Source organism: Molothrus aeneus, chromosome 9, assembly GCF_037042795.1.
Source record: "Molothrus aeneus isolate 106 chromosome 9, BPBGC_Maene_1.0, whole genome shotgun sequence".
Classification (NCBI taxonomy): Eukaryota; Metazoa; Chordata; class Aves; order Passeriformes; family Icteridae; genus Molothrus; species Molothrus aeneus.
Window position 1 is genome coordinate 14366831 of NC_089654.1, and position 142230 is coordinate 14509060.

Here is a 142230-nt window from a genome sequence, read left to right on the forward strand (position 1 = left end):
GAAATATTTTCTCTTGACAAAAATGAGAGCGAGGCCAGAAATATATGGGATTGTGCATAATGAGGCCTTTGGTCTTTCCTTTCTGTGTTAAGCAGAAGTAATCTCAGTGAAGCAAGTTGAGTTGCAGAACAAAATTTGTTTATAGGACAGAACAAGGCTTAGGACATTCTCTATTATTCTGGTTATTTCTAGGGTTTTTTTTCATTATCTTCCTACGTTTATGTTAACAGATTTCTTTTTCCCTTTACTAGTGAGAGAAAGACATAGTAAAGACAAAATGTACTTGTATATAAAATTAGTAGACATCAAGCTTTGAAAAAATGCTTGGGACAAATGGAACTAAGCAGTCCCATTGAGGCTCAGAATTTTGCAGTCTAAAATTAAAAATGTCTCCAATTTAGAACAGGTCCCCCCAAATCCCTGAGTACTCAATTTCTATAAACCACTGTGTAGTCTTTGCTGTGCAGAAGCATTTGCACATCTCTAAGCATGAAAATCAGCTCAGGAATAGAAATGACTTTATGTAAATTGAATCTCTAATTTGCTGTAGGAGTTCTTGTTTCATTTTAAGATCAAGTTTTTACAGACTTTAATGGAATAAAACTAATTTTGGGAACATTATCATCAAAACGCCTATGGTTCCTAATAAACAGGTGCTCCCCAAAACTTAAGTCACTTTGAGCAAAGGTCTGAAAGTGTGCACATGTACAGGCACTGCTGGGCCATGATGTTACCTGCAGTAATGTAAACCCATCAATGTGTCACGTTTGCTCAGAGCTTCCCACTTTGACAGCTAACTTGGTTTATAAAAAACACTGCAGCAATAACCCCTATGAAATACACTGATTTTATCTCCAGGTTCGCTGTCTGCTGAGCAATGAGCCCTGACATGTCGTGGGTTGAGAGAGGTGACTGTGCTCTGCACTCAGCCTCGAGTATTGTGTACAGGTTTGGACACCACGATGTAAGGAAGACACTGAACTATTAGAGAGTGTCCAGAGGAGGGCAACAAGGGTGGTGAAGGGCCTCGAGGGGAAGCTGTGAGGAGCAGCTGAGGGCACTGGGTCTGTTCAGCCTGGAGGAGACTGAGGGCAGACCTCACTGCAGTCACAGCTTCCTCGGGAGGGGAAGAGGAGCAGCAGGCACTGATCTCTGCTCAGTGACACTGACAGGACCCGAGGGAACGGCCTGAAGCTGAGTCAGGGCAGGTTTAGGTTGGATGTCAGGAGAAGTTTCTCCACCCAGAGAGTGTTTGGGCACTGCAACAGCTCCCCAGGGCAGTGGTGACCATACCAGCCTGAGAGGTCAAGAAGCGTTTGGCACATGGTATGTGCACACGGGGTGACTCCTGGGGTCCCGTGCAGGGCCAAGAGCAGGAATGATGACGCTCCTGGGTCCCCTCCGCCTCGGAACACCCAGTGACGGCGTGCGCGCCATTCCCGCGCTCCGCTCCGCCCCGCCCTGGCCTGAGCGAAGCCGCCCTGAGCCCGCCGCGCGAACCCCGTGCAGCGCATGCGCGGCACCGCCCGGCGGGGCAGAGGCCAAGGGTGAGGGGCCGGCCCCGCCCCGTAGCGGCAGCAGCGCCATGGCGGGTGAGGGCAGCGGGCCCGGGCCGGGGGATGGCGCCGGCCCGCCCGCCCCGGAGCGGGTGCTCTTCCCGCCCACCTTCAGCGTGTCCGAGATCAAGAACAAGCAGCGTCGGCACTTCATGTTCCTTCGCTGGAAGCAGCAGCAGAGGAAGGTGGGGTGGGCTGCTGCCGCGGGGCGGGGGAGGCCCGGGCCTGGCGAGTCTGGCTAACGGAGCGCTGTTCCTCTGCCCGCAGGAGAAGTTGGCCCTCAAGAAGAAGAGGAGGAAAGAGCGAGAGGCTCTCGGAGACAAAGTAAGAGTTCCGGCCGCAGGAGCCAGTGTGGCGGCGAGGCCGCTCCTTCCCCCCCGCTCGCCAGGGTGAGGGTCCTGCAGCTCTGCCCGGAGCTGGGTCTCCTCAGCTTCCTGAGCCAAAGGGTTTCTCCGCAGAATTCAGGGAAGCGGAGCAGTGAATACCGTGAGGGTGATAAAACACTGCAACAGGATGCCCAGAGTGGATGCCCCATCCCTGGAAACGCTCAAGGCCAGGTTGGAGCGGCCCAGAGCAGCCTGGTCTGGTCCAAGATGTCCCTGCTCACTGCACTGGAATAGATGGCCTTTAGAGGTCCCTTCCAGCCAAACCATTCTATGATTGTATGCGCTCTGTGCTCGCTGGCTGTGGTAGCCTTCAGAGACACTGCTGTCTAGCAGAGACATAACATAACACCACTCCTGAATAGTTGTCTCTGATGTGATTGCTGTGGCACTTTTTTTGATATTATTAGGAATTGTACTCCAATTTTAATTTCTGGGTAGATTAAAACAATCAGAGCTATCCAAACCATGCCCAGACCAATTATCTGCTGGATTCCAAGCCTAACTGTGAGGAAAGGTTTTGCTTCCTTCCTGGACTGATTGAAGACAGTCAGATGTGAGTTCCTGTATTACAATAGTCTCACTAGAGTAGTGTAAGTTAACAGGGTAAACATTAAGGGCTATTAGTCATTAAATTCTAGATATCAAGGTTAAAACGTGTTGCAGTTGAAAGCAGAATCCTTTTCATCTACAGAAGAAATACAAATGGAAAGAAAGTTCCCCTGTTTTTTTGTTTTGTTTTGTTTTGTTTTGAAAAGTGACGTTGTTCCAGTGGTGCTTCTCTGCATCTGATGCTCTCTGGTGTCCCAATAGCTGTGCATATTTTAATTAAAGTTATGTAGCTTCTTTTTTAAAAGTGGCATCAAATAAATAATACTTGAAGTTCTCTATAGAAATACAAACAGTATTGTCATAGTATGAATGTGGTATTTGCAATACATTTAATAATGACATTAATATGTTATGTTAATCAATTTTATGTATTTTAGGCACCTCCAAAACCTGTACCAAAGACTATTGAAAATCAACGAGTGTATGATGAAACCACTGTAGATCCCAATGATGAAGAGGTAACTGCATGTGCTAATAAGTTAACCATTGTTTTTCTGACAAGAGACATAAACTGACTGATGAAACTGAATAATCCCCACTTTCCTGTTAATCTGTTGATTAATTACTTTTTACACATGATGGGTTTACTAAGAGGTGATGTCATTCTTTCACTATCTGTATTTAATAATTGCCATACTGATATTGGTAGTAAAAGCTGCCCGTGTTCATCACACTAGATTCTTAAAAATGTGAAAACCATGTGCCTTCAGGTGATTAATTACAGAATAGATCTTGTGAATTAAAATTTAGATCCCATCGAACAATTGTTCCTCTGGTATTTTGTACATGGTGGATTTAACACAACTTCTGTTCTTCCAGGTTGCCTTTGATGAAGCAACTGATGAATTTGCACCATACTTTAATAGACAGACTGTTCCCAAAATTCTTATTACAACATCAGACCGACCTCGTGGGGTACGTATGTTTTACTTGGAAACCAAATGGTTATAAGATACCAGGGTTTTCATCCTGTGATTGTTACATTAAAACTGAAGATAATAGCATTCACATGGATTTTTTCTGTCATTTTATTTAGTGGCCAACAATAACCTTGTATGTGTATGTAATCCATTGGTTTCTCCAGCACTGTTTGTTTGCTACATAAAAAAAACCCCAAACTTGTGCATGTGTTCTTGTATTGAAATGATCAGCATTGCCTGATTGAAGAGATTACTGACATTTTTGAAAGCCATAAAAGAAATTGGTTTAAAAATAAGAAAAAATACACCTCAAACAGTTGGTCTGAAAACCCAGACATGAGTTAATGAAGAAGTAGTTATATTGTATTTTGAGATTCTGTGAACTTTTTATAAAGCAGTGTCCTTTATAAATTATGAATGTGGAGAGTATGCTTTTTGCATTTTCCTGCTTTTCTATGATGGAGGAGGAGGAAAAAAGTCCTTAAAAAAATCTCTGGTGTACTGCATTCTTTACTGCAAATTTTTTGCACTAACTGAACGAAGTAATTTAATAGCTTATCTTCAAATCTTTAAAGAGATACTGGAAGTAATATCTGCTCAAGGAGTGTAGTTGGAATGACCAACCTTCTGTTCTCCTAACAGCTGAATCCTGCACCCTGCAATTTAACTCCCCTGTTTTGCAGAGAACAGTGAGATTCTGTGAGCAGCTGGCTACTGTTATACCCAACTCACACGTCTTCTACCGAAGAGGGCTGGCTTTGAAAAGAATCATTCCACAGTGCATTGCAAGGGACTTCACAGATTTAATTGTCATTAATGAAGATCGCAAAATACCAAGTATCCTTTTGTGTATTTATCAGGGAAAGGAAACAATTCTGTCGTGTACATCAGAGATCTACTTTATTCTGTTTTCTTTCTCTTCAGTGCAAATTACAGAGCTAAAAATCACTGTGCCAACTTGAGTGTCTGATGGCTAATGGAACTTGGATTGATTAAAGAAAGTGTTGGCACTTTTTGTTGTTTGTAATGCATCGTTAAGCAGTTATTATTTCAGTAAATATAACAGTTTGATTAATTAACAAGTTTTTCTGACCAGGACGATCCATCTTTTTTTTTCTGGCTAGATAAAACATGCCAGATAATTTATGAATTTGTTAAATGAGAAAGCAATAAAGGAGAACCCTTGTTAGCATGTAATGGACATCCTTCAGAAAGCTGCGTAACTAGTTTGGGAATGTATGTTTGAACATACAACAAAACCTTGGGAATAGATTATGGATCTAAACCTCTTAACGTAATACTGCATTTTGCATTGAATATTCCTCTGTAAATTACATGCTTGATTTTACCAGCCTTTAACTTGGTGCACAGATGGTCTTGTTTTAAGTCACCTGCCTGATGGTCCAACTGCTCATTTTAGAATGAGCAGTGTGCGTTTGCGTAAAGAAATAAAGGTGAGACTCAAAAAAATTTGAAAAATGGGTTATCTCTTTGTTAATTATAAATATATCCAGTCTACTTCAACTGTCAAAACTGCATTTTGATATGATTCAGCTTGATCTTGTAAATTTGTTTTTTGGCAAGCTAACAGGAGACTAAGGACTAGTGTATTCCACTTCATAAGCAGCATATTTCCATTTTCAAGCTTATTTGCTGTATTTCTTTAACTGCCAAGTATTTTATAATCTGACAAGTATTTTTAAAATCATATCATTAAATAGCAGATGATAACCTACATCAGTAGGAAATACCACATGTCTAGCATAGACACAATAGGGTATATGAAATCAGCAGTGTAAAAGGTTTCATTAGATGTAGTCTTGAATTTGTCTTGAATTAAACCAAGGTCTTCTTGTTCCTATAGCCCTGTCACCTCTTCTTACTATTGCTTACTTAGCCCTAAGTAATTTGCAGTAAAATGGGTTTTCTTCTTTGAAATAAGTAATCTCTACTTAGTTTTTAATAAAGAAGCCCATATACTCTCAGTCCCATATATCCCTAGTTGGTATGGGGGGAATACTTCTATGATAGGTAGAGTGCATTGTCTACTACAACAGGTTCTGCTAAGAGTAAAAAATGGTGCAGGAGAAAATGTAAAATTATTTGTGTTTTTTTCATTGAATTTATATTGTTGAACCAAAGATCCTTATGTTACCAGCCGCTCCTTTACGTGTTTATGAACTTAGATTGTGTTTGAAAGAATGATTAGGGCGTGGTTTTGGCCCTGTCCTTCTATTTCAAACACCTCTTTGGTAATACATTAAAATCCTTTTGCATTCAGTCTGTTCTTTGCATTCTTGTTACTCTGATTTCAGCGGAAAGGGAAGGAGCCCACGGAACACGTCCCTGAAGTGATCCTGAATAATTTCACAACGCGCCTCGGCCATTCCATCGGCCGCATGTTTGCTGCGCTCTTCCCACACGATCCTCAGTTCATTGGAAGACAAGTAGCTACATTTCACAACCAGAGAGACTACATCTTTTTCAGATTCCACAGGTGACATTTTCCACAATACTCATTTACAAGTGAGAGAGAATAATCTTGTAACTTAATTCCTAATTTTAATTCTTTTCTTCCCCAAGATATATCTTCAAGAGTGAAAAGAAAGTGGGAATTCAAGAACTTGGGCCACGTTTTACATTGAAGCTGAGGTCACTTCAAAAAGGAACCTTTGATTCCAAATTTGGAGAGTATGAGTGGATTCATAAGGTATGTCTTAGTAATGATAATAGTTCTGCTTGGGGAGACTAAATCTGACATGAAATGGAACTAAAAATCTTACCCTAGAAAAGTGGTATAAATGCAGTTCTCAGTGTCAAAGTATTTAACTTAACTATTTAGAGGTGTATTTTAAAAGTCATGCAAAGCAGAAACATCCTGCTGTATTTTAAATAAAAAATAAAAATAGCAAGGACAATGAATGTTAATATACCATAACTACTTATTTGCAACTCTACTGTACAATAGCTACATTTTACTGTCTGCCCTGCTATCAAGTGGAGTGGCCATCCTTGTTTGTTTCATCCTGTTGCATGAACTTGCTGGTAAACAACTTTTCTTTTAAATTTCAGCGTCGAGAAATGGACACAAGTAGAAGAAAATTCCATTTGTAAGTGAAATCTGCCAGTTGCTGGTGACCAGGAATACAGCAGCTGCTTTGAACTATGGATGATCTTAGACTACTAATGAATGATAATGATACTGAACATTAAAACTTTCTACAGCAGCAGATCAAGTAGGATGTGCCTCTCTTCCTTTTTGTAGCCGACATGACAAGGACAGCAACTTTTTCCAGTTTAGCAGGAAAAACTATGGCTGTATTTGAGCAACTTGTCATTTAGCCATCACTAAGGATTTGCCAGAAGTGCTGCTGTGCTGTAGAAACAGACTATGCTTCACAACATCAAAGACAGCAAACATGTTGGTTAAAGAAATTTTCAAAATAAACTATTTCTAGTTTTACAGTTCCGTTTTATTTTTTCAGTTAACCCAGACATCTTTAGTTAATCAGGTAAGAGATAAATATATGAAACTTATTTCTAACTTACAGAATGCTGTTCCTGACAGTACGGGTAGTTTTTCCAAAAAGGTTCTCCTATCCAGAGAACACAGAGAAGGCAGTATGCAATCCATGAAATCCATGGTATTTTATTTCATTAGCATTTTGCATAAAATAGGCATGTTGCTGAAGTTACAAAAACAATATGCATAACTCCTACAGGCATCTCTTCTGTAAGTATCACATTGACAAGAGGTTTGTATACCCAAAGCAGTTTAAAGGATGGGAAAGAACTTGTAAAACCCCTTTACAGGACATTCATAAAGCTATCATTTAAAAATGCTGCTCAGTGACTATGAGGTCTCTGAGCAGGGTTTTCCCCATTAAAATTTTAAAAATGCTTCTTCAGCCTCACAGCAACACTCAAGTTTGTATTATCTGCACATAAACTACTGTTTTGCCTGAAGTTGGCACATTCACTGGCAGCTAAAAGGTCAAGTTTTGTTTGAGCTACTTTCTTTTCATGTACAGCTGTAAGTGCTTTTTCATATTTACCTAATGAATAAGAAGGCACATAGAGTAAGTTATCTCCTAGGGCAGAATTCCTCATTAAGATTAATTTACTCTGTCCTAATGTGATGTCTATGATATGGCCCAGCTGTATAGCTGAATTATAAACAGTCCCAATTTTTTTTCTGTTCTATTTCTGTTATGCTTCTAAGTATGGTACTGCTGGAGCCTCATTGTTCTGAAGGACTGTTAACCCCAGGCAGACTTGCAGCAGCAGAGAATATTTACACTCCTCTCTCTGCTCTCCAGCTGCTACAGAGTGATGCACTGTCTGTGAGGTGCCACCATGCCCAGAAGTTAATCTAATTCTTACAGTAATTTCAAGACCAGACTAAGTCAAGACGCTTTTATTTTTTGCTTGGCGTATAAAACTGATTCCCGTATGAAACAGAAATCCGTAACTAACATACAGTTCATCTGGAGAGGTAGATGGTAAGAAGTTTGACGACAGTAGCACTTTTAGAGTTAGATTTGGCACGTTAAAGCTAAGCTTTTTTACAGACTTCTAACCAGGCCGCTCCTTGAGGCACTCTGCCCATACACACATCTGCAGGTAGGAAAAGATGCTAAAAGATCTGAAAAACAAAACCAAGATCTAGTTAGAAAGGTATCAGCAAATCAAAGAGTACATATTTCAGATTATGCCATGGACAACTGTTAAGGAAAAATATCCTCTTTTTCTACAGCTGTTTTAGTAGTTTAAGAAATAAACTTGAAATGAAGTCATGCCCAAAGATACAATAAGATAATCAAAGCTCTTACAAAAGAACTGAAGCTTAGTGTCTACTTGAAACCGAACTGCTAAGTGAAAGAAGGAGCTGTTCCCAGTCACTTTCTGCTCACCAAAACACCAGGTTTCTACTTTGCCTTTGAAAAGCAGGGAATTTGTTGTGTAACTAACAAATTACACTTCCTCCTCAGTGAGGTGGTGCTGACTGTGCAAACACAAACACTACTGGCTCATCAAGAAAACACAAAGAATCACCTCTTTTCAGGAAGTGCCTGCAACAGATACTGCAAAGTGAAGTAATTTCACATAGAGGTAGTGTAACTAAACCAGAAATTAGTTCCATTCCAAAGGCTGTAGCAGAGAAAGAAGATATTAAGCCCTGTGTATGCAGGTGTGGTGTGAGACAGAGGAAACACTGTCTTCCTACATCTACACCCAGGAATCCAGGAATTTCTTAACCTTGGCAAACCTCGGTGGGAAATTGTACATGTCACAGATTACACAAAGCCAAATAAACTGTACTTAAATTTTCAGTCTATAATGCTTACAGATGATCTGATTTCTTCCTTGGATTAATGCTTACAGCTGAAGCTACACTAGTGTAACATCTGAGGGTTTTTTTAAAGTAACAGCAATTGGCAAAAATTCACAACAGAAGTAACTTTAAAAGCTACAAGAACTCTAAAGCACATTTCAGTTATACTGTTGTAATTCACTGCTCAAAACAATGTGGGATGTAGTTTTGCTGGTTAAATAGTTACAATCAACTTCTATGTTGTTACTATTGTAGCCTTTAAACGTGGTTATTCTGCTAGTACACACATCTGCAACTTTTCTACAGTCTGCTTGTGGGGAGAACAATTTTATCAATCCAATCTGACTGCGGTCACCCTTCTATAAAGCTGCCTAACAGCACAATTTAAATCTAGCAAACTACAGTTCTTTGGATGATAGAAGTCAGCTACACAACCAGAATTTTTCAAGGTTACGACTCACTATGAGATTTGTAAGGATTGTGAACTATGGTTAACTGTGTATCAGGTGCTTTGAAATAACATCTGAGCTCTCATCTCCAACAGATCCACGTCAAGGGGCAACAGGAAAAGAGAACATGGTAAAAGAGAACACGGTAAAATCATCAGGCATTTAATGTGGTCAAAATAACCGAGTTATTGTGACTCTCTGAATTTTGGCAAAATTATTGTGGATCTAAAACTCACCTTTCTAAAGAGGTTAGCCTAAAATCTAGTCACCAAAATGGCAGATGAGTGAGTAGTCTTCCTGGTGATAGCAGTAGTGCTAATGAGCCTATGAAAGCTCTGGAATGAAAATCCAAATGAGTATTCCACTGTTTCTAGTTATTTAAACTGCTACCCCTGTAGTAGCTTACTTGAGTGGCATATGGGCTTTTAAGAGTAAATACTTCTTAAAAAGATCATACTTTTTTCTTTTGGCAGAGAGGGCATCTCCCCCCTCAGTGGTCCATGCTCTTCTTGGGGACCACCACCACTAATCTGTTTTTGGAACTGTTCATTAGAAGTTTAAGAACCCAAGTCTGTTTTATCTGCCACAACTAGGATTCACCACATTAATTTTAAGTGAGAAAAGGGAAATAATACCCTTATAGAGAGGAAGATACATACAATTACTGTTGGTCCAAAGAGCAGCTCAGTAGTAGCTGGTCCCACCATTCTGCTACACAAACTGGTGGAAGCTCTGCACCAGCAAAGTGCTGCTCATAATACCAATGGCCAGCACGTGTCCACTACAGAGCTGTGACCAGAAAAAGGGAGAAAGGACCAAAAATGGGGATCGAGACTAACACCAGCTGCACAAGTCAGATGTTTCTGAGTGCCTTTCATAGAGCCTGTCTCATTTAAATGACAAAAGAGTTTATGAATTGTAATTCAAGAACTTACCACTGAAAGATACTGAAGTAGTTCACATAATTACAAAAAGGAACAAACTTTCTGGGGTCTGAATGGATTTGTACTTGATGATACTCCCGTCAGTAGGGGATCGTGTTGGGCATTCTGCAGGCAGAATTGCTTCAAGTCAGCTGCAGCTTGAGAAACCTAGTTATAATAAAAGCTGGCATTAGAATTCACTGAATGTGCTTTACCGAGGATGTGGTTTTTATGTTGAAAAGTACATAGAATATTACTAAATTATTCTACAATACAGTTTATGTAGATTTTGGGTAATAATTTCATTGTAGCTTTTTTGTTTCTTAAAGACAAGAAGATGAACAATGTAAGAATGAGAACTGATTTGGAAGTTTTAATTTCCATAGTAAACTTTTAAATATGAAGGGTGACGGATGAGCAAGATCTTGGAGATTACTTTATTAAATATATGAAGATCCTTGTTCTGGCATAAACATTTCAAAAATACTGTCTATGGTTTAACATGTTCTACAACACTGAACTTGCATTTCAGGCTCCCTTGGAAAGCCATCCTTATGATGAGATAATGGGGTTCTGAGCACCCTTATAAGGGGTTTTTGGCATGCTGTGCCTTGCTAAAAACTGATCAGTGAAAAATTCTTTGTCTTGCTTTTCTTTGCCGTAACTCTGAACTCATACAATAAAGCGATCGAAGTTTCAAAAAGTTGCATCTTCCGCTGACACTCGGTATCTGCAGTTTGCCCGGTTTCTCTGCCGTGCCAGGCGCGGTCTCGCCCCGGCGCGGCACAAGTTCAATGCACTCGGTGTGCCTGGCAGCGACATCTCCATCTTGCCGTGCCGGGCCAGCCCAGCCTGTTGTGCGCCCCGCCCGGGCGGGCTCCCCGCAGAGCCCGAGGGAAGGGCGCTCCTCGCTCCGAGGGCACGGACGGGCAGGGCGGGCCGCGTACCTCGCCCCGGGGAGCGCTTCGGCTGTGGAGCGGCCCCGAGGGGCGGCGGGGAGCGAGCGGCCGTGCCCCGGGCAGGGGTGGCGGCGGAGCGGACGCGACTACGCTGCCGATCCGGGCTCGCCTCGGCCGGCGAACCCCGACGGAGCCCCGGGAGAAGCCCGGTGGCCGCCGTCCAGCCGGGTCCGCGGGGCGGGGCAGGGCAGGGCAGGTGGGAGCCGGCGGCCCCGGCCCCGGCGCGGCGGGCGGGGCCCCGGGGCGGTGAAATGGCGGCGCGTCCGCGCCGTCCCGTCCCCTCCCGTCGCGGCTCCGCGCTCACCTTCACGCGGGTCACACTGGCCTCCAGGCGCAGCTGCTGCACCACCTTCTTCATGGCCGCCACGTTGGAGGAGCCCGACATGGCGGGGTCGGCGGCGGGCTCGGCTCGGTACTCGCGGCACTCCCAGCTCAACTTTCCGGCGCGGCCACAACTGCCCGGAGCGCGGCGCCTGCGCAGCCGGGGCCGCTCCGTGTGCCGGGACGGGCCCGCCCGCGGGCACGGGAATAACCCCGCCCTCGCACTTTCGTCGTGGGGACTGCCAGGGGAGGCTGCTCTCGCACCGAGGTGGCGAGTCTTGGTGGAAATACCCACTGGGTTCCAGTTTGGGGGTCATTTTGATGTGCAGTGAATGAAGTTCCTTACTTAGTTCGTGCTAGCAGTTTGAGTGTTGACTTTAGCCTGGAGGATCAGTTTTCTACTCCGAGTTCATTGCAGGAAGTGCCCGGGAGCGGCAGTGAAGTGGGGCACGGGGTGACATCAGGTGCAGCATCTTCCCTGTCGGCGGGAGCAATGGCAGGAGCCCGTGCTGTGCCTGCCTGTGGCGGGCAATGACCGGGGCACTGATGGGTGTCACACCTGAGCCATTTGCGGGAGCTTGCAGGTAAAGACACTGCTGCAGGCCCTGTTAGGCAGGTATTTCCCACTGACATGAGGAAATCTTAATTTCACAGCGCCAGAGTGAGACTTGGAAGGTCCGGTCACTGGTGCTCGAGAGCAGGTGAATTAGAAGTAGCTGGGGTAGAGGCAGGAGGAGTGGAGAGATCTCCTGTTGAGAGCAGGAGAACAGCACCTGAGTTCAGCAGGTGAAAATCCAGAGGAGGTTTGTAACCTCAGAGGGGCTGGAAGAGCCTTCAAAGCGAGAACACCAAGGAAACTCCTAACAAAAAGAGGAAGATGGAAACAAGCATTTTAGCAGGGCCTGTTGCAATAGGACCAGGGGAATGAGTTTAAACTAAGAGAGGGTTGATTCGAGATGAAAGGAAGAAGTTTTTTACACTAAAGGTGGTAAAAGCCTGGAACAGATTAACCAGAGAGGTGGGAGATGCCCCACCCCTGGAAACATTCAAGGTCAGATTGGACTTGGGGGTCTGGACAACCTGGCCAAGTGGGAGGTGTCTCTGCTCACTGCAGGGCTTGGACTAGCTGGCCTTCCAAGGTCCCTTCCAACCCAAACCATTCCCTGATTTTATAACACGTTAGGACAGAACCATGGTTATAGTTTATGGAAATATTTTTCTGACATGGTTGCCCAGCACAGTCACGTTTCCTCAGAACACTGCATTTGGCTGGCACAATGTATTTGCTGCAGTTCACAATAATTATCACTTTATCAGATCCAGGTCCTGCAAGAATCCTGCTTTGTGGGGATTTAGGTCTGTGCCTTTAGGAAAACAGTGGAATTGTATAGAAAGTTGTATACTACCAAAATATTTTCATGAAAGGGGAGAAAATGTTAAGAGGAAATGCTCTAGGGCAGATCTCTTAGAGGCACAGGGCTAGGATTTAGCAATTCCCCCAGTTACTTAGGTGACACTCACTTGTGTAGAAGGTGTGGTTGGTTCTGTTTGCAGTTAGCTGGAAGCTTTCTGCCTCAGCACAGACACAACTTCCGTTTTCATAAGTGGAATGAAGATCAGTAAATGAAAAAAGGATATTTATGGAGTAACTTCTGTCATAACAGATTATCATGAAACTCATTGTTAAAGAATGCTTCAATCGAAAAGAAAATTAGAAAGCCCACCTGGCATTTGCTGTGGTCACATGGAGGGACCAACATGTCATTGAATCAAATGAGACCTCGAACTTCACAGGTGAGTTTCTACTTCTCCACACAGGTTTTTTAGATTTCACAAACAAAAAATAAGAATACATTAAAATAAGGTTCTAGAGTACCAGAGAGGAAAAATATATGTGCTTTTAAAATAGTATATGTAGAAAGAATTATTTTCTAGTTCATATTAAGTAACTCAATACTTGCAGAAGTATTTAATATAGCTTATTTGCATGGCTTTTAGTTAAAGTGAAGTGTATCACCCTAGTCAATACTATCTGATTTTTACTAGAAATATCAAGAGCTGGAAATTAGCAGTGCAACAACTGCCACAGGTCTGAACACAGCCCAAGTGAACCTTGCTCAGAGCCAGCTTAGTTATTCTTTTTGCAGACATTAGCAGGAATATTTTTGTGTTTCCAAGGTAGCTAATATTATTAAAACCAGAAATATTCTGATTTTTTTTCTTGATTACACAGTCAAGTTGTGGTGCTATTTGAATCAAGCTTTCAGGGCTTTGCATTTTTTATGAGATGAACAAAGGTAGGGTTTCAGCTGAGGGATTCTTGTAGTCATGACACTCTCCAGAGTATCAACTGCTTTTGGTAAGATCTCTCCATTGCTGTCACAGTGATACACAGCAGTAGCACAGGCTCTCTATTATCTCACTTCCATTGGGGAGCTTGTTCTAATGTGACTTATTTCAGCTGGCACTCAGTCACAAATTGCTCTGCTGTCCTCTCTCAGAATCTAGTCATCACTGTGAGACAGGGCCTCACTGTTCTAGTCCCTGTGCTAATACCAAAGGAACCATTCCTGCTACACAAATTGAAAGTCCACCTAAAAAAAACAAAGTGTATTGGAAGAGGATGATAATACATTTACATCTGTTTTTTTTTCTAGCTGTTGGAACTTCATGTTTTTTATGTCCCAGCAGAAGTGTGGAACTTCAAGCTGAATACAATTCCTGTAGCTCTTACTAGCAAATTTGTCTCAGCTGGATTTATAAGGTGAGTGTGGTTTTAGGTTTCATGTACATGGTAGGTCCTTCACACTGTCCTTCAGTCCAACTTTTAGTCCAGCTGTTGCTCTGGAGAGCACAGTTACATCTGCAGCAGAAACTTGTTGTCTAATGAAATGTCTGGAGTGTAAGTGGTGAGCATAACGAGCATTATGTTAATTTGTACTGTGTCAGGCATGGTGTAGACATTGAAAAGCACTTCCAGAGCAGTGCTAGTATTTCTGTAGAAAGATTTATATTGTAAAATCATATCTTACATTCTTTCTGTCTCCTTGAGTCTGATTATCAAAAGCTGGAATTCTTTTGGGCAATGGGCCAGCCTCAAGAGAGTGGCTTGATGAAGACAGGGTAGCCTGTCAGTTCCCAGGAGCAGGGCTAGGATGATCTGAGCTCTCAGTCCAGAGAAAGAGCTGAAGCCTTGTTTCTCAAGGGAAAGCCTTACAGCCCATGAACCAGCAGCATTTCCTCTTCTTGAAAGAAGAAAGTGAAAGGCTGTGCACAACATTGTGCACTGTGTGTGCTCTCAGGTAGCTGTTTAAAGGACTTAGTGAAAGAATACCCCAATTCCCAGTCCTAGGCTCAAACCTGGCACAAGGAGCTGTACTTTACATCTGTCAAAACTTTGAAAGTTTTTTTTTAGTACATCTAAACCATTTTGCTCACAAAATCTAGCATCTAGTGTGGTGAGAAGTTGTAGAAAGATCAAATAATGTAAAGATGTGTGTTGAAACTGAGCTTTTACATACACCTTGTCTACATCTGTGCAAAACCTGTCAATTCAGCTAAAACTGCAGGGAATAGAGGTTTTAATTAGTTTAAATTGAGTCTTGTATTTTCCACTTGAGACAATATACAGTGTAGCTGAAAAGACTGACAGCAATCAGGTAGGAGCATGTAGGGCAGAATGTATTCATTCTCACAGCTGCTTCTGTTGAAAGGCTGCTCAAAACCAGAGAAAATAAGAGCATAAACCCATTTTGTTTGCTGTTCTAGTCTGCAGCAGAGGTGCAGAATACATGTCTGAAGTATAACTTCATTTCATGTCATGGACATCTGCCACTGCCCTATATTTTCTAGTGAAAATTTATTTCACTGAGGCATCAAATTAAATTAGGATCCTCACTGATTTCAGTGGGTTTGTATCTACCTGGATATTGTTGCTTGCTAATGACTCTTAGATAATTGCTAATTAATTCTTCTATGGGTACTATGCAATGCTGCAGTACATTAACATTAACATAACTAGTACCTGGCCAGTGAATCATTGTCTTTAAAAACAAAAAATATTTTTAAAAACTTCTTTTATTATAATCCAGGAGAAGGAATGGCTGGTACTCCTGTGGCTTGGATGCTGTTGGTAGCTCTGTTGTTCAGTCAGCTTGACAATCCCAGTGCTGTCTGAGTCAGCTTCCCAAAGGATTCCTAGGTCAAAGTACAGGCCACTTCCATTAGCTGTGAAATTAGAGGAAAATATTAAGGGTGTAATTTTCTTTGGCCCTGAGTTCTTGTTCCCATGAACTTGATTTCTTAGCCTCTGTGAGCTTTTTTTTCCATTCCTCATTCCTCACCATAGAAGCCAAATTTTACTTTTTCTAGATGAGATGGCTGCAATGAACTCTAGTTTGCATTGCTTTTAAAGGGACACCCTGAAGCAAGTGACTTGTATGTGACTGTTTTCTGCCAGCCAGTGGCAGCAAGTGACAGGCTAATATTATTGCATTTTCCTAGCAGCTGCACTGGCAAACAATATTGAGATAAATTTCTGCCCTGTATCTCAGGATCTGGATATCTAGATACTTTCCCCCATTATACATTGTAAATGTGTCCACTCTGCAGACTTTTTATGATCTTGAGGAGGGTCCTCTAAGTCCAGGGTATTTGAAATAATACAATGGCAGTGTTTTTACTACATGCTTGAGCTGTGAACTGAAGGCCTAAAGGGCTGCTTGCAAGTGCAAACAAACCTTGACAGGGTAATGTTGAAGACCTGTTCAAATGGAGGACCTGGCAGGTTCTTGTCTGTACTGTTTGCTGAGAATGGCATGTGCTATCCCCCAAGCTGTGTCTGTGCATTGCTTGAGGAGTGAGAGCTGCCTGGGCCAAAATCATCCTGCCACTTAATCAGAGTGGGTAATTAACAGTCTCAGGCCTGCATTTGTTCCCTGGTTTCTTATATGGCAGCTTAGAACAATTAGAATTGCTTGTGCTGTGCTGCAGTGCTTTGGTATGCCTCTGGCACATTTGGATTTATTGTGCAGAGATGCTTCTTATTCTGTAGTGATTTTTCTACTGAGCTCATTACCTAAATATTTGCATACTTTCAAGTAGTACATTAAATGATGCAATTCATATTTGTGTCAACATTCTCATCCTCAAATCATGGTGGAAATGTTCACAGGGCAGTGTTTGGTTTTTATTTAAAATATATTTACATGCACACATGCACACACCCAACTGTAAATTTGTGCTGGAAAAGACAAAAGCAAAGAATGTGCCTGCTGCTTAAAGTGGACTGTGCTGAGGGCTCCTCTGGCCCTGGGTGCTTGAAGGGAATGTTCAACAGTCCTGGTCCAGCCCCATGAAACTGTGTCACTTATATGGAAGTGCACGACTGTAGCTTCCAGTGGTGTTGTTATTCATCCAACAGCATTCTGAAGAAGTAAATTTCATATTTTGTCTGCTTCCATATTCTCCCTTTGTGTGAGGCTGGAACAATGTGAGTCTTGCTGGTTAATGTTAGGACAGCCCTTTCAGTGCAGTGCTCTGAGTGCCACACCAGACCCTCTGGCCTGTCTGTAACTGAGTTCAGTTCTAGGACACAGTTCCCAGTTTGGGTCATTCTGTCTGTGCAAGCCAGCACGTACAGACCTTCATCTTCCCCCTCCTACTAATTAGCCATCATTATTTGATCTTACAGATGTATTAATGAGTGACAACATTCTAGGGTGTCTCCTCACATCACATTAAGAGTGCTGCGGGAGAGGCTTGGAGAGTACCTGGGTGGAGTGACAGTTGCAGATAAATTCAGATTTTTAAAATGCATTGGGAAAAAACTAGCAGTGGTAAGTTAATTTTTTTTTTCTCCAGTGCTCTTCTGTTTTATAATGTAAAGCAGAGATTTCATTCCTGCAGATGAGATAATATCACATAAAGTAGAGATAACTTTAGGGGCACTGTTAGCATTTCTTTTAAACATGCTGCAGCCTAAGCTGTTGTCAGAGCATATCTGCTTCCCCAAGTGCAAAGGCCAAGCTGGACAGTTGTATTACAAGTACCCTTTAAAGCAACAGGTGTAATTAGTCACCATCCCGTGAAAATATAATGGTTTTGGTAAGTCTGTGCATTAAATATAATAAATCTGTTTGCATTTAAAAAGCCCCAAACCCATAAGGCCATTACTACCTGAACAAGTTTGGGAATAATTCAGTTGACAAAGTGCAATGGAAGCTCAGTCAGAGTTCCTCTAATGGCTCCTGCTGTGACCTGCCCAAAAGCATTTAAGATATCATTCTCTGAATGAAAACTTCTCTGGATGTTCCACTGTTTAGTCCAATAATACAGCCTGAGATGTCAGTAATAAAACCCCTACATGTGTGAATCATAACTGTTCCTCCATCAATTCTACATATATATCTTACAAAGTATAGCTAAAGATTAAATAAACTTCAAAGTTAGTCCAAGTGAAAGTTTGTTCATGTAACACACAAAGATGTAAGTCATTTATGTAAATATAGAATACTTTCTCCATGTCTCATTTCACCTCTTTCTCATTAATTTGGAAACTAACTACAAGCAGGAAATTCGGTGCCTAGTTGAATTATCACTAAAATCACTCTCACAGAGACTAGAATAAATACTAAGTGATATGCAAAAACTAGGTGGAAATACATGAAAAGAAACTTAAAAGACTGTGATACAATCTGAATTGAAAAGTATTCATATGTTTTCAGCGAACTGAGGTCTTCTTAACTGGATGACAATAAGTAAGATGATTCATTTTCATCCTCACATAGTTCAGAGATAAATGGAGAAATTTTCCAGCCTTTATAATGTCAGCAAATGAATAAAATGCTTTATGTTAATAGAGAATTAAAGGTACTGGTAACATACATGAGGATTTATAGAGACAAATGAAAGATACAGTTTTTCTTTGAGGTATTTACTGTTGCTTGATGTTTAACTTTGCTATTATAGCAAAGTGTAAAGCAATAAACCAGCTGCTTTATTTGTTGTTTAGGGTCATGGTAACCTCATTGAATTACATCTCCATGATCAAATATTTGTTGAGTGTTCTCTCCCCTTAGTCTTCTGTTTCACAACTCTAACAATGTAAGCAAAACTAAGAGCTGTGCCCTACTTGCAAGCAGGGGTCTCTTGAATGAAAAGATAAGCATAAACTAAAATCATGTTCATTTGCTCTTCCTTTTTTATATATAACCTTTGTGTTTAATTCAATATAATTATTTGAATGTAAGTTCAGATTTCTTTTCCTTACATTGGAGCAGATCTTTCAAATATTTATTGACTATTTTAGACTTTGTTTTCAGGACAACTGTTTAAATGTGAAACTGTATGTCACAAAAAGAATATGAAGGAAAATGATAAATACAAGAGGACGTAGGATAATATTTGACTTTTTTTCTATATACATTCATATACAATATTTTGCAATACTGTATTAAGGAACTAGAGAAAATTATGCGAGACTCAGCATTTCTGTCCAGATTCAGCTTGAAGCAACTTTTGATAAAGAAAGTTGCAAATTTTCTTTTCCTGGGACTGTTGAATCAGGTCCTTTGAACCATAAGAGAAAGTGCAAAGGAAAAAAAACCATTCAGTACTTGCATGCAATCTTGTGGGTCTGATTAAGATTTTGAAAAATAGACAAAGTTTCAGAACTCTGTCAGAAAATACAAATGTACTCTGAGATACTTTTACCCCATAAAGCCACTACAGATTATAGTGATGGTTATAAAAGAATGCAGTATGTAAAAATGACAATAGAATGCATATGTCACATGCAACACTATTGATGAAAAAAGTGCTGTATTTGTTACACTGCCATACTTTATCTTCCGAGGTGAAAGCAAAGCAGGAAACAGAACTGGAACTCAAGTCATTTGCTCCTCCTTATGTAAGTACTGAATGGTTTGTAAGGTACCATTTTCAGAAACTTTACATTGCACATTTCTTTGTGTCTGATGGATATAATCTGCAATTTCAGGCACTTTATCCTGAATTATATTTATTACTGGGAGTGGAATATTTTGAAGATGTTTATCCATTGCTATCATCACCTCAACAAAAACATCACGTTAGTGAAGAAGCTAATAATAGGTTTGGTCATGGATCAAGATTATCCAGCCTTTCCCAACAGAAACCTGAAAAAGGCAAACCATTTTTAGAAAGTATACAAAGCAGGCATCAGGTAGAAAATCTGGAAGTGCCCAGTCCTGTGGAATGGGGTGAGAAAGAGCCTGTTCCAATTTCACACACAAACAACAAGCAAGACAATAACAACAGGATTCCAGAAAAACAGTTTGAAGAAAAAGGTAAGCTTAACCAGTGTAGTGAAGGAGGGTGGTGAATGAGAAGAAAAATAAATAATATGGTTAACATTTACAGTAAAATAATATCTCTTTCATATTATCAATTATTATGCAGATCAAAGTGGATCTGATGGATCTCTCTTCACACCAAGTCATTCAAATCCTGCAGACCAGGAATCTGGAAAGTGTGACCTGGTATTACACACCTCTGAGCAGAATCATCTCAGCCAAGATCAAGAAGACTGCAATGCTTCTAAGTGGAATGACAAAGCCCAGGGAACTGCTCCAACTCATGTAAACCACAGTGATCAACAAGGCCAGAGTAACCAAAGACCCCAAAATCACATTAAATATCAAAAGGGTACACATGTTTGTTATTGTCTTTTTGCTAAAGCAAAGTAGAGCTAAGTTTTAAGAAATCTGTAATTAAAGTGTAAGTTGGAATAGCACTATGAGAGCAATATTCCATTTTTTAAAAATAATGATATCTTCCAAAGAGATGTGTTTTTACTTTTGAGTCCTTCATTAGCACTGTGTGCTGATACAGAGAAATACTTTACTATAGTTGATACATTTGTCTAATCACCAGAATTAGCCAGATATAAATTCTAATAACAAAAATACCTTTTTTTTCCCCTTGATTTCTTTCTTCTGTTATTCATGGAGCATTTCCAAATCCTAGAGATAACATCACTTGCTGTGTTGATTCACTGACTTTCCAGTACAGGTTAGAAAGCCCAGTCGTTGACAGTCAAAACAGCCTGATTTTTGCAAGTGTAATCTATGTATTTTTGTCATCACTATCCTGTCACAGAACTAGCAAACATGGAAAATAATGAGCACCAAAAAGATACCAAATTAAGAAGAGACAGAACACAGGATGCTGAAATTCTTAAAATAAGGGAAGACCAAACTACAGATTATGTCCACAAAAAACAAAGGTTAGCAAATAATACATCTCCTAAAATAATGGATAATATTAATTCACTGATACAAACTTACTTTATAGACTTCAAATAAATGAAAGAAAAGGAGGGGGAAAACATTTTGGTCAATGAATTTTCACTTGTTTTTTTGATTTTATCTTAGCTTGCAGCAAAACAGAACTAAGAAGACTAGAGTTGGTCTTGGTGAAAAACTGGATAATCAGGTATGTTTTTCAAGGTAACATTCCTAGTAATCTTGAGCAATAAATATAGTCCTCCACCTAGAAACAGTCTAATTTTGTAAAACTGGTGACTCATTATAAATACAAAAGATCTGAGAATAATTGAAAAAAATTTATTCATGCTTTGCTACTTAGCTTAGATTTTTCTAATGAATATCAACTATATTTCTAAACAATTAAAATCTATAATTACAAATTTTAGTTTAGAAATGGGCAGTTTTTGATTTCATAATTAGCAAACCAGGCGGCCATTTTAAGGCCCTTAGCTCCTGGTCTTGCATGGGACTGTCAGTAACTTGGGGGTTATGGGCATGGACAAGAGCCATTAGCAAGAGTCTGTAGTTTTGTCAGTGTGTTCTCTGTGATGGAAGGGTTCAGTGCTCTCATTTTGTTTGCAGAGATCCAGCTGTTTGTAATTTAGTGGTCATGGGTACTGGTAATAGAATATAAAAAATCCTACTTGCAGAAGTCAAATTCAGCCCTCTCATTCACTCAGGCCACTTTCAGGGCATGTGTCTAATGTAACTATTCAGGATTATGGTTATGTACTTATAGTTGTGTCTTTTGACTCTATAGGCAAATGAAAACAAGCAAAATCATCTTACTTGTCCAAAAGAGTGTATTTCAGCTCCTAGTCCACCTTTTTTGGCATTTACTGTAAATCCTGAATTACAAGTTCCTGTAATTCAGGCAGCAAGTGAGTACATGGTTCCAAGAAATTGTAAGGAAGTGAACTTTTAATCAAGACTGAAGACTCAATGAAGACATAAATACCTGCACTATACATGGGTTAATTCACAGTATTGTTACAAATTTTAATTTGTGAATAGACAATTCCAGGTATTTATGATTGCATGGGCTGTCCTAGAGCTTGGCAGGTTCCCAGGACTAGAAAACCCAACTTGTCAAGTGGATGGAAGGAGAAAAGGAGAGAGATGAGATGAAACACTGCAGGCTCAAGTAAGAGTGTAGCAAAGAAAATCACAAGTGGTGTTGCTAAGGGGGAGGATAGTGAGAACATGAGTGTTAGACCCATTGTTGCAGACTAGTGGAAGTCTGAGATATTGTCCTGCAAGCTGGAGTTTCAGGCAAGATTTCTCTACAGTTTCTATTGCAATGTATTTTAAGAAGGAAATAGTCTTTTGGAGGCTTTTTTGGCTTCACTGGCAAGCATTTGCAATGTATGAATATATTTCTTGATTTAATAGTTTTAGTGATACATTGTCTAAACATATAGAAAGATGTTTGTTTGCATGTGTGTGTGAATGCCTGGAGGTATACTGGATTTCCCCCTTTTTCTAAAGTGCCAGCCATTCTGAAAGGTAGATTAAAATGAAATCTGATTAAAATGAAATTGTTTCTACTGCTCTGACAGGGCTTTTGGCATAATTTGTGATGAGTGCATTACAAAAGTCTTGACTGATCCTTTGTACTTATAGTATTCAAATGCTTGCTAAATATAATTGTAATATCTTTAGAAAACAAGATGGCAGAACAATTGCAACAAATGAAGGAAGACAGAAGGCACATGGAAAAAATTAGAGAAGAACTGAGAAAAAACGCTAAAGGGCTACTGGAACAAAATAAGCTGAGGAGATACCGTGGTACACTTTAAATTTATTCTGGAATTTGGACTGATTGAGAAATTACTCTGAAACCAATTTGAAAATATTTGTCTCCTTGTCAGTGAGCTTAATTATAGAGAGAGCAGTCTGCTAACCAATAGCTCCAAGAAGATTCATTTTGTGTAATAGCATGCTACAAAAATTCAAGGTTGCAATGATGTCAATGATGTTCCTTCCACTTTTTTTTTTTTTTTTTTTTTTTTTTTTTTTTGTGGCATGTCTTATAGAGTTAAGGTTGTTCTGGCTTTCCTAAACTATTCAAATTGTGTTTCATGTATGTGCAGTGCTCAGAGAGCTACTGCAGGCTGCTTCTCTCTCAGACCCAGGGCAGCCTGGCATTTCCTAATTCTGCCTTTAGCTTACAAGGTGCTTACAGAGGCTCGTCCTGTGTTGATAGGGCTTCAGGTCAATTGCAGCATAATAATTTTTGTTCCTCCTGTCCAATGGTATTCAGCTTATGACATGGAAGTTCCGAGCCTGTTGTGACAACCTTGACAAACTTTGGTTTTTGACAAGGTCAAATCTCATTGAAATTTCACACAAATTTTCCTAAGAAAATTATTTTCAAGTTCATACTTAAAACTATCTTCCCTAAGTAACATCCCAGTTATACAGAAATGAGATTTAATAATTTTGATGTTTTGAGAGCTTTCTCTTTGTGCTTAAATGTCACTAAGTCATTACTAGTCTCAAATATAACTTGTAGCTTGTTGAAAGGAGAGAAGCCCATTCTTTCAGTTATTCTCTAAGGACACGGCTGCACTGCACCCTGCAGCCTGGGGAATTTGTATTTAAAAACCCCAAACTTGGGTGTGTGAAGCAGTAACTTTGTAGTAGCATGGAGCTGCAATTCAAGCTAGAGATAAGCCCTAAATGGCACCTGCATTGCCTTAAATTATGTTATCCAGTTAGGTAAAATAAAGGTTATTTCACAAGGATTCAAACAGCTTCTGCAGGTTCTGTAAGAAGCATCTGTACCTCTGAATTATTTTTTTTTATCAGACCTGAAGAGTTTTGTAAGTAAGGGCAAGCATGTTTCTTTGTAAGAGCATTTTCTGCAGTAACAGCCATCCAAGTCTGTATTTAATATCCTCCTAAGAGTGCCATGCTGACAGGCACTCTCAGTTACCTGGCACAGAGTCATCCTCCAACAGCTGAGTTCTTTTGGGTGAGTTTCACTTGTCCAGCTCCCATAAACTATGCCTTGAAAGAAGGGATTCATTTAAGACACAGCAGATGTGCAGTGGCCATAAGACTGCCACATAAGGGGCATTTATGTGCCACCTCTTGGTAGCACATTGACAACACAGGAGCAATCTTAGTGAAGTGTAAAGGTTACTAACTGTTTCCCATAATTTGGGATGTCAGATTGAAGCTGTTCAAAATCTCTGGCCATGAAGAGCGTAAATTTTGCCTAAATCTACAATGCTGCATTTTCTGGTACAGTAGAGCTGTGGAATTCAGACTGTGCTGGGGATACCACTCTTCACAGGAGCACCTAGGTGCTGCAGAACAGCCAGGCTGAGTAAACTTTGGGTTTGAACCCTGTGTTTTATCTCAGGGGGCAGATAGACCCTTTTGTGGCAGGTGTTTATGTGAACATTCAGTTGCATTTAGAGTGAATGTAACTTTAGATTACAATGAAGATTTTTTTTCACTACATGTTTATTTTAAAGAAACTTCCTGCCATGTTTCAGTGTGTGCATTGGCCAGGAGAAGCTTGGGAGGTGAGGTGGTCATGACTGTCTTCAGCAGACCTTCTGATAAGGTGAGCAAGACCAAACACTGTTACTGTTCTCCTGTGCAGTGCGTGAGGCATGGAAGAAGAAGTACTTTGAAACCAAGAGAGCTACAGTTTCACTGGAGGACACTTTAAACAAACTGCAACAAGATTTAGAGCTTTACCACCAGAAATTGCTCTTGCAACTGGAAGCCAGAGATAGCCAAAAACGACCAAAGAAAACAACAACCTCCAAGGTATTTCCTTGTATTATTTATTATCTCTTTTTTCACAGTCTGAGGGTTTTTTGATTAAAATATAAATTAAAGAAACAGATTTATCACCACCCAACGACTTGCAAACTAGCTTTAGCTCAATGATCTGAGGGACAGAGTTCCTTCAGGCCATTTGTCTCAAAAAGACTGCAGAAGTGCTTGAATCTGAGCATTTGTTTCTTTCTGCTTTCTGTTGGTACCTTTTTGTAACAAAATCCCCTTCTGTTCAGTGTAGTTAATGGATTGTTCAGTTCTACTTTGTTTCTATTATCCAAGATTTCATACAAGGAGGCAATGAATGTTTGGAGCACACAAAACATATCTGTAGCTTTTGAAGTGGTTGCACTTCAACTGTTGTGCAACTGTGAGTTTCATAGGAAGTTCAGAGGGAACAAAAGAGAAATTATAAAAGAAAAGGAGGAAACACCCTTTCCAACAGTTGTGTCTGCTAATTTTCTAAATGCATTAATGGAAGCAAGGCTGTTGACAAAACTGAAGCTAGCCTAGGAAAAATAAATGTCCCTTTCTTGCATCTGAAAAGCGTGTGCATGTACAATCTAAGAGTGTATATTATATACAAACATGTATTATTTGAGCTATCTTGAAATATCTACTATTTTAAAATAAAAATATTAATCGGGTTGACATTGCATTACTGGCTATGTTCAGACACATTCTTTTGAGGGGCATATCAGGGGTGGGGTTGTTTTGGTCTCCCTGGCTAGGCACTGAGAGGCCTGACAGGAAGGACAGGCACAGGCACCAACCCTGCAGCAGTTCTTAGCGGGCAGCCCCCGAGAAGGGAGCCAGGCTTTGCAGAGCTGTGAGGCTGAGCAAAGGGCGCTCCCCAGCCCTCGTGAGCGACGTGCAGCCAGGCAGGCTTCAGCCAGCTGGGAAGGCAGGGAAGTTGGAAAGAGGTGGTTTGAGGATTGTTTCTGAGTGGTGAAGGAACACCCAGCGAGGGAACAGATTCACTAATGCTGCACCTTGAGGTTTGTTGTTGTTTCACACAGAATTACACAATCATCCGGATTGCTACAGTGCAGCACGAACTCCACCAACTGAGGAGGAAGCTGGAGGATACAAAAATGAGACTCCTAATAGAAATTAAGGTACTGTGCCTTTTAATTAGAACAGTCAAAATGTGGCAATGTATGGAAAAAAATTAGAACTTCTCAATTATTAGATGATGTAAATATTTGCTAAACAGTTCTTGTTTTATGCTGTTAGTTTTAAGGTGTTAGGTGTTGTGACTTTAGAATTTGAGCTAAATTACTCCAGAACACAGGTTATCAAATTATTTGGAATGTATGGCATCCAAACAACTTAGATACTCAATGTACTATGTAAGCTGAGGTTCACAATCTTATTAATACAATTCTAATTACATTCAAAAGGTAATTGAAGAAATACACCTGGTGTGGTGAGGCACTGAGCAGTAATAAATAGACCATAGCTAAAGGAAAAAAAATGGTATAAAGGAAAAAAAAGTCAAAAAACAACAACAACAACAACGACAACAGCAACAACAACAACAACAAAAAGCTGTCTAAGCAGATTGCAGACCTCTTCATCTGCTTTATTCCATGTCACTGTTGCCTATGAATCTTTTTGGAAGGAAGAGGTATTATAGGCCTTCACACTGGACAGCTTTCCAGCTCTGAAAGCTTGAAATGGGAGTGTTCTACATCACAGAGATTGCCCATGCTCCTATTTACCAGGTACTCCAGGGTGGTTGTAATTACTATGACTTCATGACTCCTCCATTGTCTATCAAGGAGTGGAAAGAACAATTATTTTTGCAGTTGTTTCAAAAACATCAAGGCAAATTACAGAACAAAGTAGTGCTAGAACACATAAAATTTCAGAGATGAAAGATTCAGCCATCCTGTATAAAATTCAGTCTTAGTTATATAAACCTATATGCATGTCAGCTCCAAAAAAAGCTTCCTTAAATTGCCATTCCTTAAATGATGGGTTCTTTTGCAGATGAGAAAGCAGGCAGCATCTGATTTACAAGCACTGAGAGCAGAACTGACACAGAAGAAGATTCATTCATCTTTAATTCTCCAGTCCAGAAAATCAGGAATTTAAGATGACATGAGTAACATCTGTGAAGTGTACAGAAGCTCTTTAGTGTATGGAAAAGAGAATTTCAGAGCATTTGTTTGTATGTTCTTGAAGTAACTTTGTAAAAAGACACTAACTATATAAATATTGTGGAATTTGTATACTAGGCTACTGAGGTAATGCAGCTCATTTCTTTTTAAATCTCACTTACTGTAAGATCAGTCAGCTACTTAAACATACAGTTCGAGATAGTAAAATGTCTAAAACTAAGCTGTTATTTTTAAAGTGCAAATTAGTTAATTGTGTAACAATTGTGGAACAATCCAGTGTAACATCCCAGTGGTATGCTGATGTTCTTTAATTAACTACATAGATACTAAGAAATAAACTTAAAATCTGTAGCCTCCTGTCCTTATTTTCAGGCTCACACATTCCATTTTTTAGAAATTATTAAAATATAGTTTCTGTAGAACTACAGCAACAGTAATCCTTTATTTGGCTATTTACTGGAGTTTGTTTTTGTCATTATAAATACGCCTATCTATAAATTAGCAATTTATCATTACTATATTATTATTATGAAGCATAAACAAAATCTCAGATAATCTCACTTTTTTCCATATCTAGCTTGTTTTGCTCCCTCCCTCATTAGGAAAGGCAACAGACATTAAGTATCTTCTGTAGTTTTAAAGCTTGCCTGAAAGCTTTCTCTTGGACTAGTATAATGATGATCCTGGTCCAATTTACACTCTTGCATGTTCTGCCTTTCCTTAATTCCAAGATCATGCATGCCCTGAGATTAACAATTCTCTGAAAGAGGAATCAGAAACCTCTTCATAGGAATTTTTTTCTAGCTCTGCTGTTTTCCTCTTTGCAAACCAGATGTTATTATATTAAGCAGAAGAATAGCATGCTAGGAATTAATCTCAACTAAAAAGCTATCAAGGCTGTATTTATAACTGGAAGTGAAACACTCATGGGGAATAAGTTATGGGATAAGAAAATTATGCAGCTCTCAAAAGAACTAACTTAGAAATGTCTTGAGTCAAACCACCCATTATCCAATTTATTTTCTTAAAGATAGGACTTAACAAAGCTTTTAGTGCTAAAGGATTAAATAAATTATTAAAACTACACCCACTTTTTCTTAATTCAGGGTTGAAGCTCACATTCTCTATTTAAGAATTGTGTCTTATTTAAGATATGAAAGCAGGCTACTAGATACTGGAAAATCAGAACCTAAATTTAAAGTATAGTATTATCAATTCATGATTCTTGACTGCTACAGGAAGGAGAGTTTTATAATTAAGTCAGCTGGCCCTCAGAATTTTGCAGCTCAGATATTTATAGCAGAAGACTCTTAATTCAGCAAATATCCATCTCACAGTATTTAAGCATTTAAAGTTCTGAAGTACAAGTTCTGAAGTGTGTGTATGTGTATATATATATATATATATATATATATATATATGTTTTTATTTTTTTTTAATATATAAAACGTAGGAATTTCTCTTAAGACTTATAGCGTGGTGTTCTAGTGAAAAGCCTTCTGATTTGTCAAGGGAATTTTTTAGTTTCTGTAAGAGCAGTAGGCTTCACCTTCTGCTTTCCATCATCTGTAATATCAAGCAGACACTTCAGATGAAGTCTTCCAGTCTTGTCCTCAGTAGCCATAATGGTAATGCTGCCATACTATGGTAATTCTTTAGCAAGCAAGAGAACCCAACCAATCAGACAAAAAAAACCCAACCCCCAACCAAACCAGACCAAAAATCCCACCAAGCCCACAAATGACTACATCTACCTAATTAAATAATTTTTTTAATTAATGGAGTCACTTAAGCAGGGGCCAGTTGCACTTTAATCTGGTTGTGAAACAGTTCTGAGAAGCAGACAAGCAGTGTGGGCTGTGAGCTGTAGAACAAGTAAAGCACAGACAGGGAACATTGTTTACAAGCCTTACCAAGAGCAGCATTTTGTTCAACAAAAAAAATCCTGTAAACACCAGCCAATCTTTACATCACTATGGGTATTTTAAAAAGTTATACAACTTCTGTAGGCAAATGATTTTATGAAAATATGAACTAGAAAGAAAACATAATCTCCTGTTATCTCAGAGGCAACACCCCATAAAAACAAAAAACAAGCTACTGAATAAATTTTAGGGTGTGTGGGAAAATAGAGATGCAGTTCATCAAATAAGCTTCTGAATTCTAGTTTTCAGGAAGTAGTTTGAAATGGAAGGAAACATCATCCAAGTCCTCTTCATATTAATGCTTCTTCTTCAAGCTAAGGTCAGAGATTTTCAGCTTTTGAAACTGAGGAATTTATATGATACATGAGCACAGTGAAACTGGAGTTTATTGAATATTCCTTTCTAACAACAACTTTGATATAAATCTTAAGAGCAACTACTTCATGTTATGTAATTTCTTCAGTCCATAAAAATCTTTTAATCTAGAAGAGTAACCAAGCTGCATATAATCAATAATCTGTCTCTCCAGAATTGTGTTTAATCTGATTCTAGAGTGACTTAGCTAAAATATTGTTTGGGTTGGGAAGTCAGAAGGCTGAGACTGCACCATGTAACACAGGAATAAGTATTTGCTTCACCTGGCAGCTTTAGCAAAGCATCTTTATGAGAGTGCCCCTGTAAATCCATCAATTGGTCTTGTTACCAGATACACACTGGGTGCAAGCATTAACTAACTTACAGTAACTGAAAAGTTAAAAAGATGAACAGTCTTCAAAAAACCTGCTGATGCAAGGATTGTTGTTCCAAAGCAACAATGGAACTTTCTGAAGAATGAAAATACAGCTTTGCATATAAAAATAACAAGATTGATTTGCCTAGTTTTTAAAGTTTTTCTAATCACAATATATTTATATAAAGTCACAATCTGTGACTCTGTAAGCCAAAATAAAAAATTACCAATTTTCATAATTCTAAATCAAAGGTTTACACAGTTCTTATGGTGTCAGAGCTTTCCACATTGCTTGAGTTTGTTGTTCTGCTGCAGCTTCCTTGGAATAGTCAAGACTATTTCCATTCCACATGCCAATGCCCCTTAAGCCTCGACTCTTCACATATGCTGCTTTTAGAGAGATGCTGTGAGGGTCATCAAACCATACCTGGTGGAACTGACCAACAGAATCCTAGAAAAACATTTAAATACCAGTGTCAGTGATCACGTTTTCTCTTGAACACAGTTAAAAGTACAACTAAAAACTGAGATAAACAAGCTATGTAGATTTATATAATATTTTCCTGTTTTATCAATACTTTGTCACACAGGACAATTAAAAGTTCTAAGCAAAATATTTGGATATTTTTTTAAATTGTAGAATATAAGTTATAAAACAGTGACACAATTTAACTGAATACATTTAGATGAAAAGGCTTATCTAATTTGTATTTTAATATTTTCTTAAATACAGCTAAAATTTCAGATACAGTATCTAAGCTAGCAGGTGAATTTAGTTTGAGATTGTGGGGGTTTTTAAGCAATAAACAGTTTTAGAGGAAGTTATAAAATTTTATCAAGGTTATGCTGCTTTTACCTGGTCATTGCTTACAACCTCTTTTTATCACCAACATGTGAAACTTAAATAATTTTTTAAAGAAACAAGACAAAATGGACACACTGTGGTGTTCTAGTAAGCATAGTCATTTATGGACTCTTTCACTGTGTCTGTGTAGAAAACAAATGCAGAAGAGAATATGCATGCAAGGCATCAAGCTAGACAAAATTAAGAGCATCTCAGAATCATTTTTAGTTTAAATCATTTATCAATTCATGAAGGTAACTATAACAGTGAAGGATGGAGTAATAGGATGTCTTTGTGCCAAAATGTCCTTTTTGACATGATGCAGTGACTCAAGAAGACTGGAAAGTAATAAAGATCTTTATTACTCCTGTAGTCTTCAGGCACTGCATTCCTCTCTCAGACTAGGAATTCAAGACACAAATTTTCAGCAATCCTTTACTGTACCAAAAAAACCAAACCAAACCAAACCATAGAAAACATAAAAGGAAGAATCCAACCCAAATAACTTTATAGTCAAAGACCTATGGCTCATGAATGTTTACTCCACACCACAGTGGCTTGGAAAAAGACTCTTACCTTGTACTCATAAAATGGAGCCTTCTGCACCTCATCCCACAGCAGCCCTGAGAGAGAACTGTTCACCTGCTTCATGATGGCTGCGTAGGGCACCTGGCTCCCTGCAGCATCACTGCAAGGAGCCCCACGGAAAGGCACCTTGGGAAGGGAACAAACATGCTCCTGGAAAACAAACAGGGAGCCATGAGCTTCAGGTGAGATACACTGAGCTCCAGAATAGAAGTACAGCCAAGAACAATTCACAAAAGGCATCAGGGCCACAAAAATTCCAAATCTTCAAGCAAATCCAGCAGATACTATTTGTAAAGTAAATTAAAACAGCAACATTTTCTTTAATTTGCAGTAATACAGGACTGGATGGATACCCTTCAGCTTAATCAGTTGTCTTATCTTTTCCACCCTTAATTGAACCTTACATTTTCATAAGTACAATATTTGAGACCTCATAAACTGCTATGCTGTAACAGTCGTAGGTTTGCTATGGTTTGTTGCATCTGTCTTTACAGTGCTGTTGAGAAGGCACATACAAGTGTTGCAGGGCCTTTGGACTTCATCTCTTCTCATACAGATAACATTTATAGCTCCTAAGTCAAACACAGTGCTTGGATATCATGGGGTTCAGGCTGCCTAAAGAGCTAAAATGCCTTGTCTAGTAACACACTGCTCATCAGTTAGCCAAGCAAAAGATTCTGGTTTGTGTCCTAGCTTGATGCTCTTACCCATCAGGTCACAGTATTTCCCAATCCAAAAACAAGATTACCAAAACCTAGTTATATCTTTCCAAAGAAAAAAATTAACAGTTTGATTGCAAACAAATAATCTTGACCTTACCGTGGATAGGTTTTGGCAGACATAGTCATAGCCATACCAGGGGACACCCATCACAAGCTTCTTAGGATCAATGCCCATAGCAATGTACTCTTCATATCCTAGTTTGGAGGGAAACAAAAATTAGCATGCATTATTTACTTCTCCTATACATTTTATTCTTACAATTAATTTGGAGCCAGAGCCACTGCATGATACCCAGAGGCCAAGGTGCAAGCTGTCCCTTGCCTTCACCTGCATTCCAGTGAGTGAGAGGCTTGCTCTACTGAGATCCCAGTAACTGCTCCAGTTTCTCACACTTAAAACCATCTGCCCTGAGCAGAGGTTCACAAAGATGAGAGAAATGTTTCAGTTCTCTGCAATCCCAGGCAGACACCACTGCTCTGGCTGCCATCTGTCATTCCAAAAGCGTTCTTTGCACTCCTGAGGTTACAGGGACCAACACACAAGGCTGAAGGTCTGTCTGCCTGCAGGCTCATAAGGACCAGGGACACTGTGTTCATATCCTGACAACACACATCTGAGCACACTCAAAGCCTCACTGCAACCAGAACAAAATAAACCTGTCTAAGAAAAAGCCCTCTTTTCTATCTACTCATGTCAGCAAATGACAATCTTCTGACTCCTGGGGAAGTGTTCTGTCCTCACCAACTAAAGTCTGCAGGTATGGAGCATTGGCTTTTGCAACACAGTCTGTCCAGATCTGGCTCTGTTCATCATATGACATCACAAATAAGAAGTCACAGGCATCTGCAATTCCAGTGTAGTTGTAGCACCTTTTATCTATGCAGGCTGGAGACCAAGCCACATCAAATGTTACCTGAAGGAAAAATGCACAACTTAGTAGCAAGTATGGCACTCAGGTGTCCTTGTTAACTCTTAGGAAAAAAAAAAAAAAAAAAAAAGCTATGACTTTTAAAGACAGTACTTCCCAAATGGTACAGTTTAACACATCTTGATAATAATGAACTATAGAAGAAGCTGCTCATCTGATAAAACAAAGAGAAGATAATAAAGTGAGTACCCCATTAGTGAACATATAGCACCAAAGAAATTAAAATATAATATTATAACCACCAAAAATATGAAGCATGGTGCAAATCTTGAAAACTTTCATGACAGGTTTACCAAAACACTATCAAGCTTTTGCCCCAGAAGGCTGTTTTTGCCCTACTTTCAACAATTCATTAAGGGACACTAAAAACTGCCAGCTCACACATGGCAGTAACACCGTATGTACAAATCTCAGCAAAGCCCATCTCTCATTGAAATTCACACAGGTCAAAAAGAGTGATTCTTACAAGATTATATCACAGCTAACATTCATAATTAGCATTCACTAGAATATTATATTTAGATCTGCATAAACTTTTTCTTATTCATATGCTAAACAGCACTGCCAAAAGTCCTTACATTTCATAAGGTTAAATTTAATGTTTGTATAAAGTACATTATTATTACCTGTGATCCAGCTATTTCTCTGTGAAAAGCATCTGTAGTTTCTCTAACAAGCTCTGTCAATGCATAATACTCAGGGGAGGTTTCATTAACTTCTTGCTCTATATCTATATTAATTCCATCCATATACTGCTTTTTTGCAAGGTCCACCTGTTGGGATATCCATGCTGCTCTTTTAGCAGGATCAACAATTTCCTGAAGAGGTACATCACCTGGACAAGAGGCCTTCAAGAGTTAACATGCATTTGCACCACAGAAATGGAAGGAAAGATTTGTCTTTAGTTAACCAACACATTTAAACCCAACATAAAAAATGTCCATATCAATACTGGTAAAATACAAAGGAGTTCATTTTTTCCTCAAGCATAATTTTGATAACCATCCCAGAAAAGATTACCAAGATTCTTTGAGAGAGTGGTGTTAAAATTAAGTTCCTTTGGTTTTTCTATAATTTTAATCATCTTACTTCTGCTTACTATTCTTTTAGCCACTGTAAATTACCTTTCTTGAAATCAAAGTACTTTTAGCATTTTATCTGGTCATATTTAGAGGAAAGCTACTTTTGTGTTTAACCTTTGCTGTTATCCACACTGTAGTCCTGGATTCTGCTTTTTCTCAACAGAGCCAAAAGGTATTTACAACATGTAAGCTAATGGACTTTGTCTTTCTAATCAGCATTTGTACCTGCACAGAGTTCCTGAGTATGCATGTTTTAAAACTCAACCACTTCCTAATACAGAGGGATTCATTTAAGTGCAAAATACTAAAAATTACTTAAAATCCCTTTCCTTACTTTGTCTTTTGGGTACTCCACATAAGATCCAGAATACAGACCCAAATAACAGGCTTTTTCTTTCCTCCCTCTTCCCCCATAGCAATGATGTTCCCTGTAAAGAGAACTTTTATTAAGTTGTCACTGGGATGGTTTGGTGGTTTGGTTACTACTGTGGCACAACCCACTGTTGGTTTCAATACCCTGCATACCAGTATGTGCAAAATGTCAAGGGTTCATTAAAGCCTTATTAATTAATTCTCTTAAAGATTTTAATACCCTGCATACTGAATGCAAAATGTCAAGGTAATATAGCCCTGTGTACCTTATCTTATTCACGTATCATAAACCCCCGTGTTTTTCCAGTGTAACCAACCTTTCAGTACTATCCTCGAGCCTTTGGAGTGGGCATAGCACATGAGCTCAGGATCGTACTTCCCGAAAGCTGCCACAGTGGTAATTTTGGACCAGTCGTAGGATTTCCATGCTTCCTTCCCCACATCAAACACGAATACCTGGAAAAGGGGTAAAAAGCACCCTGGTTAGCCCCGAGCGCTTCTCAGCACGAGTACCATTCTCCCGCGGCACATCCCGTACCCGCACATCCCCGCTGGGCAGCGCCTCAGGGATGGCAGCCGGGGGCCGAGTGCGGGGCAGCACCGCCCCAGGCAGTGCCCGTGGACACTGCCCGGCCCGTGGACACTGCCCGGCCCGGGGACAATGCACGGCCCGGGGACACTGCCCGTGGACACTGCCCGGCCCGGGGACACTGCCCGCCCCGGGAACACTGCACGGCCCGTGGACACTGCACGGCCCGGGGACACTGCCCGGCCCGGGGACACTGCCCGGCCCGGGGACACTGCCCGGCCCGGGGACACTGCCCGTGGACACTGCCCGGCCCGTGGACACTGCCCGTGGACACTGCCCGGCCCGGGGACACTGCCCGGCCCGGGGACACTGCCCGGCCCGGGGACAATGCCCGGGGACACTGCCCGGCCCGGGGACACTGCCCGGCCCGTGGACACTGCCCAGCCCGGGCCGAGCGCAGGGCTCCCGGGCGCCGGGGCGCGGAAGCTGCTGCGAGCGGCGCTGCCGCCGGGCCCGGCCCCGCCTGCGCCGGCAGCGCCCGGGCCGCGCACCTCGGAGCCGGCGGGGCCCGTGACGGGCTGGCACAGCCGCGGGTCCCGGCAGGGGCAGGCGCCGGCAGGGCCCAGCAGCTGCAGGAGACCGACGGGCAGCAGCCACCCGCCCCACGGCCGCCCCATGGCCGCCGGCCCGGCCCGGCCGCGCAGCCTCGGCCCCGGGGCGGGCCCGGGCGGAGCCGGGCCCAGCGCGCCGCCTGTGCAGGGACAAATAAGCTCGGCCGGGCGTTCAGAGAGCAGCTGTTTATTGAAAGGTCACCCCGGGGCCGGGTGCCCGGGTTGTTTCCAGGAGATCCCCGGGAGAAGAAGCAGAGCAGAGCGGTCTCCCGGAGGGGACGGGGCTGATCCCCCGGGGCAGCCGGGCTGAGCGGGGCCGGAGCGGGGCTCAGGCCGGGCACGCCTGCTGCTGGCACGAACACGCCGTGTGAGCGGACACCGAGCTCACGACGTCCTCGGATTTCTGGTCCAGCCGAAGCTGCCCGTCCAGGCTGAGAGCGGAATCTGGAGGAGAAAGGAGAGCGGGGCTGGTTTTCCATCGGGGTACTCCTGTGTTAGTGCGGTGCACTTCGTGCTTTCCACAGAACCCCGGTGACACAGCGTGGTGTGCACAGCTCGCCAGACTCACCGGCTGGAACGCAGTGGAAGCCCACGGACACGGAAACAGTCTGGGTTGCTGAGCAGCCTTTCACACAGCGAAGGACTGGCTCCACCGAGAAGCATTTTTCTGCTGCCTTCTCAAATGAAAGTGGCTTCTCACTTTTGACAAGTTTGTGCTGCAGTTTACAAGCTACAAGACATTGAACCCTCTTAAAGCATGCACAGAGTTTAGATAAATAGCTTTCAGTACTTAATTTGTAGAACTGGCAAACACCAAGACCAATGGATGAACAGTGTGACATAGCTAGATGAAGCTAATCGGGTTGAAGTGAATCAATTTTTTGTCAAAGGCTCAGGCTGTGAGAAAATGAGGCACGTGGAGCACAGTTGCAAGGACAGAGATGGGATCTAGGTGGGACACTGATGTCCAAATCCGAAAAGATACACATGAAAACCTCAGTCAGCTGACACTCAACTTTACTTGAACTCAGACAGCACTTCATTTTGGGGCAACAGTGGCTCCTAGGCATATCCTCTTCTGTACTGTGAGCAGCATCACACCTGCCTTGCCATGGGCAAGAAGCTTAGTCCTTAAGTCTGTGATCCAGCCACCCCGGGGAAGCTTGATCTAAGAAAACATTACAGAAAGGCCAACACATGCCCAGAGGGTTGTGTTCCACACAAAATGTGTAGTGCACCCTAATGTAACCAACACATTCATGTTTTTATGTAGAGCCTGGATGGCAAGAACAACTAGTCATTCCCAGGCTGAAGTTTTCAGTGTGTTAATCTTCAGCCTGAGGAAATTGAAACAAGTTTTTCCCACCTCAAATGCCCACTAGTTTGATAGTAGGGCGAGATATGATTTTTTAAATCTAAACTAAAAGCCTGGAAATAACAGAATGAAAATAAAGAATGAAACTATTAAAGATGACATAAAAATTACTTTTGTCAACAGTCAAACTTCCTCCTTTTCATACTAAGTTATCGACTTAGAGAGTTTTAAGTTGAGCACACAAACTCCAAGTAACTACACAGTGCATAAGATGTTGATATAAAAACCCAACAAAACTAGAACTTGCAGTGAACTACCAAACTCAGGAAAAACGGATTTTATTTTTCTTCTTTTTGTCTGAGGCCACTAATCACAAAAATAGCAAAAAATGAGATGACTGTGCTACAATTAATATAAACCAACTATTCATGTGATTGATTAGTTAATTAGTTGAAGGCAATTATATTAGTATATGTTGGAATCTTAGTACCTCCAGTACAGGGGTCTTCTGAGATGATCCAAGAGTGACCAAAACTCACAGCATCTTTAGCTAAATATCCACTGGGTGTTTGATATTCTCTTTCTATCTCAGCATCATATTTTCCACAAATACCACATGTTTTTCCAGCCATCCAGAAAGCAACTTGAATCTTTGTGGAAATACAGAAAAGTTGCATGTAAATGCTTTTCTTCTAAAACTAAACCCACTGAAAGTAACTTAAAAATTACCTCAAGTCTATGCCCATCATAGTATATTTTATCTATGCCATAATCTGGGGCTTTTAGTGTCAGTCCTTTCTTTTCACTGCCGATCAGCATGCTTGCAGCTGCAATAGAAAAGAAAAATGTGATCTTTTCTAAAATGAAGTTACTGTTTTAGGATCCACCCTGAACCCTTTGTTAATTTCCTGGGGACATAATGCACACTTTACAGAATCCCAAAAGAGATGGTGGGAAGTAAAAAGACTACTGCTTCCTGCTCTGGGAAAAGCTGAAGCCACTCACAGGGGTGGCTGTGACAGGGACCATCTAAATTCTCATTCTGTGGGTCTCTGGAATCAGCAAAACATCCCCCAGGCCTGCATTTTTGGTCTATGCAAAGATGCACAGGACCAGCATCTCTTTCTTTGCTCATCTTTCTTGCCACCCACAAGAAAAGCTTGCATGGGGGTATGTTAAAATCTCCTAACTCTTTCTCAAATTAGGATGATCTTTATCTTGTGAGGTGTCTGCAGGATCATGCCCTCTCCTTCTTCAAAAGATCAGAAAAGATTAAACAAAATCTAAAGATGAGTCTCTTACCAGTATTAGATGTGTATGGAAGATCTTTTGGGGCTTGGACACCATTAATCTTCAACTGGATGAGTCCATTGGAAACATACATGTCAATCTCACTTTAAATAAAGGAAATTAGTGTAAACAAATGTTTCTTCTCCTTTGCCCTACTCAGCTTATAATTTCCTGTTCTGGCAGAACCATCACTGCAGGGTGCTCATATCATCCTGGCATGAATCACCTTCTACCCTTTAGGGGGAAGGCTGAGGGGGCCCAGGTCAGTGTGCCAGCAGGAGGGCTCCCAGTGCACCTTCCCCTGGCTGTACCCATCCCTGAGTGGCTGCTATGGCCAGGGCTCAGGCAGGGAGACACCAGCTACAGGAGCCTTGCTGCAGAACAACCTAATTGCTATTACCTTCACATAAATGGAAGTTGCTTTACATTTCAAAGGAAGATTGGGTTCCCTAGGGCAGTTCTCTTACAGCCTGAACAGGGTGTGTATTGTAGTATTTTCTTCAGAGCAGTATTTGCTCTAACAGAAGAAATATGAAGCTCAAGCACATCAAAAGCACATCCATACAATTGCATGAAACAATCAGGAATGATTCAGTGTTGAGGAATGTCTTTATCTACAAAAGATACCGTCTATAAAACAGGCATCCTTGTGTTCTTTCACAAAACAGGTGCAGGGAATACTGGATTCCCTCTGTTTCTCTAACACTATGGCACAGTTAGGCACACATTTTTCAGAAATAAATAATTACTTGTAATGAAACCTTACGGATCAAAGTCTATTTATGTTCTTTGAAGAACACTCACTACAATGATTTTAGTATGCATAATCCCATACAATCTAGGGGTGATTGCTCCAGGCTGAAACAAAGTGTATTTTAAATGAATTTCAAATAGATTAGAACATTATGTACCAACTGAGAGATGTCCTAAGAGAGTGCCTCTAATCTGGGATAAGTAATGCCCTTTTTAGCTATGTCCACTTCTCAACAACCCTGCTGTAATGACTGTGGGTTCTAATTTGTTCTAATTATTAGCTTAGTGTAGAAGGCCAGACTAATGATTACAGTAGCTCCTTCTGGATTTATAGTTTATGTGTCTGCCTAATCACTAAGTACTGAAATGAGATGCTTAAGTTCTAACAAATTAATGAAGAATTTGTAGCAGTAAAGTCTTGAGATTACTGTGAACCTAAGATATATTTCAGAAGCACTTTTAAAAGACAAAGTCCCAAATTCCAGTGACACTCCTAGTTATCTTTCCATTGACATCAGTACTTTCTGCCTGAGTCTAATGCTAGTGCCAGTCTGCCCTGCCAATTTGATCTTCATTTATAGCATATTCAGCTTGGCATCTATTTTTTATTAAGTTTTTAATTACTTACTGGCTGGCGATTCTGACATTTACTGCTGTAAGGTCAGCAGACTCTTCAAGTCTTTTCACCATCACCAGGAATTTAAGCTCTGGACTACAGTCCTGCACCAAGACATGGGAGCAATTTACAGGCATTGAATAGTTAAATACAACACCGTTGAAGGTTGTGATCTTATTTTGGAAAGCTGTACAATGACCTGAAAAAAAAAAAAACAGTAAAAAGTAAGCATTTTATAATTTATATGAGACAGCTATTTTATTCTAGTTTTGTAATTAAAGGAAAAAAAATCTTCTGGTTCTGCATGTTCTGATGTAGAAATGAATTAATTCTGTCAGATGAAATTTTATATTTGTAGTAATTCAAAAGTAAAACTTTGCCAGTCCCCAGGCAGCAGGACAACACCCCTGGGATTCAGGCATTGTGTGAGATGAATTGTGCTCACAGCTGATGCAACTCTTAGTTTGTGGCATTTGGCTTTTCTAACTTTGTTGCAGTCAAAAGAATTTCACAAGGGTTGATAAAAATTCACATATCATTCCACTAGGGAAAGTTTACTGAAATGCAGATACATTTATGGAGTCATAACCAGGGTTAGAAATAGAAGTTGGGAAGGAAAAAATATCACACTAACACTTTTCTCTTTTTCTCTGTAATGGCATTTTGTTGGAAATCTACCAGCTCTGATTAGAAATTATTTTGTAACAATTGTATTTAATACAGATTAGTTTTGGTGTTTATCTAAGAACTACCATTGAATCATAGAATGGCTTGGGTTAGAAGGAACCTTAAAGATCACTTAATTCCGATCCCCTTGCTATGGACAAAGAGACCTTATAAATATGCATGGATATTATCCCACTGATTCCAAGCAAAATGTGACTCCTTATTGCAGGATTACATAAAGCTTTTAATTTTAAAACTTACCCTAAGTAAGTATAATGTGATTAGCTGTTAATACAGAATTAATAAAACAATAATCCCTTCAAACTCCAAGTGCAGGATTTGAAATTAATGAATACACTTTTGGAGCTGTTTTAGCTTCAACATAACAGTGCTAATCAAGCAGAGCATCCCAAATCAGAGGTCACTTAGATGTTCCTCTCACAAATTTTGTATTGTATTTTCTTCACAAACAATTTTTGCAGTGAAGCTGAAATGGATGCATTTGGGAACGGGTATATCTGAAAGCATTATTTGGCATGGAACTGAATGTTTAATCTTCCTAGTATGTCTTCATTTCTTTACATCTTTGCAGCCTCACAGATTTTCATAGAGTTGCTTTGTTTCTATCTGACATCCAACTGATTTTTAAGTGAATAGATAAGTAAAAAAAAAAATTACATCAGAAGTGTAAATTATGTTTACAAAATTTACAGAGTCAATCAATGGCTGTGCAGATAGTTACTTGCTGACCTTTAAGACTTTCAATGAGTGAAAGTGTTGCTTGGGAAAAGACCTTCCAGCCAGAGGATGGTAATGCAGAGATGGCTGTACCCCGGTGTGAAGGGACTGGCAGGGGCAGACTGATGGCTGTGTCGTAAATTGTGAGCTGAAAATCAGGCAGGAAACAAACATGAATGGGAATGGAAATGCAAAGTACAATATAGAGATAAGGTAGCATTTTCTTCTAATTTTCCAAGAGAACTGTGCTGACTGAAATCTAAATTAGCATCTGGATTTCTGTCACAGTGAAAAAGAAATCAAGTCCTCTGCCTACAGCATGAAATAGTTGTACAGTGTGACACATCTGCAACCTGTGGAACAGCAGTGCTAGAAATGAATTTGGATAGTCACCAGTTTGCAGCTTTTTGGGTAGCTGTATATCACATCTGCTCTCAGGCTGAACAGTTTGCTCACCTGAGATGCATACCCTCTTTCTGCCTATGCATCAGGTGCTGCTGTTTGGCTGTCCCAACAGCCTGGTTTTATTGTCTTCCTGTCCTGAAAACAGGAAAACCTGTCATCTTTCTTAAGATTTTGGGAGGAGTGGGCTTTTTGATAAGTTATTTTTTAACTTGCTGTCAATCATGATGATTATTTTCTAACCTGTTTATTTCATATGCTTGTAAGCCTATGAAATAAGCATAGATGAGAAAGGCAAATACCTTGTAAGATATTTTCATACTAAAACCAACTGTATGAATATAATGTCTTCTGAAGGCAGCTTCTTTAGAGTTTTGATTGTTGGTTTTTTTTTTTTTTTAAATCAGCAGGTTAAAATACCCTTACTCATCCATTTCCTAGGTATTGACTGCTTCAGGATAAAAAATTGTGGAAATTGTTACCTCTGGCAACTTAAAGACAACATCACAGGTTCTTGGGGATGTCAATGCCAAAACCAAGGTTGCCTGGTGAGAGGGACTAAGCTGCTGCCTTTGGGAAAACCCAAGCAAATAGGCAGCTCCTGGAAGAAATGAGTAAAACCTGGGAAAAAAAAAAAAAAAAAAAAAAGAGAAAGTTATTAAAATGAACTGTCTTTGAAAGAAATTATTATTATTTGTTCACACTAAAATACCTCCATAAAGTAATATGCATATATGTTAGTATCAGGGCATGTTTTGCATCAGGGTTTGGTGATACATGATGTTGTATATTGAAGGAGAGGCAACAAATTTCTTTTTTTATTGGTATAAAAGATCTCAAGAGTCTGGATGGGAGAGTAATATGAGAAGAAAAGTGTGGCAAATTTGTTTTAAACATATTCAGACTTGAAAATAGGCATCAATTACATAAGCCACCAAATACTATTATGTTAAAAATGCTAAATTAGTATTTCACTTTAGTATGTCAGTCATGCAGTGGTAACTTTAGGCAAGGATCCTTTGCCCACTAAGACTGTCAACAACGGAGCTGATGGAGGGATCTCTATGAATGAGTTTCCAAACAAGCTTGGGGCTCAAATAGAGAAATACAGAAAATATTCCTTTATAAAAAGGCATAGGCTCAGAGCAGAAAAAAAAGGTAAGTTCTGTGGCTTTGCTCCAGGATAGTCAATTGGGTGGTTTAATCTCCTCTAATAAGAGCAGATAACAGGTTTGGGTAATTCAATCTAATGTAAAAAGTTACCTTCTTCAGGACACTTTTAATCAAATCACCTGTATGCCTTTAATGTGAAAACTTGTGTTGTAAGTGTATTTAGTTAACTGAGTTGCTGTACATGACTGTATTTTAGTAGCACTATGCCAAAAAAATAGGCTTCAATGTGGATCTATATGTTGTTGCAGGCAAGTGCATGGAGGGATAGAATGAATGAATGCAACAGATATTTCATTAAAAAGGAGACATGTGAATGGAACCCAGGATGTACAGTTTTCAGTTTTCTTACATTAAATGTCATAAAATATTTGTTATTTAATGTGCACAAGTTTTATGAGAAGTGTTTGTATCACCTACTTTAGAAGCCACAAGCAAGTGCCTGCATTAAGAAATTAGGTAAGAGACTGATTTCATCAGAGACCCATGATCAGGCTTCTGCTCTGAGCCTCCATGAATCAGGAACCATGACAAGAGCAATCTCCTAATTCAGGCACTTTAAATTACAAGTCTGCAATAGATTAGGTGAATCCCATCATCCCAAGTGGTTTTCTTGCATACAAAAATACAGTAATTACGTTTTGAGGGAATGAATACAGAGAAAGCAAACATTTGCAATCTGATTTTATAAAATCCTACTGATTGAAGGGATTTTTTCCAGCTTGGAAATTGCAGAACTGAACCTGCAATTACTTGGAGCACTGACATATATTTTTCAAAGACTAAAGTGAAATCTCACCATCTTGCAGTCGTTCGGATTATTGAAGGCACTTTCAGCCACTCCAGCTTCATCTGCATAGCTGGGTAAGCAGCAAATTGCCCTGTTGCAATCTGAGTAGCAATCTGGTAGTCCTGGCAATTTTTACCCCATTTAAGAGAACCCTAGTAAAGGGAAATAAATAATTTTTTACATAAAACATAGTAAGATCATTATGTTTCATTTATATTTGGGCCGATTGATATTTTCAACTTACTGATACTTTTCGGTAATTTATTACTGAAGCATCAGCACAGAGTTTCCATCTGCTTGGTCCTGTGATGCTTGAACCAAACATCTGTATTCTCCACCTCTTGGGCTGTGTGTCAGTGTACAGGACAAGCTGCAGTCCTGTTGGCTGCTTGTTTCTGTAGATGGCACAAAGAACTGCAGCCAGTATTGGTGGCTTTCTGTCTCCCAGGAATTCAGGCTTTGGTGAGTAGAGAGGAAATAGAGACCAGAGACACAAAGAAGGCATTAGAATTACCATAGTAAAACCACTGGCATGACCAGTGCAAGTAAGACTATGATGGGAATTTTTTTGTAATTTTTTTTTGTAATTTCAGTGCCTAATGAACAAAAGAGTGGCAGAGTCAACTCCTAAACTTTTACAGAAAGATACATAAGGAAAATATCCCTGAAACCAGTTTCTAATCCAGCAGGTCAGCACTTCTAAAGTGTTCTGATTTTTATAGTGAATTATTTAATGAGCAAGACAAATGTCATCATATACGGCAATACATTCTAGTTTCATTTAAAATGTAGCCTGTATTAAATGAATATTAAATTACAGTCAGTGATTATCCAATGTGCTCACCTTTATAAAATAAGGAACAGTTCAATTTTTTTCTATATACCTATTATGCTAAATCACTGAATTTTTCCTATCTGTTATAATTATACAAAAACTGGAAATGCAAAGTAAATGTTTGGGTTTCTTGCATATTGAGAGATTCACCTGAGACATGACTCCAGAGAAATCTTCATCACTAGCTGAGGAAGAGGAAGAGCTGATGCTGATGTTTAGGATTTCCCCTCCCGTGTCCTGCAAAAACAAAGAATCACCTTGAAGCAGGTGCCTACCACTGGAAGCTGTTGCAGAATTAGTTTATCATATTTTCACTCCCAGGGAACTAAGATCTAATTGCAGCAAAGACAGCAAGACTAGTTGTGCACACTGCTCCCAGTATATGCAGCAAATGTACCTGTTCATCCGCTGGCTTAAACAAAAGCTGGTAAACAGGTGGGTTTGCCTGTGAAAATAGATAGTATGTAAGACCCAAAAGAAAATAAAGAACTAGCTTTTGAAAAATGCATTAAAAATTTAAGTTCTGAGTATGAAAAAAAAAAAAGTGCAAAATTAAATTTTTTAAACATTTTATAGTGAAAAATTCTGAAATGTCAAAATTCTGGTCTGAAATGCTTCAGAGAACCAGGGTTCCTCTTTCTTTGGTCCACAGTCTATGAGCTCAATTTTCTGATGTACAAAAGCAGTCACTATAAGAAATATAAAGGGTCGAGACAGAGTGAATTACCTGTTGGTTGGAATATTCCCTGTCCCCACTACAGTGCCTGTCCCCAGAGTGGTCCTCTTGGCTGCTGCTGCTGCTGCTGCATGCTGTGCTGCCAGCAGAGCTCCCACTGCTGCTGCTGCTGCCATGCTCCTTCCCAGACTGCCTTCTTTCATCTTTCCTGTGGTGATCTCCAGGCTCTCTGCCATCAGCAGAGGAAGCAGCAGAAGAGGAGGATGAACTGGAGAGGTGGGGTATTCTGGGCTCTGCCCACAGGCCTGTGTCTTCAGTCTTGTACTCTCGGTTAATCCGTTTTGTGCGGCGCCGTGTCTTATTTGCAGCCTCCAAAAACAGTTGAAAGCATCATGAGTTTATAGCTTGTTCTGTTACATTTCCCTGGCTCTAAGACAAGATGCTCACCACAAGCTTCCAAGGAAATAGAATTCCTCCCAGCCCAGCTCCTTGCTTTCCCATGCCAGTTTTCCACAATGGAAACCCTTGGCTTCATTATAGGAAATATTTCCCTCCCTGATGTTCAAAGCCTCTTACCATGAACACCTCTTCAATGCCTAGAATCTTCTTCAGTTTAGCTTGAATGTCTTCATATGGAGCTGCCTCTCCCTCTTCCTTTGACCCCAAGCTTGATACCCCAATTATTTTTGAAGCTGCTTTGGGTCCTGCTTGAACCTCCAGCTGTATTTTGTCAATGTCAGCATCTGTATGGACTAAAGGCAAAAGCATTCCAGGGTTGTGCTGCTTGAGCATTACCTACAGCGATTGTCAGAAAAACTTGTTATTATGATTTTACCTGGCTTTAAAATTATTTTGGCTTCAAATTCTTCATATAATTCGTGCAGATAGGTATTTCTTAAAGAAGCAGAATTTCGTGATTTAAGGCTGAGACAAGTAGAACATCCCAAACTTTCAAATTTTTTACAGAACCTGTGTGCGTAAAATCTTCTTCCTGCACTGTTGTGATGTGTCCCTTCTGGACCTTGCTGGTATCCTTTGGATATCACATTAGGCATGCTGCTTTGCTGCATTAACAAAATAAGCAGATAAAGTCATTTTCCGTAAAAAAATAAAATTGTCCCAGCTCTTAAAATAATTCCTCCAGTTAATGAAGAGAATGATGACAGTCCTGATTAAAGAAGGAAGCAATGCTTAGAATTAGAGATCCAGGCACTGAAAGCAGTGGGGTTTTCTGCAAAATGCTCTGTGGAAGAGGACATCTCTCCTACCCACACTTTCTCAGGCAGTGCTTCACAAACACACTTCCTGTGAGAACCTGCAGGGCTCTTTGCAGGGGCAGTCCCTCTGCATCCATTTCAGACTTCTAGCCCTCCTGCTGGAAGCCAGTGCAGCCTTCCCACACCAGCCCCAGAAGCTGAAGAGCACATGACAGAATGTGGTCCTGCAATCCACTCAGGGTTATCTCAGGATTCGGGAAGAAAAATCTATATCCTGCCCAAGAACTGTATTTTTCACATTAGTTGATTCAGGAAAAAAAAAAAGATATATTGTACAAAGTATGTGAATTTCAGACACCTTCCTATGACTGTAAAGAAATAGGAAGACATGCTGTCAAAGCAGCCCTGCCTGCATGCAGTGAAGAAAGTGAGTGGACTGTGAAGGATCATGTCACAAACCCATTGCGTTTTAGGCTTGGTTTGGGAAGTATCAGGCTCCTGTTGAGTTTCACTGTTCCTGTGTTTGTGATCTGGTTGGCCAGCTCCCATGTCAGGGGTGCCCAGCCCTTCTGAGGAGCTCTCTGCTCTCTGCCTGTCTGCAGGACAGGTGGCAAGAGGTTTCATTACCTTCCAACTACCAGGTTTTGATGATCCTTCTGTTGACTCCTGGTCAGAGATACTTGGTATTTCTCCTTTGGGGAAAATCTGGGATTTCTTTTCAGAATCTACTTCTTCCATGTTCCTTGAAATAGCATACACTTCACTCCTGTGGAGGTGATAAATGGCACACAAATAACGCCTTCTGATTTCATTCTACCCATGTTTCCTGGTGCAAAAAAGACAGTACTAAGCTTTGTGTGACTGCTGAGGTATGGCAGCCCTTAACAAGTAGTTGTATACTTGTGATTCTATAACAAGGAACTCAAAATCAGTAACACAGAACGAGCAAAATGAAAAAAAGCTCTTCTGTACCTTGCAGCTGCGAGCTCAACCTCTTGATGGCAGGGAAGGGTTTCAATCTTCAAATTTTTTTCTTTCATATTTATCCTGGCATCAAATTTCATTGTAGTGTTGGCACTGAACTCTGCATGATATTCAAAACCACTCTGAAGGTACTGTGTGTTAATCCCCATCATTGCAATCATATGAAAATATGCTCTGAAAGAGTGGAAATAAAAGCAGGCATAATTATATATTAATATGCAAAAATTTACCTTCAAAATGCAAAAGTACATTTTCATGCTGTTCTTTTTATTATAAGACCCACTACTGATGGATGAAGAGATTTATCACAACAGGATAAGAAAAAAGCTAAGATGCCACTGGAAAACGTGGTTTGTCTGAAAAATAAAGCTAACATGGACCTTCTGACTGCATTGTCACTGGTATTGTCATTATCATTGCTTGAGGACAAGCTAACTCCAGAATCTCATAGCTTCAGATTCTGCCTATTTTTATAATATTATCACTACTATTATTATTAGCATCATTGTTACCATTGTCATTATTAGTACTGTTGCTTTTGCAGATCCAGAAGCATTTCCCTTTGCCCCCTGAAATCCTTCTGGTTTATGCCAGGTGATGATGCCATTCTATGCTGAAATTGTAAATAACTTGATATGTAAGATAATGTATTTTCACATATTAGTACGTTTAGTCACTGAGCGGGTACAAATGTAAGCATTTCTAGCAATGGCAGAACAGTACAGTATCCTGTGGGATACTATGCACATTGCTGGATTTGCAGCGTTGTAAAGCATCAGGGCATTGTGTTACTTTCTCACAACTTTGCTGCTCTAGATTAGCAGATTTGTCCAAAACCTGGGACAAGTAAGATCCTTGTATAGCTACACATAGCTATACATATCTCTGTCAGTTATAACTGACATATATCTGTGTCACCACATATCTATGTCAGATATAACTATAACTAAAAGTATAAATATTAATGCTTGTGTGTGTATGTGAATATGTATGTAATATTTACTTTGGCCTGATGTCAGCATGAATATCCGTCTTGGTTTCCCACAACTGTGAGGGTTTAAAATTGTCAGATACTGGTGGTGATACATTTACATCCACTGAAAAAGACAGAAATTATATGAACAGAGAAACAATAAATTCTGGGGATAAAATACTTTCAATAAGCATAGTATTTAAGGCAAGGGCAGTGCTTTTACATTTTGAAATAATTTATGTGTTTTTTTATTTGAAGGTTGCTAATACCAAACCAGAGCTACACAAATATGTCTCAGGTGAAATATCCTAATTACTTCTCAAAAGCTTTGGAGGCAGCTGGTCACTAAGGTTTTGACATTACTGGGGTATTTTTCAAGATTATAGAAGGATTTAGTTTGAGCAGAGGGATTGGACCCACAGTTACGTGGGGAAGCCGCTCATTTTGCCTTCCCAGGCTCACCATCCGCCGCAGCCTGGGCCACCACGGCCCCGCACAGCCCGAGCTCCAGCGGCAGGCCAGCGATGGTGGGGACGATGTGCCGCATCTCACCCACCAGCACTGGCAGGGTCCATTGCCCTGAAATGCCTCTCTGGACCTCCTCCACCACTTTTTTCACCACTGGCTGCCAGTCTGATGATCCAGTTAGACTCTGGAAACAGAGAAATAGGTTAGGTAAGAGGAGACACGGAAGTGAAATAATTCAGAATTGCAGACAAAAAGTCAGCAGCCTTGTCAGTACCATCATCATCTGTTGAATGGCATCTTTGTCAATGTCAACAAAGGCAATCTCTTGACCGAATACTTTGATGTAAGCAGACACCAGGGGGTCTTCAGGTGGCAGTTCTTTCCATCCCAGAAGCTGTGGTGTTTAGGAGAGATGGGGAGAAAGGGAAGAAGCAGAAAATATCACTTAAAGTGGAGCAATGTATTAACAAAGAGTAGATCCCATCTGAAGGATGAGAACTGTGGCTTCTTAGCCAAAAACCCCAATGGACATATTACAGGTCTGAACCAATGTGGCCTTTCTTAATTGCATAGCTGATTTGAGAAAGAGTTTCCCCATGTAAGGATGAGGTAAGTGCAAGGTAATTTCTGCTGCTGTAAGTAGTAGGTGACACCCAAGGAGTCATGAAGGAAAGACCTTATTCAATTATCATTTTAAAAGAGAAGAACAACCACTTAGTGTGTTCTAACATACACTTTAAAACATTTTGGCTCCCAGCAGCAGCCTCATCTTTTGTACTATACAATAAGAGCTAGCACATGTTGAGTGAAAAGGTGGCACCTGTTGAGAGAGTAAGTACAATGTAAGTACAGCTTTCCATGACTGAACGGGATGACGGACTCCTTTCTTCCAGAAACATCAAAGGCATGGCTCAGTGGGTGGGTGATGCAACCCTGGTGCTGTGAGGAGCTGTCTGATGCAGACAGGTCAGAAAGGTGCCCAGACATACCGATTTACCCAGCTCCTTCAGGGTCTTGTACGTGTCATACTCAGCGAAGGGAATGTTCTGCTTCCTTATGAGCTTGGTGAGGCCTTGTGACCGGAAAGCCACCTGTAGGAAAGAGTCAGGCAGCACAGCCCAAGTACAAGAGAGAGCTTGTACCTGGGACTAACTCACTGAGGCCACATGAAATACTTGTTTCATGAAGCCATTGCATTATAAGGACATGTGTACCTGGTAGATGGCTGCAGGCTATGGCCGCAGATGCTGAGGACATGCTGAGCCAGCCAGCCTTCAATTAGTCAGCAGGGATAATTTTAGGGTAGGGCAGAGCTCAGCCCAGGCTGCAAAGCTTGCTCAAGAGTTGTGTGAATTCCTGCATGCTGTTACATGGAGCTTTGTGCTGCCCTGGCTGTACTGCTGGCTGAAATTTAATTTCCGTGTACTTATGCAAAATACCCTGGATCCCACATGACTTTAGGTGGGCAGATGGATGTTCTGCTGTGTAAGCTTTCCTCCTCTCCTAGACTTACATGCCTATACTGGATGTGTTCATTGATGAATGTATGTGTCAAGAAGCCCAAATAAAAGAAGTAAAATCATAATCATTATCTAAATTTTCCCTTCCACGTCCGCCCTCACAGCCAGAAATGGAGTTAAACACTACATCACAGTCCAAAAGCTGGCTGCCTTAATGCAATACTTACCTCGATAATATCCATTGCAGTGTTTGCATAATAGCCTCTTACTTTTGTGATTATGTCAGATGGAAACATGGTGCTGGGACTGTTCATTAGATAGACCCTCCAAATGGCACCAGCCTGATACTGGACTGTCACAGGAATAAAAACAGCAGGAATTAGGGTCTCCAAGGTGTGTGGTGCACATAAACCACCTCAGCTTACTTGCTGAGGGGTCAAGATCACAAGGGGTTCTGTCAGGGTTCAGTCCCATAGGTTCTCAAGCTTGCAGCCTCAAGAGGAGGACTTTATTCTAGGCCAAAGTCAACACAACCCCAGGGACTGAAGAAGGAGGCCTAGATCCATCTGCAAGCACCACTTTCCCCAGCAGATACCAGAGATTTGGATTTGGAAGAGTCTCAGGAAATTTTGCATGTTAGGAAGTTCTTCTGCTTTTTCTATTTCAAGAGTGCACTAAATTCACAGCTCATTATTGGATTTTGGATGAAAATCACAGAACATAATAGAGGCATTTGGCTACCTAAGCTGAGGAAGTGCACAGGGCAGCTCTACTCACAGGAATAGTCGCTGATCTGAATGACCTTGCTGTAGCGATAGCTCAGCCTGTCAAGTCTGGGGCCCAGGAGTTTAATGGCAATGTTGCAAGCAGCAGATCTGAGTAATAGAATTAAAATCATATGAAGACAGTCGACTGTGACCAAATTCTTAGAAAACTGCACGGAAAAAAAATCTCAGTTTTCTACTAAAAATATACTTCTTCCTCTACTTACAGCTTATGGAGCTGTGGGATCCTGCCTGCTGCCAAAGTCTTCATGTGTGAATATGCAAAACTGGCTACTTGCAGGCTGGGCTCTGTCAGCAGCGAGGTGGCCAGAGCTGTTACTGTTGGAAGAGCAGGCTTGGTTTCGAAGAGAACGACACAAGCCACCATTCGGACGTTGGGAGCAAGCGTGCTGTCCATAAACACCTGGAGGGTGAGCTCCCTTACCTGCAGGAGGGAGAGAGAACCTCTGAGAGGCTCATAACTTCCTGGTGAGCAGTGCTTCCAGAGCAGTGCACATGTGCTCTGCAGTGGATGAAGAACAGAACCCTAAACAAGAGATGTGGCCATGGGAGCTGTCACTGAAAATGAAGATATTGCTGGGTGCACAGTGAGCAGGGCTGGGAGAAACAGCCATTAGGCTGAGCATTACAGGGACTAAAGCACTCTTTCCCAGGATATCAGCAAGGATGGGATGATGTCAGGAGTTTGCAGCATGGGCAAGAGGAAGACCAGTAACTGAGAAGCCTGTCCAGAGCTGCTAACATTACCTGATGGCTTTGTTATTCCTGAATCACTAAGCAAACCCAATCCATACCCTTTAAGACATTTGTTTAAATAATAATTGCAGTTACTTTTGCAGGGTCTTTTCTTGCAATTTTCCTTAAAGCCAACACAGCATCAACATGAATTCTGTTTGGTAATGAAGCTGCAGCTGCAGAAAACGTTGGCAAAAACTTCAGGATGCGTTTGATACTGGCTGGCTCTCCTGCATTGCCCATGGCTTTCAGGGCCAAGGACATGTCTTTGGCATCACCTTTGCTGGTGGCTTCAGAAGCAAGGTCGTGGAGTGGCTGAAAGGAAGCAGACACTGTTAATCTCACCAGGTAATGATAAATGATCTTGTAGTAGTGCATAAAAATGTGCACTGCCCTAGCAAGCAAAACAATTACTGCTGCAAATCCCTGAACTGAGCTCTTCAGACTTTTGTCCCATCATTATCAGGATGCCTAACATGGACCATACAAATAAACTTGGTTTTCTCCTTGCACAGTGTTGTAGTTGATTTTGAATTGTGCCTGAGCCTGAGTGTAGGAGACAATCCCATGTGGGTGCCTGCACCAAAGAGTCTGTTGCAAGTCCAAAGGCAGTGCTGAGCTGATGGCAAGCTGATGCTGAGCTGATGGCAAGCTGATGCTGAGCTGATGGCAAGCTGATGCCACCCCTGCCAAATTGCACTTGCATTTTTCACTTGCTACAATAATTTCAAGTTTACTTGAACAGTTCTGCAGTTCTGAGAAGCGGAATTACCATTCTGGTGGCCTGGCTTTATTTCACTTTATTTTGGAAGATTTAAACACATGTCAAACACAGCAAGGCTTTCTCAGTGCTGTGGTCCTGCTGAGCAAGGAGCTGGGGGTGCACAGGCCAAGAACAATGTCCTGAATTTTTCTGCAATTGTGTAGCAGGGCTTCCTTGGAAGCCCTAACCTATGGCATACCTAGGGCTTTGCTTATATTCACACTTTACTGTCTTTTTAAGTAAACTCTACCTCATGTCAAAGTAGAATCATAGAATCATAATTATTTTGCTTTAATCCGAGTTTTGTCAGAACTTAACTCAGTTTCAGGCTGGTTACAGGATCCATTATCCCAATGGGCTTCTAGTATTACATTTGAAATTCTGAACTCTTCCAGCCTGATCTTTCAAAGGCATCAGCTCAGTGTTTCATTCTGTCTTTGCATCGCTGAGTGGGGCATGCAAATAGTGATACCTAATTGCCAGCATTGTGAGAGCTAAATTAAAGGTACTTTTAAATTTTTTTCACCTTTTTTGAGTAAGAAATGAGAGTCACATACCTGAAGAAGTTCATTTGGACACAGTAAAGCGTGAGCACAGTATTTATTCACCATGCTACCATATCCTAGGTAAACAATCATCCTATGCATCAGTACCTTCTGGATTTCGGGGCAGGTCAGAAAACTCTGCAGAAGGGAGAAGTATCATTTTTTACTGTTTCTAGTAATTAGAGCTGTATTTATCAATAAATCCATGTGAGAAACATATAAAATTGATTTGTGCTGTTTCTAAATAATTTCAGGAATTAAATAAAATGCTATACATTCAGCTACAAGAAAATTAAGTAGATTTGCCCCAGTTATGCTGTATGCTCTTTAGATGCTGATTACATATTATTTTCTTGAGTTTGTCTTTTTTCTTTTTAACTTCTGATTTGGCAAAAAGAATCAACAGCAGTTTTCTTATAGTTTGTGGGGTTTAATACAAAATAGAATTACAAACTTTTGGCAACAAGTGTTTGGGAATATTTTCTGAAATATTTTCCATTTTTGTTAATACATTGCATTTTACAAGTTTAGATGGAAATATGTTGTACCTTTCACTTATAATCCTATGAATTCACCTTTAAAAAGGAGTGAGAGGGAAAACAAAAGGATGAATGATCTGTACTCACTGAGGCAATTTCCAGGGTCTTTTTGTTTGGTGTAACAAAATGGAAGGCGAGAGGGAGAGTCACTGCTGCTTCCCAGATGTTCAGCTTCTTGTCATGGATTGTTTGCTTCAGGAATCTGAACGTGTCAGTAGCTCCAGCAGCACAGATGGCACTCAGGAACCAGGGCCTGCCAGGAAAAGGAGCACTCATCATCCTCACTGCCCAGCGTGCCTCTGGTCAGAATCCCTGGCTGAAGGGCACAGTTACCTGTAAGGGAGTTCATTGACAAATTGCAGCCACAAAGACTCGATTTGATCAAGGGTTGCTACACGAAAAAGCTGGATCATTTGTAAGAACTTGGCTGAAGCTTCTTTGGTGGCTCCTTTCTCGTTATTCTGAACTAATTGCCGCAGCGTCTCTGTTAACTGGGGGAAAAACAGACAGCTGGAAAGATCCACATCTAAAGTAATTATGTGATGACCTGTTAACCTTATAAATAGTGAAAGTGGGTGAAAGTAAGCCTCTAATACCTGTAAATCTGGATTTTTTATCCTTAATAGAGGAATTGGCATCTGGAGCAGCTCTCCTGAGAAATGGTAACGAAGACTCCCCTGTTTTTGCAGCTGAACCGTTGGTTCACTGAGAGGAGGCCTTTTAGTGCCGACCAAGGACAGCTCTTGTCTTCAAGGGAAAGAGGGAGATGCATCAGTAGACAGTAAGCACACTGTGCATGGAGGGCTTGCACAGCATTGGAGCAGACTGAGGGCTACCCAGCAGGACTGCAAAAGGAGGGGCACTTCTCTGTTCATCCATGGCTCAGGATTATCTGGAAAAGCCATATGACTGCAAAAGCCTTCGTGAGAGCTTGCTAAAGTCTCTGAGAGGTTGGACAGATGTTTTGGGTGGCCTAAACAGTAGGGCACAGGTCAGCTGAAACACCCTGGGCAACCTGGGCTGGGCATTCCAGGAGCTGTACGGTGTTTTGGCCCTTGGCAGCCACAGACCAGAGGCTTTTGTTATCTCACAAGTCAACAGTAAACATATAACCAGTTTTAAGCATCTCCTCCTGGCTGCAATAATGCAAGGACATGCCCAGTGCCTACCTTGCCTCCACGACTGCTGCCCCGTTGGGTTCATTGAAAGGAGAGATCTGGTACACCTGGTCCGACATAGCGGACGTCAACGATGCCCCGCTGTCATCATATCTGATCTTGTAGGTGAATGTCACCGTGCCCTTAATGTTTCTGGCCTTCTAGAAGTGCAAAGAGACCACTCAGAAACAAGAACGGGCTGGTCAGCCCAGAGGAGCCAAAGCCCCACGAGCAGCCGTGCAAGCAGGGCAGTGGTGGCTCCTGCCCTCGTACCAGGGCACAGGTGGGGCAGGGCCGCACGTAGGCCATTCCCAGGTTCCTCACTGCTTTGTCCTGGCAGTCTGTCAGGTCCTTGCTTTTGGAAACTGTGGCACGTTTATTCGTGCTGTCGTCCTGGATAACGTATCTGGTTTGACAGATGCCTTCAATCCCAGCCTGCAAGTATGGGTTAAACACAGTGAATGCTCACTTGAACAGCAATAAAAAGGTCAAAGAAAATGGTCTGAGAAATATAACTTACTCTTTAATTTGAAATGAGACAAAAAGCAAAATCAGAATAGAACAACAAACCTCCTGTAGCTCATAGACGTTTTGTGTCTTTTTGATGGTTATCTGCAGCATGTTCAGAACCCCTCTCACTAGGTTAGTGCACAGAACAGGACAGTCCACAGGGGCAAAAATACTCCCAACCCTTCCTTCAGTGTATTCAAACTTAAAGGGCTGGCTGAGACAGGCAGCAATGGTTTCTGAGAGCCTCGAAGACGGAGTGAAGGAGTCAGTGGGCCAGAAGCCATTGTGTTCCTCCAGCTTTGGTGATCGAATCTGTGAGCAAAAATAGGAAAACAATCATACTGTTCACCATCAGATTGAAATAGTGCTAAAATACAGAAACTGGACACTCCTCTTCCATGGCAAGACAAAAGTCACTTGTCTAACATTGCAGGAAACAATTTCCAATTTGAATTCCTGTGCTCAGACTAGGGAGCATCCTTGAAAGTGCAAACTTCCATGAAGGATTTCTGCCAGAAAAATAAGATTGTGTGAGCAGAATTCAAAAGTTCAGCAAGTCTGATTAAGTTTGTAGGCTGAGTGAAACACCAGCTACCAACAATCAGTACAGACAGGATACTCACTCCTTTCCCACAGATGACAAGTGAGATCTCCCTTCAGTCTGCAAGGCAGCCAAGCCATTATTGCCCAAGCTGCCTGCCTGAGCACACAGGGACTGTTCTGGCTGCTGCTCCAGGTCCAGCACGTCCCCAAGCACCAAAGGCACGGCACAGCTGATGAGGGAGCAGAGGTGACCGCAGGAGCTCACACCTTTGCAAGTGGCTGACACCCCTGTGAGCTCCTCTGGCTGTAAAGCCTGTGCACAAGTCCTTGACTGCTACCTAGTGGGAAGTGTGTGCCTGCAAGCCCAGACCCATCCAGTCCCTCACACACACACACCTCCCACCCTTGTGCATTAAAGTACATGTTCCTGCAGAGGGAAAAGGTGTGGGCTCAGTGCTCTGTTTTATTTTAGGCATTTATAATCGATGCTGCAAGGGTGGCTTGTCTCTTGTCACATTTTCTCAAATTAAATCCTACTCAAGGCTCTTGTCTCAACTCCAGTGAGGTTACACAGAGCCTGCAATTGCAGCCCTGAGTAAAGTTTGACAATAGGTATTCCTTCACACTGTTTCACTAATATATGTGCAGGATTACAGACTGAGAAAACTCCTAGGTGAGTGCTAAGAGCAGCTCCTACAGCTTTTTCTCCATGTGCTGTCTTCTCAGTCCCTAGTCTGTGGCCTTTTGTGCCATGCCAGTATTTTAAACTGTTTGCTTTAGTCCTTTTGATGAATAACAATGCTTCTAGATCTGATATTATGATAAACACAGGCATTACCATTAGAATTCTTCACATTTGAATTAATGCCTATGTGAAGAATATCAAAAGGGGGATAATGGAGACAGTTGGGTCTTTCTCATGTGATATCTGAATTCCTGTGCTGAGCTTTTTTAGGCAATGGACCAGGTTAAAAAACATGGACATTTCATTCTAGAATGCTCATGTTCATACCCAAGCTTAGTGCTGCCTTAGTAAAATTATGTTAAGGACATTTCTTTAAAGCAGCTGCCAGCCATAATTTGTATGGAGGTGAACCTAAGGTAGCTTTAGTCAGAGGGCTCAGACACTGATGGCAGCTGAGTGGAGCAGCTCCAGCTTCTTCCTGCAGAGGAGCAGGCTGTGAGCATCTCTGTAGGTCCCTGCCAGTAACCAAAGCATTCTGGATGCAGCTGCAGACCCTTCAGCAGTGCCCCCAGCTCTCCCCACCATAACCTGGTGTGCAGGGTGCAGAGCTCAGTGCCCATGTCCACACCTCTGTCCCTGCTGGGGAATCATCACTGCCTGAGGGAAACTGCTGCGGCTTGGAGGGCCATCTCAGCAGTGGGTAGGGCCCATGGCTTTTGTGAGAGCTCCACATCTTTTTGTCACTTATTCTGCCAGCCTGGAGGTATGAAGGAAGCATCTTTAGCTGCATGACCTCAGTGGGTGGGAGGGCTCCTGTGGCCATGCTGATTTACCTGCAGAAGGTGCTCACTGAGGGACACACGGCTGATCTCCACCTTGCTGGCCAACCTCAGCCCTGCCGTGGCCAGGCTCCTGTCAGGGAGCCCATGCATAATGATGCTCTCATAGCTGTACAAGTAGGTCTTGCCCATGTGAAAAACAGGCTCTGTTAGGGAAAAAATATAACAGAAACACTTCCATGACTGTTGTGATGTTACTTGAACCAGCCCAGCAAAGAAAGGTGAAGCTGCCACTGCCACAAAACAGGTGCAAGCAGTGAGCAAGGCAAGGCTGTAAGGGAAGGCAGCAAGGGAGCTGCTGCCTGCAGGGGAGCCACTTACCAAGGTCCTGCTTCTGGCCCTCTGTGAGGAAGGAAAGAGAAGTGTTAATGAAAAAAACATTTCTGTAGATCCTTTAATGTATTATTCATTAAGTCAGCATGCTAATGGTTGGCAAACCACCATTAATGGGGCTCATCCCACACCCCCAGGACACCAAGCCCATGCCAGCCCTGCTCACTAGCTGCTGCTTGCTTGGCTTTTCTCTGCTGCTGAACTTAGCACAGAAATCTAACAGCTTACAGCTGAAGCTACTAAAGGGCTTCAGCAAATGAAGTTGTAAATATCCCTGAAAAGCCCCAAGGAGATGCAATTTGCTCAGGATCACAGTGGCTGTCACAGCTCAGCAGTGATGGTAAAACTTCTACTTACCCACGAGGGCGAGCACCAGGGCCAGGATGAGTCCCTTCATGCTAAAAGTGACTGAAGTACACAGGGGAAACCTGTGGCTTTTATAGAAGAATTATTAACAGGCACAGTGAATTTTGTTGAATTATCAACTTCTTATCAACCACCCAACAAACCCTGTGAGGGAGAGGGGGTTGGGGTCAGGACAATGGATATATTTGCTGAACCAAAACCATCACAGGTTCTGTTGTTCTCACTTCACCAACTGAATGTCTTGAAAGTAGCTTTAGAAACAACTACCTAAAAGTATTAAAACGTAGTTAAAGCCAAAATTTATTGTTATCCAAGCAAAACTACTAATTATCCTTACTCCCTGAGAGCACCTGGTGCTATTGCAGTCTGTGCTGACTCTGTCTGGGTTGTCCTGACCTGACCATAAGATACACAGCTTATCTAAGTGATAGTGCCCCAGCAGGATTGTGCAAAACCCCGGGCAGCTCTTCTGTGACACCGTGCCCAACCCTGCCCTGCTGTGAGTGGGACAGGCTGTCAGCACAGAGCTGCTCTCTGGGGACAGGGACTTCACCCAGTGACACAAACCTCCTGTCATTGTCACGAGGGCCATGGCTAAATGCTGCTGACGTGCACGCTTCCCTCACCCGCCAGCCCCTTCCACTGGTGTGTTTAGCCACAGAGAGGTGTTGGTGGGAGTTGCCTGGCAAGGGGGACAGGGTGAGGCTGACAGGTGTTACAGATCAAACCTCTTGGTTTAACAAAGGTGGACAACGTGCAGGCCACCCCAACTCTTCACATCCCACAACAAGGGAACATCCTCACCCCATGGTGGAGCCCCCTTCTCTCATCAGCACGCATTTTCCCTGTCCCTTTGTAGCCAAACCCACAGATCTCTCCTGCTGCTCTGGGCTCCAGGTTTGGCTTTGTTCCCAAGCCCACCAGTTCCCTGCAGTCAGGTCATGGAGGGCTCCATTAGGAATCAGCACAGGGAGGGCTAAGGCAGCCCAGGGCTGGAGGGCTCACCTTGGCACTGTGTGGCCACTGCTTCCTCACCAACCTTCTCCTCTGTGGCTGGGAACAAAGCTGCTGCTGCCCAGCTCACTGTGGGAAGGGGCTGGATTCATTTTCTCATCCACAGACCAGCGGCTCCTATCCAAGACAGCTTAGTTTTTGTAATGTTCTTTAGCTGATGGGGTTTTATAATTAGCCCTTGGGATATAATTTATAATGTCTGACAAACAGTGGATTTTCTTCCTAGATCAAAGACTGCATCTGTAGGGAAAAAAAAAAAAAAGAAATTTGAAGCATGACAAATCCCTCACCGTGTTTTTACTGACTCTGTATTCAGGTCCTGATTTTTTTAACCCCTTCCCTTGTAAAACTGGCAGCACATGATAGAAAGCCAAGCTATTCACTGGAGAGTTTTGTCATGTCTTTGGAGATTTGGTAAATGTACTTAAAGATTTGAGTATACAGCTACTGGCCACTGGTACTCAAGGCTCAAAAGCTATTATGGCATAGCTATAGCAGCTGCACAGGTTTGGGTTTAAAAAAAAAAAAAATCCTGCAGGCAGCAAGGACTTAATGTTAGTGGCAGTACAAGTAGAAAGCTGCTGTGATGGAAATATTAAATGCAACAATGCTTGTATTCTCAAAATTATAACACTATATCACTGAAACATCACACTATAACAGTGACTTCTCAAAATAAAGATCAAACAACATTCCTCAAAATAAGGGTCCTCACTGGCAGCTGTACAGGCTGCACCCAGCTGCAAGGGCAGGGTCTCCTCAAAATCACCAGCACTGCAGAATCTTGTCCCCATCCCACCCCATCCCTCCCTTTGGGCAGCAGATGCTGCATCCCTGGTCATCCCAGCCATGCTGCTGCCACAGGGACATCTGTTCTTCTGCTTCAAGGGTCACCTAAACCTGCTGGCAAGGGCTTTGTCTCTAGTGACTTCTCTATGAAACTGAAACCTCTCCTTTCCTAGGTCACTTCTTCAGTACCTCAAGAACAATTTCAAATCCCAGTCTTTGCCCCCATATTTTAACAGCCATTTTACACTAGTATTACTCAGAAGGATATGACCTGAATTAAAAAGAAGAGAGGAAAAAAAAACCCCCAAACTAAGAAAATTGTGAGGGTGACAAACAGTTTGGCTGAGCCCATTTCCCTCGAGCTGTGGCAGTGGAGAGAGGAGCAGAGGCTGCCTGAGTGCTCTCCATGGGCCCTCATGAGATGGACACCTACACCCACCTGGCCTGCAGTCCCACAGAGGCTCTGGCTGCCCTGGGTGATGCCCACCCAGGCTCTCCTGCCAGGGCAGTGCTGCTGGGGTTCAGCACACCTGGATGCTGAGGCTGCTGGAAAACAATTCCCCCAAAACTCCGCTCCAGCCTTGGCACGTTGGGAAGAGCCTCATGGGCTGCCCCAACTGGAGCTGGAAGTTTGTGCCAGCATTGCCCACAGGGGCCACATAAAGCCCTGGATTCTGCTGGATTCAGCCTGAGGTTACCTGAAAAGTCTGTGCTTTCCATCACTGCCCTGTGTGAGTTCCAGGCAAGCAGCAAACCACCAGCTCATGGCTTTACTGCTGCTGCCAGCTCCCCAGCATTCTGCAGTCTAGGTTACCATGGCAGCATCTAAACTGCATAGAATGGTATATTTAGACCTTGCAAACAGATTTCTTTTGGTACTAAGGACTTTACCTTTCTGAACTGTAAAACTGATATCCAAACAAGAAAACTCAGGTATGTGCATCCATTGCAGGTGCAAAAGCTGCTGGGGAGAGCAAAACAACACAATTTTTACAGAATGTTCTCAAGTGTTTTCAAAATCCCATTCACCCAGTGTGCATACTCAGCCTGCAAACAGAGCCTTAAGGCAAGCAGAAAACACCCTCCAGGTCTGCTGGAATCCTTTGGGCTGCACTGCTCAGGGCAGATGAGCTCATCCCTGACCATGCCCACACAGACCTGAGGGTGGCTGCAGCCACAACTCTTGCTGGGCACAGAGGTTGGGGCATCTCCTCCCGAGTGCAGAGGTCTGGCTCAGCTTCAGAGCCTTTGGCAGGTGCTGTGCTTAATGATTCTTGGTGTGCCCCACCCTGTCCTGCTCCAAGACACAACTTCACCATAGCTTCTGCATGTGGTGCACCAGAAACTTCACTTGTTCTTGGCTCCCTCAGAGCAGCCTTGCCCAGGGACACGAGATTCAGGTTTATTCCCTGAGCCTGCTGCTCCCTGCAGCAGCCCTGGCCCATCCCAGAGCTCTGGCCAAGCACCACAGCTGCAGAGGGTGCAGCATCACACCGAGGTGATCAGGTCCTGCTGCAGGTGCACAGGATCCCAGCAGCAGGGAAGGAAGCACTGGGGGAACAAGCAGGAGTAGTAGTACCACAGCTACCCAATCCAATTCCCAGTGTGACCCTGAACAGAACCCCAGTGCACAGTACTCAAGAAGTCTTTCCACCTAATGTAGACCTCTTTCCACCACCAGTGAATAAGGAAACCTTCACAATTTTTTCCATGCATGGATTTATTATGAAATCAGATATTTATGGGCAATCATAACAGTTTCTACAATAATAAAGTTTAATACTTTAAATTACTTGGGAAGATTCCCCATACAAGATCCTTAAGTACTTAATTTAGTATCTATTATTCCTTAAGACAAGTTTTTTTACACTACACAATAAAAACATGAAAGTATTTCTGTTTTCTCCTATGCTGCACAGGTACAGCTTCATGTGCAGTTTTCATCCTCACAAGTACATGCTATATGTGCATCAACAGTGTCCTTCATATCCTCTGACTTCTGGTCAAACTTCATCTGCTTGTCTGTCAGACTGGTGGCTGAATCTGTTGGGGAACAAGAAATGAAAATTAAACAGTTTACTTCACAAGTAGTTCTGCAAGCTACAGCATTTACCATGCACTAGTTATTAATTACAGCGGGCTTGGCTGTTCCTCACTGATTTACATATTCATATTTGAATATGAAGTCACAAGTCACACAGAGATGTTCCAGGAAATCCACTTCATTAATAAGTCAATTCTACCTTGAAAGCTACTACTTCCATGAAGAATTTTGTTAATGACACATTTAGGAAAGGGTATTACAATCTTTAAGAAAAAAAACTTGGAAAACAGATACAACTCTATGCTCTGTATAATCTATATCTATTTTATCTAATGTCTTATAATCTACAATACATGTATAGAAAATAAATTCTCCTATATCACTGGACCTGTGTGCACACCTGCCCTTCCAGTACAATCCTGTCCACACCTGCCCTTCTAGTACCTAAATCAGCACAGTGAAATAGGATCACACCCAAAGGCAGTGATATATAAAAAATGCAAGGCAAGGATCCCTGTTTTGGGGTGCTGTGCTTGTTCTTCTATGGCTCAGTCTGCACAGGCTGCAGTACACAGCTTTTCAGCTCAATCACTGTGCTGTGCTGCTGTCCTGCCTTTACTTTGCTAGCCCTAAGCACCACGAAGGAGAATTCAGTTTAGCCTTTAAATCCCAGTACAATGAAAACAATTAAATGTACAATAGAGAACCATCTCCCTCGCTGAAGGAATATTTGCCTAGCAGTGGAACAGGGAAAGGGCTTCAGTCAATAGGGCAGTAAGTCCATGCCTACCGATGGCCATGCTGCATCCGTGTTTTTCAAGTGGAATAACTAAGTGACAATCTATTGCTACTTTTGCTCAGCTCCTCCCCGGTGGGATGCGCGCTGCCTTACCCGCAGGGACGCAGTGGAAGCCCACGGTGACCGGGGCCGTCCTGCTGGGGGAGCAGCCCTTGTTGCAGCGCAGCACGGGCTCCGTGGAGTAGCAGCGGGACTCGACCCCGGCCAGCTGCACCGCCCTCTCCAGCTTCACAAAGGCGTGCCGCAGCTTGCAGGCTGCAACAGGCAGGGGGACAGCTTGGTGACAACGTCATACAGCTCCACACCCCCCCAGAAGGACCCATCTGCCAACACTGCCCGTCTGCAAACTTCCCTCTGTGAAAACTGTGCTTTGATCACGAATGAAGAAGTTTTACTGGCTGATAAGTCTTTCAAATCAGCTTGTTGGATATGGAGCCCTGGAAAGCTAATTTCAAATGCAACTGGTCTGCTTCTAGATCAGGATATAGAAACATTGTACTTTCTAATAAACATTTTTCAAGGTAAACTGGCTGACTGAATAGCTGTCAAACCACATTTTAAAATGTTGAATGTTCAGCAGTGGGACTAAAGGGGAGACTTCTGACCAAATAAAATTAATCACTAAAGAATTGCATTATTACCAATGTCATCCAGACACAGAACTGGTCTGAGAGAGCAACAGTCATTGCTGCCAACAAGTAATATTGATCTCATTTTGGATTCCCAGGACAAGCAGTTACAAGTGAGAAGCTAAACAGACCACAATTTATTCCTAGATATAAATTTTATGTCTTCAAATTCCAGTAGCTTCCACCATATGTTAAATGGAAACAGAATGTGGTCACCACCAGCCACGGGAATATTATTGTGGATGTGCATGTGGGCTCTATATCCATCTAAAGCAAGTTTGTTGTCCAGAATTTGTGACAAAAACATGGAAGAGTAACAGCTAATGCTGAGTTAGACATGTAGAAGCCATCTCCAGGGACTGAGGATGTCCTTCCCACAGGACAAGTCTCTGCAGATGCAACGTGCCTGCTCTCCTCAAGCACTGTGGTGTGATGCTGCGTCATAACCTCAGCTGAGAGCTGCACACCATGAGATCCTAATCTACTGAAAGACTTAAAATGCAGCTTTTTTATTTCAACCATGTAATTAAGTCCCTGGACTGCTCATCTACTTTGTACATACAAAACATGAATGCTTTGTTTGATAGGTTGCACTGGTTCAAAAACCAGGTGGTCAGCCCTGGTAATAACTACTAATACCCATCAGATTTTTGATGGACTAATTGCTGAAAATTGATGTCCAGAAAATGGGGTTGTGCTTAAATAAAAACATTGTGTGTGAAGCTTATCCTCTTTCTGATCCTCATCTAAAATACTTCAAAACTGAAATAAAGATTTTGATTCATCTTATTTTTTGAACTACAACTAAGTTGTATATTTTGGCTTGTTTAACCTGTGATTTCTTATTTCTTTCTCAACTTGCAAGTAATTTTAAAACTTAACATATAACTTAATAATGAATCTTCTAATATGCTTTTTATTTCCAAAATATATATGGATTTTTAATTTTCTGAACAGATTCCACATTTCCTGAACAATAGCTGTAATATTATATTAAATTTATTAGAGCTTGCATACCTCCTCTACAAGGCCTTTCTTCCAAAATCCAAGAATGCCCAAAGCTCACTGCATCTTTAGCTATGTATCCGTTGGGCATCCGATATTCCTGTTCACATTCTGCATCGTATTTTCCACACAGTCCACACATTTTCCCTGCCATCCATAAAGCAACTTGGATCTTGAAGGAAAAATAAGCAAGTATTTCAAGTTTAAAAAAAAAGTAATACCTGTGGAGCACATTTTTGCTATGCAGGTCCCTTCCAGTGTAAGTTAATGCACAAATATTTAAAATCTCTTTGATAAGAATTCAAAAGGGTCTGACAGTCAGATGCCAAACTCCTGTGAGGCTGCAGAATCTATAACTGATACAGTCTTTATAACCTAGTGTGCCAGTCTAGGATGTTAAGTTATTCATGCTCTAGACTATTATTAATACGCTGAAGCTTTTTTCTGGTGGTTGTTTTGATAGTACAAGAGACAGACATGAAACAGTTTACCAACCCCTTACGTTCCAGCTTCATGTTAATTTCAGTGCAGACTCTAAACCACTCATTTATCTAACAAGAATGGCTGCATTTTTGCTGTTTTGAAGAATTGTACAGCTGTAAGAACAGGGTCAGGAGCTGAAAACTCATTTTTCTTGCAAAGGCACTGCTGACTCAGCACGTGTACGCTCACAGACCCACTTCCCAACACACATCTGTACTGCAAGAACAGAACACTTTTGTTGATCAAAGATTCTCATTTCTCACACCCAGAAATAAAGAGCAGGACTGTGCAATCCTGTAGCATCATCTTCCCTTGGGGTTTTTTGTGCCCTGCACGCACTTGCCTTTGCCACTGTACACCCTTGCCCTCATACACACAGATTTAAGGGAATTCTATGGAAATTCTCAACACTCAATCTTATGAAGAGGAAGAATGATACCCTGAATGTGTATCCATCAAAGTACAGTTTATCAATGCCATAGGCTGGGGCAAGGAGTACAAGCCCTTGATTTTCACTATGGATCCACAGAGAAGCACCTAGAAGGAAAACAAAACAAAACAAAACCAGACCAAACTTAGCTTCTTTAGGAGAGAAAAAAACATCTTCCAAGCTTCTAAAATGTTCTTTTCTTCAAAATTCCTCAATTACCCTATTCAAGAAACACAAATATAGAAGAAAGCAACATAGAAATGGGCATGTATAGAAAATGAGTGCTTGCAAAAGGATGGAAGAGAATGTTAATGGTCACAGACATTAATTTTTTTTTAGGTTATTAACATAATCACATTTATGTCTATAAATTATTACTGAGCTGTCTATAGTATCTCTGTAGTTGTGCAGATCAACAAGGGTCTGAGTGCACTGTGTTGGAATATGGAAGTATGAGGAACACCATGACTGCCACTGGAGCCATTTCTAGCACAATTATCCCTTCCCAAGTACATAACAAACAGGACAGAGCTCAGCACTGGTACATGCTAACCCAATTTCAGCAAGATTTAGCCCAATTCATATATTGCAGCTCTTCAGTCAGAATACCCACACTGTATATAGCCCCTGACTACACAGCACAGGATAAAACAAGGTCTTCCTTTACTTTTCACAGAAACAAACTATTCCTGAGAAAAGAGAATCAAGCAGACTGTTTCACCAGCTCTCTATACCTATCCCTGGTAGAATGCAAGCCAAATTTATACCTACAAATCAAATCAGGAAAAACATCAATATACAAGTCACGTGTAGTGGATTTTAGAAAAGCTCTACTTTTTTAATCAAGACAAAATTTGATAGCATAGCCAAAACCCTTCTCAAATTTGGAACTACAACAGGACTTGCAATGATGTACAAAAAGGTGGGATCTTCATGCTAATTATGTCTTGCCTATTTAGGCTACTTCAAGATCTTCGCACTCTAATCAATCTTTTTAAGTGTCCCTCTGCAAGTGAGTAAAGTACATATTAAATATGTAAAAACCAAAGAAACGTGGATTGAATACAAACTGATCAAATCTCCTTCACAGATTCCTTCTCTTTCCTCCTTTCTCCCAAAACACATGTGAAAATTGAGCAGCATGTGCTGCATCACTCACCAGCAGATGTCAAGGACACGTTTGCTGGGCTCTCAGCCCCGTCCACCAGGAGCTTCACGCGTCCGTCGGCAGGGCGCATATCGACCTCACTGCAAGGACAAGAGTGCTCACACCCTGCCTGTGCCACCTTCACACACTCATAGTGACAGGGCCAACTTCCTGCTCACTAGATACCACTGCTCAGAGCACAAGCTCATTTCAAATGCTTAAACTACATCAGGAGTACTCTTGTCACCTAAGATGCAGGATAAGAGCACCAGCATCATGTTCAATATGCATGGAAAACAAATAAGGGGAGTGCTGAAGCCCCATGGGCTGCTGGCCATTGCAGGAAAGCTCAGATTGGAGCTCCTTTCATGCTAAATGTGGGCAATGAGGTCCCTCATGCTCCCAGGATCTGGCAGAAGTTACTTACTGATTGCCAAGCTTGATGTTGATTACTTTCAGGCTCACAGCTTCTTCTGCATTCTTCATCATCACCAGGAACTTCAGGTCAGAGCTGCAATCCTGAGCCAAGATGTGGTAGCAGTCTGCTGGCATTGTGTAGTTAAACCGAACTTCATTAAAAGTTGAGACCTTGTTGTAGGAAACTGAGCATTGAGCTGGTTTAAAACAAACAAACAAACAAACAAAAAAAACAGTGAGTTTTTTGTTTTCCATGAGAGAAAGCCACTAAATTGTGTGGTTTGTTTCTAGTGCTATATTATTTTAGCTTTATATTTGTTTCATTATGTGATATTTTCATATGGTTCACAGGGACTTTTGACTAGTAAGCACCCATAAAATCTTAAAAAGGCATATAAAATGTGTTCTTCTATATAACAAAAAAATTGTCAGAAATTTAAAATTTTATCAATTCAAATAATTGGTATCTTGATCCCTGAAATGCTGATGATTTCTGTTCTACATGCACAGTATTTTCTCTCAGTTGAATCATCCTCACATTATTACAGAACATTTCCTAATTAACTCAGATAAACAATGCCAGAAAAATTTACAAGGTGTCCAAATAAATTGTGAGACTGAAGTTGTCATGCTTCTGAACCCAATTAGATCTGACCTTTCAAATTTTCAAGCACTGCAGAAGGGGCTTTAGCAAAGACATTCCAGCTGGGAGGCTGCAGCTCTGACATTGATGTCCTTGGCCCTGCAGGGAGTGACAGGGGAAGCCTCATGGCTTTTTCATAGAGGGTAATCTGAAAAGGAATTCAAAAGCACATCAAAATGTGTCTGTGCCAGCAAACAGCTAGCACAAAATTTTTTCCTATTTCTTCTACTTTCATTGCAAAGTCTTTATGTGAACATAACTCATCTGACTCATTGTGCATGAGGTTTTTGTTTTTGTTCAGTTTTCTCTCATGGTGTGAGAGAGGTCATTCAGGTATTGTTTGGGAGAGAATGAATTACTCCCTTTCAAAGGTGATGAGGTGAACACTTATGGAGGTACTACAGATGGAAACTCATGTCATCATGAGTACCCACATCGCTCTCCATGAAAAGAATCACTATATAGACATGCCTTTACGAAATATTACAATGATAGAAATATATAAAAGTAATTTTCATCATTTGCACCCAAACTGATGCTAACTTAATTTTTCTTTCTCAGAACTGACCCACTGTAATTAAACAGTCACACTTTTCTACTAGGAATAAGATAGAAGAGTGATAAAAATATTTCATAATTACATCAGGAAGCTTGATAACAACATCACAAGTCCTTGGAGAAGTTAGAGCCACGATCAGCCTGGCTTGTCGAGAAGGATTCTTGTCTGCTTTTTCAGAGAACCCCAGCATAAATGCAGCCCCAGGGACAAACTTGTAAAACCTTCAAAAGTTCAAATCAGAAAGATTTAGTGAGATGGAGAAAAAAAAGGCTGCACACATCCCAGCTAAATTGTATCACACCAGTGTGTAAGCAGCATAATAGTCTGCAGGATCCCTGGTAATGTCCTCACACCCACTCTCTGCTCTGCTGTTCAAGTGTTCAGTGAAAGGAAGGATCTGTTCCTCAGTTTTCAGCAGTTATGGCAAATATCAAGAGTTACTGTACATTAAAATAAGATGTAATCCCTCTCAGCTTTTATGTCCAAAGGCAGTACTTGCACAGATCAGAGAATAAAGTACCAGCCAGTACTTAAGCCACTAGAACCTTGTGTGCAGATGCTGATTTTTCCCAGTTGACCAACATTGTTAACAAGTGTCACTGAAGATTCAATTCTCACCATTCTGCTACGGATCTGATACTGGAAGGAACTTTAGGCCACTCCAGTTTCACTTGTACAGCAGGGTGGGCAGCAAACTGCCCAGTTACCAGCTCAGATGAAACCTTGTAGTCCTGGCAATTCCGTCCCCATTTCAGGTAGGCCTGTGATGGAGGGACAATGGTTCATTTTTTAGTGCCTGGAGCATTCCTGTGATGCATACAGAGCTGTACAAACCAGTTTTGAGCCTTACCTTTGCCTTGTGAGCATTGTGGACTGAAGCATCAGCACAGAGCTTCCACTTGCTTGAATCTGTGAGGTTGGACACAAATACCTGCACCCGAGGCTTGATGGAGTCAATATCAGCATATACCACGAGCTGGAGGCCTCCTATCTTCTTATCGTCACGGATGCCATGCAGGAAAACTGCTAACACTGGGGTTTGAACATCTCCCAAAAACTTGGGCTAAGAGGAAGGGGGAGAAGGCATGCAAAACATATAATTATAGATGAGTTACCATGGAACATTTTAGATCTAGATGGATAAATGAAAAAATAACTGAACCACAAATATATACCAGCATATGTATCACACATATATACATGCCTATAAAACCTCATGCATATGTCTTTAATGTGCACGTGCCTCTGCATGCCAGATGGCTTTAGTGTTTTTATGAGCCAAAATTTGTGCCATTTCCTGAGCTACAGCTGATACCATGGAAATAGTCATATAATTAAAACACAGTAATGACTGTATGATTTGGGCTTCATTGTTAGTATCCAGCCTGTGAATGAATGCAAGTGGTTCAGTTTGAACATCAGTTGTCAGTGGTATGCATCACTCATTCCCACAGCAGTAACATCCCCCACTCATCTCCTCTTGTTTATCTGTCTGGGTCCTGTGCTGGCTTTCTGCTCACACTTGGGCTGTGAGTTCTGTGGAGCAGTCAGGTTTTGTGTTTGCACAGCAACTCAGCACAGAATATAATCCAGGACATATTCTCCAACATCAAGAACCCCTTCCCTTGGAGAACAGCCTTAAGTGCATCATGACCTTCAGTATCTTCACTCCATCATTCTCAAGCCTGCACTCATCTGCTGGTGGTGAGGAGCCCAGGTGCTCCATGCCCCCTCTGGAACATGCCTTCTGCTACCACCAATGTCCTCACATGGCACTGCAGCACCTCAATCTCCCTCCAGGTTGCAGAGGTCACAAAATGAGTCTCTGCAGGCATCTGTTGGGTGGGACTTCCATGAGGGAAGGGTTGTGATGCAAGTTAAGAAGGATCCTCACTGCTGAGGAAAGTGCACGTGGGAGCTATGGTGCCCGTCTTGACTGATACCTGAGACTCAAGAGGTTGGCATTTCTCCCTTCCCATGATTATTGTAGTTATTACTGTATACAATTACTGTCAGTGCACAGCCACTCTGACATTATTCCAAGCTCTCAAAACCCCCTAAAAATGATGCAACTAACCCATGAAGCTCGAGATGTGGCATGACTGGATCTGGCAGAGGAATGTGAGCTGTCTGTTTGGTCTTCTGGGAGTTTTCTTTTTGGGAACTGCAAAAAAAACCCAAAAAAACCCAAAAAAATCAAACCACAACAGGCTTAAGAGGGTAACTTTAAAGCATGCATGAAGAAATTGCATGAGGCAGTCCTGAACAATACTCTCTCTCATGGCACTTGGCTTTGTCCTGCTTGCTATGTAGGATCTAACTCTGAAAAATTTTGTTTCCCCCAACATATTTGACTCTTCACAGTCCATAAGGACCATGAAGAGATGAGAATTCCCTGTATTAAAAAACAATAGACCAAAGCAAGTCAGATTTAATCAGCTTCTCACTTCAATATGAAAGACCAGAAATTCTGCACAGGCCTGATGAGCTGAATGGACCAACTGAATGGAAAGGAGCATCTGAGTGGACACACATTGCTCAAATGTTACTTTTTGAGGAGCACTAGTGCCAAGTACACTGCTCTGGCTGGCTCATGTCCTAGTAAGAATCTGCTCAACCAAAATACTATAAAATAAGGTATCCTCCTACATTTGTCCACATCACTATACTCATGTATGTGCAGTGATTCCAACCCAAGAAACCAGGTGATCAAAGCCAATCAAATGAATCAAGCTTCTGATGGTTGCTTCAAGGTGTGCAGCTCCAGTCTGTTTCAGTGCTTTGGAAGAGGCTTTGTAGCTCCTTTGCACAGCCACAAGTGGCTTCACATGCGCAGCACAAAAGGGAACACGGCTCTCTGTCTTTACCGATCTCAGAAGAACCACCACAGTTCTAATGTTATCAGTACTGTAATTTTCATCAACAAAGATAACAAGTTGCCATTAAAATATCCATTTGACTCTTGACAGATTCCATACTTCTTTTAGTGAGGAAAGAAAAACTCACCTCTTCTTGTTTGTGTGCTGATTTAAAGCGGTACTGATAAATCTCATGAGCTTCCTTTGAAAATGACAAAAACAAGAAAATTAGAAGTCTCAGAGGAAAAGAAATGCTGCAATTATATGAAAATCTAAGAATTGGAAATTAAATAAGAAATTTAGTGATTATCATTCATACATAGTGCTGTATGCTTAGTCACAAGAACATAATGCAAGATGAAGTCATTTATATAAAGCGTTAATGTTTCTACCGCAAAATTAAGACAGAAATATGCAATGTTTATGGACAGCAAATTGTCAAAAACCCCATTTCCTGACAGGAACAAAATTTTTGACGAACTTGTGAAAACTTTTGAGATGAAGTAGACATATGTGCCAATGATTGCAGGTGTGTTTGTAGAATAAATTTTTCAATTTTGTGTTGCTGAAATCTACTGAGCAGCTCCTAATGTCCTGACTTGTCATGCAAAGCCAGCTGCCATCAGGAGCATTATTAGTAGCATCAGTTGATTTACTGACAAAATTACCCATATTTTGGAATATGCACTGCTGCTGCTGCTGCTGCTGCCATCCAGATGTCCTGAATGATGTTCATGGCTGTGGTGGCTCAGTGACTCACTGCTGCTGCTGCTGCCATTCACATGCCTCGAGTGATGCCCATGGCTGTGATGACTTGATGACTTCCTGCTGCTGCTGCTACTACTACTGCTGCTTTTGCTGCTGCTGCTACTACTGCTGCCTCTACTACTGCTGCTGCTGCTGCTGCTCTTGCTACTTCTGTCACTGCTGCTGCTGCTACTGCTCTTGCTGCTACTACTGCTGCTACTGCTCTTGCTACTGCTGCTGCTGCTACTACTGCTGCTCTTGCTGCTCCTGCTACTACTCTTGCTACTTCTGTCACTGCTGCTGCTACTGCTGCTGCTACTGCTACTCTTGCTGCTGCTACTGCTGCTGCTACTGCTGCTCTTGCTGCTTTTGCTACTGCTGCTGCTGCTCTTGCTGCTTTTGCCACTGCTGCTCTTGCTGCTTTTGCCACTGCTACTGCTCTTGCTACTTCTCTCACTGCTGCTACTGCTACTCTTGCTGTTACTTCTGCCACTGCTGCTCTTGCTGCTTGCATCTTTGTTTCTTGCTTGCTCTTCTTGATTATTCTCATCTTCATCACCAGCCTCTTTACGACGAGGAGAAACAGCAGATGATGAGGAAGAGGAGACAGCGGAGGAGGCAGAAGATGAGCTGGAGGGTTGTTTTGTGTCAGGGTCTGCCCCAAGCTCTGTAAGCACAGTGTTTTCTTTCTTTGAAGGTCGCTTCTTCTGGTGTCGTGTTTTATTTGCAATCTGCAAACACAGTCCAAGAGGTGCAAAAGAGAGAATACATCTGGTCCTGTTTTCACAAAGTAAAACTTCGGTGGGTGTCAGACAAAGCTGGGTTCTCACACCAGCTTTTCAAGGAAAAACCACCTCCCTGCCTCACTCACAGCAGAAGCTGCAGAATTCCCTCAAATCCACTCCATCCAGCTGAAACCCAGGCAAGCTCAGCCCACCTTGCTGGATGCACCCCACAGGAGCAATACCTCAGCCTGGGGTACTGGCACCTTCCAAAACAGCCCCAGCCTTTCTTTGCCATGCCAGCTTCCCACACTGTACTTCTAATTCTTGCCCTTATTTAGGGGAAAATGTTCCCCACTGCCATACTCAGTAACTTGCCTTGAACACATTGTCAATGCCTAGAATCTTCTTCAGTTTAGCTTGAATGTCCCCATACAGAGATGATTCACCCTCTTCCTCCGACTCGGCGTTTACTTCATTAATTATTTTGGAAGCTGCTCTGGATCCTGCCTGAATCTCCAGCTGAATTTTGTCAATATCAGCATCTGTTTCAACTACACACCAATTGCACACGTTAGAGAGTTATACTGCTTCAAATAGCACTGACAAGCCCAAGATGCTCAGTATTTTACCTGGGATCAAGACTATTTTAGCTTCGTGCTCTCCGATGAGTCTGTGCAAATAGGTGTTTTTCAGGAAGCTGGCATCTCGTGACCTTCTGGCAAAGCAGAGCTGACAGCCAAGGTGATGCAGCTTGACACAAACATCTCGTTTATGAGCTTTCCTTCCCATGACGGGGCCAAGATCCTCTTGAGAGCCATAGGCATGTTTCCTTGAGGCACTGTCAGCTTCCGGCTGCATTAGAGATGAGGATGTGAGTGCCACTGGGAGTGTGTCACAGGCAAGGGTGAAACTACAGACATCCAGTGCAGAGAGAGTGAATAGTACTGTATAAGCCAAAAAAATAGGTTACCTTTGTGAAATCTTCACTGGAAGCTCTGTCTGATGGTTTGAAAGGTTCTTCCACAATATTTGATGAAGCATCTCCTGGGAGAATTGCAGTTCTCTTTTCAACACCTAGCTCTCCTAAATTTCTTGATACAGCAAAAGCCTTATGTCTGTTGAGATATATGCAAAAACCAGTGAATTATTCCAACCCCTTGTCTTTGGATTAATACATCCTTGTAAGTATCATGTGACAGCACAGAGGTAAGATTTTTGAACACAGAGATTATATATGAATTTAGAAATATAAACATTATTTAAAACAAAAAAAGAGTTCATGACAAATATAATTTTCTTATATTGCAGGAAGTTTTCAAAGTCTGGATAAATTTCAACAGAATTTCCAAAACATCAAAAATATTCCTTCAAGCACATAAATCAAAATCCTTAAAGGACAATAAAAAAAAATTAACACAAAACAATAAACAATTTAATATAAAAATTACACTGATGAATAATTCAGATCTCTTCTGATTTTTAGCTACTGTATTTGTCTTCTTTGTGCTTTATCCCAAAGGTTCTGCTACACACTGAAGAGTCACTCTGCCTCTCTAGAGACCTCTGTGGGAGGTCAGTTAATAGTGAACTTTGTCAGGCTTCAACAACACAAAATATTCTGAAGTAATGCTACTGTACCTTCCAACCACTAGCTCAGTTTCCTCATGGCATGGATTTGTTTCAATCTTAATATTTTTCAGCTTCATGTCTATCTTGGCATCAAACTTAATTGGCACTCTTGTCAGGACCTTGCCTTGAATTTCCACAGCTTGTTGGAAGTATTCTGTGTTGACACCCATTGTTGCAAATTTCTGTATGTATAAGCTGAAACAGAGTGCAGCAGTCAGGTGTAAGGAAGGTGCTCTTTTCACCCACGTGGTTCTTCCCTTAAAAACCTCCTTGATATGGAAAGCCTCAGAAACCTGCCATACCTGGGGTTTATGTCAGAACGAATCTGCACCGTGGATTCGAGCAACTGTGAAGGTCTAAAATCTCCAGTTAAAGGGGGAGATATCTTTCCATCAACTGCAAATGCAAGAACAACTTGTAAACATTGTAAAAATGAAAGAAAGGAGTCGAACATAAGCAGTTTCCAGTAGAAGGTAGTGTTTTTGTTAGTACAGGAAATACGGCTGGAAAACAAGACAGACTTTGGGGTACATGAGACCTTTCATGATTCTGAAGAATACTGAAAATGCAGAGGAAGCTTGTTATGTAGGCAAAGGCTCTGATGCAACATATTGAAAATGGAAATAAAAATATACTAAGGAAATGAAGAGCTGACCCAAATTGAAAATTTGATAATTAGTGTAACATTAAAATTTCAGAAACATGGGGAGTCAGAAGACAGAGCAAATACAGAGAACAAGGCTAAACAACCTCTGATCGCCAATCTTTCCTCACATCAATTGTGAGCATCTTGTACTGTGGAACCAAAACTGGACATTCTACTCCAGATACAGCTTCAAATGTGCTAAATAGAGAAGGAAATCGTTGTCACACTGGCTCTGCTCTTGCTTCTCCAGCCCATGACACAGCTGGCCTTTATCACCACATGAGCACACTGCCAGGTTGTACCAGGTTGTCCTGCCCTTCCTGCATAACTGCTCTCTGTCTGGGTGATGCCCAGCTTATACACTTGGGTTACTCCACTCCAGGTGAAGGACTTTGCATTGCCTTGGTCAAATTTCACCCCACTTCTTTCAGGCCATCCTCTCCAGCCTGTTAAGCTGACTGTCAGTGGCAGCCTGACCCCCTCAGAGCAGCAGCTGTTCCCACCAACTCAGTGTTAATATTGACACAGAAATCCTGAGGGTGCCTTCTTTTACCAAGTTTGAATTTTAAAAGAAGACGATTAACAAGTGCCAATGGCAGAGGAAGGTTTCTCATAACAAGTCACCAATTATATTTTCAGCTGTTGACTACCCTTGGAGACCAGCAGTCCAGACAACCTTCATTCATTTTGCAGCCCATCCATCCAATCCATACCTCCCGAACTTGGCAACAAGGTCGTTATTGAAAAAAATAATAAAAACACACAGAAGACACAGAGAAGGGGCAGATCCGCAAAGAAGTTACTAAAGCAAATTAACAAACCAAAAACCAGCAAAGAGTGGGTATGTGGGAGAGCACAAGCACATGTTCATCACCCTTCATTCCTTACATGGTGTCAGCAGATATTAGAGTCAGTCTTGCCTAATTTAAGTCTGCTGCACAGCTCACAGTGTGATCACTGAATTAACTTCTTGATGAGGATTAGCACTTGCATATTTGTTCTTTTAAAAGAGAGCTCCAGTCTCTTTTCACAAGCCCTCTTCTCTTCCTCCTTCTTAATGCTACTAACAGTGCACTTTTGATTGTTTTCTATTTTCTTCTCTTTTAAAATCAACATTGAATCTTCCTTAGCTTGTGTGTGCACCTCTCAGGAACCACCCCCTTCTACCCATGTCTGCATCAGCTCCCCAGGCAGCTCTTGTGGTTTTTTGGCTTTGAATGTTGTGGCCTCTCTCTCTCTCTCTCTGATTTCCCAGGTTCTCATCTCACCTCTTCTGTCTTCAATCCATTCAAAGACAATGCACAAACCAGTGCATCCAGCTTCTCTTCAAACATCTTCACTGCCCCACTCTCCAATCCCAAAACTAGCTCTTTTTCTAACCTCCTGGCTCTCCACTCCTTTCTCCAGCCTCGCCCAGGCCCTGTCCCTCCCATGCCCCGCTCAGAGCTCACCGCTGGCAGCAGCCCTGGCCAGGGCCGTGCTGTAGGAGCTGTACTCCAGGGGCAGCCCGGTGGCGGTGGGGACGATGTAGCGCAGCTCTCCCAGCCACAGCGGCTGCGTCCATTGTGCCGCGGTGCCCGCGCGCAGCTGGGCTGCCACCCTCCTCAGCAGCGTGCTCCTGGCTGCAGGCTCCAGCACTGCCTGCAGGAAAACAGGGAGCCAGCACGTGGGCATGGGGAGCTGGAACGCTGGCCAGCATCGCAAAGAGCAGGGGACCCTGGTACCTTCACCGCCTGCTGTAGCACTTCCTTGTTGATGTTGATGTAGGCCAGCTCTTGGCCAAAGAGTTTAAAGTAGGCTGATATCAAGGGGGTTTCTGTTGGCAGTTCCTTCCATCCCAGCAGCTGGGGAACAGATAAAGAGACAAGCAAAGTTTCTTAATGGAACCCTTCATAAATGATAATTCATCCTAAACCACCCATACCTAAACCCATCACTGACCAAGCTGCCCTCTTCCTTTGTAAGATTTCTAATTGTAAATAGCATGATGGCACTAATTCACACTTTCTTCCACCATTGAGAGGCCCACAAAAGTTTGGTATCCCAATACAATAACATTTACACACAGAGTCTGAGCCATTAGTACCACTAAACCCAGTTTGAAAGCCCTGCAAGAAATAATCTTTTCTCTTGAAGACAAAGGCATATTCTTGTAAACTAGGTGAGGTAGATGAAGGGAGGGAGTAGGAATGCTGCCAGGCATGTGACATAGTGTGCTGCAATGCCTGCTACTCCCTTCCCTCCTGTGCTCCTCCTGCAGCCACCTCTGAGGTGGAGAGGAGGCAGAGCCAGAGCAAAAACTGGCAGAAGCTATTGCAGCCATGGCAGATGTCCCCTGCAGTCCCCACTGCACACCTCTCATTCACAGACATACTTGAGCTGACTCCTTTAACCTCCTGACACAAGGCTTAGCTAGAGTGAGAAGCATCACCAATGCCCCTTCACATAACCTACATGTTGTATTACTGAAAATACCTACAGCTTTTCCAATCTCCTTTATCTTTTTGTATGTGGAATATTCAGCAAATGGGATATTTCGTTTCATGATGACATCTGTGAGGCCTTCCACACGGACACCAGCCTACCAAAACAGCACGAGAAGGAGCAGTCTGAAACATGCTTAGAGAGGTAACTTTGTGAGCAGTTTTAATTTTCATTTTATTTATTATTGATTGAGGTATATATTTACCTCCACTAAATCAGCCACCGACCCAGCAGAATATGCCATCAGTTTGGAAATTATTGCTGACGGGAACATTGTTCCTGGGCTGTTCATAATAAGGACATCTCCAGCAGCACCAACTTTATAGTTATCTATGGCAGAAGAAAACAAGATACATCTTTTTTCTAACCATTCTGTTTATCATTCAAGATAATAGTTCTGCAGTTTTTTCCACTGCCAACTTTAAGATATATCATTACATAAACTCTAACTGTTTAGGCAGAAATTATTAAATGGCATCTCTAAACATGCGAGTCTCACATTTAATTTAATTTCTCACTGAAACAAAGAATGCCATTTTTCTCCAAAGGACTTAATATTTCAGGAATGGATTTCTGAAGTGAAAGTTTCCTGATCACTGAAACATTTACTCACCAAAGTAACCACCAACACGTATGACCTTGCTGTAGCGATAGCTCAGCCTGTCCAATTTGGGGGCCAGCAGCTTAAGGGCAATATTGCAAGCTGAAGATCTAAACAAAATGAGAAAGATAATAGTATCCAGAAACAAGCTGCATCCTGTCAGTAAATAAACTGACCTCAGTTGTCAGCACATGCAGAAGATCATAATTTGCTGAAGAGCACCTGCTTTGTTCTGGTCTCTACTCACATGTTGTACGTGTATGGCAACCTGCTCTTGGACAAAGCCTTCATGTGGGAATACACAAAACTGGCCACTTGCAAATTGCTCTCCTTCATGGCCACGTTGGCAATGGTTGTTATCAAGGGAAGGGCAGGCCTTGTCTCAAAGATAACAGCACAAGCCATCATCCGCACTTCGGGGGAAAGCGACTCGTCAGCGAGGATCTGGATCAGATATCCCTGCACCTGCACAGACAAAACAGGGTCTGGAATTACCAATAACTGAAACCATTTTGCAAACTGGGTCCACACCTAACCCACAGAAAATACGGGAGAGGGGATCATTATCTCTGCAGAAAAGTTTCCTGATCTTTTTTACTGCAGGGTTCCACATAACTTTACTAATATAACTGAAGGGGCCATGGTGGAACAGCCCCATGAAACCACTGAAATGGAAATAAGTGTCCATCGATCAAGCCATGACAATGCAAAAGGCATCAGCATTGCTTTGTGTGTTACTGATATTCAAATATCAGTGAACATCTTTGGAAGAAAAAAATGTAGATAATAAGACAGATTCATTGTTTGAAGTAACTCCACTGACTCAGTGAGCATACTTCACTATTTTAGACCAGTTTTAAAAGGATTCAGCAGTTCACCAAAGACAGTCTGAGTGAATGGTTTCTCATATAGGTCCTATACCTAAACCACCTGAACATTTTCCCTACACTTTCTGTGACAGCAACCTCAGTGTGGGGTCAGTGGTGACTCGCCCAGCCTCAAGGGAAGGGTCTAAAAGAGGCAGAGCAATGCTGACATTTGGCCCAGGAGTTTAAGAGAAAGTGTCTGTCCTCCCTATTACAGAGGCAATTTAAATTATATGTCTGACTTTTTGGTGGCTAAGTGTCCACTACCTATAACTAACACAGGACTTAACTGGTTACAACAGATGATAAAAGCAACACTGCTGGAAGATTCCTACTGACTAATTATCATTACATCTTAGCAGAAAACATCAGCTAAATGTAACTGTGTAGTATTGTTCTTAAAAATAATCTTTTTTTGAAAAAACTGAATCCACACACGATACCATTAAAACCATTACACTTATGGTACATATTCTAATTCACTAAGTTAAGAAAATCTACCAGATCCTACATACTGTTTTGCAGTCCTTCCAAGCAATTTTTCTCAAGGCCATTATGGCATCAATCTGAATGTGGATGGGGATATCAGAAGCACTGGATGAAAAGATGGGGAGGAACTTGAGGATGCGCTTGATGCTGGCTGGTTCTCCCATGTTGCCAATGCACTTCAGAGCCAATTTCATTTTGTCCTCACGGCCCCTGCTGATTGCTTCGTCTGCCAGGTCATGGATGGGCTGCAAACAAAGCACAGCTCAGTCTTCTCACTCTAATCTATAGACTGTCCACAGTGTCCCCCTTACCCACTGAAAAGCCTACCACAATAACTAGCTTTGATAAAAATCACTCAATGGTGGTTTCTCTCAGGATTTTACCCTTGCAATGTGAAAACCGTGTTTTCAATGATGAAGCAAATGATTACATTGACAAAATTATTTGACGCCTTTGTTCTGAAGAAAACCTACAAAATGTGTATTTATATTTCCAGTCACCCTTTTTATACTGGATATTAAAAGAATAAAGCTAATATAATGAACATTACTAAGCCATTAAAAAAAAAAGCTTGGCAAAAAGCTACCTGGAGAGCTTCTTTAGGACAAGCTGAGGTCTGAGAACAGTATCTATTCACCACAGAACTGTATCCCAAGCTGGCAAGTTGTTGAAGCAAGGGATTTTTCTGGATTCGAGAACTTGTCACTAAGTCCTATGAAAAAGAAAAAAAATTAATTTGTCATTTAATACAGTGCTTCACAAAGCTTTCAGAGCAGGAAAATCATCAGATCTTATTTGAAGGGATCAATTTCAGAATGATTACTATTCTTATCTAAACAAATTAAAGTAGGTTGTAGACATTATATTTGGAAGCTTTAGTTAGAAGCTTAATTCCCCACTAGTTTATACACATATAAGCTTACATAGATACATTTTGATTTTCATCAACTGAACACTGAAAACATTAAGATTATGGATAAACATCAATGTATAAACGGAACACCTCTAGGAAAATGTGCGATTCAATTATATTTATGATGTATTTTCACATCATTTCTGCTTTTTCTGTTTAAGAATATTGGCTAGAGATGGCAAAAATCCTGCTCAGAATTAGTGATTCATTATCGTGTCAACATATTTGATGTTTGCACTAATACTTTTCCTGCAGCATTTTCCACTTCATGGACTAGTTTGTAATTGAAAGAGCTGCTCAAGTGACATAACACCCTAATCATCGTTTGTTTCAGAAGAGATTAAAGGAACAAAGTTTTGTCTGTAGAGGGCATGCCATGTGATCCCAGAAAACTAAAATGGGAATTATTCCCAGAAGCTCTTATAAGAAAAGGGCTTTACATCAATATAGAGAAATGAAGACATGGAACTATCCTATAATAAATGCTATGCCAAAAAAAAAAAAAAAATCACAGGTCAATGTTTCCACAAAATTAGTGTACACAAGAGGAGAATCCAGCCTCTAATGTACTTAATCACAGGTTGCTGATTATCATTCCGTTTATTGTGAGACAGGAAAGATTCACATGGCTTTACTCACTGCTGCTATTGGAACAGTGTGCTCATCAGCTTTTGTGAAATGGAGAGCAAAGGGAACACTCAGAAGAGCCTGAAGGTAGCTGAGGTCATCACTGCGGATTCTGCTCTTAATGAATTTGAGAGATTCTGGGGTGCCCGTCGCAGAGACTGCACTCAGCAGCCATCGCCTGCAAACAGATTTTAAAAATCCTTCATCTTAGCTCCCGGTTGTCACAAAACCAGAAGAGTTTCTTACAGGTTGGTACAATGAAATACCTGTAGCGGGGTTTGTCTGAACATTGTCTCCAGATGGATTCAAGGGTGTCAGCGCTTGTCAGCTTGCAGAGCTGGACGAGCTCCAGGAAACGGTATGGGAGATCATCATGGAAATCTTGCTGGTTATTCAGGACTATGTGTTGCAGTGTTTCAATTATCTGTAACAAAACACAAGACAGAGGGCATGCATAATTACAGTCTTTGGAATTTATGATCAGGTTTTTTGTTTTTTTTTTTAATTAGGAAAGAAATTTGGAAAAAAATACCCGTTGCTCGGGGTTTTTGGTCTTGATGAGCTGCACTGACATCTGTGGCAGTACTGCTGGGAACTGGTATCGGAGGCTTCCATAGCTCTGCATGGACATCTCTGGGGAGCTCCCCCATTCACTCTTCACCTCCAGCAAGGTGAGTTGTTGTCTGTCAAGAGACAAGAGTCACAGAAGAAAGGCATTATCTCTCTTCACCCATGTGCCAATTTTGTTTGTTCAGTGATACTGTGATGGTAATTGTCTAGAAAACTTTTTGCTAATGAATAAACACTTCTATCTAGAACAAAATGGTATTGGAGTTATCTACAATGAAATTGTTTCCGAGGAGAAGCAAAATCACTGTCTGCTGAATGAGAGCTACTGAACTGGTGTAATGAATGATCCTATTTCTACATACACTATCTTCCTCCTGACACTACAAATTAGCTCCTTTTCAGAACAAACAGAACAGTAAACTAGCGTTCTTATGGTACAAGTGAACAAAACAGCTTTTCTCCTTTTCTTCCATGCAATTGTAATGCCAGTTTGACCAGGGTACAAATAGAAAATGGTTTGATGAACTTTTTGGACTGTGGAAACTCTGGTGTGATTACACATCTCCATTTAACTGCTGTGGAGTTCAATTCTCATTTAACTTCAGTTGGGGGTGAAGGGAACTGATAGAACCTCTAATTATTCTCACTTTGTGAAGCAAGCCCACATCCCACCTACTTTGCTTCCATGACAGCGACCCCAGTGGGTTCACTGAAGGGTGAGATCTGATACACCTGCTGAGACACAGCCTCTGTGATCAGGGCACCACTGTCTGACTGCTTCAGCTTGTAGGAGAATGCTGCAGTCCCCTTGATGATCCTTTCTTTCTGTAGGGCGACAGGGAGACCCAAAGCGTGAATTAATGGGAACACAGTGGCCATGTTTGTAATTAGGAAGATCTTTCCACATCTCACGTACCATCATGTCAACAGGGCAGGGATAGATGTAAGCCATTCCAAGACTCTTCACCACTTTTTCCTGGCAATTATTTTGGTCTACAGTTTTGGTCACAGAGACTCGGCTGTTCTTCTTGTCTTCCTGGATGACATACCTTGTATGGCAAACACCTCCAATCCCAGCCTGGCAGACGAATACAGAAAATGAGACTTCCCAATTATGTCAGGATTTCATTGTGTGAGAAGTTTTACTTAATGAAGATTCTCAGTGAAGCTGTTACTATTACATACAATCATTCCTACTGAACCAAATAATAGGCATGTGAGCTATACTTGGTCAGGGGATAGAGCTTAAACTTAAAAAGTAATCAATTAAGATCAACAATTAGCAAATAAAAGTGATCAAATAACTGTATTACGGAAGCCCTATAACAAATAAATTCATGGATAATAATTCTTTTTCTCCAAAGAACTGCATGTTAAGACTTAGACATATGTCTTAGAAAGTATTCAGCCCAGGTAATTTGTTGAACACACATGCACACATTTACTTCTATATGAATGAAAATCACCTTTTTCTTCCTACAAACACACAAAAGTAGATGCAAATAGACAGAAATTCAGAGGAAGACCAGCTAAAGAGAAAAAACACATTCTTTCCCCAAAACAGTTTTAGAATGGAAAGAAACACACCTCTTGCAATTCATACACATTCTGTGACTTCTTAATGGTTATCTGGATCATGTTCAGTATTCCTCTCACTATGTTAATGCAAGTATCAGGGCAGTTTTCTGGGCCATAAATGTTTCCAACCCGTCCACTGCTGTATTCAAACTTGAAGGGCCGGGTAAGGCATGAGGAAACCATCTGGGTGATTTTGGCAGATCGAGTGAATGGGTCCCTGGGCCAGATGCCATTGTATTCCTCGAGTTGTGGGGAGCGGATCTGGGAGGAAATCAAGATACTTAGGTGAATAAAATCCCTTTGGTAATAAATACACAAACACATTGGAAGAAATTAATATAACCACTAGTGAGATACTATTTTCTTCCAAATGTAGGCTTAGAAAATCATAGAGCAGTTTATTCTTTTGCCTTGTGTTTACACTATTGTAAAATCAGTGCACATCCTGCCTGCTCAACAGTACTATTTTATCTTACGGAAGCAGTTAACGTATCAAATAAAGTCAACCTTTTTGTCAGCCTTAAAATAATATTCTGCTTTAGATTTAGCATTTAAAAAGCTTATACCATTCTAAATGTAAAAAAAATTTGCAGTTTTAGAATGTTTCATTTTAACTTATTCCTATACAACTTTTTTTGGACTAAACAAATTACTATATTTGCTTAACATTTGTTACTTATTTAAACCAACCAAAATATTTTAACAATGAACAATATATTTATAAACACTGAGATACAATGTCAATAAGAAGCAATTTCAATAACTTTGGCAAAGTTACTGCCAGCTTAGGTGCCTCAGAGCACAGGCTGGTGCACACTATACAAGAATTTCAGGCCAAAGTCCATAGTGTGAAATGCAATCCCTAGCCCCCAGTTTTGAAAGATCTACGGTTCAATACAACTGGAGACAGCTGTCACTGAATTCAGTATTCCAAAAAAAACTCTGATTTGTAACTGAATTAAAGGGGTAAAAGTACATTCCTGAAGCATATTAATTTTGAATTGAGTCAGATCCTATCACTGCTGAATTCAGCAGAGGCATGATTTCACATGTACAGATCTTTTACTGCATTATTCAAACACTAAACATTACATACTCCTTTTTGATGATTTTCACTTTTTAATCTTATCTTTATCATGAATCACTTTTTATCATTAGCTTTTATCACTTTTTAAGCCTATTTTTATTAGTTGCCTTCATGACAATGATTTTACATACGCAAGTCCTAGCTTCCCACAAGGAGTTCAAAATGCGTGCTAAGACTAGAATCAAATTTTAGAGCAGGTTTAAATGTCTTTAGTTTTCCATTTTCTAGCAAACCCCCAGCAGCTGTATTTACAATAAGTCTTGAGGAACAGCTGCTACAAACAACTTTCACAAGCAGCACAGGTAAGTGACTCATCCCTCTGAAACAGCAGCTTGCAGCTCATTCTCTGATACCTACAGTGACAAGCCTCCAGTTGTGTTTCCTGCAGCTTTCCTACACCCCACATCAGCCAGATGCAATTAAAACTGCGATTTTAGCTCACTGTTGCACATTTAGGAGGTGCAGTACCTTGAGGAGGTAGCTGTTCTCTGACAGCCCGCTGATCTCTAGTTTGCAGCTCAGGCGCACACCAGCTTTGGCCAAATTCTTTTCTTGAAGCCCATTCAACACCCAGCCTTCATAACTGTACAAGTAGGTCTTTCTGCTACTGAACACAGGGTCTGGGGGAAATAATAGCCATTTTCACAATACTTCTAAGCATGTTCCAATAAACAGAAATAACAGCAAATTCACTGAAAGCGGGTTATAGAAGGAAATTTACTTACCGATGTCAAACTTCTGACTACCTACAAAAAGAGATGAAAAACCAGGTAAGTAATGCTCAATCTAGATCCAATCACTGCCACTGCACTTAAGGAAAATTTGGAAAAGAAAGGTGAAGAAGGGATGTGTAACCTTACCTACAAGGGTGAGCACTAGTGCAAGTACGATCCCCCTCATAGTGAAGGTGAATGGGGCTGTGGCAGACATGGTGAGACTTTTATGGAAGGAAGCTCAGGAACACGTGGCTGTATTCTGCTGAATTCTCAAGTTTTTTATCAGTTAATGTAAACACTTCCCTTTTTGCAATCATACTTTTTCTTCAGATGGAATAACAGAAATCAAGTCATACCTTGGCATCTCACAGATTATCTCATAAACCCTTGGCTGAATTGCTTAAAAGTTTCAACTTATCCTAATAAGTTTTTACTAGATCACTTACAATAATTTTACAATAAACACATTACTTAATTTCCTAGGTTGTGTCACAGCTGGTTGCTGATATTTGGTCCTGCCATAGACTGGGTTGATTTTGCCCAGGTTATGCTGACCTGGCACCTGACCCAAACTGTTATCTAATTGATAGCGGCCCAATTAGCAGAGTCAGTATCACACGCTGACACTGTTCCTCCCCTTCCCTCACCACTGGCTCCAGCTGCCCCTGCAGCAGACCAGGACAGATATCCCCTTGCTATTATACTCCTATGTGCACCAAAGCCCATTTAACAATCTAATGAAAACCTGTATATATGGCATATATATGTATTTATTCAAATACAGCAGAGGATCAGTGTGTCCTTTCAGCTCTGGTCACAATGACCAGGAATATTTTTTAAATGAACAAAGATTTCATAAGCCATTAGTAAATATTTTATCTTTCAAGGTAAATGACAGCCAAATCTGAACAATTAAAAGCCACAGACTCCTCCCAGCAAAGCGGGGGGAATGGGAGTGCAGGTCAGCTAGAATTTTTGCATTTCCTAAGGAGTCAGTCCCAAAATGCAGCTGAATCACCTGAACAGATGCAGGCTTGCAAGCAGCTTCACCATGGATTCACAGTGAAAGCCCAGGCACACATTCACACAGGTGTTCTCTTCTAGAAACCTCAGGAGGAGGCAAGTGGAGATGCACAAAACATGCTTGGCCTGCTTGAGTATGGTGAGGGACTGGGGGACTGACCAGACCCATTCCTCCCACAAGTGACACAGTCTCCCAAAGCCACCTAGGTGGCATCTGGACCAGCAATAAAAATGCACAGGGGCTTCTGAGCTGGAGAATGTTTCTGAAAGAGCAACTTAAAGCCCACAGTTTATTGTGTTGCCTTAAGTCACACAAAAGCCCTGAATCCCATTCAAATTCAACATCTATGACAAACTCGTTAATCAGACACTTTATTTCTACTCCCACAACTCCTATAGTCATATGATTAACCACAGGAGTGTGCTTTGTGGCAAATGCTATTTTAACACCCACAAATGAACATTTATTTTCTATTTCACAGTTTCTACAGCCTTCCATTAGCAAGTGCTGTTCTTGGGTTGCCAGTCCCATAGGCCTTGACTCTTTCAGATTCCATGTGGACTGTAAATCCATCTCAGGCTGTGTGAACTATTTTGGGAACTTCCCAGCTCACTGCAGAAGACATTTGAGGGATGAAGGGTGGACACTTGCAAGAAATGTCTCATTTCTCATGATTATCAATCTATCTATCTATCTGTGTTCAAGGGAACAAGCACGTTTTGTGCCTCAGGGGACAAGCTCTCTAATACAGTTGTAATTAATTTTTTATTAGCAAATATTTATTTAAAACAAACTTACCTGTTATGCATACCAAATAGTTGCACATCTTGTACAACTCAAAATGTGAATAAAGAAACAAACACTGACAAGTGCGAAAACTACAACAAAATATGAAAATTACAACAAAATATACACCATGGGAGCTTAGGTTTTCATTACTGTGCAGCTTTGTAGGGCATAATGAACATTAGATATCAGATGTATTATCTGAAAGCAATAAATAAATCATTGGATAATCTGAACACTTCTTGTGGGGTCAGCTTTTTGACACAACTATGTCAACATTTCATATCTTCTCATCAACTTCTCTTGCAAATCAGAAAAAAATCTAAAACCAAGATATCTCATAAGGCTTCACAGAGAAAAGCTTAGTGATAACTAAAAATTAAAAAAAAAACCCCAAACCTGCATAATAACTAAGCTAATTCAACATGCACATTATTGCCATTATCCTGCCTATCCTTCCATTTTCCTTTCAAGAATAACGTGATTGTATTGGTATTATCTACATAGATCAGTTACCTTGACCTGGTTGAAACCTACCTGGACACAGAACAAGCCCTAGAAAATATATTAAAATACAGTCTGTTTTTCTTCTGTCCTGCTACAAGTGAAGTACAGCATGCCTGCAGAATCTGGTGGAAGTAGCTCTTCAAAGTAGGAAGAAAACAACAGCTGTTTTGTAGGGAGAAGGTTCTCTTAAGAAAAATTTCCATTTATTAGGTTTTTTGCAATATAGTCTGTTACAGGAGCTATATTTTGTATAGCCCTCAGCCACTGGGGATGAAAGGGAAAAAAATTAACAGCTCCAACATAATCCTGGAAAGTAAGTACTCAGACCTAATCAGACTGATACTTATGGTAAAAGCATGTTCATCACAGACTGAAAAAGCAGCAATGAATATTGTATTTAAAGATTTTTGAGAAACACCGGAGTTTTAAGAGAACCACTCATCTTTTCAATACCGTGCACGAGTAGCTAACAATAGCTGTACTGTCATCACTTGCTGAGTGTCTACTTCTTATTCCTTGAGAAGAGCACTCACTGTCTTATCTCAAATGTACACCTATGTGAAGTGATACACCTCTATCACATTCCTGCAGGAAGTCTCCCCTTTGCTCTTCAAGTCTCTGAGTAGGAAAGATCCTGCAGCTGCTTCCAACAGCTCTAAGTACCACAATGTCACCCTCTGCAGAATTCCATTATTAGCGGTAGTTTCAGATTTAAAATCTTCCCAGACACTGTATATTGAGAAATCCAGAAACTCTGGCTATGTTTTACTTCTTCACACATACAGGACCAAATCTGTACTCCAGACTTCCAGATCAAGTCTGAGGCCAGCTCAGGACTCAACTGCATACACCCTTCTAGCACAGTTAGTTCTTCCATGGAGACAGTCACACATATTTCCACTTCTATAAGAATGGCTATATAACTCTAAAGCAAAAAATTAGTACAAAATGCTTATTTTAATTGCTAATCACTCAGTAGACAGAAACAAGAGTTTAAATAGGTTATTTTGTTCTTCTTGGTATTATTATCCCAAAAGTTACTTTAAAGAAAACCAGGCTGAAGAAGGAAGGCTCAAGTAAAGCAAACACAATTAACAGTCACAGTAGGGCACCCTCGAGCACACAATGGAACAGCAGCAGCCCCTGGTGGCATCTGGATCCTGCCTCAGCCATGGAGATCTGCAGTCACTACTGGCTTGAAAATAATCCTGCTTGCAGAGTTCTGTTCTCCTTAATATATTAAATTTTCACTTTACTTAAGTTTTTTGCAAGTGTATTTATTCTTCCACAAGTAAAATTCAGGCAAGAGCTGCTCAACAGCTGGGAAATAGGAAACCAAACAGGAACTGTACCCTGCTAAAAAGCAGTGAATGACATGATTCTGAACACCCATTTATTGGGCAAGAACAGGAGAAACAGAAATATGATGCTGTCTTTCCAACTTGACTACCCATGCAGCAGAAAGCCCACCAAGACAATAGTATTGCTATTATCATTATATCCACTTCTGCTCCCTTACAGGTGCTACATGAAAACCACACAAGTATCATGCTCTGCAGTTTACATTGGCTATTACTTCATCTCAAGCTGGAACTCAATGGACTGAATCCACTGCAGCAGAAACTGCAGCTTTTTACTTCAGTCTCTGAGAACTGCAGTTTCTTCTCCTCCCTGTATTATCCTACTGCTATTTTTCCAGAAATCCAGTCACTACACTCCATCCAACTCTGAAGTGAATGGGCAGAGCAGCAATAGCCTTCAGTGAAGGATTCTGAACTAGAGTTAATTTCCCACCTCTGACCCCAAGAAAGGCAGTTTAAACTCAGATATCTTCCAAAAGGTCAAATACACAAGGATCAGAGCTATACAAGTGATCACACATGCACAAAAACCCAACAAGAGAAGATGAATCTGTACTGGGAAAGGAAACTCACACACACTGAGTAAGGTGAAGGAGACCTTGAAACATCTTACCTCTAACTTGGCTATTTTTATTACATTATAAACAAGAGACTTCCCCAAGGCTACACAAAAAATAACATTCTGGAGTCAATTAAAACAAAAAAACCCAAACAAAATACAAAACCAGCACCAGATTTGTATACATTGTATATAGCCCTATAACCATGGTAGCTAAAAAGTTTACTGCACACAGGGTTTTTTAGAATAGAATTACACGTTTATTGTTCACATTTGAAATACTTTGGTTCCTGACTGAACCACTGAAAGTCCTAATGGATCTGTAAACTGAGTATCACTAGAAAACAATTTAAAATGCCATGTAAAATAATGTTTATGTAAGCATGTGTTTCATTTCATGGTTTCTCAGCATAACCACTTGCTCTATTTACAAATATATAAAGATTTGCACTTTAAATCATTGAGATATCAAAGAGGTATTTTCAAATCACACAATAAATATAGAACCTGTTTTGTTAAAAATCTACAGTATACTGTACATTCAAGTCGAGGCAAAAAAGGATTTAATGCCAGTTACACTTGAGACATAAATGAATGTTTCCAATAATTAAACAATTTCTAAAAGTGCTATCTCTGCCTGTGATGAAAGGTAACATTAGGATCCAGTATTTCATTACAGTCAAAGTTTCAGACCATTGCTTTATTCACAGAATTAGAGCTTCTGTTACTAGAAAAATATCAAAGCTTTTATATATTCTTAAATTTTCTTTCAAGAGTTGCAAGAAAGAGGCAAAAAATGATCTAAAAAATAAAAGCCATGTGCACACACATAGAAACACACCACGATTCAGATCACCACATAATCCTCCAGAAGAATGATCAAACTCACAGCATTCTGTTTCATTTAGAATGATAAGTTTATGAACAAGTCTCTAACAAAAATCCCAGCAGGCAACCCTAGAAGCCTAAGGCAGCTGTTCCATGTGCAAGTTTCTACATAGAGTGTCAAGTCCAGAGTCTTCCCATGTCTTTGTGCATTCTTCAGTTTCTTCTTTGTCATCACTTTCCACCCACAGATTTGGCAAGTAATCTGCAGCAGGTTTTTCTGATGCAACACTGGAAGCAGAAAAAGAAGTTACAATGCAAATAAATAATTCTTTGAAAGGAAACAGAGTATTGCTTTTATGATATAATGTTTAATATCCTTGGTTATATACCAACCATAAGCTTTAGATTACGCTGTGCTCTCCATGGATTTCAGCACTCTACAAACCATCTACAACATTGTTTCACAAACCTGTTTTGGGTAATGTACTGGGATATCTGGCAAGGCTCTGGTGAAGCAGTAGTACTCAACACAGAGGGAGGTCTTTTTTGCTGAGATGAAGATCTCACCAAACGAAGGTCTGTGTCAGAACCTAAGGGAGACACACATCAGTTAAACTGCAGTCCACTGGAAATAAGCAAGTCCTTCAAGACCTTGTGTTCTCTGCTTTAAAGAAAAAAACAAAAAACCACAAGGACCTTAAAGCAGAGCTATAATAAAACTGTCACTGATATAGACCTGGGATAAAATTTTTTAAGTATTTGTAATGCTATTGAATGAAGTTATGTTAAAATTAGGACTCTAAATTTGAAAATGCAGCATTTGCATATATAGCTACCACTGAAGGTAGTCATATGAAGTCACTCAAGTGTAATTTCTCACTTTACAATTAATAAAGCTTTTTTATTCCTTAAGTAAAGACCTCTCCAGCATGCACAGACATAACACCAACATGAAACCTGTAAATTTGTCAGAATATAGAAAACAAAACCAAAATGAAGTTAGATGTTTTACTGTTTACATGAAACTAACCATCACTCAAGTCAATGGAAAGACATGGCAAACTTAGCAGGGCCAGATCAATCCCTTCTCACATTTATATTTCAACGTTTTTATATGAAGTGGAAAACCAGAATTATTATGTGTTCTTCAGTATTTATGAAAGCACCTCAAAGTTATCTGCTGTGCTGTCAGGTATTTGATATTCACCAGATTGTTTCACAAATATAAATTCATTACATAAGTAATTATCAGGAAGGGAGTTACAATTCCTTTTTGAAAAGGAAATTTTGAACCATCAGTTGCCCTGATATGTGGAAGTATACAGATACATGGTAGAATTTTTTTTGAGACCTTTTGGTTTTTTAATTGTTTTGTTCATAGTTGTGACTTCTTGAAAGGAAGAGAAAGAAACTGTGCAAGAACATAATCTGAACCAAATACTTGCTTCTTAAGAAGGCACTTGGAGTTGTTGCATTTTCAGACTTGCAATCAGCAGTCATAGTTAAGAACTGGTGCTTCAGCCATGCTCCTCTATCTTCTTCAAATGCCTTTCTCTAAGAAAAGAAATGACAGTTTACACTTATGACCACAGGAAAAAAACCTAGCCCACGTTAAATTGATGCTATTCTATTTCAGAAAGCCCAAGTTGTAGCCTGTCCATGTCACCAAGGAGAGCCAGCAGCTTAACACAGCAAACACTGTCTGTGAGCAAGCTTTTAGCCCAGTGAGGATTGGCTGAGGAGGCACTTACAGCCAAATCCCACAGTTTGTTCCACAGAGGTCAGAGTAATCCTTTCACTTCAACTGCTCTACACTCCAGTGACAGCATCTCCTATGCTCCCCATTCCCCCAGAGCAGCACCACCTCTTAGAGCAGCCCTCATCCAAAGCAGCTACCAGGAATGATTACTTCTTAAACCTTCTAAACACAGAAAAATTACACTGAAAATAGCCCTGATTGCTTCTGTCAAAAACTGGGGCAAGAAAACAAACAGGTTGTTTCCCTTTCCAGCCCTTCTAAGCACAGAAAAAGAAAATAATGCCTAACAGACAACCTCCAAGAGATCCAACAGCTCTGGAATCAAGCAACAAGCTATTTCATCTCCAAAAACCATCAGTGAAACAGGATGCTCCTATTCTGTGTCAGTAGAAAAACAGAGGAAGCTGAACTCCAACGCAAGCTTTCACAAACACCTACAAAGCTCACAGCATTGCTTCTCATTTCATACCTCAGCATTCTGACAAGCTGAAGCATGAGCAGTTATGCTTATGCTGCAATGGAGTCCTAAACATTTCCAGACAAACAATTATTGACTATTATCACTCATTAATTTTAAAGCTGAATTCAATGTGCAACATGAAATTAACTCACTCACTAAAATGCAAATAAAATTAAATTAGTCATAATTTGTATTTGTTACCATGTGAACTACTGCTATCCCAGTAGTTTAAGTAAATTCTAGAGTATTTTATATTCTGGGTCAGACAGGTTGGCCAGTCAGCTCTGTATTCTGTCTCCAACAGTGGCCACAAGAGATGCCATTTATGAGCACGGTCACTTTCTGCAGTGCATTCCCTCACAGGTTCCCATTCCCAAAAGCCATGTGATTATAGATACTAAAAGGCACCCCCTTGTGCCTCATTTTTATTATCTGTGAGTGTGTTGCCCATAAACTCAGGCAAGTGCTTTTTGAACTTGATGGTACACATTGCCTTTACAATCTCCTTCAAAAAAATCCAGAAGTCAACTACCTAACTATAAAAAAGCTACCTTTTTGGGTATGTTTTTGATTTAATTTCAAAATTAAGAGTCCACTCTAGTCCAAGTCTTGAGGGATTTGATGAATCCATAGCTTTATGAATTTTAATCACATCCCCCTCCAACTTTCTGCTCTGCACATCAAAGCAAGCTGTTCTGTAAGCAATAAAGTCCATTTCTCTTTTCCTGTCATATCTGTACCATCCTAGCTCCACAATCACATCATGATGACCTTTCCCTGACAAACTTGTAAGCCCCTTCACATTTTTGACCTAAACTATGGGCTGGACCAAAGGACATGTGCTAGAGCTTATTCACAGACACATCTACCCTGACTGCCAGTATCTGTGCTTACTGGCCAGCTTAACTGCAAAACCAGAACAGATAATGACCCTACTAAGGGAAGCATAGTAATTACTTGGTGTTTTTGCAAAAGTCACTGGTTTTCACCAAATCTTAGAAATCAAGGACGTTTGAGATTCAACCCTGAGGCCAAAGTTGACTGAAATTTGCATAGCCCTTACTTTTGTAGGAAACCAAACTTTACAAATATCCAAGGGATTTAGTTAATAAATTTTGGAAGCACTTAAGATATTTCAAAACCTGAAACAAAAATGGTTTGGTTCCAGTTGCAGAAACTGTACTTTCCAATATACACAAAAACCTTGGCTTTTTCATTTGCCGAGAGAATGATCTTCAAGAACAACTAAAGATTTGTTTTTTACAGTATGGCAATGATCTTTCTCTATAGACATCAGAAACAGATATTGCTGGATGGCTGCACTTTGTCACATATAGAAGAAAGACTTGTAATTCATCTTCCACAAGAGCTCCCTTTCCCAATACCTCAAGTCCTAATCTAATAGCAGCTTCTGTAAAACTTTTTCGTTCCTTCTCAAAATTCTTTTTTTGCTCTCGAAATAGTCTCCATTCCTCCTGAAGACGCTCTCTTTCTTCCAACAAATAGCAGTCTTGTAGTAACAGAGTGGTGTCATCATCACAGGTAAGCTGTTGCTGCAGATATAAAACAACAAAAGACAAATATTAATTTGGGAGTGACTTAAGAGGTACAGTATTGCCACAGTTTCAGTTTTACCAGAAAAATGGTTCAAGTTTAATATGGAAACAATGCAGTAGATATCAAGTTGGTGGATAGTGGGGGCAGATTTCAGATAGCAATCAAAATGTCCCTGTTCAGACAGCCTCACCTTTGTTTAGCCTCCAAAATTATTCCTACCAGGAGTAAAAAGTCCTTATATTATTAACCAAGCCACTAGCACAGTTATACTCAGACCACCCACTAAGTTGTTTTATTTTAAAAGCACGATCGAGGAATGGAGAAAGGCTCAGAAGCAAGAACAGTGGAATGTTAAATAAAATAAACTTGGATTCAATTGAGAAAAATAAGAAAAAAATAAAGCCTACTACCTGCAAGAGCTGTTGCTGAGTTCTGATCATTTCTTTACATTGCTGAATCTCTAACTCTAACTTTCCAGTTTCTAGCTCATGGTCTTCTCTTGAAATGACATCTTTTTCATTCAAAGCTCCTGAATGTCCACGTGACACTAAGGGAGAAAAAAAGCATCTTTAAAGCAAGTTATAAAAACCCCAACACCTCATATCAGAGACAGCTTGGAACAGCAAAAGGTTTTAGACCCTTTGTTTCAGCATGAAAGACAGATACACAGGGTACTCAAAAGCATTTCTATCAGAGACAACAGTTCCAAAATTGGTGCTACAAGAATAATTATGCATCAAATCCAGTTCAAAAAAAAAAAAAAAGAAAAAGCAATGAAAACATGGCTGTTTCACATTCCCCAAGGTAAACAACCATCTACACTGCAGTAAGTGTTACACAAAATCCTCACTTGTTTCAGCAGTCATTTAAAAGAAAAACTCAAGACAACTAAAGATTTTTTTTTCACTGACATGCTGTTAGCCCATTCTTCTGAGCCCATTTTTGAAGGGCTTATGTGTTCATAAAAATATGACAGTAACTATATTTATCACAGATATAAAAAGAAAGCCTTTTCCTTCGAGTCCTGTGAAGGAGAAATGGAGCTAACACTGAATGCATGTTTGCATTCCAGTAAGGGAATGAACTACAGAAATGGTTGTATTTTGTACAATTACACACTGGCTTATTTAGCTCGATGCATGCTAAATCATAATGATTGTAATAAGACAAGTTTTGGTCCCCTAAAGCCAGTATTTGAACATTAATAGAATCCTAATGGGCTATACTATGGTCACCCCTATAAACTAAAAAAACCTAGAAGATGACTCCAAACAAAGAGCAAACAATTGTAATATTTTTTTCTGATGCTTACTTTTCAGTTAGTAACACCAAATAAAGTATTACAAGAATTCTTGAAATCCTTTCTAGGGTGTAAACATACTCTCAAAGGCCATCTGCTGTTTTATTTGCAACTGCATGCATGACCTTCTCAATCTTACTCTTGACAGCAAACATCCCTGTGGTAGTAGCTGCATTTACTTGCATGGAAAAATAATACTAGGAAAGAATTTTATATATTTTTAGCTGTCTTAATGCTGTTTAACAGCTGGAAATGAGGAGAGTCCAGCACCATACCATCAGTCGGTTTGTTTTAGAATGCCACGAGAGGTCCCAGAGGATATGGCAAGACTAGGCTCTTTGGAGGGAATTACATATTTTGCATCCAATTATTTCAAAGTGCCACATCTGCATTACTTTTTCTAAAATGTATTTTATATGTACACATAATGCAGTTGAACACCAACCTTGGTTATCCAGCTTTTCAACGTGATTTTTCAACATTCGCCACTGCTTTCTAATGCTATTGGTAAGCTGCTCCCGCACAGTTTCACAAGATAATTCCCACATATTCTCTTTGTTCAATTCTCCAATATCTTCCTCCTGGTCTGACAGCACCTGTAGAAGCAGAAATAAGAAGCTGCAAACCATTTCACCCCTCCAAATAGGTGTATTTGTTTATAAAAATATGTGCATAGATTCAATTTACTGAAGAGAAAGAAAACCCTTACATAAAGATTTTTCCATCCAGGGAATGTTGACTCTCAGGGAGGGAGTTCAGCTCCCTGACAGCATAATGCTCAGGAGGCAAGTGACCAGGCAGATCCCAGAAGCCCACCACAGAGACTGTGGGGTCAGCTAGCAAGGCTCAGTCACTCACACCTTCAACACAGACAGGGTCAGACTGCTGAGTGCTGCTGTCAGACTTAGGCAGCAGCTGCCCCAGCACGGGGGAAGTCATCCAGTCAAGAACAGTTCTCACAATTTATAAAGAAGGTGACAGAGAACCTACATGGCTGTTCTACACAGCCATAGCAGTAAACTCTTCAATAAAAATATCCTGTGTAAAGAAATATTTAAAATCTGGAAACAAACAAACAAAAGCCCCTAGGCATGCAAAATCCAGTATTTTGCATTGCAATATAGAATTACATACCAGTAGCTACTGCATTTACATTCATTCAAAGAAGATTGTCAAGCTTTTAATTTACTTACTGGAAAGAATACACTATGTATTGTCCACAGAGAGCAGAATATTTATATTGGATGAATTTCACACAAAGCACATGATGTGCAATCCATTGCAACTCTCAGAATTAGTTAACTTTCTTTTTAATAACTATCAAATTACTCCAGCACTATACCAAACTACCATGGAGATTAAATTTTAACTGAAGAATACTTACCAGCCCATCTTCAGATCTTTCTTTAGGTTTTTGTTTTTGTGGTGGAAGAAGTGAAATAATATCTTTCTTCATTTGCTGAAGAACTTTCTTTAGCTCAGTATTTTCCAGTAAAAGCTGTTTTTGGCGTTGTTCATAATCACTTAACAGAACTTTGTACATTTCTTCCTCGTTTCTGGAAGAAATAATCTTACAGTAACAACATACCAGCCCTCATACATGCTTCAATTAATGTTGTTCTAAGACAACTACCTGGCTTCTGTCTTATCAGTCCTCCATGCACCTCTCTTCCCATCAGCTCTACCAACATAATTTAGAACTTCCATAGCTACAAATGAAAAGGATATTTCAAAGTGTGAAACAATACGCAAATAGATAAAAATTTAGATGACATTTCATTTATATCTAGTTTTTATAAATAGATCATATTACTCAAATATCCCCCTCAAACTTCAGACTCATTAAATCACATGGCCCTGCTTAAAGCAAAAATAACACAGTCAAAGGAAAAAAGTTAAAGTTTTTGAGTTCTGAAACTCAGAAGGATATATTCTCATCCTGTCCTTTTAATGCATTTCTTAATGACACCTTCATCCCTATTTCAATTTTTATATCAATGTATCAAGTCTATGCTTATTCTGGCAATAATGCCAGTTTTATCTCCTGTTTAGGGTAAGGAACTTATTGTTCCTTAAGGCATTCCTCAAAACTTCTGTCCACATTTGAATAAAAACAAAATCAAAAAACCCCAAGCACACCAACAACAAAAATCCAAACCCAATGTAAGACTACAGATTGGTAGTCCAAGCTAGTTAGCTATCAAGCAAACAGTGACTAGTTTTAAACCCCTGCTATTTTTACCTCACTGACACTTGAACTAGTACGAGCCACCAGAAGTCAAGAATGTTTAAGTTTTGCTGACCTCAGGGTGAAGTTTCTAGAGCTTACTGAAATGATAGGTAAAGATTTTCTGCAGCCAAAATAGGTGATCCTCCCACTGTGTCCTAACCTGGTTTGGCTTAAGCACAAGGACTTACAGAAAACTAAGTAAGCAGAGAACCATCTTGGCAACAACAGGAGGAGTTTTCTTCTGGTTTAGTCAACTCAGTGAGCTCACTAAAACATGCACTACAGCTGGCAAACAGCTGAGTTTGGGGGCAGCAGGTGGACAAGAGTAGGACTTCCACTGGAGATACATTATAGAAATACTTTAAGGGCAGATATATGAACCAAAAGGTAAATTTTTTTTAATACCTAACAACAATTTTCATGGTTACCCATGTATTTATGGTAAATAGCACTGAGGAATGTCTTGAACACAATTTCTGGGCAGTACAACATACAAGTACTCATTATAAAGGAGATCTGGTTTCTCCTCATTTCACATAGTACAGGATGGTGCATCTGCCCTGTGTTACTTCCTCTCTCATTACTTGTGCTAACCACAAGCAGAGCATCTCCAGAGTAAAATCCCATGCAGTGTGCCTTCCTCATGGCAACTACTTGGAACAATACAGATTTTATGACATTATCCAAAATCTTGTGATAGCAACAGTAGCAAGAAAATGGAGGCGAGATGGCTCTAGCATAGGTATTGATTCCTATGGAATCCTAGGAATAAAGTTTCCTTAGTAACAAAAAAAAAAAAAAAAAAACAAACCAAAAACAAAAACACAACCCCACCTCATTAGGTAAAGATCTGCATTTGGTTTATACTTGGTAAGGAATCTTATGGAACACAATGTAGAAAAGTCTTACCCAGTCAGTTAACATAAAATATTGCATCTTTTCTTTAACATTCTAACATCCAAATAAAATATGCAAGAGGGCCACATTGCCTTTAATGATAAAAATGTTTAAAATTGCCTCTGGTCAACATACAGAATATGCTAATTTTGCTGTGGTAAAATTCAAAGAGCTACTTACCTAACTTTTTGTCCTTTTTATTCATGACTAACTGATGTAAGCGCTCCTTTAATTTGTTATATTCTCTCTCTTTCCTCTTCATATCATGATTGTATTGCGTAGCTCTACTTGAAATTACATTCTGTAACTTCTGAACCTAAAAGCAATGCCACAAAAGGCTGTTTCTTCCACTAAAGTATAAACATCAATTTCTTCAGAAAACCAAAACACGTGAGGCAAAACAAAACTTCTATTTAACTGTTCTTCTGGTAAAAGGAAGTAACAAAAGGAATCAGAAGAGCTCTCCCACCCCATGGATTCTGATCTCAGACTTCTCAGGAGAGGTAGTTTCTTTTCAGCAGAAACCAGTATCATAAACAGCAGATTATAATACTATAATTTCTCAGAAGTACTACTGAATTCATGTTCTGATAAGTCACATAACCTTTAATGCCTTTACTGAACAGAGCAGAGAAAGATACATCTTTACTTTCAGTAATTCATGTTCAGGATCTAGGTTTACTCCAATCCTAAAGCATACTTGTTAGGCTTACACTAAAAAAATAAACCCCTTTTCCTTGGGGCAGCAGGACATTGAAAGACAGACTATTCCATTTGGTCTAAAAGAACATTAAAACACCATAAAGCAAAATTTTGACATGTACTATCAATTCCTAGGGTTGCATTGTTTGGGTTTTTTTAATTTTACGATTTAACCTTACAAACATACAGCACATTCAATATTTTAAGCTGGAACTCCAGGAAGTTCACTATGAACAGTTAGTACTGTTATTCCCAACTGTATGAACACGTTTATGAACACAGAACATTCACAGAAACTTAGAGGAGTCACATTCACGAAAACATAGGAGCCATGTGAAGTACAATGCTAGGGAAGGAGCATAAAGGAAATAAATGCCAAACTAAGAAGTGTCATGGATGTCAAAGTGTTTTCTGATCTTAATTGATTCATGATATTTAAGTTTAATGAGATGGTGTTTTTGAGCTGGGTTTCCCCCCACCTCCCTTTTATTGGTCTTTTGCTCCCCTCTATAATAAGAAAACCCCAAAAGCCTCTATACACAAATGTTCAAGTGACTGAATCTTGTTGCTCCCCCTACTTTTTGATATATCTGAACATTGTAAGCTAGAGCTGTACAGAAAATCCCAGAAAACTGCACATCTGCATTTCTGCATTACTCTCTACTATTGTTGTAACTTGGACCTATCCCTCACAGAACCTATTTATTCCTATGCAACATGCCAGTCAACTTAAGACAACATTTACCAAACAAAAAACCACATTCAAAATGAGCAATTACAAGACTCCGTGCATAAAAAAAATATTCTTCAATATCTACATAATGACTTGTGTTAATGTACAAAACAACTCACTTCATCCTTTTCATTTTTAAGTAACTGGTGCAAATTTCTGTTCTTGCTTTGCAGTTGTCTGTCTCTTTCCTGAAGCCCAACTATTTCCCTTTTAGATAATTCCAACTGTTCCTAGAAAAAGTGTTGATAGTTCAGTATCAATAAGAATTAAAAGCATAAGATTTAAAAAAACCCCAACCAACCAAAACAAACAAGCCATGTTAACCAAACTGCCAAACCACCTCACATGAGATATGGCTTGGTATTTAACAGATATTATCTTTTACAGTTAGGACTTTTTCATTAAGTCAGGACTCTGTAAGCATATCTGTACTGTGAGAGTGAGGTGGATATTAAGCAACCTGTATGAATTTGGAACTACAGTTTTACTGGAGCATTTCTGTTGAATAATTAAGGGTACAATTAACACAGATATACAGACTGTGACCATAACAGTGCAAATGGAACATTTCACATATACAGAGAAGGCTAGACAGATGATCTCATTACAACAGACAATGCAAAAGTAGCATTTTTAAGATTTTTGTCCATGAATGAGACTCAGACCTAAAACTGGCAGCTTAAGTGACAAGCCAAATACAAACCTTTCCTTCATATGCATACTGAAGTACAGATGTGTAGATATGTTTAAGCAACAAGAACTTCTAAACACATCACAGTGAAATACAGGTAACACAATAGTGGAAGTCAAGAAGATTGCTGTATGGTAGCTGAAAGAATCTACATGAGGAACCTCACAATCTGACAGCCAATTAGATGTCCTGGGATTCATGCAGTACTAAGAAGATTTCCCTCTCTCCCCTTACAGCTATTCATTTAGGGAAAGCAACTGGAGTGTTCTAGGACCTAATACTTTACAGTGTTTGTATAAAAATCAGTGCAGTTACAGATTACTTTTAATCTGTAATCAAAATCATTCTACATGAATGACCAATCTCAGCAAGAGGGCTACTGGGATTTTGAAAATCTACAGCAGTATTTTTCAAGGAGACAGGGCTGACCAGCCCAAGTGAAAAGCAAACCTAAAAAGCACTAGAATCATGCACTGAAATATTTTCTCTTTTTTTATATTTTATTTTCTTGACAGAATTAAGAGAAAGTCAAGTCTTTTCTAATATGACTGCACATACAAGTGCACCCAGGAACTTCCAATATATCAGCTACTCCACAGGGACTGGCCTTGAGCATGTGTTTATCCTGTGATAAAATGAAGCTTAGTAACTTGTGGTTTGACAGCAGTTCTGAGCAATTCTTACAAAGACACTTTGTAGTTGGATGTTTGAGGCATCCAACAACAAAAAAAAAACACATGGAAAAAGCTAATGACATGGAAAAAGACTAAAAAACCCCACACTAGAAGAGTTATGTGTGCTTTAACTTGCTACAATTACATTGGGAATTTATCTTTAAGAGCTGGGCATACCCTTTTAAGCAATACTAAGTGATGGGAATTGAAGTGTTTAATGTTTTCACTCTAAGTGTACATTAACACTCCCAATTCAAACAGTCTTCCCACTTCCTTGATTAAGGAGGCTAAAATTCCAAGTAATTAGAAGTTCTCTTGTTAGCTCATATTTCATTAACTTTAAGGCATTTTCATTTGGAAAAACAGACCTCCAAAATCCCCAAAATACACATGAAAATACAACTGTAAAACTGTAAATTAGTACTGGGTAGAAAAAAAAAATAAAAGAAGAGCTGCATAATTCTAGTGGAATGATCTTTTTTTCTACCTTTAACTTAGAATAGCAGTTCTGCAAGTGATCCATATCACTTCCCAGTTTCAGATGCTGTACTTCTATTTCTTCCTGAGCTCGGAGGTTCTTGTGCTGCAGTACAAGCAATTCATTCATACAATTGACCATAGACACTAAATCTAATTCTTTTCCTTTGGACTCCGCATAAATAGAGGGAAACCCCATCGTTGTTAATTCCTGGTAAAAGACAAGGTGGGAGAGGGGGGGAAATGAGATCAATAACTGGATCAATCTCTCACGATTCTCTAAAAGACAGAAACAGCATTAGGTGAAATCCTGTATGAAGGGGGAAAACGTGACTCTTACTTCCACCAATTTCAGCTCCTGGGCACTGAGGAAGAAGCATTCTTAATCCAGTCAATCTTTTTTACCACAATTGATTGTGTGCAGGTGACAATCCCCAATAAACAGAAAGATCTGGCTTACCCTATCAATATAGGATATACTCTGTTCAATATTCTCTTCTGTGCAGAAGGCACTGAAAAAGCTGTGCATGCTTTTGGATGAAGGCAGTGACAAGCGTAGCACTTCTGAGCTCATGCTTGTAGGAGATTTCCTTTCTGAGGTATATGGAAATATATTTTTGCTATCTAAAAGTTAAACATCAAGAAGAAATCAGCTATTATTTTAACACATGGCATAAAATCAAACCCTTATGTATTCAAGTTATTACTTACAGAAATTTAGGTTCTAGAACTGAGAATTTGATCTAGAATGACATTAAACAATTCACAAGACACATATAAAACAGAAACTTCCACTGAAGATTTAGACTCAATAACAGCTCAAAGTGGTGTACCTTTCAAATTTTACTCATCCACCAAGAAAAAACTGAGCACACTTCCTTTTTATTGACTTGCTACAACACAAGTGCAAGAGATGCACATTCAGTAAAATTCTTATAGAATGTACGGTACTATAATTATTAATTATTGTATGTTGTAATTTACTCTTCCACTAGGCAGAAATAGGCAAGAATAAATATTTACTCCTTTAACAAATTTGTAACCAATTTATGAAGCAAAAGAATATAGAGCAACTAAAAAAATCTTTGAAAACACAAGACACACTGATAGGCATGATTTTAAATAATAAAATGTGACTGCAAGTTCTTAACCTTTCCATGCATGTGCAAGTATAGTATTTTACATTAGCATTTCTGTAAGGACTCAATCCAAGACAAAGCACTGTTTGTATTATTTACCCTGCTGTTTAACTACTCAAATATGTCATGCACAAACTCCAGTCTCTCTCTAGCTGCTATAACATTGCTGGTAAAATCAGCAAATCAACTAAATTCAGAATATTCCCAGTTTACCTGATGACAGCAGCGGCACAGTAACAGTCCTCCAATCTCCCATAGCAACAGAGACAGGCTGGGTACCTGAGCAACTGGTTCAGCAGCAAAGTATTCAGTACAATTGCTGGCAACGTGTGTTACGTAGGCATCTCCTAAAATAGCAAGAGCATTTTAGATTAACAAAAGCAGCTAATACAGCTAGAAGGTTAAAGAAGGCACAGGAGAGTGACTACTGAACTTGAACCACGTGAAATTTTTATACTTCTTTACACTAAATTTGGAACATGGTAAGCACAGCAGATAGTATACTGTAAAAAATGATGCATCTATCTATATTTATCCTTAACTGTCTTGTAAACCATTAACTAAAGCCAAAATGCCACACACACATGAAAATTAAGACTCATAGATACCTAGTTGTTTCTGTTGATGTACATCAGAAAAAACAGAGCAAGACAAATATTTTTTCCTGCCATATATAACCAGGAAGCAATTGTATTACTGTAAACTTACATGAAGTTTTAACATATGTCTGTCCAAATGGGATTGTTACTTAAAGAGATGTATTACAAAGGCTCCAGAGAGGATATATCAGCAGAGGGCAAAGGAGCTTTTAATAACTATTTAACCATTTAAATTAACTTACACATTTATTAATATTGCCTTTCCCTAGGAAGTTGCTTGCTTCCTTGCAGAAACCCCAAAACTGCTGAAGGAAACAAACAGGAGAAGCCTTACCCTGTTGGCACAGGCTCAGTACAGCACTGTCCCTCTGGAAACCAAAGGGAAGCCACCCACTCAAAAGAAAGAACAAACTGATTGTCCCCTCACCCCACCTCCACCACACACTAAGAAGGCACATAATAGCATTAGTTATCTCTCACTGCTGGAAACTTTAAATCCAGCTCAGATGCTAAAGATTTGGACAGCACAACCCATCAGCTGTTAGGGGAACAATGATACTTCAGGGAAACAAACTTTCCACCTGACAGAAAAGAAGGCCCCTTTGTTTCCACCAACACTTTGGAACAAAGTCTAAAGTCATTTTAGATGGATTCAGTAGATTTTAGAGCACATGGATGTTCTTCCCTAACCCCTTGCTAATGCTCCAATAAACACACTTTGGCTAAGCAACTTCTAAATTTCTGACACCAAAACTTTGTATTTTTATCACAGTGGAAAAAATATCATTTGGGTGGGGAAAGAAGGGGAAGGACAGGGGGGAGTGTTTTGTTACCCCTAAGGTCTCTTGAGAACACAAAGAGAGTAAAAATACTTATCAAATGACAAAGCACAAAATACAGTGTCCAAAGAAACACCAAGGTTGTAAGAGATCATACTGGTGCACAGTCACAGAATGCTCAGCATTAGAAAAAACCCTCTAAGTAATTATCCAACTAGATGAACATTTTTTCCCCAGGTTCATAAACATACATGGGAAAAAGGTAAACAATTATTCCTCATGTGTTGTAATTTAGTAGCTCCTGAAAACTTTCAGATCAGAAAGTACACACAAGGCAGCAAGAAAACAGTCAAGGTGATGATCTAGTTGTTGTTCTTGTTAAAGATATGGCTTGTTCTGCTTTCTCTCTACACTTGGTTTATGCATATTTTTCAATTTTTCCCCCACCATAGAAGCAAGATGCTCACAAATTAACTAGACAACAGTGCCTTAAAAACAAAATTCAAAGTCAGTAAGTATTAAGAGAACACACCTCTTACATTCTACTTTATTTCTGCTGGATCCATCAGACAGATAAATGCACAAACACGAGAGAAAAAGGCAGTAAATTAAGGTACAAGTACATTTTCATTACTGACATCACAGCCCTGCAGTCTTACATCATTTCTCAAAAGATTATTAAGAACCATAAGATACAAATTCCATCAAGGACTGTCGGAAAATCCACAAAAATACTTATCTCCTTTTAGATATGGTGCTACTTCCAAACAAACTGGCTTTTATTCTTTAACAGACTACACCCACACTCCCTGAACACACAGCATTATCAACCCCCAGGTCTCTCTGCACTGACAGTACTATCCTGACACAGCATCTGCCACCCTAAACAATGTCTGACTGGAAGCAGCACTAATCCAGGTGTAGGAATGCAATGATTCTCTAAATTTGCACCCTGCAAGTCACACACAGATTCATTCAGAGCAGATGCTCTAGCAAGACTACCCTGTACACAGGGATTTGTTATTGTTAATTCCCTACCAGGTTCAATGACCTGCCCAAAACCCTGTAACCACCCACTGCTTTCTAGAGGCAATTGCCCCAGTTGGGAGTGTCACTTCCTCTCCCAAGCAAGGAATTCCTGGAGGCCAAGACACAGATGGATTGTGCAAGAATGAGCCTCTGGGACCCAACTTCCAAAGTGTGAATACAACAGCAGAGCCATCTCACTGAAAAAAAAAAAAATCTTGTATCAAACAAAAAGACCCAAAATATACCCCACTAAATTCACAGAAGGTTTGATTGCAGCCAAGAAGTAGTAATCAAACCAAGGCATTTAAGTGCTAGTTGGAACAAGTGAAGTACAAAAACCCCAAGGCACTTTGAAAAAAGGACTGTCATGGTAATAACATACCAGAACTTCTTTGAAAGCCACCTTGGGAATTTTTGGGCAAAAAACCACATAAGTATTTCCAGAAACTTCTAGATAATTCATTAATAAATACATCTTTCTTTTCAAGAACATGACTAAAGTTCAAAATTAGTATATTTCATAAGTTCAAAGAGCTGAAAGAAGCTGTTCATAAAAGTACTGGCTTGTGGTTTGGGGGACAGGAGAGGAACTGACAAATGTGCCAAGATTTAAGACAGAAATCTGATTAATTAAGCCTGAGTTCAGGCAATATAAAAACCTGAAAATCATAAGCAACAAGGAATTAGGAAAATCATAATCATAAATTAAGAAAACCATAAGCAAAAAGAACTAAAAACTTAAAACAGCACACTTAAAATTTCTAAATATCATGTTTAAACTTGAAAAGGAGCAGTTGGAACTGGGTTTGTAAAACACACTCAAACAACCAGCAAAGAATTGCCACAGTGCTGTGCTGTGATCATATTGCACCATCTGGTCATCCCTAACCCAGACAGGGTGTGACACAAGTGGGAAATGCAGTATCTGCTAACCCAGAAAACTTCTACCCCTGCCAAGGTAGGGAGGATATGGAAAGGCACCACTGGAGAGGTGCAATGCCTCAGAAGAAAGTCAGCATCAACCAGAAATAATCTACCATTCCTTCTCTGTATGTTTCCAATACCACAACTTGTGACACGCATGTGTTTCAACTTGTAAAACTGTGGGGGTACTTAGCATTTATTTGAAGACCAATGTGATTCTTTTCTACCAAAATAATACCCAAAGAGAGCTATGGAGCTGCTTAAAGCTTTTGCACTTGTCTAGTAATCTGCAGATGTCACACAGATGGCTTTTATCTAGATAGAGAGAGAGACACACAGAACTCTAGGTAAATTTAGGGTGCACTCTAGACATGACACTGAAGGTTTACAAATACATCCCTGATTATGCCATGACATATACTTGCTTTAATTCATGTAATTGCCATAAAAGTCCCTGCATTTCCTCCCTAGAGTTTTGACATTTATTGCCTCTCTACACAATTCCTAATAACAGTTTATCATTAGCACTAATATATGTATTATATCCAGTGAGAATGGTACAGTAAAAAGAATACCTTTCTCTAAAAATCTATTAATTCTAGTGACCTTTATTTAAAAATGGAATTTTAATGATGGCTCTTGAAATTTAATTTGAGCCCAGATTTTTCTTCCCACACTTACAAAATCGTGACAATTTAATCATTAATCTATTAACTTCAAAATGAGGGTGAAGAAATCCCTCAACTTATCCACATTCCATGGAAACTTTAAGTAATATCAGATTTTCAGGTGAATTTCCCAGTACTGTCGAAAGTAGCACAAACAATCAAGTCAAACCACCCAGCCCGTGGGTATGAAGTCTCCATTCACCCTGAATGCATCATACTCAAAAATCCAAGCTACATTTTCCCCTCCATTTTACTTAGAAAAACAAACATGAAAACAAATTAAAATTACCAAGGGTTTTAAGAAAAGAAATATTCAATCTTCTTCATACATATAATGACACAAGAATATACTCTTACATCTGATAAAATTCAGTGTTCAATGACTGATCTGTCATGGATCTTTGCCTCAAACACTCGGGTTACAAGGAATATAATCTGAGGTACTACCTCAAGATCCAACCCTACACTCTACATACAGAGACGACTGAAATTCTGTTACTTCAATCACTGAAAAAATTGAAACACATGGAAACATTTTATCTGGCTCCCAAATTCCTACTCCATTTTGAACTTACACGATGGATTTCACATTAGCATTTTCCTATCACTAAACAATAACTCTATTGTTAATCTTCAAAACTGCATTTCTTCCTTTGCATTCACAACCCATTTACTATATGTAGCCAGAGCAGAACATTCTGTTACCAAATCTCCCTATGTCACCCACAAGAGAACCTCAGAAACCATCTTCTGCATGTCCTCCTCTTCTCCCTGAGGTCAGCTTGAGCCAAACTTTACAGCTGCCTGTCTCTGCAAGCAGACAACTTTTTAAAAGAAAAGCAAACTGCTGTCTTATTACTTCCTAAAGTTGGTGAGATATTTACTGGGGAGAGCCAGAACTAGTATTCCAGATATCAAAAATTAGGAAACTTACTTGTTTTAGCACCATGAAACCTGAAAGCTAAATCAGGCACAGAATGCAAGACGATAACTACATAATTTCTCTAGAGATTACCAGGGAACTCAAGGAATAACTCTCCTGTAAAATCTAGGTTTCTGTTAATCAAAACACATCACAGAAAAGACTTGACAAACAAATGGGACTGGTGAAGTGTCAGCATACCTTCTGTGGAAGGAAGGAACACTAACCAGTCTGCCACAGTGCTCTGGAAGATGGAATCATCCAGCACACCTGGGCAAGACAGCATAATTGGATTTTCAAAAAGCTTTTCACAACGTTCCCTCCAAAAGCTCTTAAATTAAGATGTTAAGGAATTTATTAATGGCCAATTATAAATGGAAAAGGGCAAAGTGTAGGAACAAGTTATAGATGGCTGAGCAAAATGTATGAAAGTGACAAAGAGAAAAATTAGAGTCCCAAAGGGGTCTGTGCAGGCATCTCTCCATAACACATGATATACTCATGTGCTATACAGAGTTATTCACAAAAATAAACACAGGTTGAATGACAAACTGCAGAAGGTTGTCCTCAAACTGACCAAACGGATAATAAAAATCAGCAGCTGAAATTCCTTGTTCATAAACACTAACACAAAGAAAAAGACAACTCTGCCATGCACTTAAACCAACAGGCTCTAGTTCGGCATTATCATGCAGGAAGAGATGCCAGTCCCTGTGATTAGTCTCTGGAAATAACAGCTCCCAGGCAGTTAGCAGAACCCTGGGGCTGAGGACAGAAGAGAGCACCATAATGTCTCCCGATGAATACTAAGCTTCTGCACCTTAAATATCTCACAGAGATACAACCTGCCCTGTAAAAATAGACAGAATGTACCTAAATATGGTGCAAGAAAGATCAAACAACGCTTCCGTACAAGAAACTAATAAGCTGTGACTTTTCAATGAGAAAGCAGCTGGAGAAACAGGACCAACATACAGAAAACAAATATTCTTTGCTTCTTTTAACACAGCAGTTATAAAGAACACATTGAAACATTCAGTGCAAAAGCTGGGAAATAAGGGCATTTTATCCACATAAAACACAAACTGTGGACTTGCATCACCATGAGCTGCTGTGAATACTCAATGCATAAACTGCCTCCAATGTTTTGAAAAGCTACCATCAGCATCTATTACATTTTAAAAGACAGATGCAGCCTTCAACTCCAGACTGCAGCATCTTGGGAGGATACACAGATAAAAGCATTGCTGTACAACCCAACTGTACTTAGCATCTTGTCCTTAGCATCTGCTGCCAGCTTCAGAACCGAGGTATTGAGCCCCATGAGCCTGCTGTTACCCTCTCCTGTGATCTTTCCAGTCTAAATTATAACTGATATTAGTATCACAGCTTTCTCCCCTCAGCCTCCCCCCCCCCCAAAAAAAAAACAAACCCTAGAAACAATATCTTCCTCCATAAACGCCTATAATCTGAAATCCCCATTCATTGTATCAAATAATTTCCTCTAGGTCTCCTTTCCAAGTTCACTATTAAAATTTACCTAATACATTCACATTACACTTCCAATACTTCGTATTTTAAGCCATTGCCCTGAAATTCCTATCATACCTTGGCAGCCTATGGAGCTCTGCTTAACTATTTCACTCACCACCGCTAGCAGCAGAGCGTTCTACATAATCTGGGGATGCAGGAACACTACAAACTAGTCCCGCATTACGATTTGATCTTCAAATTTAAAGTAGCTTTGCTGCAAATAAATAAAATATAAAAAAAAAGCCCAAGTCACTTACGAAACCTGTACTCCTACATCACGTGAGCCGCCGGCTCAGCCCGAGCAGTCACAGATTCCCTGACTCAGTAGAAAGCTTTACGGCTCTCACCTCCGAGCATCTGCCGCTTGTAGCCTCACAGAGACAGCAAACGCTGGGCCTTACAGCGCCGGGGAGCCCCGGCAGCCCCAGCCCCAGCCCCGCCGCGGCTCTCCCGCGTCCCCGGGATCAGCCGGAGCCTGAGAGATCGGAGCACATGTCAGGACCCACAACCCGCCCGGGCCAGCGGCTCCTGCGCCCCCGCACGGGGCCCTGCCCGGTCCGGGGCGAGCCCAGCCCACGGGAGCGCCGCAACCCCCGGGCTCGGCAGCGGAGCCCGGCAGAGCAGCGCCGCTACCTCCGCCCCGGCCGCCTCCCCCGCGCCCCGCCGGCGGCCGCCGTTACCCGCCGCGCCCAACGCCCCGCGTGCCGTGCCGGGGCGGAGGAGCCCGCCCGCGCACCCCCCACCTGCTGCGGCCGCAGGGAGGCGGAGGGAAGCGGCTCCCGAGCGAGCCCCGCGGCCGGCGCGGCCCCGGCCGGGCCCCGCGGGGTTAAACCCGCGCCGCGCCCCGCCCCGCCCCGCCGCCATTGGCCGCGCGGTTGCCGGGAGACCTTCAACGGCACCTGCCGCCCCCCGCGGGCCCAGCGCGGCCCGGCCGCGCCTCCGCCACCTGCTCCGGCCCCGCCCGCAGCCAGGCCCGGCTCCTCGGGCAGCCTAAACCCGGCCCCCTGGAGCCATCGCTCTCTGCCCGTGTCAAAGGCATTCTCTCTCTCTGAAAAGCTCTCTTCAGGAACGGGAAGGTGTGGTGAGGTTTGCCCTGAGCCACCACCAGGTTTAACAAGCCCAACTCTCAGTCTGAGGTGCGGAGCTGCTCCGGCTCTGAGCATCTTCGTGCTCTCCTCCGGACCCGCTGTCCCAGGGCAGCACCGTTCTTGTGCTGAGGACACCGGGGCTGGGTGCAGTGCTCCGGGCGGGCTCTCACGGGAGCGGAGAGGGAGAATCCCCTCCCTGACCTGTTGGCCATGTCTCTTTGGATACAGCCTAGGACGGGGTTGGCTTTCTGGGTTGACTCATGTCCAGCTTTTCCTCCACAAGAGTCCCCAAGTCCTTCTCCACAGCTCCTCTCAATGGGTTCTTCTCCCAGTCCCATGTCACAAAAATGCCTCCCTGTGGAAGACCTGACAGCCTTCTCTGTGGCTGGGAGTGATGCTGAAGGGGCACCAAGATACTCAGCCTGGCATATGCTTTATTGCCCAGAGAACATCAATTAAACTTTCCAATGTCTCACCATTGAACATGTGACACGTTGCCTTTCAAAATTCAAAGTTTTCATCATAATGTATTTCCGGGTTAATAAATAACAATTTTCAATATTATCAATCTTAACCTGTTGTGGTATTTTTTAAATTAGGATGAGGTCACCAGAACATGTCCAATATTCTCTTTATATTTAGCTTTGAGGAGAGCACTTTGTTGGAGGATTCAGTGCAAGTAATCACAAGCATTAAACAAAGCGATCTCAAGGAAAGGAGATTCATCAGAAAAACCGGGACCATAAAAGGGAAATTTTGAGCCATGGGGCGTTCACAAACAACCACCAAAGAGGCTCAAAAGACCTCATATTCAAATAAGTTAATGGAATTAATTAGCATCTACATATGTATTCAGGAAATGTAATGAATATGTAGTAGAAATGTGATGAATATGCATTAGTTCCACAGATATAACCTGGCCTGTTAGGTTGCTCTTCATGAATGCTATGAGGAGAAATCCCCAAGCATGAAGCACTGCTAATAAACTAATGCCAGCTTTCTAACCTAGTAAATTTACTGGGAGACTTTATTTCCTGGTTTTTGGTGACAGGAAGAGATTGATGATTATTCTTGCTATTTTTTCTTCAAAAGCTAGGGTGTTATAGACCAGATCAAGAAACTAAAAAAAAAAAGGGAAAAAAATTACAGAAAAGAGACTTAGAATGCAGTAAACAGAATCACTATTGTGACTGGAAAGACACCACCACAGAGAAATAGCTGTTATTAGGATATAAAATATTTATTTTTAATAGATTGTAGTTACATACATTTTCTTAAATTCAGTTGTCCACCCAAGTTGGTAAATTTTGCTTATTTTCTGAGTATTTTCAGTATAAGAAAGTGGTAACATAGGACACAAGTAGTACCATTAGCATTTTCACTGTTAGGGTCACCATATAGACAGAACAATGCTCTGTGTGCAACAAGGGATGGAGCTGCAAAAGAAAATGGGCCTTGTAGGTTTTCCTGCCACAAACACAGCTGTGATAAACCTCCCTACATCTCTCACACACTGCTTGCCCTGCTTCCAGATTCTCTTTCATTCAGGATTTCTTGTTTTCAAAAGTCAGCTTAATAATGGAAAAATGCTGAGTAAGGCCAAAATCAGCCTTTCAAAAGTTAAAAAAATTAACTCCCAGGGGCAAAGTATACTCCTGCCATACATATTGGAAATAAAGCTATTTCTCCCATTTATGAGCAGACCAAAACTACCTCTCCAGGAGGGTGGAAAAGAATATGGGTCAAGTAAGCTGACTATTTCTTGCTGTGTCAGAAGGACGCTCTATCAGCTTGCAGAAACACTGATTATTGTTTTGGCTTTTGGTACCTTGGCAAAAGCATTAAAATTTTTTCTAATAACTGATTTTTTTTAGTGTTATTTGGTTGTAGGAAGTCATTCCTCACAGTGCAGAAGAAAACTTCCATTTTTATCACTCTGGTTAATGCAGAGACTTTGGTTCTTTATTGTGCAGCTTTGCCACAGGTGCACTCCGAGGAGGAAGCAGACTTACGCAGAATATGTTAGTGGTAATGGCAAGTGGGACAACAGACCTTGTTCACAGGAAGGATTAAGCTCCTGGAGCTTTAAAACATAATACAGGCATGGGTGGTGCCGAATTCCCTTTGTCCATTTGATCTTAGCAGCTGTTCCTGAAGTTGATGCTATTCAAAGGAGAGTTCCCCAAGCACTCTGCTGTGCATCATGGATCAGGTTTGGTTTATGTTTTTTTAAAAGGCTGGCCAGGAAAGGAAAAGTCTTTGTGAGATGCATTCAGGCAGAAGAATTAGAAAGTTTTTTACCTTATGAAGAACTGTAGTCCAACACAATCCTTCACTGATAATGCACCGATTTGGTATAACATAGCCTTTGTAAACTGGGGTGAGAAGTAAAACACAGCTTTCTAAAGTGATTTTTAACAGGGTGATATATGGAGGATTTTGGTACAGAGAAAGACTGGTATCTTTAGAAGCTTGGGGTCCTAAGGGATACAGTAAAGGATAACATCAACTATTTCCTGTATTCTCTTGAGTAATATCATAAATATCCTGTAGTGGATGTCAGGTCTTTGACAATAATTCAAATTTTAAGAGTAACTCTTTAAACAGTTTTTTCCTTCTTTACGTGGTCTTGCTTGAGTCTAATCAACTGAATTATCTGGAGTCTACTTTTAATTTTCTTTATAATTCAGTTTTAAAATAACCAAACAACTTGTGTTATTTCATAGCTCTTCTACTCTGTCATGTAGACTCCTATCCTAAAAACTGATTGTATTTCAATTTCTTTTATAAACATACTTTATAGAATAAATTATTAGAGAAATCTTGAAGATGGATTTATAATTACTTCTTTGTAATCATTTGCTAAAAATCGGAATGAAGCATTATAATGGGAAAAAAAATTAAAGAACCAGAGGAAACTGCTTTATGAAGTGAAATGTACAAAATACCTCTCAAAATTTAAATTCAAGCTGGATTAAACCATAATATGAACAGTAAGACAACAGGCTCCTACAATTCAGAAAGCAAGGGGCTGATCCACAGTTTGTTTGCATTTCAATTCCAACTCATCTTCTTAAGTACATTCAGAACTGCTGTTTGCTGGAGTGGTTTCTATAGCAGTGTCCTGCTTGATTACCAATCAGCAGGGCTGATGAAGCCTGGGTGAGCAGAAGCTCATTAAAATGTCTGATCCGGTTATGCAATAGGCTGGTGGCAGCCTGTGACTCCTTTATTGTCCCTTGGTGTAAGAACTGAATCTCAACAAAGCCCAGCTCCCAGGGCTTTCGTGTCTCTTTGTGGAGATGTGTAAAAATAACCTCCTAAGCCAGTCTGTGGGTTGTGCTCTGCACTGGTAAGCGCTTTAAGGTCTGCTCTCAGTTCCAGCTCACACAGTAGAAGCTCCTGTCATGCAGTGATCTTAATAGATGTCTCCAGAGCCCATTGGTGGCTCCAAAGATGCAGAGACCTACAGCAGGTTACAGGATTTTACTTTCTTAAGCCCACCTGCGTGATCCATTCCCTCCTCTCCCCCAGTGTCCCACTACTTGAGAGTCACAGGGCTCAGTATTTAAAAGACATTCAACTTCTGGCTGAAAGTTTCCTCTGCTCCTGCACTTGGACAGTGAAATTTCAGACTAATCCCTGTTAGGTTAAAAAAAGCAGAGAGAAAGATGCCTGTCTTTCCTCAGAGGTTTGACCAAGGACACCAACAGTCACAAAAACATCTACAGATGAGATGGTGTTCTTACCTGTCAGAGTAACAAGTCTTTGTGCCAAGCCAAAGCCATGGAAAACAAACTAAGCTTCAGGAATCCAAGTGGGTATGACACAAAAAGGATGCTGACTCCACAGAAAAGAAACCACAGTCAAAACCTTTGAACAAGACTGCCTCAGGGTGAGTGACAAGATGCCAACTAAAACATGGACTGCCACTATTTCACTGCTCCTCCCCAAAATTATCTACATAGTTATGCTTTTGCACAGGCCCCAGTTTTTATTGCACACTCATCTGAGTCAGTTCAGCTCATTAATTCTATTTATTTTAATTTTTTGTTGGGCTAGAGTTCCAGCAGTTTAGCAAGTGAATTGGCTCGCAGGGTGTTCCAAATGAGCTAGAGCAAGTACAAAACAATCTAGGACAGAAGAAAGAGAAAAGAAAGAACAGGGAGAGGAATGGGACTCCACAGTTTTAGTGTCAATGAGGCATGAGATGCTAATCCCTTTCAGGGAACCACAACCACACCTTTCTCTCTCTGCAACCTTATTTCTGATTAAAGATGGGAGCAGATATTTCCTTCATATAACTACCTCCACACATGATACAGGTACCATAGGCACTCAAGTTTTTCTTCCATTTTGGGAAGCAAGCACCAAGTAAGCTTTCACTGAATTTACCCCAAAGACCTTTGGAGGAAGATAAAACATCAACTGGCTAGAATGCCTGCAGGAACTCAGGTTCTCTTCTGAAATTATTCAGACAGTAATTCAAGGGACCTCTTCCATGAAGTAAGGAGCAGCACAGACAATGCCATTTAGTTTTACTGTTTTGAAGAGTTTCAGTGATGCAGATATTTCACAACAAATTTTGATGCCAGTAGCTATAGCAACTCATGCCATGAAACAGCTGTTCTTCTTCCCACCCTATCCTGTACTACACATACATCATCTTTGGAGAATATGTGCAATATTTTGCATGTCTGCTTCAATCTCCATCTGAAAAAGCTTGATAAAAATTTGTTCAGCATCTCACACTTGTGAAATATCACTATAGGCAGGGCCAAATGTCACTGAATCTTGTGCATCTAACTGCTCTCCTTCATTAGACCAGCGGCTGAAATAGTTTGTAAATGCCATTTCCAAACACTAAGGCACTCAAAAGTGTTTGAAATTGTTGTAGTGTATTTGTAAAGGAGGAAGAGCCAAAGGTACCACCAGGGAAATGAAGAGAAGCTCCCACAGCTTGTGAAAAGCAGCAAAATAACATTTCAGGGGAAAGCAATAAATGAAGTGTGTTAGTTTGGTGCCTGCAGAAACAATGTGTGGTTTATCTGATCTCTCACCAGTCATAAAAACAAGACTTTTTTACTGTCAGCAAATAAATCTATGTCATAATTCAGCACCCCAAAATAAACACACAACCCCAAACTCTGTAGAGTTATCAGAGAAAAGGGAGCAGGTGTGGTGTCAATTTTAAACATGTGGGAAATAAAGCACCAAAGTACTAATTGTAATTTTAGGGAAACCCATTCCATAATCAAGGCTGCAATTTATTTTCTTAGTTCCAATTTCAGATCATTAGAACATTAGATTTCAATAAAAATGTGCTCCTGACACACTCATCTGAGTTTACCATTCATTTTTCAGTCCAATGAAGCAGCACAGGCCTCAGAGCTACCAGGACACTGCACGTAAATACAAATCTTCTGCTTTCTTGAGAAAATTTTCTGTAGCATAATTTGTTGACTGTAAAAAGAAAAATTAAAAGCTCTCACCAGTGCTACTATCAACCATATAGTGAAATATCAAGAAAATGAAATTTTTAGAATCATATTTCACCACAGCACTGTCCTTTCAGTCTGATGCCCACAAAGCAACACAAAGCATTAGAAAAGCAGCATAAAGTAATCATTTCACTCCTGTCTCTCTTTAGCTCATCTCTGATTAGCTTGCAGAGCCATTAAACTGCAGTTGTCCACACAGAACACAGCTGATACTCCAGTTTTTAAGCATTCTCAGCTGCAACTAGTTTTGAACTATGCCTCTCTCAAGAGAGGTTCTTCATGTCACTCCACTGGAGTGTCTGAGCTAGGGTGAGTTAAAGGCACTTAAATCAAAATCCTTTCTTTTTTCTTTCAGGATGAGCTCAGCAAGAATTTAGGAAACAATTGTGTACGTGATCCTCTCAGCAAGAATTTAGGAAACAATTGTGTATGTGATTCTCTCAGCAAGAATTTAGGAAACAATTGTGTATGTGATTCTCTCAGCAAGAATTTAGGAAACAATTGTGTATGTGATTCTCTATCACTCTTCAGTCTGGCAAGTGCTGATGCTCAGATGCCTATGTAAAACTTCACATGCACAAGTGCCATCACCTGCACTAGGAAAAGAAAAGGAAATTTCAAGAGTGATTACCAGCTGAAAGGCTCTTTAACTATTTAGAAGATGCAATATTCAAGTTAATATCTTAAAATATAATTAAACATGGTTTAAAATAAATTTGAGGGACAACAATATGGGGGAGAGCAGTGTCTCTCAGATATCTTCGCCCAGACATGTGGTCTCTGCTGAGAGCTGGCCTGCCTCTTGCACACTGTGCCTGCAGCAGAAATGCAAAGGCCAAAAACTGAAGAAAATATTTTTAAATCGAAAGGTTTAAAGATAATAAGAAAGTCTTGGTAATGTGAGTTGTTTTCTTCTTAGTTCTTGATCTGGAGCCTGCACAAAGAAACTTCTCATTCACCAGCACATACAGTCCAGACACGACAAACACAGCTGGTACAACAACTGTCTAGAACTGCTGAGACAGTGATGACTAACTTATTCTTACCAAGCTGTAAGGTAATATTGAAAGAAAAGTTTTCTGTTATTTGAAGAAATAAAGTGAACTGCTTAAAAAAACACAGATTGAGGCCAACAAATGGATGTTTAAAAATGTCCTTGAGTGAAATAATTTTTGCAAAATTGTTATCAGGAATTTCATTCCAGGAAACACCTGAATATTCCACTCCATAAGCTTAGGTTATTTCTTTGAATATCTGCAGAAAAAAACATCTAATCTTGTATGCTGTGGGCATGGTAACAAGTCTTTTATGCACTTCTGCAGGCCATGTCCAGGCTGTGATGTGCTCTAGAACACTTAGATGATGATGATTATGATTATTATTATTTTTATTATTATATCAGATTCCTTTTGACTGAAATCTGGTGCTCTGCACTGTAAAATTTGACTTACAAAAATTTAAACAGTGCCCTTTTGAAATGAAATCAAATAAATCTTTTTAAACATCTGCATTACAGGAATCATTACAGCATAACAGGAATCCACAATGAATAAAAAGGGTATTTTTTCAAATAAAATGGATCACAATACATGGTGGAGAAGGTTTGTTGTCATATTGAAATCACTAGAACTGCTGAAAACTGCAAAAGAAAAAAATCAGGATGATTTGTTTTAGGTTCAATCATAAATTGTGCTGTTGTTTCTGGCTCCATGTCCACATAGCTGGCAGTTATCTTTCCCTGGTGACTCAAGTACACTTGCTGGATTTTGAAAGGCAATTGAAAAATGAGGTTAGGGAGTCCACAGCTAGAATAAAGCAATCTTGATTTTAATTTCAAACATCCAGTATTTTGTGTGTGTGTGAAATTGCCAATAGAAGGAATGTGTATGGGTTTCATGAGGGGAAAAAACTCGTATATTTCCCTCTTATACTATCTGGAGGAAAGGGAAAAACTTCTTTTTAGTTGTACAGTGAGGTGCTAGCATATAACATAATTCCCTGATTTAGTGGAAAGTTTTAGAGCAGAGGATTTAAGACATTACTGCCTGCAGTTGTTTTCTTCACCTCTTGCTGGAGGTGACTGCCTCTGGAATATCAAGTAGAGCAGTTAAGAGAATGTCTATTCCTTCCTGACAGAGTTATCTCCTGGAAATGAGAAAAATCTGCACCATGGCTCCATGGCACAGACAGTGAGGGATTAATGGCTGATGTGTGGAGAACTTGCACGGGAAAATGACTGAGGAAAAGCTGAGAGCAGAGGGGCTCACAAGCAGCATTGCTGCTCACACTTGCTGTTACTAGAGCAAGGCTCAGTGCTCCAAATGTGAATTTAATCATGGAAAACATCAGCCTGAGACAGTGCACAGATCCAGGGTCATGGGGTGCAAGCATGGGGCAGCGCTACACCCTGTGTTTATCTCAAGAGTGAAAGGAAAGCCCTTTCAGGGTAGAAGGCTGCAGAGCAGTCATGGCAACACCTCAGCACTGCTCCTTGTCCTGAGAGCCACAGGGCTTCCCTGTGGGCTTCCAGAGATCTTGACAAGCTGCACACACAGACCTGAGGATGGTGAGAAATACAGCAATCCATGTCCTGTGATTCTGCAGACAGGCAGAACTGGTCTGGCTTCAAATACATATATATATATACAGTTTAAAATGTTAAAAACAGGACAGAGATTTTAAAAGCAAGATAACCCAGACCCACTCATGTAGAGAAAATTTCACAATGTTGTAATACTGTTGTCTTCTAATCTTAATGTCTCTGTGACATCCAACTCTGAGCTTATCACAGACAGAGGCTCTGCCAGCTGGGGAGCACAGTACCTTGACCATCTCCCCAGTTCAGGCCTCTGAATTTTTGGAGGCTAATGTTAGGTCATTCATCTCTTCCTCTTTTCCTCAATAGTGCCTAAATATTCTGCATGATGAGAGTGTGGATTTGGAATTGCTTCTCTTTAGTCAAAACATGGAGGTAGTCTGCCAGGGCCTTCAGAGGGAGAGACTGGTGCTGAGATTCCCGCAGGGAAAGGGCTCTGAGCCTGGAGAAAAATCAAATTTCTAAACACACTGAAAGGCATTCATAATTTCAAATCTAATTGCTTGTTTTCTACAGAAAATTGCACATACCAGTGCTATTTGGACTCTCCTCTTTGGGATAGTAAGCCAGTCAGAATATGACAACACTGCACTTCATTTCAGTGGAACAATAGTGGCATCCAGTGGTCAATCAGCAAATTCAAAGTCCTGCTTCTCCAGGGTTTCACTGAGGTACTGTGATCTGCTCATAGTCTGCCCATAGTCTTGCTTTTTTTTTTTTTTTTGAATGGTGGATAGTACTTTTCCTTGAAAATTGAGTGTATTTGCATTGATGTAGAAAGAAAAAAATACATTTTCTAAAGTCCAATAGTTAAAATGATAATTCTCCAAGGCCCTGTTGCAGTTGGCAAGTAGCTGTAGGGAGGGCAGAGTTGGCCTTGATGCAAACACATTTGCTCAAAAGGCCCTGTTCTTGTGAGAAATGAGGTCAAACAAACAGTAATACATCATTGCAGCTGTCTTCTGTGTTTGGTTCCTCTGGCTGTCTGGAGCAAGATCTGTGTGCAGCTTTATAAATCACCAGAAGTAATACTTAGGTTGCTATAAATCCTTGGAAACTCATTTTATCAGGCCACTGAAGTCAGTTGTATCATGTCTCCTTACTAGCCATTTCACTATTAGGAAAATATGTTGTGTAGCTTTATACCATTTCTTCCTAGGCTAAAATCATGTTTTAAGATAATATGATTTGCCCTATTTGGTTTTAGAGCTTTACCTTTAAACTGTGGATGGAGAGCTTCCATTCACACCAGGCTGATCATCTCAATGCCCATTGTCTCTGTTCCTGCCCCAAAAGAAAGGGGGTGTTCTCTCCACCAGAGCTCCCAGTAGCCCATTTACATCCATCTTCTGTTTACTCCATTCAGATTTCAGCCAAAGCAATGAACCTAACCCTGACTCAGTAATGACAAAATATTTGGCTGCAGTCTCAGTCCTGCAGGAAACAAAATGCTGTAAATGAGATTCTGTAATACCTAGGGGAAAAATGCAAAAAAATTACTCTAACATCTTGTAACAAGCATAATATTTTTACCCATCAGATATAATCCTGACAAAAGTTTAAAGATTCAAACAGGGAACTTGATTTTGAATTATGTAACTTGATAGTCATCATATATTTTGCACATCAGCCAAGGGGAAAACAAAATACTTAACAACCTGGATTCAGATCTCTGCAGGGTAGATATTGATATATGATATTGATATATTGATATATGACCCTCACAAGTAATTGTGAATGTTCTGAACAGTATATCTTTCCAATTTCCACCTTAAAAACTAAATACAGTTTTTACTTTAATTGAAAATAATAACATAAAATATGTTGAAGCTTTCAATCCTCCTGTGTTGATAGCATTCATGTCTATCCTAAATATGTCAAATATAAGTTTTAAATATAAGTGTTTACCCACTTCAGGTTTATACATTGTCTTAACAGCATTTGTGCTACTTGACCAATACAGAAATACAATTAATTATAATTAGCTCGTGTGACATCTGATAGAGAAAAACTGAGTTATCTTCTTTGAGAAGTTCAGAAAAGTTTTCTATCCCATAATTTAATCATATGGCTGTCATGTGATAGGAGGGGCATTGTCTGGAGGGGAGGGGGAAATCTTCAGTTGTGGTTAGTAGATGCTTTCTGCCCAACAAAAGGATATCTTCTATCTCAAATGTTTTGTGCATTTTATTTAGGTTTATGAAATTCCCAATTCCGATTTTGTTCAGGTTTGCCTATCCCCTTCTTTTTCCCTCCCTGCCTTCAAATGTGTAAGGTCCCAACTCAGTCCCCATTGAAACGATTGTAGACTCCCACTGACTGCAGTGGGAATTGGATTAAATCTCTAAAACAACAATTACATGCCTAATTGCTTTTTATTGCCTACTTAAAAATGCATTCTTTGAAACACTACCAATATTTGTAAGGGCTGAGGGCTTAATGTGCCAAACTATTTAGGTTATTTGGAGACCTATTTTCTACCAGTGCCTGGGGATTTAAATAAATGCTATAAAAGAGTGTTATTTACATTATGCATTTATAACAGAAGTGTTTATATTGCATCATTATTCTTCATATTGATTTCCCTCTAAATGCCAAGCCTTTGCTGCTTTGAAGTCAGTGGGAGATCTGCCCTTGACTTCATCCAAAGTGAAACTGGGAGCTAATGTGAGGAAAAGGGGATGCAGTTTTCAGATCATGCTGAAAGACAGACAAATTTTGTGAAACACTCTTCCTAGAACTCTGTGCTGACCGTCTCTTCTGGAGCTCACCCTTGCCCTGTGGACAGGCACTCCCTATCTCCTGAGCATCAAGAGGCCATGTGTTAGTCTGGCAGGGGCTGTGAACAGTGACTGTGATGATTGAAGAGTGGCTCAGAGAACTTCCTCTTCTGCAAGTGGCAGCCTGCACCAGCTCAGCTCTCCCTGTCACAATCTAATTCTAGAACATGAACCCTATACAATAATGGGTGTGAGAAGGTTATGCAGAAATTAATTAACCACCAGAGATCTTATACTTACCTCTGAGCCTCTGAAAAAAAGTAGTCACTGAAGGAAAACAGAGCAATCCTCTTCCTATAAAATCTACTTGAAGGAAACAATATAATTAAAACAACCCTGAATCTCACAAGCATGGCCTCGAGGAAGATTATAAGATCTGAATTTGGCTGCATGCCTAATGACTTTTACTGCAGAAGTGTTATCTTCCTTCATCACCATCCTCCCTCTGAATGTGCAAACCCCATCTCCGCCACAGAGCTCCTCTGACTATAATAGACCAAGTTCAGGCATCTTCCTAAACAGATACAGCAGGAACACTCTGCACAGGCCTGGAAATACTGCTGAGAAATGCTGTTAGGCACCGTAAGGAGGCAAGTCAGATTTGGGAAATGGATTGAAATGGTTACAAAATTTTCTCTTTAATTTGACAGAGGATTGGCAAAGGACATGTTGAAAGCAAATAGCCTGAAATGCCATGAATCTACCCACAAATCAGCTGATCAGTAAATAAAAATGAGCATACCACAAATTGAGGTGGGAGTACATACATACTCTTAATTTCAGCAATATTTCAATGTATGGTGATTGCAGATCAAGGGAGTGAGATTTTTCCAGGAATTAAAAGTGTATACCTCAATTTGCTAGAATATATTGATATGCTCAAGACTCAGATGTAAAATTATTTCAACATCATATCTTGATATGCTACAGTAATAAAAAAATTATGCTAGTTTCTGGTGGACAATGCTGTTTCCCTAGAGCAAATATCAAAGTAAAAAAATATCCTTGTGCTAATTCAATAAAGTTAAATAACTTGAAAGCAGCCTATTAAAATATCTCAAGATTAAGACTGGCATATAAGCACTTTGTTTTCGCAGGACTCTTTAAATGTAGAAGGTTTTTCCACAAAACGATAGGCTGAGAAGATGGCTTCCAACTCTTACTTTCTTTGTTTGCAGCCCTGAATTTCACCCTGTGACTACAGGAACAATTTTCCCCTAAATGCTTTAAATGTTTTTACAGTTTAAATTCTCATGGCCAAGTTATCTGCATAGCAAAATTTTCCTTGCCAGTATTGTTTGATTAGTAAGATGTTACTATGATGCTAGAGGCAAACATTTCCAGTACAATTAAGAACACTGTGAAACTAGGGCAAAGCTGAAGATTGCTGAACACAGCAAAGTGAAAGGACATTAATGTGGGACATAACACTATTGAACTTTATCATATATTGTAATGGCAGTGGATCAAGCAAACACTTCTGGATTAATGGAAAATGGTTGTGCAACAGGACAGACATGATAAAAGAAAAGGTCAGTTGTGTCCATATGCCTGGTTAGTTCAAACAAACAATCCTCCTTCTCAATTCCATTTTCTCAGTGATACTCTCCCTGCTGCTGGGTCTGAATGGCATCTGACTGCTGCAGCACTGTAGTCAATCAGTGCAATGCAAAGAGAAGAGTTATACATGACTAGATAATTTAAATAGAGACATGAACATAACACTTCTACAAAATAAAACCAACAAAGACCAATGTTCCACAAGCCAAGACATTATTGGTATTACTACTACTACTTAAGGTCCCCCCAGCAATTTTTCAATATAAGAAATGATGATTTTAGAGCCCATTACCCAGCTTTCAGTGAGCTCAGGTCCATTTCCATGGCAACATAGATGCAGCTGTCTGAAAAGTTGTCTTACAGAGGGCTGCAATGTTTGGCTCCTGTGCAGTGCATGGCTGATGACAATCCACACAGCTGTAGGAATTAGTCTCCACTGCAGGCCTTTAAGTAAATGAAATAGAAAAAGAAATATTCTATTAATTGGCTGGGTGTGTTACTGTACAATTTAGCTTTTCAAAGATTTAATAAAAGTCTTTGTAGGAGTGTTTATTGTCTAGAAAGTTCCAATACCTGCACTTTAGTTATAGCCCAAGCCTTTGCAGGAGAAACTTGACCTGATTCTTCTTTCTTTCTTTGGTTTGTCTGTTTGTTTGTTTGAAGGAAGTGCTTTTTCTGTTTCTCTTCAGCTCTGACTTCTTTACAGCCTTTGGCAGGGGATGACAGCCCATGTAACACTGTGCATACAGAGTGCCTGGGATAGTTGTTTGGCCAGGTTTATAAGCTGGAATGTGGTGACTGACAGTAGGTTGAATAGACTATGGATGTGATGGGACAAATGGTCTCAGGAAGAATTTGTGCAACTTAATAAGGTTTGTATGAGAAAAATACTCAAACGTCTGGAAGATTCCTAAGTGTTCAACTGATGGAAAAGCCAGTACAGCCTTTTGAAAGGTACATGCCCTGCACACACTGTTTGCAGGCTGAACAGCAGCTGAATGTAGCTGTGGCCCTTGGAGCCATTCCAGATGCAGGGGAATGTCCTGCCCTTCCTGGAAGCCAAACAGCTGCCCTAGCTGACTGCCCTGCATATTCACACAAGAGGAAACCTGCCAAGCTCTAGCTTAACACACCAAACTGTAAATGTGGTGGCTCAGTGGAGCTGAACATTCCCTTCAGCCACATCTCCCACCAAAGCATCCGTCCATGGCAGGGGCCAGGTGCTCCCCCAGGGGCTGTGGCTGCAGCACTCTGAGGGGTGGCCACGAGCCCTGCTGGCATTGCTCTTTGCCAGAACTCTTCTGGCACCTTCCCCAGCTGCTGTGGCAGAGCAGTGATTGATGGTGCCGAGCGTGCAACAAGCAACCCATGGGTTAGGCAGCTTTATTCTCCTAACAGGATTTGCTGCTTGCACAAGTTCCTGAAACACAGCACAGCCTGCTTCTACTGTGAGCATATTGAATTGTAGGGAACTAACTAGACATGTACGTGGAGCGTGGCATGATACTGTGCAACATATGGCTGTTCTGGTCTGCCATGCCCAAATTCTGTCTAGCATAAATAGGCTCATTTCCCACTGACATCAAGACTTGCTGTCTTAGATTATTCTGTACTGAAATCTAAAAGTGAATCTTGATGATCTCCCTCATTATCAAACAGAAACTAGCTGTCCAAAACCAGGCAAAATTCTCATAACAGCTTTAGCATATGCCACCACTCTTTCCCTGACAAGTGATTTTCTTCTCATTGCACTGACTGTCCTCTGATTCAGCAGATTACTAGCAGGACAATATGGAGAATGGGCCTCTTCCAAATGCACAGAGCAAGAAATAACTCAGTTCTGGCTAGCAGCTTGGTTGAAATGGTGCCAGAGCTGCCTCACACCCTGACCAGCTCCATTCCAGGTGTGAGAGAAGAAAAGTGATGCATAAGGGAGGCTAAAACTTGACTCCTGATTCACTCCCAGGCCCCCTGCTCTCCAAGAGCAGCCATGGTTAGGATGCAGCTCATGACAGATATCCACCATCTCCAGCAGACAGCTGTGTGTGCTGCCACTGAGCCACAAGCACATTTTAGTGAATACAAGGCCATGATGATCCCCATTACGTGATCAGCAGTTCCTCCAGCTATTCATGTTCTGCTTCCAGATAAGAGACCATCCTAGCTTCTCCTGCATGGGTGGTCTGACCAGGATGCGAGGGCTGGGAGACCCAGCAGTGTTTGGGCCCCAGGATGCTCTGCCACACAGCCCAGCTGTAGCACAGGGCCTTGTAAGCTCTGCTTTGCCATCAGACTGCAGCACCGCATGAACACCCTTGCTTTTTCATGGCAAAGGAAGTTTCTCATGGAAAGGACAGACTCGGACATTCTTATTGTTTTCCCTGCAGCTTTTCTGGTGCAGTAAGAGAGAAGCCACATCAGCTGTCAGTGAGATGACCTTTGGATTGATATTTTTCAAGTGGTCTACTGTGTTGAGTCCCTAATTGCACTAATGGACCTAATGAACCAAGCTTCTTGGAGGAAGCAGAGAGCATCACAGTGAGAGAGGCATTTAAAATTAAATCTGATCAAGTGCTTGGGAATATACTGCCAGGAGCTGTTCTGCCTCAGAGCTGGTGCTGGTTCATAGGTCCTACTCACCCTCTACCTGTTTCAATCTCCAAGAGCAGTTGCGTTTGCCTTGGCTGGCAAAACCAGACTCACCTCACCCATGATTGTGGAGAGCAGCAGGAAGACAGCTCTGCCCCAGCCTCAGCCACAGCCTCATTCTTCTGCTGGGCAGGAGAGGTTTCCTGCCCTAATAGCCTCTTCTTCCAGAATGTTCTGTGCAGGTTCATTGCACTGAACCCCATCTCACCCACCTACAAGGTGCTGGTAAAGGAGGGAAGAAGCTCCAGGGCTCACCACTCCCAGTCCTGGTTCTGAGAAGATGATCTTTAACAACTCTGTCTTTGCTTTTTCTACAGGATTTGCTACTGGCAGTCATGAACCTCTGCTGATCTCCCATCTCAGCCTTCCACCACCAGCACATTCAGCCCTGAAGAGGAGAGGCTCATGAACTATGTTACTTCTTTATGCCAAAAAAATGCAAATAAACAAGCAAACATCTTATTTCCTAATGTTCCCTAATGTGCCTAATGTACCCCATGGTTATTAACCGGATGTCTGCAGCATGTTCAGCCTGGAGAGGAATGTTATTTCTTTATGCCAGAAAAAATGCAAGTAAACAGGCAAACCTCTAATGTACCCTAATGTGCCTAATGTACCCTATGGTTATTAACTGGATGTCTGCTGCTTTTAGTGTCTCTTTTAAGCTGTTTTCTAGAATTGTTAGGTCTGAAATGGGAGCGTGTAAGGCACAGCTTGGTTCATGGTTCTAAGATGATTTTTAATTACTGAGCGGCCTAGCACTCGGATGCTCAGAGCTATCTTTTACTAATAAAACAGGTTATTTCTGTATCTCTCCTGCTGTAACTGCCTGGTATATAACATCTTTTATTTTATTTTATTTTTTTTTATTTTTATTTTCTTAAACCGGGCAAAGAAAGAAGCAGGACCCAGCTCCTGCAGACTTGTGCTTTGGCTAAAACACCAGCAGCTATTGAGGTTCAAACCTGCATTCTGGTGCTGGTCAAAGTAACTGAGCAGAAGACCATGTGGGGTTTGTTATGCTGTGGTTGCCATAGAATTATTTAAAAGGTATTTCATTGCAGGACAGCAAACTTCAAAAAACAATAACATGAGTCTTTCACATTTTTCTTCAGTTACCCTTGCTCCTGTTTGTAAGTACAAATATTTATGTATCAGCCAGGATAGTTTATCCTTCCTGCCGCCTTAACAGCAACATGATATTACTTAGCAGATCTTTAGTTCCACTCACATAGAGACCTCAGCCCATTTCAGGAAAGAGTTTAGCTGTTAACCCCTTTGAGAAGTCCAGGGATTGTAAGATTATTACCTGCAGATAATGCTGCTCAGGACCAGCAGTGGAACCAGTAGTGGGGTCTGGGAGCTGTGGCTATGAGGTCTTGTGCTGTGGCTGCCAGCCTGCCTTCCTCCCACTCCATCCTGCGAAACAAGAAGGGTGAAAAGTTTAAAACCCCAGTTCAGCATCTGCAATAACACAGGAAGATCGCAGAACACAGTACTGGATGAAACCTAAGGTTGTTCTGTTTAAGATGCACCTAGCCACACCTGAGGCTCCAACATGCGCACCCATCTCTTTTTGAAACACTCATTAATGGTGCTTATCCCTCTCTAATGAGAAAGGCCTAGGGTCCAGCTCGATTATTTCAGACTTTCCTCACTGGTCATATTTTCTACAACTTCGGGGGAGGAGCTGGGGGGCAGCAGAACCTCCCTTGGCATTCACACCGTGCACAATCCTCCTTAGCCTGGGGCAGCAGGGGCCCAGCCAGGCCCTGCAGCAGCCCTGCTCTGGCAAAGGGCACAGCTGGAGGAGGAGAGAGGACGTCAGTGCCATGGTAGCCATGGCTGGGGGGACAAAGGCAGCCCGAACCTGCAGCTGCCTGCCCTCACCAAGAGCTTAATCATTTTTAAATTCGGAGAATGAATGCCGTGACTCTGCAATTATTCATCTTTTGTGTTGTTAGCTACAGCTCCGTGCGCTGTGCCAAATCACACGGTTCCAGACCGGTTTGGTGGTTGGAGCCTTATCAACAACCCCATCTTTACACTCCTCTGCCTGCCCTCTCCCCAGAGCACCCGCCACCCCCTGCCCAGTCCCTGCTGAGGGGCTTCCAAGGTCTGGGCAGGATCAGCGCTCTGTGCAACGTCCCCAGGGTGGGGAGGGAGCCCTTGGGGTGGCACATGGCCAGCAGGCACCACACAGCCATGCCACCGAGGTGCTGGGCTGTCCTGGCAGGCTCCAGGCAACGGGGAGGAGGGGACAGGAGTGCCATGTACCTTGCAGGGAACGTGCTGTGCCTCCTCCCAGAGTGGCTCCTGCCGGCTGCCCCATGGCAGCACCAAGGGTAGGGTGCTCTGTCAGGGAAAAAAACCAGCCACACCAAAAGCACTCCTTACCTGACAGATTGCAGACTGCAGTTGTTATCACCAGGAAGAGCCTGGGTCCCAGCACAACTGCTTCCCATTTCTGGTTTTAGGCCTAAAACATGCATTTCTCCAATGTGCTTTTCAGACATCCACAGTTGTGAGCAGGGAGATGCCCAGGAAATGCTGGGAAAGCTGCTGCTGCTGCTGTGTGCTTCAGCTCTCAGGGAATGTGCAGCTGCCACAGGGCACCACTCACCTCTGTGACTACTTGTTGGGGCAGACCAAACCCCAAGAGCAGCTGATGGCCATTACATCATCACCCCCATCCCTCCTGGGCTATGACAGGAAGAACTGTGCTCTCCTGCAGTTTTCCAGGTTGGCTGAAGGACCAGCAGGGGCTGAGCCCATGGGGACAGGGGTGTAAGAGCAGCCAGGACCAGGAGCAGGGTGCCCAGGCCTCCTGCAGACATGCACCTTGTCTGTGTGCAGCATCATGGAGCTGTAGTGTTTCAGAATACTTTGGGTGTTTCCATGTGCCTGGTCAAGACTGTGAGGCCTCTGAAGGAACTGCAGTCCATTAGGCAATGCTTATTAATGGGACACCTGTCTGCAAGGAGTCTTCAAATCCACTCAATTAGCATAAACAAGGTTAATTTGTTGCTGCAATTATCATTTATATTTAAATGCACTATTCACTACAGAATTGAAATTTTACATTTCTAAGTGATATACAGGACTTGGTTCAGGGCATCTTCTGCTTCATGATCTATGCTTATAATAAGACTTTTGATTTGTCACAAAGTCATGGGTGTTACCCAGAAGATGAGACATGAGTTTGGCCCAAGTGATCCTTTTTTATCCTATGTGAACTCCCAGAGTTGAGAAGCAACCAGAGTACTGCAGGCAGATATAAGAGAGGGTTATATATTTGTACATAGGTTATAAACAATAACACGGCATTGTTTAAACCAGGAAAAAGCAAAATTGTCCTTAAAATAATAGATTAGTACAACCTCCCTCCTACCAAAAGTAAAATTTCAGAGGTGCTCAAAGTAGTAACATTTTTTAAATCAGACTCAAAGAAAACTTTATTGTAATAAAACTTGGCTTATCTTCAGTGGTATCAGGTTTTACTACTTTTTGAAGATGCCTCAATAGACCTTTGACAGCTGCTACTGTTATGGTATTTGTGCTGCTGGGGCCATGGCACCTAACAGATGGAAAAGCAGATAATGCAATAACAGCATTCATGAGTAATGTGCAGTAGGAGTCATGGTCTTTAAATAAAACTAGGCAAAGCAGAGCTGAGTCAACTTCACTCCTAGATAAAAGAAAGCTCCAGTTGCTTCAACTTTGACAATGTCAAAAAAGTTCCTTAAAAACCAAAGGGTAAAAATTTAAATCTCATACCTGGAGAGATGCCAGAGTGCCTGTGGGCTCTCCCAGGACCGCAGTCACGAGGAGCCTGTGAGGAGCCCACATGGAGGTGGGAGGCAGCTGCTGCACCGTGTCTGACCAGGACCACCAGGGCTCCTGCTGCAAGGCCACCCTCAGGCTCTCCTCCTGCTTCCCAAAGTGTGGCAGGAGCTGTAAGGAGCTCCCAGCTGCATTTGGGGGGCAAGCAGTGGGACTGCTTGCCCCCCAAATGCAGCTGGGAGCACCTTACAGCTCACTGAGGTAACTCCAGGAGCCCTAGGTCCTTATTCTCACAGTGACATCTCCCACTAGAACCCATGCAGAAGGGAGGTGCACAGAAATCAAGTGAGCAGAGCACAGGAGTGCCACCCTCTCACAGAGAATGTTTCCAGTGTACTGCTCATAGAAACAACACATCAAAAGAGCGTTGCTTGTCTCCCAGCCAAACATGGAGACCAAATAAAACATTAGCAAAACCCCACTTTGCTGGGCTGGGTGAGGCACTGGTTGTGTCATCTCTGGCGTGTTGATACAAATACACGCTGGATCCAGCTTGCCTTTCGAAATAATAGCCCACTCAATCTTCATTGTGGGATTAAATGAATCAACAGCCCTTCAGGACATCAGGCTCCTGATGGAGCCTGTTACTATCATTTGTACTGAATCAGTGGTTATCAGTGCACAGGAAATTATTGTAGCAAGTCAAAATATTCAGTCTGACTGCCTCAGGGGAGGATGAACTGCTCATACCAAATCCAAGTGTTATCTCATCCCTGGCACCTCTTTTCATCAACGTTTGACTTGACTGGCCAAAAGGTTTTGTACTTCAACTCTGAAGCTGGTACTGCTGTTGCAAAGGGTGAGAAAGGACAGAAGGCAAGACTGGAGGGGAGAGAGAGAGAGACGTGAATTGTCATCCACCCGAGATTCCTTTCTAGAAACCCTCAGTGAGCCATTTGGGGTTAAATCGCTTGAGATACTGAGATGTCACCTCTTAATATTCCTTTCAGCTTCCTACCCTTGTGTCAGGACACTGAACTCCAGCACCTGGTCCTGCTACCCCTGAGCAAGACATCTGAGCCTCTGAACACCCACAGCTCCAGGGTGACCCAATCCCATTCAGACAAAAACAACCACAACCACAACTTACAACCACAGCTGGTACACAAACAGTGCAATGAAGAGTCAGTACAGCAGATTTCATTAACAAGAAGAGTTTCTGCACATCTCCTGTGATCATCTGCATCCCCTGAGCCCCCTCATGTCAATTGCCCTGTGGTTCTGGCTCATTTGAACCACTTCCACCAAATGAAAGGTCTCAGGTAAATCCTCAAGTCACTTTGCAAAACCTCTGTACCTCAGGCATCACAAAGTAAGCACACCATGCACAAGGTGAGCAACACAGAAGCCTGATTTTCTTTCACATACAGCTCTGTGTTCACAGATGGACTCACAGCTCTTTGCAAGTCATCCTGCTACCTTTTGGATAAGCCATATTCATACTCCTGCAGAGAGAAGGAGCACAGACTATTTCACCTCCAAAATTCCATAACAATTTTGCTGACTACAAAATGGATAAAGGTGGCAGACTGGCATTTTCCTGGCATTGACTGTGTGCAAAGATTAGAGGCACAGCAGTGATGGGATATCAGGGTGCTGGGCATTTGCTGGGAAGCCACTTTGGGGATGGCCATCATCATTTTCCTGCAAGTCCTCACTTATGCATAGGCAAGCATAAAGTGGTACCCACTTTTATAAAGTGGTAAACACTTATATCCTGATTTCTGAATGGGATGAGGCATGGGCAGTGAGCCACTTTTTGCCTGACTAGTCCTTGAAATTTTTGAAATCATCACTCACTTTCAGTAAAACTTGGCTGAGCAGCAAAGATTTAAATTGTTGCCTTACAAACAGGTTTTGGGAAAATAACCAGTTGGGCAGAGAGTCTGCTCCAGAGAAGCAAGGACCATGGAGCAATCTCAGCCACCACTGGGGACAGGAGGCACAAGCACTTAACAGAAAGTGTCCAGGCAGAGCTCACACTGTATTCTGCAGAAGTTCCTCCATCCTTGGCCTTGGTCTTGTTTCTGTCAATCAGCAAAGGCTCCCAGAGCCCATGGAGACAGAAACATGGGCCTAGGTGGGGGAAGGGGCTCAGGAGATCTCCCTCCTGCCTGGATCCCCTCGTGCTGGGAAGGAGCTGGATGCACATGGCAGCTTCCATCCAGTTCAGAGAAACCAATCAGAAAACAGATTTCTTTGCTTCTGTTGCCCAGAAAACTCACAATTTAAAAGTTTAGAACTTCCAACTCACATTTTAACTACAAAAAAAATCAGCTATAAGCTCAGCTTTCCTTTTCTTTTGACAAAGTATTTTTCTCCAAAATCTTTAATTAATATATGCAAACATAACTATTTTTGTTATTTATGGTATTCTGACCTTGCAAAAACTCAAGACTAAAATCTCTGCTCAACCATCTTTACTTCTTTTTGTGGCTCTCTGGTCTGTGAAATTGAAGGGTTGCTATAGGACCCAATACTGCTGGAATTTATTTGTTTAGAGAGAAGTGTGCTTTAGTCTGTGCTTTGAAGAACAAAGCAGAACACACAAAAAATTGCATGGACTGTGCAAAGAGATTATAAAGGAGAAAACAGGACAAAAAAATGTTGGCCAAATTTGGGACACGATCCAATATTGTAAATTTGTGGGTATGAGCATAAATGTCTCCTCTTTAAAATCAGTAATTGTGTCTGAGAGGGGCTGGTGTGTTTGTCAGCCAGCCTCTTGCTATAGGGACAGTTTCCCATACAGCAGGGACTTTCCATCTACACCACACCATTAAATGTCTTCACCCCACAACTGCTGACACTCACACAGCTCCTTTCACAGAAAAGGGGCCACTGGCAGCAGTGGCACTGAGCATGGGGGTGAGCAACTGCAAGTTCACCATTCCCCAGCCTTTTGCCCCTACAGGCACAAACCCTTCCATTTCTAATTAAATTAACTCATTTATACCTGTGGGAAAATCCCAGCCCAGCATCACAGAGTGTACTGCACAAGCCAATCCACTAATATTCATAACAACTGATGTGTTAACTGGGACTTGAATAGAGTCATTTAAGCATTAATAACATCTCCATCTCTGGAGATCAAGCCTTTTCACTTCTGTGCATTTTGACATCTTTTAGCAACTGAGCATATTGCTAACAGAAATCTAAGTAAAGCAAACACACCAAGCACTTGTTTGCATAAATACAAATGGAATCTGAGGATAAAATTAGTGCTACAGAACTGTGAGAGTCTTTAGTATAAGCAAAAGAATCTTAACATTTAGGGACAATATAGTAGATCTATATTTTTACCAATTGCACATATGAAATGCAATAATGGGTGATACAATGATGCTCCCAGGCCAGTATCCCACCACCTTCCACAGAAGCTCTAGCAGGAAAGCTAAAGAACCTGTCTAGATAAGAAGCACATCCTCAGGAGATCACATACCAAACCCCTAAGCAATCACTTGTGCTCAGAAACAAGAATTCCTTATTTTCATATATCTCAGAACAAGTCAGGGAAACTAAAGGGATGGTAAGTGTGCTGACTTACTCCTGGCCTACAGATATGCATAATGTTGGGTTTGGTGTGGGTTTTTTGCTTGCCATAGCCTTTTTAATGGGAGTTTTTGTTAATTTACTTTGGGGTTTTTTTAGAGAAGTTAGGCCATATCTATGATTTCAATGAAATTAACATTTAAGTTAACATACAGCTATTGCTCAGAACAGATTACAAGTGATTTGTGCTTTTCTTATTCTGCATGTTGACTTTCTTACAGGGCCATCTATCAGAATCAGAAGTGCACAAATGGGATTTTAGTAAAGGCTAGCTCAGAAAAGAAAGCTGTGCCTAGCACAGTTGTCTGTGGTAAGTACAGCAGAGGGTGGTTTAAATGTTGGTTCCCTTCAGCTCCCACAGGAGGAGATGCATGGATGCATGTACAAGACAATTCACAACAGCATACCTGTGAGCTGCAAAGCAGCGCTTCTAAGTGGGTTGGAAGAAAACAGATGCTTCTGCCTGCTGCAATGAAAAAACACTCTCAATACTATAAGAATGTGTACAAAAGAAGCCAGGGACCAAATGGTACTTGAAAGATAAGCAGGATGTTTTGAATCATGGCTGAAAGCAAATGAGTCTAAATTCCTTGTCTTCCAAAAGAACTTGTGGGTGGGGAGAAACTATCATGACCTAATTCCTCATTTCCAGATGGATTTATTTTTCCCTGATAGAAGCATGCCTAGTCACTGTGAAGTATAGCATTTAAGGGAGACTGTGTTTCACAAAGATTTCTAGAAAAAAAATCATCTGTGTGACTCCACATAACAAGCAGAGGAAAAATGCAGCTGCTGGCTCATGACAAATAAAAAATCTTCTGTAGTTACTAGCAAAATGTGACATCCAGGGTTATTTTTCAGACCTACTACAGTTCACAATATGATCTCACAAATGGCTGCACCAGCATAAGTGGGAGCAAGGGGGGAAATGGGATCACTTCTTTCAAGTGATTTAATTAGAATTATAGGGATAAATAACAGAAGGTCCCTGCCTTCTTCTTTTTAACATTTCCATATATTTTCTTTTTTTGGCTCTAGTCTTGCAAGCAGCGATTGCTTTGGGCAGGACTGAAGGCTGATCCTGCCCTGCATCTGCTTGGATGGTGACCTGTAGTCAGAATCATAGGGAAAAAGCATAAGAAATATGTCAAGCTTAAAGGACCCTTCCTCTGTCATCTTCCATTAACCAGTAGTTTAGAATCTTCATGCATCTTCAGAGCTCACTAAAACTGTGAAAGAATCATATCAGGAGTATTGCTCCTATAGTTCACTGCACTTGGAAGAGACTTTAAGGGAAAAATATATTAAAATATGTATAAAAGAAAGATCTGATCAGAGAAAGGCACCATCATAGAGCTGCAGTAATTATTGCAGTTCAAATACACACACAAGCTCTCATATACTCAAATACAGATGTATTTCACCAGTCTACAGGAATTATTGAAAATAAAAGCTCATGAAAAACCTATACAGAGGGAAACATAGTCATGGCAGAGCAGCCCTGAAGTAGTGGAAGGGTCGTGCTCTAGAGGCACTCGAGCTTTAGCAATCTGGCTGCTGTCCCAGAGGGACTCATCACCCACACCACCTAGGTCAGACTGACAGCACAGATATCAGGGAAACTTCTCTCCCACGCACACAGCTATTAAACAAGGATCAGTCTAGCTGCTTATCCAGAAAGATCCAAAAGATCTAGCGTGTAAAATAAAACCTCATTGTTCCCAGCTTTTAATAACAGTTCTCTGAAAAGCATCTCTAATGATCATGACCACACAGGCTTTATGGGAGAGCAAATCACAGAGGACAGACCATACATCTTTGCCCTGGGAAAAGCCATGGAGCGTTTCTTCCTGGACCCTATGATCAACTGGAAAAGCAACTTTGGTTTGGGAGCAGCTGGAGAGAGAAAAGAAGAGGAGACTATCACAAAGGTTTTCAAACCATAATTGCTATGAAAATGGTGTTTTAGAAGGATCTGCTTGCTACTTCCTGAAATACAGCAGCTCTCAAAAGCAGAAAGACCTCCAGCACCACCAGGAACATGCAGAATCTCGTAACTATCTGACTTAATGGTAATTCTTCCCTTTTCTTCCTCTGCCTCCCATGAACTAATGTCCTGGGGTTTCTGTGAGTGTTCACCCTAAAGCCTTCCCCAGCATAATGTTCTTACACAATTAGGAGCAGGAACATGCCAAGTCAAGTGATCCAGATATTTGGGGATATTAGTGGAAAAGAGAACAAAGGAACCCTGCAGAACCTGCCTTCACCGACTGCCCTTCGTTCTTTTAATTATTTTTTTTCCTACTCAAGCGTAAATAGTGCTTTAATGGTTTCCTTGAGACAAACTATTCTGACAAATGTTTATGGAGTTAATAAGGAATTCCCTGCTCTGTGAGTAGGTAGATGTTTAGACAGTTTGATATTGGAAACATTACACAGCCTGTGCTGTAGCAGTTCATAGGAAAGTTTGATGCAACATCAGTTTCCTTTTCCACTCATGTCACATTGCAATTTATAGCAGTAGTCCATGAATGTAGCAGCTCCAAGGAAAGCATTCTGCAGCCACAAAGGGCACGTCACTGCAAACAGGACCATTCTCCAAGCACCCGTTTGCAGGCTTTTGGGGTTTTTTTCTTTTTTTTTTTTTTTCTCCTTAATTAGACAACAGAAAGGATAGAGACCTCAAACTCTCCTACTTACTTGCAGCTGAATGATTGGTAACACCTCTCAGACCTTAACCCAGATGAGAGTCCACTGGATGAAGTGCTGTAAAAAAAACACTAAATCCTTTACCTTCACAGAAGTCACCTTGTCCTGCTTACCTGGAAATATCATCCACAGGTAGTTATTTTGCATCCTAAATCCCGAGTTCTGCAGGAGAGATCTAATGTTTTTTCCCCTGCTGCAGATGCTCAAGATCTTCATCCAAGCTCTCTTCAGGGCCTGATTCAACCAAGCAATACATTGGCCAGCACTGCTAGTAAATAGGAAAATTTTATTAAAACAACCCCCACCCTGGAGCCACAGTAACATCAAAGAACATTTCCCCATCGTTGTTCCACCACCATCCAAACAGGAGGCAAAACAAGACTTACATTTTGAAGTTCCATTTTATTTTCTATTAGGTTTGCATACAGAGCTTCAGCCTAGCTCAGACCAACTGTGCACTGCAGTAGCTGTAGGGATGTAGGGACAGGGCTGGGCCTTGCCTGCATGCTGGGCCTTGGCAAGGCCCCCTGGGCTGGCGTTGCAGGGCAAGGTTTCCCTAGAGGCGTGGGGCAGGGAAACAGGGGTGGCTTTGGCGAGAAGACACCAGAAATTCCCTGTGTCTGCCAGAGCCAATGCCAGCTGGCTCCAAGACAGACCCACCCCTGCCCAAAGCTGAGTCCATCAGCAACAGTGGCAGCAGATCTGGGATAATGCATCTAAGATGGATGAAAAAAACCTGTGCAACTGCGGCTGAAGAGGAGAGTGAGAATTTGTGAGAGAAACAACTGTGCTAACACCAAGGTGGGCAGGAGGCACCCCAGGCACCAGAGCTGAGCTTCCCCTGCAGCCCATGGTGAGCAAAGATCTACCTGCAGCCTGTGGAGGATCCCATGCAGAAGCAGGGAATGCCCAAAGGAGGCTGTGAGTGCATGGAAAGGCCATGCTGGAGCAGGTTTGCTGGCTAGTGACTCCATGGGGGACCCATCCTCTTGGAGAAATTTGAGAACTGTCTCCTGTGGGAGGGACCCCATAAAGGAGAGGGGAAGAGTTTGAGGAAACCTCATGATGAGGAGGAAGGAGTGGCAACAACTGATGAACCTGAACCAACCACATTCCCTGTCCCCCTGCACCACTGTGGAATGTAGATAGAGAAAATCTGATAGCAAAGATAAGCCCAAAAAGAACAGAGGATGGGAGGAAAGTATTAAGATCTGGGTTTGTTTCCCATTATCCTACCCTGATGTGATTGGTAATAACTTAATTTTTCTCCAAGTCAAGTCTATAATTGGTGATCAATCTGTCCCTGTCCTTATCTTGACCCATGAGCCTTTTGTTTTATTTTCTCTCCCCTGTCCAGCTGAGGAGAGGAGTGATGGAGCAGCTTTGGTAGGCACCTGGTCTCCAGCCAGGCTCAACCCACCACACCACCGCCTCTACAAAGCACCACTTTACATGCTTTTCAGAACACCAGAGCAGTGAAGTAGTATTTGCACAAAAAATTGCATTATAATAGCAAAAAATGTGTAAACATTTTTAGCATTGCTCAAACACAGCATCTGCCTCGAATACTGGGCACATCCCTACCAGATGGGATGGGATGAGCACGCTATGGGAGAGCTCTCTGAGCAGGGCCTTACTGTGCTTGCAAGATATGCTAAGGGCTGCTGTGAAGTGTCCCAGGGCATTCTGCAAACCCCCTGCTCAGCCTTTGAGCCAAGGGCTGGTTCTGTTTTGACCAACACAGTCCAGATATCCATATGCAAGTGGCACCAAAGGAAGGATTTGTCCAAACCGCAGCTGAACTTTATCTTCCAGCTTCATAAAATATGTCCTTGGTGTTGGCTCTTCATGTTGTTCTCTGATAATTCCAAGTGGTCAAAACTTCCAAAACTTTTCAAAGTAACCTCTGGTTGTGGTAACCTGCCTTGATACTAGGGATCAGACTTTCCCTAGGAGACAACACAGGAAACTCCTCTTGAAGTTAAAATGGCAACAGGGAGTTCACAGCTGTTGAAACCAGGCAGCATGAGCCAGCCAATCAGAGTACTGAGAAATGACAATCCAGCTTTTAATTTGAAAGTTTAAATAGAAGAAGTTTACCACAGAGCTCTGTATTGCTGGATCCTCTGTTACAGCATAGTCCACGAGTTAAACTCCAGCTGTTGGGGTTGTGGCTGCATCAGCACTAGATTTGATCAGTCACAATGCTGAAAGCCCTCCATGGCTCACTGTTTCATGGCCCCTTCCTCAAGTACCTGTTCCAGTAAGATCTGTTTGCAAACCAGAGGTTAAATATGGTCCAGACAAGGCCTGACAATCAATGCATACTGTACTATGGTAGGGGCTTAAATTGATTTCAGGCTTTTTTTGCCTGTACATTAATTTCTATTTTAAATAGCTTGATTGGGTGTGGACATGTGGGTATTTAAACTTCCCTTCAAAGTTCCCTTGTAAACCAGAGCTTTGGATCTCATTTCTCTCAGTGGCACAGCAGGTAAAGAGGAGCGAGCACACCCATTTGATGTTGTCTAGGGAAGTGAAAAATGAGCATAATGAACACAGCCTCGCTGCTTTTCTGTTAATCCACCCTCAATGCCTGCCTGCACAACAGCAGCAGAGAGTGCACTGTCTTTGCCTGCAGCACTCACTCCTCTGGGGAAGAATAATGGCTTTTGTGCTTTCTGTACCCTCAGATCCTGACTGCCCATGGTCAGACACTCGCACCCAATGACACCTGGTCTGGCTCTCCCATCACAGCCAGGTTTCTGGCATAGCTTTAATAAACTATCAAAGTACCTATTTTGAAAGCAAGATAAGGAGGAGGAAGAGAAGAGGTAAGCATGAAGTTTTTCATTAAATTCACAAACCAAGAAAACAGATCACAATTCTGTCCAACCAAGCCAGCAATCCTCCTCAAGACACACAGAAACTACTCAAAGCATAAATACCCAAACCTGCAGAGTCAGGCAAGTTTCTTCTCTCTGTAGGAGCTTAAGGAGGGTTTCTTTACATTGCTTACACTTTGTTTCCATGCACAAGAAGTCTCTGAGAGGTATTTATTCCATTCACATGAAAAAACAATTTCATGTACTTGAAAGACAAAAAGGATGGCAGTACAGAAAGTTTTCTTCATTACAAAGTGTTTTTCCATCAGGCAATTATTTATAAGAACTTTTGTTAACACTGGAGTTGAGGCTCTGGAACAAAGTGGATATATTGTTTACCAGCTTTGCCAGTCGATCTCCTCTTACAAAACCTCTCCCTTCCCCCTCTCCTTTTCCAGCCAAGTCAGTCCCTTGCACAGCTCAGGAGTTTCCTTTGTCACCAAGATCTCCTTTTCCACAAATTGTCCCTTGAATAATGCCATCTTCAATGTAGTGGCCCGAGATATCCGTGCTCCTGCAGAGAACTGTCGAGGGGATCCGGGATGAGCGTCTCTCCTGGCTCCTATCCTCAGAGGAGCAGCAAATCATCCTTTTCATGGTAGCCCACATCTCATCATCTTTGTATGAATAAATTATTGGATTCATCACAGAGTTCAACAGGGCCAGGAGAAGAAACCACCTTTTAACATGCTGAATCCCACAGTCAGTACAGTTCAGTCCATCAAGCAACAAGACGACCAGGCCAGGGGTCCAGCAGACAACAAAGGCACCTAGAAATATAGGAGACAATAAAAAGAAAACCAAATCTGACTTCAAACTTCTAGGGTTTTGGAGTGTTTAATATCTTACAAGATTATTGATTTTGTCAAAATTCTACACAAAAGTGAGAAAAGCAGGAGAGGACAAAATTCTAATGAGAGTAGCAAGATTATATCTGCTACAGCTTCTCTGCCAAGCCCTTAGCAGGAGGCAGGGCAGCTCTCAGAAGACTGCAGGGAGCAAGAATCTGAGCTGCTGACAGCATCAACTCAAACACACATGGGAAAAGGTCATCACAACAACGATTTATCCATGCTGATAAATAAACAAGAGCTTTGGAGCATTTAAAAGCAGAGAACTGGCACTGGAACACATTTCCTCTGTTCATCTCTTTCATCTGCTGGAGGAGAAGCTATCAGGTGGTTCACTTCCACCACTGCCATAATATGATCTAAAGAGACAAGCCACCCCACAGCTGACTGTGCAGTGCCAATTAATAAGACAGGTGTCACATAATTTACACATGTCCTGGCAGGGAAACCCACAGCTAGTGTAGGATGTGCCTCTCCCTACAACACACCAGCACTGTGGGCTCCCCTGTCAGAGCTGAGCCCACCTCCTTCCACTGCCCCCTCCCAGGCTCTGCATGCTCTGACACAGTAATTCAGCGGCAGGAAAAAAAATTAGTTACACAGGAAAAGAGAGGAGGAACAAAGAGATGAATTGGTGAAGGTGAAGTGAAGGGAAATGAAGGGGCGGGGAAAAAAAACCAAAAGCAAAACAGAAAAAGTATGAGGAAGTAAGTGCTTAGTGTGGGGGAAGAGAAAACTGTGAGAGGCAAAAAAAATTAAAGGGAGAATGAGGTAGATCTTAGACTGAGCACAGCACAAAGAAAGCATTAAAACCACAGCTTAGAAGGCAGTTCAATATTGCCTTTGCACCTTCCCGTGTTCCTGCACACCCACACTGTAAGTGAGGGTGAGCAGGAGTAACATTGCTACCAAATGCAGCCTCAGCCACAAGCTGGAGAGGGGCCCTGCACTGCCCTGTCTGCCCCTTGGTCTCCCCCCTGCACTGCACCCCGTGATCCCTTGCCCAGAGCCCAGGGAAGGAGTAGCCATATGCATGATAATACTAACTTAGCACAAGCCACAATTGCTGTCTGACATACAGAAATAGAAAATTACAACTCTGCCCAGCAGTCATAATTTGAACAATGTACCAAGGAAATTCCAACCACTTATCACAGCAGAGTTTCCCCATTTTGGAGCTTAGAAAAAAAAAATTCAACAAATAACAGCATCTACATGCCTAAAAGCTCTCTGGGGATGTGGATATCTGTTTAACAATTTCGGTAGAACAAGCAAGTCCACCTCATCTTTTCAAAGCTGCTGATATTCCCATCTCCAAGCTGTGGAAGCCAGCAGAGGGAGGGAGCCAGGCAGTGCCTAGGAGCAGCCAGGCACCCACCAGCAGGGCTGCACACACAGGCTGGGGTCAGCAGCACCAACACTTCTCCCCATCAAGGACTGGAGTGGGCAATGCCCATATGACAGGCAGGCCATAATGGTATGTTAAGGGGATTTGTGGGATTTAGCAAGCACTAGGGCTGCTGAAAAATGTATCAGGACAAGGTATTGTGGATCTTGCTGCAACCTTTTGAATTTTACAGACAAAATTCAGCTGATTTACTCTGTTCTAGGCAATACTGAACAGAAAGGCAAGAGACCACTTTGTTCAGAAACTGAATTTTCTAGTTTGCTGTACCAAGATTTTTGTGATGCTAAGTGCTAATTTCATGGTGTTAGTTCTGAGATACTGGTTAACATCAGTAACATTCCTCCATTGCCCACTGGCACTGGGAGCTGCATGCTGCTACCACAACACTTATTTTCCCTGGTCAGTCTCTGTACTACACACTGGTTTTGCTCCTGCATGCTGAGTAAGCAGTTGGGGGCAGGGCACCAACTCTCTCTTATCATCTAAAATGGACAAAACACTGCACAGAATTGCTGTCCTGGGGTTCACCAGCAAATCCCATCAGTTTTAACAAGTGCTGTAACCCAACCACCCAGACAATATTGTGCCTGGTTAAGTGTCTCAGCAAGTGTTCAGACACAGAGCTTCCACTAACAAGGGTCATTGGCAAAGCTGCCAATCCCCCAGCTCCATGCAGAAACTGAGATGGTACCAAACCTTGCTTAGAACAGACACTGAAAGCATTTTGACCACTTGTACCATAAAGAGTGCAAGGTGCAACCACGCTTGTATGGAAACCAGCAGGAGAGGAAAGAGACCCCAAAAGGCACATTTAACAAAAGACACAGAAATCTCTCCTTCAAACAGAACCCAACATTGGAGGCAGGAGTAGTCACAAACTCATAGGATGTAACCCTATCTATACAAGCAAAACCCTAAAAGGTTTCAAAAGTAAGGGAAGATAAAAGGCACCTGCAGGCATGTCTCCACACATTTCCCATGACCAAAAACAAGGAGAGGGCAATGCAGTGACAGTGTCCAAGTTCCTGGATAATGCTTTCTTGGGGGTGCTTTGACTTCATCAAAAACACTTTTTGCTCTTAGCACCACAGAGATGAAAGTGAGGCACGCCTCAGGCTCACAGCCTTGCTCAGATTTTGTTATTTTTACCACCAAGCTTTCAGAGGGAGCCATGGTTAAGCATAAAAATATACCTTAGTCTCAGCCCTTCGGCAATTTTCTTGTTTGCAGAATATTTATCCCATAGGAGCTCCCCTCCCTGACGAAGTGACACACTCTAAAAATAATTTAACTTCTGGGACTCATTAAAATTCACAAAAGTGACATGAAATACAGCCTGACTGCCACATAGATTAGAACAACTCGGAGTCTCTTCACCAGATTATGGGAGATCACAGTGCCTCAAGGTTAGCTTGGGGATTTTCCATTAGATTTAACCATGGAATTTCTTGTAGATTACATCATCTCTGTTTAAAAATTAATTCCTATGGATCTGGAAGCACTACTGATGCTTCAACAGCATCATTTCATAAACTCCTGCACGTCAAGGCTGTCCCTGAGCATGCCAACACTGAGAGTAAAAAAAGTACAGTAGGTTCCAGATGCCAATGCCACATGTGCGACCAAGTTAAAACAGCAAGTTACCAATTAAACTATAAATTCACTGAAACTGAAAATCATCCCCTCCAAAGCTACTATTTCAGCAGGAATCTCACTGCCAGGTTCAGAGGAGCTACCACATACACAACCACCTGAAAATCACATACCCACACCTGCAGCCACTCTTCTTCAAAGCTGCAGTCACAGGCTGAGCTGGGATTGTGCCACAAGGTCAGCCCAAGAGGATTTTAGCCCCTTTTTCCTGGTTTCACATCTTCCAGTTTCAACTAGATAACACTCTGTGGTTCAGCATGCCAAGGGGAAGGCCTTACTCCCATGCCCTGATGGACTATTTTAGGGGTTATGGCAGGAATATGCAGATGACACAGACCTGACTCCCAGCCTCTGGAAGGGACCCTCCAGGCCTAAGTGATGGTGCAAGAAGCCGCCGCAAGCTGTGGTCACCAGGAGTCCATGAAATGACACTAAAATCTCAATTCCCCCAAGTCTCAGCTGTAGGGCCACAGGAGGGGAGCACCCAGAGAGGACAGGGATGTTTTGCTGGAAGGGCAGCCAGGCACAGCCCAGCCTCCCCAAGGAGGGAGCAGAAGGAAGCTGGGAGGAGCAGCAGGCCAGCAGTACCCAGCACACATAGCTTCCTTCCACACAGCAGCAGAGCAGAGGGATTTTATCCTGAATCTCCCATGAAAGCAACAGAACACATGAACAAGAATATTGGAGATTGTTATGCATTATCCAGCACAGCATCTTGGAATGGGCTTTTAGTTAAGACAGTATCAGGTGTGTACTCCAAAGGATTTTCAGAAATTTCAGAAAAAAACATTTAAAATAACTGCTTTGGGCAAAACCCATGTGCTGCATATAGCTCTAGGCTCTTGCATCAGTAGTTATAAGCAGAATTTTGGAATAATCACATTTGGTGACTCCTGGTAATTGGAAAGTCCAGAAAACAAGCTATTTGGGTTTAAATGCGTTTTGCACAGTGCTTGAATGACTTGGCCAGGAGAGCGCATTTCAAACTGTTAAAAAAAATAAGTTCTCATTCTTGGAAATAAATGGTTCTAAAAAGCCCCTCAGAGTCAAAATTTGGAGAGCTGATATGAAGGAACATGTCAAGATACATTTCCTCTGACCCATGAGCTTGAAGTAGACTGTACACCCAGCAACACCAGCACTAATTTAACTTCTTTGGAAGTAGGCTCTGCTTCAGTTTTGTTTCTGAAAACAAAACTGACTGTTTCTGAAAACTTTGTCTGACTGACAAAGTAAATATATAAAATTAGGATCTCTAAAGCAGCACTCAGGCTAAGTTAAATTTGCCTAGTTCAGCACACAATAATATTAAATGTTCTGCCTGAATTATAGTTCAATTTCATGGCT

At 41.3% G+C, this 142230-nt stretch overlaps 8 protein-coding genes across 15 annotated transcripts in view; 2 read left to right on the forward strand and 6 right to left on the reverse strand.

The window, feature by feature from the left end:
* Positions 1-1563: 1563 nt before the first annotated feature.
* Positions 1564-6936, forward strand: RPF1 (ribosome production factor 1 homolog). The gene is made up of 9 exons (XM_066555637.1): positions 1564-1741; positions 1824-1880; positions 2929-3009; positions 3371-3466; positions 4155-4308; positions 4843-4925; positions 5787-5968; positions 6055-6181; positions 6544-6936. The coding sequence occupies exons 1-9, from the start codon at positions 1586-1588 to the stop codon at positions 6583-6585; spliced, it is 978 nt and encodes a 325-aa protein (XP_066411734.1). The 5' UTR covers positions 1564-1585; the 3' UTR covers positions 6586-6936.
* A 168-nt stretch (positions 6937-7104) lies between these two features.
* On the reverse strand, positions 7105-11607 carry GNG5 (G protein subunit gamma 5). The gene is made up of 3 exons (XM_066555638.1): positions 11442-11607; positions 10191-10346; positions 7105-8116 (listed from the first exon to the last, which is right to left on the reverse strand). The coding sequence occupies exons 1-2, from the start codon at positions 11520-11522 to the stop codon at positions 10221-10223; spliced, it is 207 nt and encodes a 68-aa protein (XP_066411735.1). The 5' UTR covers positions 11523-11607; the 3' UTR covers positions 7105-8116; positions 10191-10220.
* A 1609-nt stretch (positions 11608-13216) lies between these two features.
* On the forward strand, positions 13217-26765 carry SPATA1 (spermatogenesis associated 1). The gene is made up of 13 exons (XM_066555879.1): positions 13217-13252; positions 14116-14222; positions 17178-17295; positions 19314-19367; positions 19458-19785; positions 19898-20143; positions 20597-20723; positions 20872-20932; positions 21527-21647; positions 22429-22554; positions 24383-24552; positions 25584-25682; positions 26560-26765. The coding sequence occupies exons 1-13, from the start codon at positions 13217-13219 to the stop codon at positions 26662-26664; spliced, it is 1698 nt and encodes a 565-aa protein (XP_066411976.1). The 3' UTR covers positions 26665-26765.
* A 1717-nt stretch (positions 26766-28482) lies between these two features.
* CTBS (chitobiase) lies at positions 28483-35109 on the reverse strand. Its single transcript, XM_066555912.1, has 7 exons — positions 34963-35109; positions 34200-34338; positions 33055-33263; positions 32242-32413; positions 31597-31694; positions 30766-30927; positions 28483-29796 (listed from the first exon to the last, which is right to left on the reverse strand). Exons 1-7 carry the CDS (start codon positions 35086-35088, stop codon positions 29611-29613), a joined length of 1092 nt encoding a protein of 363 aa, XP_066412009.1. The 5' UTR covers positions 35089-35109; the 3' UTR covers positions 28483-29610.
* A 182-nt stretch (positions 35110-35291) lies between these two features.
* LOC136560204 (vitellogenin-2-like) lies at positions 35292-57209 on the reverse strand. The gene is made up of 35 exons (XM_066555911.1): positions 57167-57209; positions 56798-56818; positions 56471-56622; positions 54470-54721; positions 54173-54334; positions 53912-54060; positions 53339-53489; positions 53076-53233; positions 52830-52995; positions 52216-52341; positions 50992-51210; positions 50367-50584; positions 50153-50250; positions 49603-49727; positions 48905-49006; positions 48190-48309; positions 47910-48099; positions 47478-47571; positions 46463-46648; positions 46118-46256; positions 45109-45337; positions 44850-45025; positions 44325-44642; positions 43995-44042; positions 43748-43834; positions 43007-43219; positions 42772-42914; positions 41285-41423; positions 40413-40548; positions 39009-39195; positions 37640-37731; positions 37067-37164; positions 36828-36987; positions 35591-35752; positions 35292-35466 (listed from the first exon to the last, which is right to left on the reverse strand). The coding sequence occupies exons 1-35, from the start codon at positions 57204-57206 to the stop codon at positions 35351-35353; spliced, it is 5172 nt and encodes a 1723-aa protein (XP_066412008.1). The 5' UTR covers positions 57207-57209; the 3' UTR covers positions 35292-35350.
* Positions 57210-60679: 3470 nt separating this feature from the next.
* Positions 60680-83884, reverse strand: LOC136559988 (vitellogenin-2-like). Of its 6 annotated transcripts, XM_066555565.1 has the most exons (37): positions 83815-83854; positions 83680-83700; positions 83423-83574; positions 81877-82128; positions 81206-81367; positions 80966-81114; positions 80252-80402; positions 79986-80143; positions 79732-79897; positions 78766-78891; positions 78206-78424; positions 77072-77289; positions 76837-76934; positions 76429-76553; positions 76219-76320; positions 75464-75583; positions 75191-75380; positions 73396-73489; positions 73103-73288; positions 72435-72579; positions 72094-72316; positions 71840-72015; positions 71250-71470; positions 70749-71138; positions 70661-70697; positions 70141-70194; positions 69212-69298; positions 67985-68197; positions 67753-67895; positions 67217-67355; positions 66588-66723; positions 65943-66129; positions 65528-65616; positions 64378-64475; positions 63468-63627; positions 61915-62076; positions 60680-61021 (listed from the first exon to the last, which is right to left on the reverse strand). In XM_066555565.1, the coding sequence occupies exons 1-37, from the start codon at positions 83852-83854 to the stop codon at positions 60906-60908; spliced, it is 5505 nt and encodes a 1834-aa protein (XP_066411662.1). In that variant the 3' UTR covers positions 60680-60905. The 6 variants fall into 6 exon arrangements, with proteins under 6 accessions (XP_066411662.1, XP_066411663.1, XP_066411661.1 ...); XM_066555566.1 differs by having other exon boundaries at positions 70661-70872; positions 71179-71470; positions 83815-83884; XM_066555564.1 differs by having other exon boundaries at positions 70661-70872; positions 71047-71470; positions 83815-83884.
* Positions 83885-87957: 4073 nt separating this feature from the next.
* Positions 87958-108620, reverse strand: SSX2IP (SSX family member 2 interacting protein). 3 transcript variants are annotated; one of them, XM_066555535.1, is made up of 14 exons: positions 108552-108620; positions 101568-101701; positions 100676-100839; positions 100226-100426; positions 98493-98603; positions 97119-97254; positions 95445-95520; positions 95196-95367; positions 94257-94407; positions 92922-93058; positions 92340-92507; positions 90181-90289; positions 89205-89325; positions 87958-89023 (listed from the first exon to the last, which is right to left on the reverse strand). In XM_066555535.1, the coding sequence occupies exons 2-14, from the start codon at positions 101608-101610 to the stop codon at positions 88873-88875; spliced, it is 1740 nt and encodes a 579-aa protein (XP_066411632.1). In that variant the 5' UTR covers positions 101611-101701; positions 108552-108620; the 3' UTR covers positions 87958-88872. The 3 variants fall into 3 exon arrangements, with proteins under 3 accessions (XP_066411632.1, XP_066411633.1, XP_066411634.1); XM_066555536.1 differs by lacking the exon at positions 108552-108620 and adding an exon at positions 108156-108204; XM_066555537.1 differs by lacking the exon at positions 98493-98603.
* A 28405-nt stretch (positions 108621-137025) lies between these two features.
* The window catches only part of LPAR3 (lysophosphatidic acid receptor 3), a 10715-nt gene continuing 5510 nt past the window's right edge, over positions 137026-142230 (reverse strand). Inside the window, exon 3 of the mRNA XM_066555910.1 lies at positions 137026-137741. Coding sequence (XP_066412007.1) covers positions 137392-137741 — 350 coding nt within the window. The 3' untranslated portion in view covers positions 137026-137391. The remainder of the gene's footprint in view (positions 137742-142230) is intronic.

Bases quoted from the DNA above. Each gene is read 5' to 3' on its own strand.
- LOC136559988 (XM_066555561.1), bottom strand. From the start codon at position 83,884: ATGTCTGCCACAGCCCCATTCACCTTCACTATGAGGGGGATCGTACTT. The intron at 70,195-70,660 runs GTAATTTTGTCA...TCATTTTCAAAG, and splicing joins GTGCATATTCCAAAATATGG to GAAGCTCATGAGATTTATCA. The intron at 68,198-69,211 runs GTTAGTTGCATC...CCTTCCTCTTAG, and splicing joins CCACATCTCGAGCTTCATGG to CCCAAGTTTTTGGGAGATGT.
- RPF1 (XM_066555637.1), top strand. From the start codon at position 1,586: ATGGCGGGTGAGGGCAGCGGGCCCGGGCCGGGGGATGGCGCCGGCCCG. The intron at 1,742-1,823 runs GTGGGGTGGGCT...CTCTGCCCGCAG, and splicing joins GGAAGCAGCAGCAGAGGAAG to GAGAAGTTGGCCCTCAAGAA. The intron at 3,010-3,370 runs GTAACTGCATGT...CTGTTCTTCCAG, and splicing joins TAGATCCCAATGATGAAGAG to GTTGCCTTTGATGAAGCAAC.
- SSX2IP (XM_066555535.1), bottom strand. From the start codon at position 101,610: ATGGGAGATTGGAGGACTGTTACTGTGCCGCTGCTGTCATCAG. The intron at 100,427-100,675 runs GTAAGCCAGATC...GTCTTTTACCAG, and splicing joins GTATATCCTATATTGATAGG to GAATTAACAACGATGGGGTT. The intron at 95,368-95,444 runs GTAGTTGTCTTA...TATTTCTTCCAG, and splicing joins ACTGATAAGACAGAAGCCAG to AAACGAGGAAGAAATGTACA.
- LOC136560204 (XM_066555911.1), bottom strand. From the start codon at position 57,206: ATGAAGGGACTCATCCTGGCCCTGGTGCTCGCCCTCGTGG. The intron at 44,043-44,324 runs GTAATTCACTCT...CTATTTTCACAG, and splicing joins GGGAATATTCCAACCAACAG to GCAAACCCACCTGTTTACCA. The intron at 37,165-37,639 runs GTAAGAGACTCA...TTTCTATTGCAG, and splicing joins TCCATACACATCTAATACTG to CTGCAAGCATGCTGATCGGC.
- CTBS (XM_066555912.1), bottom strand. From the start codon at position 35,088: ATGGGGCGGCCGTGGGGCGGGTGGCTGCTGCCCGTCGGTCTCCTGCAG. The intron at 32,414-33,054 runs GTAATAATAATG...TTTTTCCTTCAG, and splicing joins GAGAAATAGCTGGATCACAG to GTAACATTTGATGTGGCTTG. The intron at 29,797-30,765 runs GTAAGAGTCTTT...ATGTTTTTCTAG, and splicing joins CTCCATTTTATGAGTACAAG to GATTCTGTTGGTCAGTTCCA.
- GNG5 (XM_066555638.1), bottom strand. From the start codon at position 11,522: ATGTCGGGCTCCTCCAACGTGGCGGCCATGAAGAAGGTGGTGCAGCAG. The intron at 10,347-11,441 runs GTGAGCGCGGAG...TATTATAACTAG, and splicing joins CCAGTGTGACCCGCGTGAAG to GTTTCTCAAGCTGCAGCTGA.
- SPATA1 (XM_066555879.1), top strand. From the start codon at position 13,217: ATGTCATTGAATCAAATGAGACCTCGAACTTCACAG. The intron at 20,933-21,526 runs GTATGTTTTTCA...TTGACTCTATAG, and splicing joins GTGAAAAACTGGATAATCAG to GCAAATGAAAACAAGCAAAA. The intron at 22,555-24,382 runs GTACACTTTAAA...TCTCCTGTGCAG, and splicing joins TAAGCTGAGGAGATACCGTG to TGCGTGAGGCATGGAAGAAG.